General features: G+C 55.1%; 6 protein-coding genes across 14 annotated transcripts; 2 read left to right on the top strand and 4 right to left on the bottom strand.

Moving 5' to 3' along the window:
• Positions 1-205: 205 nt before the first annotated feature.
• Positions 206-13,202, bottom strand: HPS4 (HPS4 biogenesis of lysosomal organelles complex 3 subunit 2). The gene is made up of 13 exons (XM_064393136.1): positions 13,077-13,202; positions 12,211-12,301; positions 11,428-11,571; positions 10,357-10,464; positions 9,101-9,217; positions 8,898-8,992; positions 7,601-7,673; positions 6,884-6,917; positions 6,225-6,321; positions 4,876-5,764; positions 2,462-2,594; positions 2,083-2,191; positions 206-523 (listed from the first exon to the last, which is right to left on the bottom strand). The coding sequence occupies exons 1-13, from the start codon at positions 13,109-13,111 to the stop codon at positions 352-354; spliced, it is 2,097 nt and encodes a 698-aa protein (XP_064249206.1). The 5' UTR covers positions 13,112-13,202; the 3' UTR covers positions 206-351.
• A 38-nt stretch (positions 13,203-13,240) lies between these two features.
• Positions 13,241-15,061, top strand: SRRD (SRR1 domain containing). The gene is made up of 7 exons (XM_064393146.1): positions 13,241-13,389; positions 13,462-13,502; positions 13,582-13,712; positions 13,787-13,885; positions 13,964-14,118; positions 14,354-14,399; positions 14,681-15,061. Exons 1-7 carry the CDS (start codon positions 13,241-13,243, stop codon positions 14,885-14,887), a joined length of 828 nt encoding a protein of 275 aa, XP_064249216.1. The 3' UTR covers positions 14,888-15,061.
• Positions 15,062-15,753: 692 nt separating this feature from the next.
• On the bottom strand, positions 15,754-24,538 carry TFIP11 (tuftelin interacting protein 11). Its single transcript, XM_064393134.1, has 12 exons — positions 24,203-24,538; positions 23,273-23,426; positions 22,466-22,622; positions 21,876-22,003; positions 21,248-21,400; positions 20,049-20,558; positions 19,151-19,257; positions 18,749-18,917; positions 18,312-18,555; positions 17,619-17,761; positions 16,992-17,157; positions 15,754-16,402 (listed from the first exon to the last, which is right to left on the bottom strand). Exons 1-12 carry the CDS (start codon positions 24,397-24,399, stop codon positions 16,047-16,049), a joined length of 2,484 nt encoding a protein of 827 aa, XP_064249204.1. The 5' UTR covers positions 24,400-24,538; the 3' UTR covers positions 15,754-16,046.
• A 144-nt stretch (positions 24,539-24,682) lies between these two features.
• TPST2 (tyrosylprotein sulfotransferase 2) lies at positions 24,683-40,651 on the bottom strand. Of its 8 annotated transcripts, XM_064393141.1 has the most exons (10): positions 40,563-40,618; positions 36,834-36,910; positions 32,961-33,026; positions 31,131-31,300; positions 30,487-30,579; positions 28,994-29,896; positions 27,303-27,501; positions 26,581-26,631; positions 26,418-26,466; positions 24,683-25,229 (listed from the first exon to the last, which is right to left on the bottom strand). In XM_064393141.1, the coding sequence occupies exons 6-9, from the start codon at positions 29,827-29,829 to the stop codon at positions 26,437-26,439; spliced, it is 1,116 nt and encodes a 371-aa protein (XP_064249211.1). In that variant the 5' UTR covers positions 29,830-29,896; positions 30,487-30,579; positions 31,131-31,300; positions 32,961-33,026; positions 36,834-36,910; positions 40,563-40,618; the 3' UTR covers positions 24,683-25,229; positions 26,418-26,436. The 8 variants fall into 8 exon arrangements, with proteins under 8 accessions (XP_064249211.1, XP_064249210.1, XP_064249208.1 ...); XM_064393140.1 differs by lacking the exon at positions 31,131-31,300; XM_064393138.1 differs by lacking the exons at positions 30,487-30,579; positions 31,131-31,300.
• An 841-nt stretch (positions 40,652-41,492) lies between these two features.
• Positions 41,493-45,097, bottom strand: CRYBB1 (crystallin beta B1). The gene is made up of 5 exons (XM_064392454.1): positions 44,938-45,097; positions 44,082-44,200; positions 42,401-42,533; positions 42,135-42,277; positions 41,493-41,801 (listed from the first exon to the last, which is right to left on the bottom strand). Exons 1-5 carry the CDS (start codon positions 45,076-45,078, stop codon positions 41,621-41,623), a joined length of 717 nt encoding a protein of 238 aa, XP_064248524.1. The 5' UTR covers positions 45,079-45,097; the 3' UTR covers positions 41,493-41,620.
• A 4,284-nt stretch (positions 45,098-49,381) lies between these two features.
• On the top strand, positions 49,382-59,142 carry CRYBA4 (crystallin beta A4). 2 transcript variants are annotated; one of them, XM_064392249.1, is made up of 4 exons: positions 49,382-49,802; positions 49,900-50,042; positions 51,020-54,705; positions 54,970-59,142. In XM_064392249.1, the coding sequence occupies exons 1-3, from the start codon at positions 49,533-49,535 to the stop codon at positions 51,165-51,167; spliced, it is 561 nt and encodes a 186-aa protein (XP_064248319.1). In that variant the 5' UTR covers positions 49,382-49,532; the 3' UTR covers positions 51,168-54,705; positions 54,970-59,142. The 2 variants fall into 2 exon arrangements, 1 of the variants encoding a protein (XP_064248319.1); XR_010348613.1 differs by lacking the exons at positions 49,382-49,802; positions 49,900-50,042 and having other exon boundaries at positions 51,201-52,576; positions 53,058-54,705; positions 54,970-56,854.
• Positions 59,143-121,896: the final 62,754 nt, after the last annotated feature.

Here is a 121,896-nt window from a genome sequence, read left to right as displayed (position 1 = left end):
CAGTGCCCAGGGGCTGTGTAACTCTGAGCAAGGTGAGGTTTTACCTCAGCTCAAGGCACGTGAGGAGTCTGCAGAGCACCAAGAGAGTCCCTGTGAAGTCCATGTAAACCAAGAGCCTTGAGATGCTGTGTTCTGTCCTCAGTCTTTGGTAAATGCTGTCAATGACACCTGCACCAGCCCAAAACGTGCTGCAGGACAGGGCAAGGATTGTCCCTTCCTCAGGGCCTGGCAGGCTGGAGACCCCACAGAGGCAGGGCAGGGCCTTGTGCCTCTGTGGGCATAAACAGCTGAGATTATCCTCACTGGAGATGAACATTGCACAGGGCTGAGCTGTTGTCTGAGCACAGCAGCTCACAGCAGGTTCACCCCATGCTTCAGCAGCTTCTGCTTGGCCTTGCTGGGCAGGCTGAAGGCGCTGTCGTGCGGGTTGGGGACGCCTGAGTTGCGGAGTGGAGCTCCCAGCTGCTGGAAGTAGGTCTCCTGGACAGGATTCCGGCAGGCATACACGGCTGTGGAGGCGTTCCTGGAGGGGCAGGGAGAGGCAGGGGTCAGGCTGACAGCTTTGGGCAAGATTCACAGCTGGGCACTGGGCTCCCAGGTTTTGGGAAGGACTTTCAGGTGTCTCAGCATGGAGCTGAACAGGCACCAAACCCCTGAAGGCCATAGGGAACCAAATCCTCCTTCTAAAGGGTCCTGGCATCCTTAAAAGGGAAGGTGAGATATCTCAAAATCATTTAGTTTGGAAAAGACCTCCAAGGCCATCGAGTCCAACTTGTGACCGAGTCCAGCTCAGTGCTCTGGAGGTGACAAGGTGGGGATTGGTCACAGGCTGGACACGATGGTCTGGAAGGGCTTTTCCAAACTTAATGATTCTGGGATTCTGTGTGTGGCCACACTCCAAAGACTCCCCTTGCTGCCAGCCCAGCCCAGCACACCACGAGCCTGGAACACTCCTCGTGCCTGACATTCCTCCTCTGCCACTGCTGCTGGCCACAACCAAATCCCAGCACACACCTCGCAGCAGGAGCCACGTGTTCACTCACAGGTGTGATGAGGCTCAGACAAGAGTCAGATTCAGTCACCACCAAAGCTGTGATTAAAAACATTAATTAAGACTAAGAATCCCCCCTCCCAGAGTATTTCCTGCAGGAGGGCTGGCAGGGAGCAAAGCCAAGGACCCTGGATTCATCCTCGAAGGAGGAAAGCAGCAACTGCTATGTTTGCTGACACCCTTCTGTGACAACTCTCCATAAAATAAAGCAGTTTTAGTCATCTTGTTACTCAGGCTGATTCACACATGGAGTTTCTTTTTTCGGGGTAACAGGGAACATGCCAGCTTAGCCAGTCAGTTTAGGATTGGATTGAAGGAGCCAGTGAAGCTTATGCTAAACAAGGAATTCTCCAGTACTGACGTGTGTGATTCACATTCCCTTGGCAAGCGGTGCCAGAGTTACTGTGTAATTCCCAGGAGCATCTTTATTTCATCATGTTTTGGACAAACAAGCAGGACCAGGTGGGTGGAATCTGTGCAGTCCCAGCTCAGCTGAGCAAAGGGGTGTCCACTTCAGCCATGGCCTGGGAAAGGGCTCTGGATGTCAGGAAAAGCTCTGGGTTTTGGGAAGGGGTCTGGCTGTGATAAGACCATCCTGCCTGGTGCATCACAATTGAGTTTGCCATGCATATCACAGTGTGTTTCCAACCCAACAAGCCGTGCAAGAAAACAATATCTAGGTTGCCAATTCTGGGCGCCTTTGGCTCCCTGCCGAGACACAAATTTATTAGGAACAGCTAAATTTAAAACTGCGTCTTAGGACCTTACGGTGCCAGGAACTGGCAATTGTGTCAGTGTTGCATCTTAATCCCAGCCATAGCACCACTCAGCTGTGCCCTCAGTCCACCCTCCTGGTGCCACTGCAGCCTCTCAGCATCCAGGAACCCACAAATCAAAGCAAACTTAGGGAATAAAGCAATGTGACCGGTCCTTGAGTGTGGTGACAACCTGATCAAAACCCAGCCAGCCTTGCAAAGGGGTTCTGCCTTTCTGTGACAGCCTGGGGCAGGAGGGCTGTGAGCACCCCTTACCTGATGATCACTTCTGAGGCCATGGGGAGCTGGCTGAAGTCAGAGTGGATGAGTGTGGCTGCCCTCAGGAAGTGCCGCTCCAGGGGCCCGGGGGTGTGGGGCAAGTTGGCTGCACAACAGGAGAGAGGGGGTTAAAAACCCACCCTGCAGTGTGCCCCTGCTCCCTGAGCAGGAAAAGGCTCTGGAGCTCACCACACACCCTGGACAGGCTGGGGACACCCTGAATCCCAGCAGACAAAGCTCCCCCAACAGGGCCTTTGATCTGGGCTCTGTGGTGGGAGCTCTGCTGAGAAATGGTGTCTGAGGCGTGAGAAAAGGCTCCCATAAACCCCATTCTCCTCACTGCTCCCTCCTGCAGGCCCAGAAGAAGAAGGCTCACCCGTGAGGATGTTCTGGACACAGTCATAGTGTGTGAAGCTGTAGTTGGTCCTGGCTGAGGCCGAGGAGTCCTTGGGCAGGGTCTCCCTCAGGTGAACCTCGAGGCCATTTAGGGAGGCCAGGCTGCTGTGGTACTGCAGGAAGAGAGAAAGGAAAAACTCCGAGCCTCACCTGAGCCTCAAGGAGGTTCTGGAAGGAGTTCAGGTGACAGAAGGACCAGATCCTTCCTTGCTTTGCTGTCCCACCTAAAATGGCTGGGAAATTTTGGCATGGAGGGAACAGGTAAGTTACAGAGCTCCCAAGGCAGTGATGGGCTCTGGAAAACCTGGTCCAGTGGGAGCTGTCCCTGCCCATGGCAGGGGTTGGAATGGGATGGGCTTTAAGGTCCCTCCCAACCCAAACCAGTCTGGGGTTCTATGACTCAGAAAAGGGCCCTCCAACCTGAAAATCAGCCATTAAGCCACCTGATGCTACTAATTACAGGAAAATGCAAGGCCCCATTAATTTACCACCAACCATTACTCTCCAGGGCTCATTTCACATGATTTACAGCCCCAGCAAGGGACATTCCTTTGCTTACACTGGGCAGTACAAACACACACAACAAAGCACTGAATGAATGCCAAGCTGATATTCTGGATGGATTTTCAGTAGCCCAGAGGCCCTGATCATGCTGAGGCTCCCTGGGCACAGGCAGGGGTCCTCCACCACTCCTGGGAAGATTAACTCCATAATCCTCACCCTGCCAATGAGCTTTCCCCTACTGGGGAGAGGATCAAGCTTTTGTTCAGCAGGATGCCAGTGCCTGGCCTATCCTTGACCCCTGTCACGGCACAGATTTTCCTTTCTGTGCAGTGAAATGAAGGGATAAGACCTAAAGAGAAGCAGGAGGCGAGGCCAAGAGCCTCCCACTCCACAGGGAAAGTCTGGGATGGAACCCGCCCTCCCAGAGGTTCACAGCTGCACAAGTAGCATATTTTACCCTTCTTTGGTGTCATTTGGGGGCCTCAAAGCATTCAAAAAAACATTAATTACAACTAAGCTTTGACATCCCTGAGAGCTGAGGCTCATTTTTAACCTACAGATAAACAAAGGGATAGACAAGCTGGGGTTGTGCCTCAAAGGCACCAGCAGCAGAGCTCAGCTGCACCTCCTGAGACACTGCCCCTCCTCCTGGGACAATGGGACATGCAGGGCACCTCTGCCAAGGGATAACACACCTGCACCCACGGGAGGGTGCAGCAGAAGAGCCCAGCCACAGCCGAATTCCAGGCTGTGTGACAGTGCAGTTTTGGTGAGATCCAAAACAAGGGTACGTGAGATGGAAGCAGATATTTGGGAAAAGAGGAATCTGAATGGAATGAGAGCTTGTCAGCGCCAGGGCAAGACACCAAGGCAGATGGAGTGTGCAATCCCTGTGCAATAGGGATTCCGTTCTCCAGCGTGACAATTCCCACCTGCCTGTGTCCCCCTGCTGTTCCAGACGAGCCGAAAGGGGACAAAGTGCCATGTCTGGTGCAAAGGGGCCCACCTGCACCTCTGGGCTCAGCTGATTTGGCAGCAATCCCGAGCCAGGCACATCAGCCCTGCTGTGCAGAGCAGACATTCCCCAGCTCCCAGGGCCCAGGTGTCCCACAGCTCCGAGGGGAAGGAGCAACCTTGAGGCTCTGCATTAGTCTGAGCTTCCCTCCACCTTCCAGTCTGGCTGGGGAAGGAAATTAGGTTGTTCCTATGGCAACTGGCATATCAAACAGGGCTCTGCAGCTTTGACTCAGCTCCTGGTAGGGAGGCAGAGGCCAGGCAGCAGCTCTGCAGCTGATGCTTCCCAGGAAAAATGGGGGGCCAGCACATCCTGCCCCTGCAGCCCCATTAGCTGTGCTCACTGAGGAGTCTGGGCATCCAAATCCCACCACGGGGAGATTTGGGATTGCTCTGGTGTCACCTGGGTGCAGTGCCCACATGGCATCCCCAAGGAGCAGCCTGGAGGCTCCCACAGCCAAGGGAACCTCCCTGGGACCTGCTGCCAGCCACGTCTGCGGTGCTCCCCGAGGGAGAGGCGGTGACGTGCGGGCTGGGGCTTCAACACAACCAACCTCCCTTCCCAAAAAGCACGGAACTGACGGGGATCCCCAGCGAATCCCAGCTCCAGCACAGGCCCCTGGCAGCCCGCGGGTGTCTGGCACACCCCCACGCTCTGCTCCGGTGCCGGCAGTGCCAGACAACAGCAGCACCGGGAGCTGCCTGTGAGACGCGGCTGTCCCCGCTCCGCTCCGGCAGCTCCCACGCAGCCGCGGCTGCCACAGCTCGGAGCAGGTGACGGAGGCACGGGGAGCACCATTCAACACTCCCTGCTCAGCTGCGAGCCCTGTGCTCCCCACCAGTGCGGCTGCAGTGGGGCAGAGCTTTCCCACTCACCACGTCCTCCAGGGCGCTGCGGTCCCGGCGCAGCCGCTCCTCAGCCAGCAGCGACAGCACCAAGCCCTGGATGCAGTGAACGTAGAGGCTCAGCTGGGCTGGCTCACCCTCTCTGCCACCCAGCCTGTCCCAGCTGCCTTCCCTGCTGCTGGGACACGGTCTGTCCCCTGCAGGGGCACTGGGCAGAGCCTCCTGAAGCTCTGGGACCAGTGGCTGCCTCCTGCTGAGGAGCTGTGTGTGTCCAGCAGGGCCTGGACAATCCAAGCCCCACCCGTGGTCACCAGCTGTGCTGTCACTTCCTCCAGACACACGCTCCTGGCTCACAGTCCATGCCTTGTCCTGCTCACTGGATTTTCTTCTGCTCAGCTCCCGGGCAGGAGAGGGAACAGCTGGACTGTGGCTGACTGAAAGCGAATTTTGGGAAGCACAGTGATCAACATCAGAATCTGCAAGGGATTCCCTCTTGTCCTGGCTCGCCTGCTCCCAGGAGTAAGGGTTGGGAAAGGAAAAGCCCTCCAGGTATGGACCTGTAGTGCAAGTACATTCAGTCTGGAGTGAGGAAGGGCTTGGGAGCTGCTCTGTGTCGCTCTCTGAGGGGAAGGATGTTTTCCTGCCGAGCTCTGAGTTTTCACTGCCTGCTCCACTCAGGTTTGCAGCTGGAGAATTCCTTGTGCTGGCTCCCGTTCCAGAAAAGTCCATCAGAGGACTTGCAGGGCTGCCCAACTGCACAGCATCTCCTGGGGCAGGTGTTCCTGATGTGTCCTCATGGGACTCCTGCACAGAGATTCCATCCAAGGCTTGGTTTTTATGAGCTCCTGTTGATTCTGGAACTGCCTGGGAGCAGGGAGCACTCTCCTCTCCTCTGGGGCCTGCTGGGGACATGGGTGACCTAGTGGGAGATGACAAGTGGATGAAACACTGAGCAGGATCTGCGTGGAGTTATCCCACAGCTGCTAACCCCAGTGGCTCCTGACACTGATCAATGGCTGATCACTGATCAATGGCTGATCAAAGAGACCTGGGAAAAGGATGGGCTGAGGTCTAACACAGGTGAAATCCTGGGAATCTTACACTGCGGGCTCCTGGGAATGTCCCTGCCTTGTCCACAAAGCAATGCTGTGAGCTGAGGGACAAGAGATCACAGGTGGCCTGGGGAAGCAGCTCTGCTCCAGGCTGCTCACAGGAGGGTTTGGACAATTCTGCCCAGCCTGAGGGGCCTCATGCAGCTCCAAAGGCAGTGACAGAGCCTGAGTTAGTTCCAGGGAAAACAGTGACAATGGCAACAGGGACACAGTGCCTGTGTGAGCTCCTGCTGCAATTCCTGCCTCTGGGCCAGGCTGGTTTCCTACCTGGCCTTCCACTCCACAGGGAAGTCCTGGAGTGCAGAGACCTCCTGAGCCGTGAGGAACACCGGGAGGACTCGGACACCAGGAGGCAGCAGGGGCTCTGCAAGAGCAGGGCAGGATTCAACAGACATGTCCCGGCTTAAAACCACAAACCAAACCTCACCAACCCCAAGGTTCTGCAGGAGCTGCAGGCCTGCCATGATGCTGCATCCCAGCTGAGCTGGGCAGCCTGCTCCCACCCTCCCAGCATTTTCCCATCCTGCTCATTCCTTCGTGCCTGACACAGTTAAATTTCCCCTCAGTGTTTCCATCCTGGCAGATCATCTCCACGCTGATGCTGGGAGGGGATGGCTGGAGGTTTGGACTGCAAGCACCAGCCATCTGTTGTCAGGGCCTGGCAGTGGCCAAGTGGCCACATGGGGAACTGGAATTAAGGCAGGCGTGGTTGGGAATCTGCAGAACTGGAATCAAACCCAAAAGAGCAAACCCAGCAGAAGGAGCTGGTCCTGATCATACAGCACAGGCTGGCTGGTGGCAGCAACACCCTCTGGGATATTTTGGAGCTACTCCAGCACCCAGCACAGCTTGGGTGTGAATCCCAAAGAACCAGCCAGTGCTCCCATGCAGGGAAGGCAGCCCAAAGGATGCAGCTGGATGCTCACCAGGTTCTTGCAACTCCTCAGCTCCAGGCTCACTCTGCAACACAAACCAAAAATCAGCTCTGTGCATGGATTAGGGACACCAGGACACCTCTGTCACCCTCCCAGTCCCCCAAGGCTGCAGCAGACCCCACACCACCCCCCCAGCAAATGCTGGAATTGTTCGGTGCTGGGAAGGGTTTTGGTCCTTAGGGAGCTCTCAAAGCCAAGGGGAGCTTCCCAAGAACCAAAATACACCTAAAATTCAGGACAGAGCCCAGATTTATCATCACCACCTGCTCAGGGCACAGAAACTCCCTTCATTCAAGCAGAAGAACAGCAAAGGTTGCCTCCATATCTGCATACTGATGGCTTTTTTATAGAACATCTTGATCACACACATACCAACTTTTGGCAAGTTTTAAAGCAAATGAAAACTGCTGTTTGTCACACACTCATTTGATGGATTTCCCAGAAAATAGCAAAACTTGTGTAAAAAGCAAGTCAAAACACCACATAAATGAGAACTCAGGAATTCAGTAAGTTAAAGACTGAAAAAAAAAGCTAATTCCTAGTGCAGAAATCTTGGAACCTTTTTAAATCATAACCAATAAAAGCTTTAAGCATCGTCACCAATATTTGTCCTTCCCCTTGGTGACACATGCCAGATCTGTGTGACAAGAGCTCCCACACCACATCCTTCCAGGAATCTGCTTGCAGGGAATGTGTTCAGTACCATACCTGGCCTGGGGACTCGCTGCCCTGCAGGAGGACTTTGGCAGTGAGAGGAGGTGGCAGCTGGGTGCTCACAATCCTGAAAGGACAAAGCAAAGTCAGAGAAACACAGAATGGTCTGGCTTGAGAGGGAACTTAGAGATCATCAGTTCAGACAACTCTGATGACATTTGGTGACAAAATGTCTCTACCAGACAGACCAGAGACACAAGGTGACACACCCTGGTACAGGACAAGGCTCCCAAGTCCCTCCTCAGGTCAAATGTCCATGTCCCTTCACTCTCAGGTGCTGCAGTGACTCAATCCAATGTCCTGCCTGCAGCTATGAGGTCACTCTCTGGCAGATGCTCTCCTTGTGGCACATTTCCAGTGCCCGTAAAAGGTGTCACTGGAACAGTTCATGCCAAAGAAAAATGGCACTTGAGCACTGCTGCCAAGGAATTCTCGGAATTCCCCACCTCCTGTCTTTCAGGGCCACCTTGGAGGCTTTCCTTGAAGTCATTCAGTCATCTTGATTGAAGGAAGCTGGAATTTCTTGTGGGGAATCCTGGCTCATCCCCCTGCACACCTCCTGTCAGTACAGACAGTGCTCCTGGCCAGCAGGTCAGACAAACCCAGGGACACACGGACACACCTGCACTGAACTGCACACCTGCAGAGGGAACGCTGCTGGGAAAGCACAACATCCACTCATCTCCCTTTTCCTGGGTGACTTCCCCCTAAAAAGCCTCAGAAATTCAGTGCTTACATCCTGCTGAGTACCAAAACCAGCAGATTTCTACTAAAACCCAAGTCTTGAACTCCCTCATGGTGACGAGCACAGATAACCTTGGAGAGACTGTTCACAAGGGCCTGGAGTGACAGGACAGGGGGCAATGGATTCAAACTGCCAGGGGGCAGAGTTAGATGGGATATTAGGAAGGAATTCTTCCCATGAGGGTAGTGAGGCCTGGCACAGGGTGCCCAGAGAAGCTGTGGCTGCCCTTGAATCCCTGGAAGTGTCCAAGACCAGGTTGGATGAGGTTTGGAGTAACCTGGGATAGTGGAAGGTGTCCCTGCCCACGGCAGGGAGTGGAACTAGATGGGATTTAAGATCCCTTCCAATCCAAGCCATTCCATGATCCCACAGTTCCACGAACCACTCAGTCTCAGTGAGCCACAGACAGCCAGGGACTGCCTGGCCTGAACCTCTGATGGTTTTCAGCCTTTGAGCCCTTGCTCTGCTCCCAGGATGCACTCCAGGATCCAAGCCCTGGAAAGGGGTGGATTTAACCCTCCAGGGAACAAACACCTGGTTACTTACAAGCCTTTGTAGAGGATGCAGCCTGCCAGGACATGGGGAGAGCGCTGGCACGTCTGCAGGATGAGAGCTGCCTTCAGCAACAGCAGGGGATCCACCTGGCCAGGGAGAAGCAGGGCAGTGAGGCCACAGAACCTTGGGAAAGCTCCAAGCAGCAAACAAACAAACACAGTGGCACTGGGGCACTGCAGAGGACAGGCTCTTACCTTGGTTTTATCCAGATGCCAGAGAGAATTGAAAATCCTGTGGAGGTCACTGGTGTTTTTTTGGATGTGTTCAATGTACCTGTCCCACTCCCTGCTCAGCTCCTCCTGGGAAAACACCTGTGGGTGGCAAAACCCCCACAAACACTGTCACTGCAAAGTGTCCATGCACTCAGGATGGGAGATGCAATCCACAGGGCCTGACAGGATAAGGTCAGGAAAAGGTGGGAGACAATACTGAGGGGAAACTCTTTAGGGTGAACATCTGGGAAAGGTTCAGCAGAGCCCCACAGGATGTCAGAGCAATGGTGGGGATGACCTGATCACTTTTCCAGGTCTGACTTCTTGGATGTGTGACCCTTGGCAGGAGGAAGGCAACACAAGGGAACACTGCAGAGCTGGGACAGCACGGGAAGTGTTTAAATCTCCCCAAAAGTCACTGTGTCCCCAGCCCCTCATTACCAGGTCCCTCATTACCATGTCCCAATCTCTTGTTACCATGCTCCCATGCCCTCAGTCTCTCATCACAATGTCCCAGTCCCTCATTAACATGTCCCAGTCCCTTGTTACTATATCCCCACGTCCTCAGTCACCATGTGCAAGTCTCTTGTCACCCTCTCCCCACATCCCTGGTCCCTTGTTACCATGTTCCCATGCCCCCAGACTCTCATTACAACGTCCCAGTCTCGTTACCGCGTCCCAGTCCCTCGTTATCATGTCCCCAGACTCTCATTACCATGTCCCAGTCTCTTGCTACCTTGTTCCCACATCCCTAGTCCCTTGTTACAGTGTCCCCATGTCCCCAGTCCCTTGCTACAATGTCCCAGTCCATTGTCCTCATGTCCCCAGTCCCTTGTTACCATGTCCCAGTCCCTCGTTACAAAGTCCCAGTCTCTTGTTACCATGTCCCCCCATCCCCAGTCCCTCGTTACCATGTCCCAGTCCCTTGTTACCATGTCCCAGTCTCTTATCACCCTGTCCCTATGCCCCCAGTCCCTGGTTACCATGTCCCAGTCCCTTGTCACCCTGTCCCCATGCCCCCAGTCCCTGGTTACCATGTCCCAGTCTCTTATCACCCTGTCCCTATGCCCCCAGTCCCTGGTTACCATGTCCCAGTCCCTTGTCACCCTGTCCCCATGCCCCCAGTCCCTGGTTACCATGTCCCAGTCCCTTGTCACCCTGTCCCCATGCCCCCAGCCCCTGGTTACCACACCCCAGTCCCTTGTCACCCTGTGCCCATGGCCCCAGCCCCTGGTTACCGTGTATGCACCACACACGGGGCCGTGGTAGAAGGTGAAGAGGCCGATGAGCTGCTCCAGGAGCCGCCGGCAGCTCACGTCAGGCAGCTCCACAGCACAGCCCAGAACCTGCAGCAGACACAGCAGGGATGGAGAAGGTTGTCTGTCTGACAGAACTCGGGCACGACAAGTGAGAACAGCTCTCATCGCTTTCACACAAGGACAGGCAGCTCTGTGCAGGCAGACACCCCTTGGAATCACAGTCACAGGAAAAGGAAATGCAAACATACCCACACAAGAGCCCTGGCACAGACAGGATAAATAAATATCAGAAATGCAGTGCTTCAGACACACTCCCTTCCCACGTTAGATGACCTAACTTGGTGCTTTAATAGCTAAGTACTTCAAAATATTCAAATTAACTCATTATTAATGTTATGGTGATGCTCCATCTCGTTTTTGAATTGCTGAAGCAGAAGCAGCAGTGCCAATTAAATGGGGCTGACTGGCCTCAGCCCAGTTCCCAGGGGATGGTTTGGGGCTCTTTTGTCACAACTGCCATACACTGCTCTTTATATATAAATATCTGTGGACATTTACAAAGCTCTGGGGGTGCTGAGGGCTGGAAGGAAAGAACAATCAGACTATCTAACAGTGACTGTGTCCTTACAAACTGCAGCACATGGAATCCTGTTATGCCCCATTCCTGGAAATGTCCAGGTTGGACTGGGACAGTGGAAGGCGCCCCTGGCACGGGGTGGAACTGGATGAGCTTTAAGGTCCCTTCCAACCCAAACCAGTCTGGGATTTTGGGATTCTGTTTCCAGCCAGGAACATCTTAAGAAATCCCTTTGGGTGTGGGCACAGAATTGAGGTACTTTAAACGTTCCTGCAGAAAGCTGAGGCGACTGCCAGACCTCAGAAAACAGAATTTAAGTTACGAATGAAATTAAATTTGTGCACTGCAAGGACCCTCCCCAGCTCTCCCTGGGTGCAGCCCACACCCTGAAAAACAAACCCTCATTGTCTGATGCCATCCTTCAGCCCCTGGCTGTTTTCACTCTGCGACTGCTCCGGAGCTCCTGCACTCACCCACAGAAAGTCTCCATCCACCACCACGGCAAACTTGAGCTTCCTGAGGCGGACGAGGCTGGGAGGGGCCCCGGAGATCTCGGTGAGACAGCGAACAACCCCGGCCATCTGCCCACACAGCAGCTCCTGCTGCTCCGGGATGGTCTGCCAGGGAGACAAGGCTTGAACTTCCCATTAAAAGAACTCAGGAAAAAAAAAATCACTGCTGTTTTTAGGTATAAATAAAAAGTAATTATCATTTCAACTCAGTTTGCAGAGAGGGCTGTCAGGAATTGGCACAGGCTGCCCAGGGCAGTGGTGGAGTCACCATCCCTGAAAGTGTTCAGAAAACGTGTGGGTGTGGCACTTGGGGACAAGGTTTAGTGGTGAAGAGAGTGCTGGGTTCATGGCTGGACTTGATTTTATTCCAACCTTAACAACTCTAGGATTCTATAAATCAAACGCAGTAGAACAGGCAAATTTCTGGGAGAAAAATAATTGGATTGTTTTTCCAGGCAGCACAAGGGCTTATGGAGAGGAACTTTCATCCCTCGTGTGTGTTTATTGACATCACCAGGACAGAGCTGGGCTGTGCTGGCCCATTCCTCAGGGAGGGAGCGGAGTTTAACCCCCAAGAGCCCAGCCCTGCTCCACCTGGAGTTAATTGATAACTGGGATTCCTTAAAAAAATTCTTAAAACTTTTGTGGCTACTAAGTAAGGATTAATCCAAACCATCTGGAAGCCCGACCCCTCCCGATCCAGAACCATCAGCAACCCTTTACAGGTAATAAAGCAGACATTACCTGGGGAGGGTAAAAATAACAGATGCCAGCACTTGTAGGATCCCCTTCCTCCTTCACTTTTGAGCCATCATAAAGGAAAAAGTAATTCCACCTAAAAAACATTGGCAGAAATGATTGTGTATTTGAAAACTGTTACCCTTCTCCCTCTCCTTTCTATTTCTTCAGAAGAGCAACAAAAATTTATTGCAAATAGAGAGACATGAGTCTTTGCACAATCACACCGAGTTTACACCCAAAAGCAGCACCAAAAAGGTCCCTCATGACTAAATTTCACCACTTTTGTGAGTTTAAAACAGGTTCTATAACTCCAACTCTCAGACACCAGGAAGGAGAACTGGAAAGAAAGTGGATTTGTGAGATATTGCACCCTCAGCACAGGGGATAATCATAGTTAAGAGAGTACAATAATTATTATAATTATCGAGAATTATTATCCATGTGTATCCCAAGCAGCTCCCGGGTGCTGCCTGCACCCAAGAGCTCCCGAGAGCAGGAGACAGCAGGGTCCCTCTGACGATGTGATATCATTCTGCTCAGAATTTCTCGAAGAGAAAATTATAATTTCTCGAACGCACGTATTCAGTAACACTTCCCATCGTGTCCCGTCAGCCAGCACGAGCTCGGAGCGAGCTTGGTGCGGGAGTTTTCCCGCAGGAGCAGCCCAGGTCCGGAGCGCAGGCTGGCTCAGAGGGAGCCGCGCTGCTGCCGGGCCAGGAGCGGGGGGCTGGATCCGCTCCCGGCCCTGCGGGGACCCGCGGCCCGGCACCGAGCTGCTGAGCCCCGGGGGCTGCCAGAGCTCACCCCGGACCGGGGACAGCGATCCGCGCAGGGCCGAGGGCGCTTCCCGGGGCGGGGAAGGGGCTCACCATGGCGCGGGGCCGGGCGCGGCGGGGCGGGCCATGGCTGCGGGGGCTGCGGCGGCTCGGGGATGCTCCGCGCGGTTCCGGGATGCTCCGGGATCGCCCCGCTCGCTCCCGCCGCCGGTTCCGGGCGCGCCCCCGGTCCCGTGACCGCGCACGTGACCGCGCGCATGGCGGAGGCGGCGGGAGGGTGGCGAGCGGGGCGCGCCCGGCGGCGGCGGCGGGGCCGCCGTGAGCAGGAGGAGGAGGATGATGAGGAGGAGGAAGGGGAAGGCGGCCCCGGAACAGAAGCGGTGCTGCGGCGGCTGCGAGAGGCGCGGTGAGTGCCCGGCACGGGTCCGTGTGCGTTCTCTCCCCGCCGGGCCCCGCTAACGCCGCGCTCTCCCCGCAGGGACGATCTGCTGAGCTCCGGCTTCTGGGCGGCGAGCGCCGGTGAGTGCGGGGAGCGGGGGGTGCGGGACAGCGGGGACAGCGAGCCCCGGCTCCGCCGCGCTGACCCCGCCGCCCGCAGGAGCCGTGCGGGCCCCGCTGGGCGCGGAGCCGCCCGCCCGCTGCGTGTGCTACGGGCTGGGCCGCTTCGGGCGCTGCCCCGCCGCCCGCTACCAGCTCGCCTTCCTGCTGCTGCTGCTGGACGAGCTGCGGGTGAGCACCGGCACCGGGGGGAGCGGCGGGGGCGGCGGCGGGGCGCTCCCCGCTCACGCCGCCGTGTCCCGCAGGTGCCGCCCGCTCGCTGCGCGTTGTTCGACCCGGCCTTCTCGGCGCGGGAGGCGGCGGCGCTGCGAGCGCTGGGGATGTGCGTGCTGCCCGAGAATGAGGTGAGGACACCGCCGGGTCACACCGCGGGGACCCGCGGACGGGGCTCGGCCCTGACGGGCTCGGTGGTTGCCGGGCAGGAGGGGAAACGCGGCATCGAGGGCGCGGCCACGCTGTTCTACATGGTGCACTGCGGGAAGGCCCTGTACAACAACCTGCTGTGGAGCAACTGGAGCCCCGCGGCGCTCTCCAAGCTGGTCATCATCGGGAACAGCTTCCGAGGAATCGAGGAGAGGTCAGGGCACAGCCTGGACAGGCTCTAGTGCCTCCCACCCTGATTTCCTCTTCTCTGTCCCACACTTTAATTTTATTGCTTATGACAGCAATTTCCCTGTTTTGTGCATTTTCATTGCCATAAAGTTTTCAGTCATGAGCCCTCTCCCCCCTCCTCTATCCCACCCGCATGCAGAAAACCTGTCTAAATCCACAGGAATGTCATTGTCTAATGTGGACATCTTCTGTTACTGCAGATTGCTGTCCAGAATCTTGGAGAGAGATTATTCTTACATAGCAAAGGTATGAGGCAACAGTTTAACATTATTGTTTCATGTTGACAACACACCTTTTAATGAAAATGGAAATGAACTGCCGTTGGAAAGAAGAGAGGGTTATTTTCAAAACCTTTTTCCTAGACACTGTAACATAAAAGCTAATCACTTTAGGATTGTTGAACATCTGCAGAACATCCTGCACACAGGGGCTGAGGGTAACAGAACAGCATTCTCATCCTCACTGGCTCAGCTTTGCAGGAAGGGGCTGCTGCATTGTCTGTAACTTTTTCCCCAAATGATCTGTAGGTCTTGAAAGGAGTGGAGGAAGTGGCACTCCCCAGTCACCCCCGCTACCTGGACACCTTCAATGACACCTCCGTGCACTGGTTTCCCCTGGACAAACTGCAGGAACTCTCTCCTGAGGTCTGGGACTTCGTGGAGGAGCCGATGTACCAAGACTGTGAGGACCTGGAGATCATCAGGAAGGGGGAGGAAGCTACTGCCAAGTCCTGACCATCCCTGTGGTGGCAGGGCTGGGATCCTCATCTCTTCCCATGGAAGCTTCTGTGCAGCTCAGATGGAGCTCAAGGAGCAACTGTGGCATCAGGCTCTGTCCAAAGTGGCAGCACCTGAATGCTGAGGTGATGGGACATTTTTGTATTTTGTTTAATAAAAAAGTAAAGCTGAGCTTTGATTTATACTCATTGAACCACAGCAAACTAATTCCACCAAAGCCTGCCTTGGGAGCCATTCCCACTGCAGTGACTGCTCTGATTCCCTCCCCTTCCATAACAATTCAAGGCCTTTGCATGTCCTACACACATTGCAAAGCATCAGGAAGGGGAAATTATCAGAGGGGTTTGTAGAGGGAGGTGTTGGGGTCTGGTTCCCAGTGCACACTTGGAAAAAGCTCCCAGTTCTGTTTGCTGCTGAGATCACCTCTTGATCAGTCCTGAGAACAACCAGGTTGGCTCCCTCCAGGAAAAAGCCTCAGTGTTCCTTCCCTCACCTCTGTGCTCTTACCCACTGCAGCCCCACAGCAGAGAGAGCTGGGACAGGTCCTGGCTGTGTGCAGCAAAGAGAAGCTCACTGTGTGAGGGATGTTGTGGGGACAGTAACTCACTGCCAGCACAAGCTGTGACATTTGCCACTAGAGACTCAGGGGACTCAGCTAGGCCAGCCCTCACTGAGCTGTTGGAGCAGGGAATGTGTTTCCTCCTAACCTGCTGGTAAACCTGTCCCAAGTGGCAATTCCAAGTGTCAGTACTGCTTGTTCACCCTTAGCCTGGCTTCCTGAGTTGGGAAGTCTGGCCTTCCATCCTCTTGCTACTGCCTGAACAGCTCTTCCAATAAAACCATCCTGGCATCCAGCTCCAGTGTCACTATTTACAAACCTGGAACTTTATTCTAAGGGTTACCCAGAGGCTGTTCCTGGCTGGTGACTCAGTCCCCAGCAGGGCCTCACTTGGCCATGTTGGTGAGGCTCTACAGTGAGGTGGGCACCCAGAGTGGTCTTCCCTTCCACAGAGATCTCACTTGGCCATGTCGATGAGACTGTAGCGAGGTGGGCACCCAGGCTGGTCTCCCCTTGCACAAAGGCCTCACTTGGCCATGTCTATGAGACTCTGCGGTGAAGTGGGCACCCAGAGTGGTCTGCCCTTGCTCAGAGACCTCACTTGGCCATGTCGATGAGGCTCTGCAGCGAGGTGGGCACCCAGGTCTTCTCCCCTTGCACGAACACCACGCCCCTGTCGATGTAGATGACGATCCTGCCGAAGGTGTAGAGCTGCTTGCCCTCGTGCCTCTTCCCGATGACGGGCATGAAGACGATGTTGTGCTCCTCGGCCTTGGTCTGGATGAGGTCCTTGAAGTTCATGGGCACGGAGCCGGCGGCGGCGCCGATGCCGCGCTGGGCCATGTTCTCGGCCTCGCGCCGCTCCTGCATGGCCTCGTACTGGAAGTCCTTGCGCCGCTCCGTGTGCGTCAGGTACGCGATGTTCTCCCTGGCGCCCGGCTGCATGTACCCACCTGCGGGGAGAATGGCACAACACGGTGCTGAGCTGCTGCCAGAGGGAAGCAGCTCCATCCAGGACAGGAGCTGGAGGGTGGTGTTCAAGTTTGGGCTGTGAAAGGGAGTTCTCAGTTTTGGAAAGAGCAAGCAAGATTTCGGTGCTGCTCCCTCAGGCATGTCCTTCTCTTTTATACCATGTAACTCCCAGTGAATTCCCAATTACCACTTTTAGGCAGTAGGGAGAATCATGTGGAAGGGAACTGCTGCTTCCCTTCACCTCACCATAAAAAAAAAAAAAAAAACCAACCCAGTAATGACAGCTTTAAAAGTCAAGCCCTAAAGGATGATGTCTGACTGACAGAGCAAGGCTGGAAGAGGATCAGTTGTTCAATGGCTCAGGAAACCACTAAAAATCTGTTTCTGCTTCAGTGCAGTCCAGAACTATTGAGGAGCACCTCAGACATGTTCTTTAAGGACAGAACAAGGCAGAGCCCACTGACTCTCACTCGTGGGAGCTCCTGCCATGGTGCCAGCAGGGCCATGCCCCAGTCAGCCTCCCAGTGCTGCCAGCCCAGAGCAGCAGAGCCACCCCCAGGAGCCACCTACCCACGCTGGAGGACACGGCCCGGTTCATGATGTCAAGGGCTTCGTTGAACTTGTCTTTGATGGAGGGATGTGCCAGCACCTGGTCTGAGAACATGGACTTCCAGCCCAGGTACCACTTGGTGATCTCTTCGTAGTTGGGGCTGTTACTGAGCCAAGAGCAGAGCACCTGCAGAGCAAGGGACAGGTCAAAGGCAGCACAGGGACATCTGTGCAGGAGAGGCCTCTCTGCCACAGAATCCCAGAGTCATTTAACATGGACAAGACTCCAAGAGTATCGAGTCCAATGTGTGACCAATGAGCCCCTTATCAACCAGCCCAGAGCACTGAGTGCCACATGCAGGCACTCCTTGGACACCTCCCTGGATGGGAACTCCATCCCTCCCTGGGCAGCCCCCTCCAGTGCCTGACCACCCTTTCTTTCCATGAGGAAATTCCTCCTGATGTCCAACCTGAATTTCCCATGGCATAATTTACCACTTGGTTTATTACTGTCAGTAAAAGGAGGAACTGTTCCAATGACTACTGAGCTGTGAGTGTGAACCAGCCCAGCTCAGCAATTCCTGGATAGGAATCACTAAAACACTCCCCAGTTAACCAAACCTCTTTCCTCAGCCCTCAGTGTCTTACCTGCAGCCACTTTGGGAAGAAGTGTTTCTCCAGCAGCCCAACGAGGCTGGAGACAGAAATCATCCCCTCCCAGTCGATCACCCAGTAAAAAGCATCCATGTGCTGCTGGTGAGGGTTGATGATGAGCTCATTCAGACACATTCCTGGGAAAGGAGAGGACAGTTAGAAAACAGCCTCACTCAGTTTTATCAGTGCTTTGGTGTCTTTCACTACCAATACACAGAACTTGAGGAGCACCTTTTTGTTATCCTAAAGGACAGTGGGGATCTTTGGCTGATCTTGCCACAAAATGGTGCATTTTCACTTCCAGTGATTACAGTTTGCAGCCAGAACTGAGAAACTAAAACCACTTGACTATTTTTTAACCTTTGAGCCTCTTTCCATTACAAAACTCATGGTGAAACATTACAACAGACCAAGGAATTCAAGAGTAACAGAGAGACATCTTACAGCCTGGTCCTACCTGACAGCTCTCAGATATTCCTACCAGCTGGAGATGGATGATTTATAAAAAGTAAGACAGAAAACCTAGAGAATAACCAGAGTAATTCCTTTTTTCTCATCTTTCTGCCTCTGCACAGGACTGGTAGCAGAAAATCACAGGCAAACTTGGTCTAACCTCACTAACAACAATCTCTGATGTAACATTAGCAGGGGGGAAGGTGCCACTGCCAGCACTCTCTATTGCCTCACCGAGTTTAGGCACGATGTTCTTGACCATGAAAGCCTCCCAGGAGCCAGGAGTGAACACATCCTTCCAGGGCTGAAGGATGAGCTTGGCAGAGGAGTCGCTGGGGTGCCACTTCTGCAGGGCGTTGGCCAGCTTGTTGCGGATGGGCGAGTACAGCGGCTCCAGGCGCGCCTGCATCAGCGGCAGCCAGGGGTGGATCCACGAGTGGATCGGCACCGTGTCCGTCAGAGGATTCCAGCTCTCCACCTAGGGGCACAACAGCAAAGATTAACTAAGTCCAGCCACCAGCAGCAAGTTTTTTTGAAGCACAAAGAGCTCTGATGCAACCCCTGGCTCCTCAATCCATCGGCAGAGGCTGCACTGGTGTTTGGGAGTTCCAGCTGGAATTCAAACACTGGTTCAGAGCATGGCTTTGCTCTCCCCTGCCCTCTTCTCTCACCTCCTTCTGTAGCTTTGGGAAGATGAGCTGATCCAGAATGTTATCCAGTATCCACACAGGGACAACGTTCACCCAGCTATCCAAGAAATCCACCATGGATCCACAGTTCCTTGGCTGCCACCGTGCCACGATGTTCCTGACATATGGCATCCAGATCTCCCACATTAGTCTGGCAAGAAACCCCAAATAAATCAAAGTGAAGCTCAAAGCTACAGCCTGGCCTAAATAAACCAAATGGGAGCTGTTAGTTAAAGCTGCTTCTTTTCTACAGCTGCAAACTGGATTTTAACAGGTCTAGCAAGGGAATCTTCAGGAAAAGCTCCCTTGTTATCTGCTCTTTTCCATCCCTGAGGAAGCAGCACAGGAAGATGCTGCACAAAGTACAGATCATTTGTTCTTTACCTGTGGAAAGCATCTGTTGACAGGTCCTGCCCACTGTGGGATAACAGCTGATCGTTTTCCAGAAGGGTCTTCCACTTGGCTATGATCTCTGTGCCATATGTACAGTCCTGGGAATGACAGGGCACAAATAGTCCATATCCTCTCCCATTAATTCCAGCTGGGATCTGCACAGAGCAGGCTGAGGGTGTGCTGAGCACAGCCAGCCTTTTCACCTCCTCTCAGGACAAGCCAGGAGCTTGCAGTCTTAATTCCAGAATCCCACAATCACTGAATTTGGAAAAGAACTCCCAGACCACTGAGCCCAACCTTTGACCCTTCCCCACCTTGTCACCAGCCCACAGCAGTGAGTGCCACATCCATAATTTCTTAAATGACTTTAGTAAAGTCCTGCCAGAGAAAAATCCCACCTTACAGTATTAACACACCTCCAGGGAGAGGACAGTCTGAACTTTTGCAGGTGTACCGAGAGATCCAGACTCTATCCCAGCTGAAATGTCACTGAGAACAGACTGTGCATCTCTGATACCTGACAGATAAACCTCTCCTGCTTTTGCTAAAAAACAACAGCTACAGATTTTTGACCAAAATTTTCATCCCAACACTCATAAAAGGGATTGGTTTTAGCCTAACAAACTCCTAAGTTTTTACCCAGCAAATGTCTGAGAGTGGGGACAGTACAGAGTTTCATTTTGTCTCTTTTCTTTTTCTCCAGACTAATCAGGAATTTAGAATCCCAGAATCCCAGACTGGTTTGGATTTGAAGAGACCTTAAAGCTCATCTCATTCCACCCCCTGCCATGGGCAGGATCACCTCCCACTAGACCACACCTGGGACAAGGTAACAAAGATTACTAGAGCCATCAAATGAGGACTGCAGATAACTCAAACCAACACACACCTTGAGGGGATCCCAGTTCTTGAAGTATTCCTTCATGAGAGGATAAACTATGGCCACTGCCAGGTCCACCCTGTCTGACATCCTGTACTCCTCGTAGTACTTGTCCTGCAGGGTCTCAAAGATCTTGGCACACTCATCCAGGGTCAGGGGGTTCTCACAGCCCGGCTGCATCCGCCTCTCACACTCCTCCACCATGTCCAACACCTTGCTGAGGTTGCTGATGGCCTTCTCCTCGTGGGACAGCACCTCAGCCATCTTCTGGATCTCGTGGCTGAGGTTGACCACCATGTCCCTCTCGTACTGCAGCTGCCGGTCGCTCTGGATGATCTCCTGCTCCGTGATGTCGATGAGCAGCTGCAGGTTGTGCTCCAGCTCGGGCAGGGCAAAGCCCTGGGGCTTGGAGTCCTTGCCCAGGGGCTGCTGGGGGCTGTCATCTGGGATGTTGTGCTTGTGGCTGATCTGGCTGTAGCTGTAATAAACCTTCTGCTCCCGGCCCGTCATGTCGATCACCTGCCAGCACACAGAACAAATTCCCTAACAAAAAACTCTCAGCTTCAAAAAAGGAGAAAAGCCCTGAGTCCAAACTGAAATCTGGAGATTTCCAAGGACATTAATTACTCCAGGAGGCTGCTAATGTATACTGTAATTGAACAAGGGGATTGCCTCCACAATGGCCTTCTCCAGACACAAGGAGTCAGAACAAATAAGGGACAATCTGGAATCAGAGCCAGAAGAATCTCCTCATCTCATCCCATTTCACTGAATGATTCTACAAGCAGTGATCTTGCCATTAGTTACTGCATTTAGAACTTTTATAATTTTATAAAGGTACTTTAATTTCAGATAATAATTTTACTGAGTGCACAGCAGACAAATCCCTTACTGTCCCTTGGAGGCAGAAGATGGTTCAAACAATCCCAAAAAGGACAACTGTGCTTTTAGAAGTGGGTGAGTGTTGATTATGACAAATGTGAAACAATTAAACTTAAATTGCAATTAACCCTCTATACACACTCACATTTAATCTAATTTGTCACCACATCCAGAGCTATTACGTGGCTCAGGGATGAGCTCCATGAGGCTGCACAGGCAGCTCCTAGGACTGGCTTTCCTGAGGTTACCAGTGCCTAAAACGTGCTGGTGACACCAAAGGGCCCAAACTGTTCCTCAGGGGTCACCTCTTGGCTTATCAACCTCACCTTGACCTGGGACAGCTCCTTCTGAGGGGCTGCAAGCTGCTTGCTGATCCTGCCCTTGGCTTTCAGCTCTTCCACTGTTTTGTAGCTGTACTTGGGCTTTTTCTTGCCTCCATTCGGGTCCTTCCGCCACTGGCTGAGCTCCTTCTGAAATTCCTGGACAAAACCAGCAGAATTGAGGTGGCTGCTCTTTGTCACACCCCGAATCTGCCTCTTTTTTATGGGAAAAAAATCATCAGGTCAATGAGGAATTTGTACAGGAAATAAATGGGAAATGGAAAAGCTCTTGCCAAACCAGCTTGGATGCTGTGGGCCAGTCACCCACCCTGTGGGTTAAATGAACAGGATGCTTCTGGTCTTTTTTTTTTTTTATTAAAACAAAAGACAAAGACTATTTATGTGGGGGACTCCTCAAAGGAGGGGTTCTAGCAAAGTTACTGAAATAGAGTGAGCCAGAAACAACAAAGAACAATGTAGTGACAAGGAAGATCCACCTAAATGATAACAACATGCTCTGTGTTTGGCTTCTTATCTCAAATGAGCCCCAACAGTTTTCTCTGACACAGAAATTAAGAAAACTGAATTTTGTACACACAGCAGAGCAGGGAAACAGCAAGAACCCCAGAAATACCTCCTCAGCTTCCTCTTCTGAGTCCACCACAGGGAAGTCCTGCAAGGACTGCGTGGTTCTCTCGGAGCCGTAGGCGCCCACAGCACCTTTGCCTTTCCTCTGCTTGGCCTCGATGGGATTGATGATTCCTGGCAGGATGGGAACGGGGTCAGCAGGAGCAGTTTGTGTGCTGGGAGAGAGCTGAACAGCCAGGCTTTCCCTGTGAGTTACCAGCTCAGCACCAACACCCTCCCTGGCACTTCCAACATCAATTCCCCGTGAAATCACTTCATCCCAGCACACAGCAAAGTGCCAAAGCACAGCCTTGCTCCCAACCACATCTTATCCTGTTTATTCTGCCACGTAACACAGCACCTCCTGTCCCCTGGGAATTCCCCTTTGGAATTTACTGCCTTTCTTCTTGCTCTTTTTCTCTTGCACATGACCACAGGCCAGTTTGAACAACCCTGACTCTCACCACAGGGCCTGGATCACTGGCAGGAAAACAAGAAGGAAGTTTAAACCACCTGGGCTGGAAGTTCTTTAAGGAATCCAACCTCTCCCCAAATCCCCAGTTAATAATAAAAAACCACCAAACACACTGACAGTACCTTGAGCATTCTTCCCCAGACCCCTTCCAGGGACATATCCCATCTTCTGGAGAAGCTTCTGCCCAATTCCTTTAGTGTGTCTCTCCCAGCTGCCAAAATCCACAAAGGACTTGGAGCCCCCTACGAAGCCTTTCTGGCTGGGCTTGAAATTTCCACCCTGTCAAAAACAAACACACAAAAAAACCTGCAGCCCTGAGGCTTCAAAGAACCAAAGTGTGCAAAATTCCCCTCAGAAGGTTCTTCCCACACTGCCCAGCTCACTGGAACCTTGCTAGTGCATCCTGTGGAGATTCCTGAAATTCCTCAGATGGGAAAGGAAAATCCTGAAAGAACTCTGGCTGACAACCTGACATTTCTCAGGGTCCACCACCAGATTTAGATTAAGCTGATTCCTGATTCCTTCTGGTTTTAATTGAAAATAAGGGTTTTTGAGTTCTAATCTATAACATGCCTGGATTTGTCTGTTCTGTGAAAGCAGAAAAATAAAGTCTCTGAAGGCAGGAAACCACAGGAATTCTCTACTTTAAACCTCCACTGACCAAAGGGAATATTGAGAAAAATGAAAGGCCTGATTCCCAAGGACACACAGTTATTATGTCAGTGTACAGTTGCACCAATTTTTGTTTCATCAATGTATTTGCATCAGTGATACAAAACCCAGAGCAAACACTTCCCTTACTGACACACTTGGGTCTCTGGTTTAATTATAAACGTTTTTAGTGCTCTATTACAGTCTCACTGCCCTCAAACACAGCCCGAGTTTTATAAACATGAAACACAGCACAGTAAATTTCCCGGAGCACTCACTGTTTTTAACTTCTTGGGCACAAACTCCTTGGGAATGTCCTCCTGCTTCACAGGCTTCTCATCATCCTCCGAGTCCTCCTCCGAGAGCTCCTCGGCCGCCGCCTTCCTGAGCCCCGCGCTCACGAAGCTCACGGGGGCCGAGTAATCCCTGGAGCTGCAAAGCCAGAGGGAATCCCGCTCATCCTGGGGCTGCTGCGCCTCACGCCCCCCAGAGATGGGACGGTAAAGGCTCTCCAGCTGCTTAACCCTGCTCCTGCCAGGCAGTCCCCACCCTCCCTCCCCTGCACGGGGAAAATCTCTGCAGGGACGGCTGCTCGGGGGGGGTCTGCAGCCATGACATTTTATGGAAATCCTCTCCTAAGGCTCTTCTCTTATTCTAGCTGAGAAGCCTCAGAAAAGAAATGTAAACAGTTAACTATCTAAGAGCTGCAGAATGTGGTCTGGACATTGTTTACCAGCAGGTGCATCTTGGATTAGTTCCTGTGAGTTGTTTCTACTTAATAACCCATCAAAGATGCAGCTGCGTTGGACTCTGAGAATCACGATCTTTTGTTATCATTCCATTCCTCTCCTGTTCTTTCCAGCCTTCTGATGGATCCTTTCCCTCTATTCTTTTTAGTACAGTTTTCAGTATAGAATTTTAATATAATATCATAATATAATAAATCAGCCTTCTGAAACATGGAGTCAAGATTCTCGTCTCTTCCCACATCCTGGCACCCTCAAACACAACCACAGGTGTCCACAGCCGGGAAACGCCCAGGGAGCAGGGAGAATATCCAGGGAACGGGGTGGGGGGGAACATCCAGGGAACGGGGGGTAAGCTCCAGGGAACGGGAGGAATAATATCCAGGGAATGGGGAGAATATCCAGGGAACGGGGCAGCTCCTGGGGTCCCTGAGCGGGCCGGGGGTCCCAGCCCGGCCGTACCGCTTCCCTCCGAAGCTGGGCCGCTCCTCGTCCGAGTCGCGCTCGGCCCACACGCCGTAGGTGGCCTCCTCCTTGGTCTGGCGGTGCCGCTGCCGGTGCGGGTTGAATTCGTTCTGCAGGTCCCAGTCCGACACCTCGAAGTTCTCCATCTCCACGCCATCGTCTCCGTCCGTGCCGTACAGGTGTGACATCGACATCGCGGCTCCGCCGGGATGCCTCGGCCCGCTCAGGGACCCCACGCCCCCTCAGGAATTCCTGACCCGGGACCCCCGGGCCCGCTCACGGATCCCAGCGCCGGCCCCGGCCGCGCCGCCACACCGGATGCGCCCCATTCACTTCCGGTCCGCTCCTGCAGAGCAAGCCCCGCCCCCGAACCATAGAGCTGCCAGGAGCGGAGCGGCCGCGCCCGCAGCGCCGCCTTGTGGCCCGGCGGGGTAGAGGGGGCGGAGCCCGCGCGATGAATAATTAAAATATTAAATATCAAATCAACACTTTAATGGTGTCCGACACCGGGTGGGGGGGGGGGGGGGGAGGCATATATTAACTCTGCAATAGCCTCTGCAGGGTCGGGGTAGGGGTAGAGGGGGCACACGCACCACAAAGGCTCTGCAGGGCCAGGGGGCTGTTCCTGACCCTGGGCACCGGGAACAGCAGGGCCAGGGTGGCTATTCCCGATCCCAGGGACACGGAACAGCGGGGATGGGAGGGCTGTTCCCCACACCGGGAACGGGGAACAGGTCACGAGACACAAACGCGATGTACGGAGTCCTCCAGCCACGGCACCGGGAATCTCCTCCCGTCCCCCTCAGGCCGGCTCTCCACAGCTCCGCTCCCCACAGAGCGCCGGGACCGGCCGGGGACGTTCCCGCCGTGGAGCACGTTTGGCCTTTGCAAATAAATGCAAATACATTCCTGGAGCGCAGTCATTTGGCAACAGTAGGAGCAAGCAATATGCTTGGAGAACAGATTTCCACGGGCCCACTGCACGCTCGTCCTTCTCGGGCAACAACAAGCCATTGGCAGCGTTCTGGAAGAGAGGAAACACAGAACCTCAGGGCCGGGATCCCCTCAGGGGCAGGATTCCCTTAGGAACAGGATCCTCTCAGGGGCAGGATCTCCTATGGGGCAGGATCCCTTCAGAAGCAGGATCCCCATAGGAATGGGATCCCCTCAGGGGCAGGATCTCCTAGGGAGCAGGATCCCCTTGGGAACAGGATCCCCACAGGAACGGGATCCCCTCAGGGGCAGGATCCCCTTGGGAAGAGGATCCCCTCAGGGGCAGAATTCCCTTAGGAACAGGATCCCCTTAGGAGCAGGATCCCCTTGGGGAAAGATCTCCTCAGGGAAGAGGATCCCCTCAGGTGAAGGATCCCCTCAGGGGCAGGATCCCTTTAAAAGCAGGATCCCCTCAGGTACAGGATCTCCTCAGGAACAGGATCCCCTCAGGGATAGGATCCCCTAAGGAGCAGGATCTCCTCACAGGCAAGATACCCTCAGGAGCAGGATCCCCTAAGGGGAAGGATCCCCTCAGGAGCAGGATCCCCTCAGACTATCACAGCAATGCCCGACTGCGGATTTAAAGACCCTGTGACACAAAAAATGGCCAGAAAGGAACCAATTCTCAGCCCAGGACAAGGGGACACACAATTCCTGATCTTCCCTCACTGCTTCTGATCTTTTCCTAGCCCAACCATCTGCTTGTACACAGAAAGTTGCTCTTAAAGGATCATTTTTAGTGCCAAGAATGGTATTTTATGCTTTAGCATGGAGGAAGAACATCCAACACATCAACAGTTGTCTCTGGAGTAGCAGCCCAAGGCAGCAGCTTTGTTTTCCATCATGTTTTCCTTTGTTTTCTATCCCCTTCCTCAGGTCCATGGCACGTCTTTGGAGGCAGCTGGGGAGAAGCTCAGCTCATCCACGCATTCCATGTGTCCCTGCTGCCCACAGGGACGGGCTGCAATAACCCTCCCAGGCGGCTGAGTTTCATTTTGCAGCTTTAATCCCGTTCCCAGAGCTCAGGAAAAGAATTCCTTACAAATGGACCCACACAGCAGCATTGTGTGGGAAGATCTGAGGCGACTGTGAAGGATCCCTGGCACCAGGAGTGTGCCTGGAACCCCAGCTGATCCACAGAAATCACACAAACCAAGTGCTGGTCCTGGAGCAAAGCAGGATTTGCCTAAATCCCAAAATTAAGTAAACAGGGTCTTACCTGGAAATCATTAATTTTCTTAATGAGAAGATGACGTGTTCTGAGTCACCTGGAAGAGCCCCAAAAGAGAAGGGTCAGCTCTGAGCCAGCATTCCTCAGGGAAGGCAGCAGGGACCAGGTACCCTGGTGTGTCCCAAACCCTCAGGGCACACCTGGCTCTTACCTGCAGGTGACCTTTGAGATTGGCCGGTGTTTTATAATCCCCCTTTAAAACCTGTGGGAAAGAGAACCTGGAGTGACCCCTGGGGCAGTGGAATCCCCTCTGGGTCACTGCTGTCAGCCATTCCCAGCCTTCCCAGGGAAAAGTGCTCTGTCCTGCTCTGGGCCCCTCTTTCCAAAACAGACACGGAGGGGCTGGAGCGTGTCCAGAGAAGGGAACAGAGTTGGGGAAGGGGCTGGAGGACCAGGAGCAGCTGAGGGAGCTGGGAAGGGGTTTAGCCTGGGGAAAAGGAGGCTCAGCGGGGACCTTGTGGCTCTGCACAACTCCTGACAGGAGGGGACAGCCTGGGGGGGATCAGGCTCTGCTCCCAGGGAACAGGGACAGGAGGAGAGGAAACTGCATCAAACTGTGCCAGGGGAGGGTCGGGTTGGACAGCAGGAGGAATTTCCTCATGGAAAAGGTGGTCAGGCCTTGGAAGGGGCTGCCCAGGGAGGTTTGGATTCCCATCCCTGGAGGTGTCCAAGGAAAGTGTTCCATGTGGCACTCAGTGCTCTGCTGGGGATCAGGCACAGGTTGGACTCGATGGTTCTGGGAGGCCTTTCACAACATGAATGACTCTGGAATTCTGTGCTTCTGTTTCCCCCCTGCTCCATCCTTATGCAGCTCAGGAGCTTCCCTTGCTGGGCGAGCCCCTGGCCCGTCCCCTCCGTGGCAGTGCCACTCACTCTGTGCGTGTTGTTGACAACCAGGGGGTCGGGCTGGCCGTAGTTGGGGGGGTTGGCGTAGGGGTCGTAGCCCAGCCTGGCGAGCATGGGGGCGATGTGGGCCATGTCCTGCAGCACATCCCCCGGGATGTGCCCGATCCACTTGGACAACGCCTCCATGTTCACCGGCTTGATCACCTGGTCTGTCGACCTCTCTATCCTGGGGAAAACAAAGGAGAAAACAAAACATAAAATGGCTGGATTTCACGCATGTGCTGGGCTCACACACAGCTCACTGTCACCTCCACAGAGAACCACAGGACAAGGACTTCAATCCCATCCCATCCCATCCCATCCCATCCCATCCCATCCCATCCCATCCCATCCCATCCCATCCCATCCCATCCCATCCCACTCTCTGCCATGGGCACGGACACCTTCCACTATCCCAGGCTGCTCCAAATCCTGTCCCATCTTGCCTTGGGCACTTCCTTGGATGGGGTCACCAGAGTTTCTGTCCCTCACAGCCCTGCTCTGGGGAAGCAGACCCTGGCAGGGGGTTCCACAGCCCCAGTGGCTGGGTTCTCCTGTTTAGAATCATGGAATCATTAAGGCTGGAAAAAGCCTCTAAGATCAGTGAGTCCAACCATTCCCCCAGCACTGCTAAGGCCACCAATGACCCATGTCCCCAGCTGCCACATCCACACAGCTTTTAAATTCCTTCAGGGATGGTGACTCTACCACCATTCTGTTCCAATGCTTAACTACCCTGTCAGGGAAGGAATTTGCTGTTTTATCCAACCTAAACCCCCTCTGGCACAACTTGAGGCTGCTTCCTTTTTTCCTAGAGGAGGGATCTCTCCTGCACTGGGACAGGGGCTTTCACCAGGACACCTCTGCTTATCAGAGGAAAACAATGTAAGATGTGTGGGCTGTAGTACAAATACACCAGGTGACCCCAATGAATATTCAAAACCTGATCTAAGCAAGCTGGACCAATTTACTCTAAGCAAACAGGGAAGTAGAGCTGGCTGCTCTCCCAGGGCATCCTGGAAAACTGGAGCAGCTGCACATCCCCCCGTGGCTCCTGTGCCCTCACCACCAGGGCACCAGCAACTGAGACAGACTTGGATAATTCCCTTACACGGCTGATTAAATTTTGCTAAGCCTGACTTAAGCCTCCATTTAGAAAAGAAACAGCATTAAAAGAGGAAAAGAAAGTGGGAGAAGGCAAACACCCCCTACACACGCAGAGGGCAGGAGGGAGTGCTGGGCGTGCCTCCACTGAGCAGGTTTTGCTTTTATTCTGCAATACCAACCCCAGACCTGGCAGCTGAACTGCAGTTCATCATCATTAGCAGCCAACTAATCACACCAAGGAGGCATCTGAGGACGGGTGGAGAAAGAGGCATTAAAGAGCTCACGTTCCAGAGCAAGCAATTCTTTGCAAATTAGAGACCGAAATAATTTCTGCAGTGTCAAGAGAGATTAAACAGTCACCTGCTCCTGAAATCCTTGCTTGACAAGCTGTTCTGCAGAGTACAACAGATTGGGAGCATTAAAGCCATCTCTTACTCAGGAACACAAACCCCACTGCAGTACAACGTGCTGTCCCTCCTCCCCAAAACCACACACAAACAGCAGCAACGTGGCTCTGTCCCATTCTAGCTTGCTTTGTGCAGTGAACAGCTGAGGAAAGAGCCGACACTCACTTGGAAAGGGACACCCCGCCGGGCTTCCCGATGAGCTCCTCGTGGTGCAGCACCGTGTCGCTCCAGGAGATGTCCAGGAACCTCATGATGTTGTGCATGGACTGCTCGGGGTGCAGCACCAGCTGCTCGTAGTAGACGGGCAGGCAGCGGGCGCGGCCGATCTCCAGGCACTGGGAATACATCACCTCGATGGCCTTGTTCCACTTGGTCAGGCAGTCCCGGTAGCTGTTCAGGTCGAAGCCGGCGATCGTCACCTTGCGCGTGATCATGGAGTGCACCGAGGCGCGCCCGTCCCGCACCATCAGCAGGAACTTGGAGTTGGGGAACAGCCGGGACAGGTACACCGAGGACTTGAGCGTGAAGGGGTCCTTGTTGCACAGGTACCTGGCGGGCTCGCCGTGCTTGGCGATCACCTCCAGGATGAAGGCCTGCATGGCCGCGTCCAGCACCTGGTCCGTCACCCCCGCCTCGTCCAGGCGCATCTTCTCGCGGCCGGACTTGGACCAGGCCTGGCGCATGGCCAGCACGCGGGGGATGATGCGGGTCTCCTCCCCGCAGCGCACCTCGGGGTGGGCGTCCAGCATGGCCCTCATCAGCGTGGTGCCGCTGCGGGGGACGCCGCCGATGAAGATCAGGGGCATGTCCTTGCTGTAGCGGTACTCCACGTGGTTGGCGTCCACCATCACCAGCTCCTCGTTCTCCGGCCTCATCAGCCTGTGCCTCCTCTCGCTCAGGACCTGCTGGCACTCCAGGACCTGCTGCCCGAGGTGCAGGGTCACCATCAGGGCCGCCACCGAGCCCACCAGCAGCAGCACCCTGCGCGTGGTGACCCGCATCCTGCTCTCCTGGGCACAGGCTGGGGGCTTCAGCTCTCTGCTAGCGAGTGTCCAACCCCACGGGCATCTGCAAGAGAACAGCACTGTCAGAGCGGCGATGGGATGCTGACACCATTCCAGATTTCATCACCTCCTTCACTTATCAGCACCTCCTTCATTTATCAGCACCTCCCAGGCTTGGTGCCCTACACCCAAGCAGGTAATTAAAGTCTGCCTCAGCGCACACCCAAAGAGAGAATTTCTGCATTGTGCTCCCAGAAACGCAGGTTTACAGCTGGAGCAAAGTTCCAGGAACGTTTTGGAGAGGAGGAGCACTGTATACTCAGGGACTCCTTAAATCAAAATCTTTACAGAGAGCCTGCTCCATCCCAGATGAAGCCCAGACCCAAGCTGAGGTTTTTCCTCCCAAACCCAAGTCAGCACTCCAGCACTGCTCACCTCCCAGCCACCTGCATCCTCCCTACACTTTGTTTAGTTTAACCCTGCGGCCACAGGGGAGGGGGAAGCTGAAATAAGAGAAAAACAAAAGCCTCTCATGCCAGCTTTAAGAGTCTGAGTCAGGAGAAACCGTTAGAATGAAACACTGAGAGATTCAACCACCTGAGAGTGAACAGCCACACGCAGCGTTCACCACCCTGCCCTGCCTCGGGAACTGACCTGACGGAGAAGTCCGTGAAACTTCATCTGGCACTGAGACTTTTCGGGGTTTTCCACGGCTCGGCAGGACATCCAGCAGGAAGGCTGCAGCCTCTGCAAGTGCCCAGCTCAGCTGCGTGCCCGGAGGGACTCCCGGGAATGCTGGCACCGCTTCCCACCCCCTCCCCCAGTCCGCCCCAGTTGCAGGTTTTGCAATCCTCCCCTGGGCTCACCCCGGGATTTCCAGTTCTTTGTGATTATGTGGCTGGGGCAGGAGCTGAATGGAGTGGAAGGAACGGGCCGTCCATGGATTCTGTTTTGCTGACAGGCCAAAGAGCTGCTCCAGAAAATCGTTTCCCCCCACAACGAAGGAATACATTGTGCAGCAGCACATGCGGAGCAGGGAGCAGGCAGGACAGAGCCTGGAGCTGGGCAGCTTTCCTGCTCCTCCTGCCAGGCACTTAGGGACTCGCTCTGCTCCCCCGTTCCAGTCCCTGACAGCCCACTCCACCATCCTGGACTCCACCCACTGGCTTTTATCCACCCCTCTCTGCCAGCCCAGGGATGGCCTCCCACATCCCAGCAGCACAGCAACATCACCACCAAAAGTATTTTTGTGGCTCTTTGCTCCCTGGTCCACCCTAACCAGCTGCTTGCTAACATACCTGAAGCTAAACAGCCCCAGCTGCATCCCCAGGTATGAGATAAAGTGGGTGGATTTGTTGGGATGTAGATCAGAGGGACACCCAACAGTTCTGGCATTTTTGCAGAGCCAAGCAGAGTCAGAGCCATTAACAAGACAAGTGCTGCTGCTTCCTGCTCTCTTCATCTGTTTCTGTCATGTAAATATATTCAAATATTCACCCCAAAATAATTGCAAATGCCACAAGACCCATTTCAATGGATGGCAGAGGAGCAGGCAGGATTTAGGGCCAACTGGAATAATTAGGGCGATGCAGACCAAGACAGGCTAATTAGCAGCAAAGGCTGCATCATGAAAGGAGGCTGGAGCACAGAAGTGCTCTGTTCTCCAGGAGAACCAGCTGACAGGGAGCAGTTCCCACCGAGATGCTCCAGCAGCTCCGGAGGGAACAAAGGGACTCTCATATTGTGTTTGAAGGGGCTGCCAGCTGTGCCAGGGGAGGTTCAGGTCGGACATCAGGGGGAATTTCCTCATGGAAAGAGAGGTCAGGCCTTCGGAGGGGCTGCCCAGGGAGGTGGTGGAGTCTCCATCCCTGGAGGTGTCCATGGAATGCCTGGATGTGGCACTCAGTGCTCTGAGCTGGTGACAAGGTGGGGACTGGGCACAGGTTGGACTCAGGCTGGATGGTCTGGGAGGGCTTTTCCAACCTGAATGATCCTGGGATTCTGGGAGTCCCTGGGGACTACCCTGCCTGTCCAGCAGGCAGGAGCTGAGCCCTCACTGCTCCTACCCAACGCCACCAACATGGGAAGCTCTCACTCTTGTGTGGGTGAGGTGCCCACAGCAGCATGGCCTCTCCCCAATGCTGAGCTCTGGATTCTGGCTCTGCCCCTGCATGGCAGCCCCTGGGCCTGGGAGGGCTGGAATGGGACAAACCTCTCCATTGGGATCATCCTGGGATCACCCCAATGTGCTGGGATGGCTGAACAACACCCAGAGCATGTCTGGCCGTGGGCCGGGACAACCACAAACGGCCCAGCTGGTTCTCAGCTCTTTTGTGCAATTCTCCACCAAGAATTTCCTAAAATTTATGGGCCTCATTAGTCTGTGAGGGAAGACGGATGGGTCATTTCCTCCCCAGCAGACACTGTGCTGGAATCAGGGTGTAATTAGGTGCAGGGCTGTCTGAGCAGAGACAGCCCTTCCAGAGACAACACCCTTTCAGATGCCCAAGCTGGCTCTGAGAGCTTCCCACTCCAGCAGGAATCAGGGAGCTCTCAGAGGCTACTCTGGCAGGGAATGGTGACATGGGAGCAGAAAGCAAAGTGTCAGCAGCAACCCAGGGCTCAAGCCCCTGATTGCAGCTGATGGCAGGACAGGGATGTGACACAGGGCCAGGGGCTCTGTCCCTGGCCAGCATCAGGGAGCTAAGGCTGGTTTCAAGGATAAAGCTGTGGAGGCAGCCACGTTGTGGCAGTTTTGTGTTTCTCTTGGGATGCCTTTTGCAGCTGCAGCGTGCCCGGAGCTCTGGGCTTTGTGGTTTTCAACACCCTAACCCTAGGCAGTGAAAGCATCCTTGTGAGGCTGGCACCCAGAGCGTGGCAGAGGATGGGAACCAGTGGGGATGTGACAGCAGAGTGACAAGAGGTCCTACAGGCAGTAAGTCTTCCCTATTCCCATGCAGATGGGACTTGAGCATGAGCAAGGCTAACACTGTGTCGTGCCAGCTTGTGGAAGCAACACAGGATCAATGGGGCAGCAGTGGTGGTGTGGACAGATGTGCAACATCATCAGACAGATGTGCAGCAGCCACCCAGCATCCCAGGGGAGCCACACATCCAGCTGCTCTTACCTTTTCCCCACGCAGCCATTGTGCCGCTAGTTGAGCTTCATGGTGAACCCGTGGCCACCAAAACACCTGATGGGGAAGAGAAGCCACAGTGTTGATTTGTTTATTTAGCACATGCATCTGCTCTCCTCCTCAGCACCTTCCCCTCCTCCCCACAGCCTCCTCTGACCCCAGAGAAAGGTGTCCCTGCTGGAGCTGGACTTGCCCTCAGCCCCAGCTGATGGTCAGCGCTGGCAGCTGGACTTGGCACACCCGCCCTGAGACACCAGCACTGTTCACAGGGCACACCAAGCCAGGACACACAGAGGGAAGCAGCAGGGCAGCTGCTCTTTTAGGAAATGCAGCCTCCTGGCAGGGAGAGGCCTCAGGGGGACCCGAGCAGCCTGGATGTTTAAAGCCCAGGGGATGACAATCCAGCTGGGCACAATTCCAGCACACACCAACCAGCACAACAGCCTTGACCAGAGGAAGCAGCTCCAGACTCGCCTGCTGGAAATGCTGAAATCAGCACACCTCAGACAATGACCAGAGCCCCCAAATCAGTGACAGTGAAAGGAGACAGAGCCCAGAGGACCTGCAGGCCTGGCAGGACCTCCTGGCTCCATCCCAAGGAACAAAGCTCTCTCCAGTCTCACCACCTGCCAAGGCAGCAGCACCAGCCCTGCACAGCATGGAAATCCCTCCAGGCTGGGAACCAAACCTTGAACACCGGGTTTCCCACAAGGACTGCTCCATGCCAGGGAGCCCAGCAGCCTTGGCTGAAGCCCTCCTGCAAGCACAGAGCTTCCTGGGGACAGTTTGGGACATGGAGCTGCAGCAGAGCACCCTGAGGGGTCAGGACCTGGTGGATCACCAGATGTCACTCTGCTCCCAGGATCACAGCATGGACATGGGACCAGCATGGGACATTCCCAGTCAGCTCCCCCTGGCTGCACAGCAGGTCCTGGCCTCACAGGATGTTCCTGAGAACACTTCCAGCTGTGACACTAATGGCTACTCCAGTCTCCCCTCCTGCCATTGAATGTCACCAGCCCCTCTGCCTCAGCACTAAGGAGAAACCAGAGGGAAACTCCACCCAGCAGGAGCTCTGCAAGGGCTTATCCGCAGCGCAGGCGCTTCCCTGCGAGGCTTCCTGCTCAGCCTGGCCTCCATGGACTACAGGCTTCCAGCTCCAGACCAGGCTGCAGCTCCACAAAGCAGCACCCACATCCCTGGGTGTGCTTCTGCAGTGCCCCGAGCACCGAGGGGCAGGGACAGAGGTGGTTCAACAGCCCACCCGACTCACCCTGCTCCGGAAACAGCTCCAGCTCCTGCCCGGGCACAGAAACACGGACAGACACACAGACACACACTTGTTTGTGACTTCCTTCCTGATGCTGTGCAGGGCGTCACCACCAGCTGGGCTCCAACAGCTCTGACCGAAACCCCGACCAAAAGCACTGAGTGCAGCCCCTGACCCTGGCACCTGCACTGGGAACGGGTAAAAAACAAACCCCAGAACAGCCCCAGAGCAGGCACAGCACTCTCAGCAGTGAGGAAACACCATTTGTTAAAGTGTTACAAACAGCCACAGAAACAGCTTCTATGAGAAGCCCCATATCATCAAAAACTGCATTTTCTTTAAACCATTCCCAGAAATGAGTGTCATTAAGTGCAGCCTCCCCAAAACACATAGGTGTGGCCTGGAAAATTTGAGCTCAATTTGCTGGTGCTTAATAAAATGATGACGATCTGCAGGCACCCTTGTGGCAGAACAGCAGCAGAAACTGTGGTCAGCAAGAAATGTCCCAACATATCCAGCTCACATCTTTACAAATCAGCAATATTTAATTACTGAATTGATAGTCTCCAGTTCATTTACAAAAATAAACACAGCATGCCTGAGGGCCACTGCTTCATCCCAACCTGAGCTCAGTCCAGCACTGGCACTGCTGATGGCAGCTCTGCTCCTCCTGGATGCTCCTGCTGGCAACTTGTACAGCACATTTCCAAACACTTCCCAAGTATCTCTCTCAGCAGGACCGGAATGCAGCAAGCATGGAGCATAGGGCCAGCCCCAGTCTCCACCAGGAGCACACAGAGGCACCACGGGGGTGGCTGTGGTCACTGAGTGCAGCGTCAGCCCTGTTGCACAACCGCAGCTCGTGCTCTCCACCCCAGCACTGCACAGACCAGGACTGACCCCACGGGACACTGGGAACAGAGTCCAACCCCCCCACCCCAGCGGTGGGACAGGAGCTCTGCACCCAGCTCTGCTGCAGGTGTGCCACGGCCCTGAGCCTTGGAGACAAGATATGAAAATGAAGCTGCAGCACTCCAAAAAAACCCCACAACAAAAAAGAAGCTGCTGTCAGCCACCACGTGGCGAGAGCGGCACCACCGAGAGCAGGACGGGTTTGGCGACTAAAACTGAAGCTGCACTGCAGGTCATGAACCCAGGCATCCACTGGAACAGAGGCCAACTCCAGTGAAAACACAACCAATCCCAAGAAAAACACCTGGGGTCTGGAGCACTTTGGAGTTCTGTGTTGCTTGGAAAATCCCCAAACAGCACTGTGGTTTACACTTGCACCTCCGCCATCATCCCAGGGAAAAATAACAGTCAAAAGAGTTCAGAGATGAGTGTTCAAGCAGCCACCTCAGCACCCAAACCACACAGAGGCTGCTCCAGCTGCGTCTCAGCACCCAACAGGCTCAGGGGGCAAAGGGGAATTTATTCTCACTGCTGAGCAGCTAGAAAAATAAACCAGCAGAACCTGCTGTCCCAAGGATTAAGGCAGCGTGTGCCAGATTCAAACACTTTCTGGCTCAGAAGAGCCTGCAAGGTGAGAGCCCTGAGCCACACCAATCATCCCAGCTGAGCATCCCAAAGAGGCCAGCCAGGGATAGGGGCACTGTGTGCCAGCCAGCTCCAACAGGCTCTAAATCACATCAGCAGAGAATCCCCAGACATTTCACAGCACAAACAGACTGTTGGTTTATCGCCTCAAGGCTGTTATAATTAGCAAAACATTTTATTATCCTGCTCAGTGGTACAGTGTTCCTCAAACAATACAAATCCCAACAATTTACAGTAAGTCCTCTTCACCCATCCCTTGTTCCGAGCACGGTGACAGCATTTTATCATCAGGAGATGGAAAACCTCAGCACTCACCCTGCCAAGCCTTCAGGGACACGGCCTTCAGCTCAGAGTGGCAGATTAATTATGGAATGCCCAAAGGGCAAGCTGCTGGCAGGACACAGGGATGGAGGCACCTACCCACTCCCCAGCACCTGGCACTGTGTGCCCACACCACAGCAAGGCTCAGGCACGTCAGACACGCTTGTGCTGAAATGGGACACGAGCTCTGCACTTCAGAGGGAGCTCCTGACTTTTAATTAACCCACAGAGCTTCAGCCTTCCTTAATTACTCTGCAGTTGCTGCCTCAGGGGGCCAAAGGCAAAGCCAGCACAGGTCCACTGACGGTGACAATCCCACGTTGGTTCCCCTTTTGCCCTGACCAGTGACTCCATTTTCCTGCTGGAGGAAGGAGCTCTGGGAAAGCACTGAGCTCTCCCCCAGCTCCTCTTGCCCAGGGGAGCTGTGGCTGCCCCATTTCTGAAGTGTCCAAGGCCAGGCTGGATGGAGCTTTGAGCAACCCAGTCTAGTGGAAGGCATCCCTGCCCATGGAAGGGGGTTGGAACTAGAAGATCTTTAAGATCCCTTCCAACCCAAACCATTCCATGATTCTGTGACAATTCTATGATTCCTATCCATGACTCTGATCAGGTTCCTCCAACTCTCAGCCCTCATCCAGGGTATGTCCTGGGGATCCCCATGGGAGAGGAGCACTGGGCAAGGGGAACCGAGGTTTGCAGCCCCCCTGTTCACTCACCACGTTTGATGCAAACACAGTTCTTCCCTCACAAAACTGCACAAATATTCCCTTGCAGGAATGTGGGTGGTCAGAGCCTGCCATACAACAGGGAGGAAGAGAAGTCAGAGGAACTGCTAGAAAAAACACCAAGTATCTTCAAAAAATATTTTCCCAATCCACACGCCAAACCCTAAGTCTCAACAAGCTCCATTCTTGCACGCACAAAGATCAGGATCTGCAAATAAAAAATTGTTTCTGCAAGACAAACCCCAAAACCTCAAATTTGCTTAAGAAACAAAATCAGTGTTTTATTTCCCCATGCAGCAGCAGCAGCAGCCCTGGAAGCACTGCCTGAGGGCAGGGCAGGGCAGGGCAGGGCAGCAAGGATGGAGGTGCCACTGCTCACCCTGCAGGCAGGGAGGGGAGAGGAGACACTGCTCCCCATCCTTCCCAGCTCCTCTGCTCATTCTTGTCCTGTTTCCTGCAGCTCCCTCAGGAGCACAGCCCCGAACACAGACCAGCCCCAGGATCTCCAGCAGTGCCCAGCCATGCTCTGCACAATGGATGCCATAAAGACAAGCATTTGGCGTCTCCACAAAGCCAGAATCTTTGGGAAGCACCAGCACCCACTTCAGCAATGTGTGTTTGTGGCCTCTCACTCCCAGCCCCAGCAAGGACAGGCAGTGACCATCCCCAAGCCCTGGCATGGTTGAAACCCTTGTGAAACCACCGGAGGAAGAAACGGAACCGGGTCCTTCCGAGCCCGCGCTGCCGCTGCCTCGTCAGCCAAAGCAGCCTGCACAGCACATCCGAGCGCCTTCCTGTCTGCTCGAGCCCAGCTGGAGCCCTGCTCCTCCTCTGCTGCCACTTGCATCTGCAAATGCTGGGCCACCAAGGCCTGTGCCCATGCCCTGAGTGCCACCCGGCCACGCTGGCTCACGGCCAGCTGTGAGCACAGCTGCCCGAGGGGGGATGGCTGCTTTCCCACCCTCCTTGCAGCTCAGCCACTGCTGGCAACAGCTGCTTGCACCACAGGATCCCTCCCAACACTGAGCAGGAACAGGAGGGCTGGAAAAGCTTCCCCAGCCTGCAGCTCCAGAGCCAACGTGCCCGTGGCCATTCCTCCGTGGAGAAGCACCTGCATGCTTCAGCCCCTTCAGAGCCCCCAGTCTCGGTCTGGGGTCACTGCCTGGGAATGCACGGTGGGAAGCAGCCGCTTGCTTCACTTCCGAGTGCTGTGTGTTGAGCAACCCCTGCTGCTGCCCTTGTTTGATGTCCCTGGGAGGGGACAAGGGGCTCCTGTGGCAGCCTTGGTCACCCTCCTGCCGGCACCCACACTGTGAGGCACCACAGCATGGACTGGGGACAAAAAGGGGGCAAAAAGGCATCGTTCACCTTGAGAGGGGAAATCTTTGAGAGAATTCCTGCAGGAATTCTGGAGGCAGACAGGGCACTAAAGGCTTGGAAAACAGAGTGAACCAAAGCAGGCAGCCAGCACCAGGGCAAGCTTCTCCCAGGTTCCGTGTGCCCACTGCCTGTGGAATCTGGAGGGAAATGTGCTCAGCCAAGGCGTGAGGCTGAGGTTCCTCAAGGCACCACAAATTCATCACAAGGCACATCTGCACAGTGCCAAATAAAACCACCTGCTGGGGGTTTGTTTTCTCTCTCCAAAAATCTTCTTGACAGTCCCCGCATTTTAACAGCGCTCCTGCCATCCCACACATCCCCAAAGGCTCAGCGTACCCGTAATGCCAACTGCCTTTGGAAAAATCTCCTTAAAATAGCGACAGAAATTACTAATACACTTTGTAAAGCCTCCAGGCAGAGGACCGCAGTGGCATGAGCCTGCCCATGCTGGTGTGCCCACCAGTGTCCTGCAGAGAGTCCAGGCCTCAGCCTGCCACATCCCCCACAGTGCCCAGTTCAGCGGCTGTCCCCCAAATTCCAGGCTGCCCCCCTCGTGTGACTCCACACAGACCCTGGGCTCCCCCCGGGCTCTGCAGCACAGCTGCTCCTGTGGTGCCACACGCAGCAGCCTCGGGGCACCAGCTGCCACTGCACGAGATGGCAAACCCATGGCAAACCCCGCTCGCAGGCAACCGCGTTGGCACTTGACAGCTCCCCACGAGCACCCTGCAGCACCCCCACAGAACACACGGCAAAGCTGGAAACCTGTTGGCACCAATCATTCGGATCCCCCCACTCACCGTTGCTCGGTGCCTGAGCAGGAGGGAGCAGCAGGGCTGTGCCCAGGGGGGACTCCCCTCCCGAAACCGAGTCCAAGCAGCCAGCAGAAACTGGCACAGGGAGGTGTCTGAAGGGGTTTCAAGCTGTGGGATGACTTTTGGACAGAGCCTGAGCATGCAAACAAACACAGAGAGGGACAGAGCAAAGGCCTCTGTGATGCAAACCATCCCCTGGCTGCCGAGGAGGGCAGCCCAGCTCATGCTGCTGGCCCCAGTGCCAGCACCTCCAGCCATGGGTCCCAAGGAACTTGAGCTGGACAAAGTGTGGGTGTCACATCCCTGCCACGCAGGGCACAGTAACAGATGGGCACTGCCAGGCGAGTGCCAGTGCTTTGCATGGGCTGCAAGGTGCCAACGCAGCTGCTCAGGAGCCCATCTGCACCCCCTGCCAAGGGACCCACATCCCACAGCCACCCCAACCTCGGTGCTGCCAACACCTCCCAAACCTCAGCAGGGGCTGATGCTGCCCAAGACCCCCAGGTGCAGCCCCTCACTGGGCACCCACCCTGCCCAGGCCACCAGGCTCATCCTGGTACAGGAGGGCAGTCCCAGCCCTGGCTGAGCTCTGGACACCTGGACAGACGGACAGACCCAACCCATGGGTGCCTCTGTGTATGGCACTGGTCAGGTTACAGGGGCACAGGTTGGTGCTGGGCTGCCAGAGGGGTGCCACGGGAAAGGGGACCATGAGCCAAAGAGCAGAATGAGAGGATAAAGCTACGAGGAGAACCCTGCACTGGGCACCTTGTCCCACCTGCCGTGCAGCCTGCACTGTGTTCTGTGCACTGAGCACCCTGTGGGCACCTCAGCACACCCACACTGCCCTGAGCATCCTGCACCCAGCACCGCTCTGAACCGAGCACTGAGCACCCAGCACCGCTCTGAACCGAGCACTGAGCACTGAGCACCGCTCTGAACCGAGCACTGAGCACTGAGCACCGCTCTGAACCGAGCACTGAGCACTGAGCACCGCTCTGAACCGAGCACTGAGCACCCAGCACCGCTCTGAACCGAGCACTGAGCACCCTGCGCTGAGCACCCTGCATCGAGCATCCTGTCCTGGGCACCCAGCGCTGCTCTGAGCACCCTGCACCGAGCACCGAGGACTGCCCTGTGCCCCCAGCACCGCACACCCAGCACCTCCCGGTGTCCCTAGCACCGCTCTGTGTCCGCAGCACCGTTCCGATCACGCATCACCTCCCGGTGTCCCCAGCACCGAACACCCAGCACCGTTCCGATCACGCATCACCTCCCGGTGTCCCCAGCACCGCGCACCGCGCACTCCCCGCACTGCGCACCGAGCATCCCCCGCCGCTCCGCGCCCCGTTCGCTTCGCCCGCGCCGCCCACCGAGCCCCGAGCCGGTACCGGGCACCGCCCGCCGCGCAGCCCGGCCGCTGTCACCTGCCAGCCGGCGCGGCTGTGGGGACAAACGGCAGGGGCAGCCGCGGGGCCGGGCCGGGCCGGGCCGGGTCGCTCCCCCCGGTGCCCCCCGCACTCACCGGGGCCGCCGCCGGCCCGGAGCGGCGCGAGACGCGGCGACGTCACGCGCACGCGGGGCCGGGATCCCCGCCCGCCGCCCCGCGCGTGCGCCGCGCGGCTCCGCGGGACCGGGAGCGAGCCCGTGTCCCCGCCCGTGCCCGTGCCGGTACCGGCCGCGGCCCCGCTGCCGTCCCCGCGGGCTGCCGGCAGCGCCCCGCACCGCGCCGCCGCGGCCTCGCCGTTACCCCCGGTGCCCGCCCCGCTGCCGGTGCTGCCTCTGTGCAGCGCCCTGCCGTCGCTGCTGTCGCTGTAATTAATCACCGCCGTCGCTAATTAGCGGCGTGGGAGCGCAGGGGAATGCCACCCGAGGTGCCCCACCGGGAGGCAGCGGGATGGGAAGGGGGATGAGGCCGCAAAGGAGTGCCCGGTGGGGAGGGACAGCATCCGAGGGGGGAAAAAAAACTCCTTGAAAGTGAATCGGTCTTTGACTGACTGCAATTTCGGCTGTTAATTAGTGGCCAGGTGGATCACGCGGGCAGGGACCCTGGACCCCTCGCAGCACCCCGGTCCCGCAGGAGTGAACGGAGCCAGGAGCCCTCCCTGATTCCTTGGACAGAGCCAGGAGCCCTCCCTGACTCCATGGATAGATCCAGGAGCCCACCCTGATTCCGCGGCTCCCAGGGCACCCCGAGTCCCCCAGCTGAGAGGGTCCCCACCGGCGCTGGTGGGGTCAGGCTGCAGGACCTTTGCCACCCCCTTTCCCCACCCCGAGGGTCTCCTGTGTCCCAGCCCCAGCTCGGGGACTTCCTGCATGAGACCAATTCCCCAGCAAAGCCCCCCTCCCTGTGTCCCACCCGGCTCCAGCGCAAGGCTGGCACATCCCGGGCAAGCCGAGCCGCGTTCACGCACCACCGACCCCCGAGCGGTTCTAATCTTCTGGTTTTTTTTTAATTTGCCTCACAAGGTAGAGTACATCCAGGGAATGTGCAATGTACAAGGAAAGTGCTGGGCAGGCGAGCGCGAGGGGAGGCGGGGGTGCCCCACGGGGCCCGGGACTCGTAGCTAGCAGGCAGCACGCTCAGTCGGAGGGCGCGTCAGGGGTGACAAAGGTGCCCTTCTGGTCCCACTGCATGTCCCGGATGCGGCGGATGGACTGGATCTGGGGCTGGAAGGCAGACCACTCATTCCAGTGTCGGAAGTCTCCGGTCTCAAAGAGGTACTGGTAGCCTCTGTAGCCAGGGTACTGGTACCCGACCCAGCTGTGGGGAAAGCAAACACAGGGCACCTGAGCGGGGTTGGCAGCTCCAGGCAGCAGCAACACGGCTGGTAGGTGCTCAGGGGGCCGGCAGGGCCTCCCTGTGCTGGCCACCAACCTCTGGGGAACAGGCCACGCCACCCAAAACTGCCCTGTCACCCAAAACTGCCATGCCACCAGAAACAGCCACGCCACCCAAAACTGCCATGCCACCAGAAACAGCCATGCCAACAGAAACAGCCATGCAGCGTTTTTTGGCTGACTGAGAGCCCGCAGCAGCCGTTTGGGAAGGACAGGGAGCCTGGCATGAGGCAGCCACCACTGCAGCCCAGCTTACGTTCCACTGGGCACCTGCACGCTGCCCACGCGGTCGCAGAAGCCATAAGCCCAGAGGCTGGGCACGTCGTCCTCCTGGATTTCCATCTTGTTGCCCTTGAAGTCAGCAGACTCGTAGAGGGAGATTTTGTGGTCCTCAGCCTCCTGGGGAAGACAGAGGGAGGGTGCTGGGCAGTGTGGCCGAAGCCCTGGAGCTGTGCTGCAGCGAGGCATCGAGCACACAGCCCTGGGCAGACCCCACCGGGCTCTCTGCTCCCGAGCACTCACCATTTTGATGGGACGCATGGACATGAAGCAGTCACTCCGGTAGCTGCTGGACCAGGTGTCCCAGCGAGGGTACTCGCCCTTCTCCAGGATGAACATCTCCCCACGCATGTTGGCCTGCTCGTAGGCCACCCAGCTGGGGAGAGAGGTGGGCAAAGAGAGGGTCAGGTGCCACGCAGCAGTTCCCCTCCTGCTCAGCCAGCTTGCAGGACAGTGGAGGGGTCTCCAAAAAGGCTGTGGCCCCACCGCCCTGCTGCCACCTTTCTCCCAGCCCAGGCACTGTGGCCTGTGCAGAGCCAGCGCTGATCCGTGGGCTGGAAGCTCACTAATGTTATAGTGTCCAAACCTGCAGCAGGCACCAGCACTCACAGTGCTCCTCTTCCTCAGCTGGGGAGCAGCAGGACCCCCGGACAGCTGGTGACACTGCAGAGTCAGCTCAGGGCTCTGTTGTCCCTCCTGCCTGGGCTGTGTAATCCTGGCATGCCCGCACGCCTCACTGCTCCAGCGCCAGCCCAGCCTGGCATCCATCCCACTGCTGGGAGTGGGGCTCATCAGCTGCAATGTCACCCCCTCAGCAGAGCCATGAGGTGCTGAGGTGCTGGGAATGTCATGGGTGTGGGGCTCCAGAAACCCCCGACACCACAACAGTCCTGCGTTTGCTGCTTCTCCTTTCCCTGCAGAACAGCTCTTCCTGCAGATGCCAGCAGGGGTTTTCCTGCAGGCAGGAGATGTGTTCAGGTACCCCAGGCTGCACAGCCTCAAGCTGGCTGCTAAAGCTCAGCTTGGTTGTTTTGCTTTCATCTTCCTCTAAGCATATTTTTGGGTGCAGAGTTCCATCAGTGGCTCTCAAGAAGCTTCTAAGGACCACAATGCCACCCAAGTTCTCTCCTCCCAATTTCACCCTTTCTATGTCTAGTGCAGCTTCCCAGGTATCATATCTGAGCTCCTCCCAGGCTGCTCCATCCCCATTTGTTTCAAGAGGAGTTGGGTATTCTGGGGTCCTAATAAAAAAGTCACAGGTGCTTCATGGTGTCATTCCAGGTCACCCTCTTGGTTCCTCAGGGATGCTGTCAGGACAAGCAATGTCCTGTGCATCCTCCCCACAGCTCTATCAGCCCCCCTGCATTCCTGGGCACGCTGTTTCCAGCCTAGCACAGCACGGTGGGATGCTCTTTCAACATGGAGATCATCTGTCTGCCCAGTTATCTGCTTTGGGGATCGTTTTTGTCCCTGCCTGTGTCAACTGTTCCCACGGCTTCGAGACCTGCCCAGCCCCCTTGTTGCTGCTCTGCTGCCTGGGTGCAGGCGGGTGCTTGTCCCTGCCCGTCCCTGCCTGCTCCAGCCTGGCCCAAGGATCCCACTTCATTTCACCTTGGCTCCTCTAAAATCTGCAGGTCCCTTGTATTCCATGGACAGCTCCAGGTGCCTGAAATGATGGACACGTTTCCTCAGCCCTTGGCTTTGCCTCTGGTGCCCTTTGCTTTGCGTGTGGCCCTGGCATCCCTCCCACCCATCCTGGCCCTCCTGTCCTCCTTGAAGGAGATCCCGGATGCCTGCTCTGCTCCTGTGTTGTCCCTGCTGTCCCTGAACGTCACACTGTGCCCGGGGTGCCTCCAGGGCCGTGTCCCCACCCACCAGGAACATCCCCAGGGTCACAGCCCCTTCCGTGGCTGGGGTCACTTACGGTCCGGAGGTGACAATGACACTGCGCACCCGGTCGAAGCCGCGGTCAGCCAGGTTCAGGCACTCGGCGGTGAACTCCATCTGCCTGCCCTGGAAGTTCTCCTGGTCGAAGACAACAATCTGGGGGTGCAAGGAAAGGGTTGGATGAGGACGGGTGTGCTCATGCTGGGTGACCCAACATGCCTCAGCCCACTGCTCCATGTGTCCCCCTCGGCTCTCTGAGCCTTCCTGCAGCTTCTCGGATCTGGTGCCCGCCCGTGCTGAGCTGGGCTCTGTGCATGGGCATGCCCAGCACAGGCTGAGCACAGGAAGGCTCCCCCAGCAGCTGTTCCTGCTCCAGGATGGCCTCATCCTGCACCTGGTGTTGCTGCTGCTGGTGCCCACAGCGGTGGGAAGGAGCTGCTTCTCCAGTGCTCTGTCTGCCTTGGCCTTCTCAGCCTGGCACGGTGTCACCGGAGCCCTCTCATCACTCACCCCCCATGCCAGCCCTGCTGCAGTGCCTCAGTGGCATGCTGGCACCACTGTGGCATTTCAGTGGTGGCCCTGTCACCCCTAGTGTCCCCTCCACCTCCCCATGGGACCCCTGCATGCAGGGGGTGACCAGAGAGAGCAGGTGACAGCAGCCAGCCCTGACACCACAACCCAGGGGAGAGCACTTCCAAAGCCCGTGGTCCCCAACAAGCTGTCCTGGCCAAGGCACCTTCAGACTGTTCCTCCCGCAGCAGCTGCCCAAATCCTGTGCCTGCTGTCAGAGGGGCAGAGCAGGGGTGGCATCACCCACACTTCCACAGTCCTTCCCCCTGGAACAATGCCCTTGTCCCTCAGCCCGGAGGGACACAGGGAGCCACAGGGCTTACCCTGAAGGCTTCTGGGGAGGGCTCCTCGCCCTTGCTGTTTGCGACAGGAGCAGGGTCGAGGGATGGAGTTGGAGCAGGAGCTGCCTTCTCCTTGTCATCCACAGCCTGGCCGGGAGCAGCGGGTTTTGTGGTCTCAGACATCGCGGTGGTGGGCTCAAGTCTGTCACAGGGCACCAGCAGCAGGTTAGAGGGAGAAATGGATGTGGGCACCCACAACATACCCCAGGAATGGTGACATCTGGATGGGGGCTCTCAGTGGGGTGGGTGGGCAGGGCCAGGGGAGGAGCTGCTGGAAGGTTCTCCAGCAGGAACAGGCAAGGATCCTGCCTTCATCAGGGGGATCACAGGATGTCCTGAAGTCCATACTCTCCTTCTGTCGTCAGGAGAGCCCTGAGCATGGTCCTAGCCCTTTAGGAGTGCCCAGGGATGGGGCCTGATGCTGTGCCAGCCACCGGGGCCACCCCGCACGGGGTGCACCTGGCAGCCCGGGGGGCACCGGGCAGCGTGTGAGGGGTGGGAAGGGGACAGCCCTGGTCTGCTGAGGCCCTGCAGCTGGCACCCTGCTGTGGCCCCCCAGGTGAGTGCCAGCAGCAGCTCCCCGGGGAGTGGAGGGCGGTGGGATGCTGAGCACAGAGGTGCTCCCAGACGTGACCACCACAGCGGTGGCCACGGCTTAGACCCTGAGTTTCCCTCTCCCCACCTCGGGTCCGGCTGCAGCCCGGTGTCCGGGGACTTTGTCCTCTTACCTGGGCAGCTGCTGCTTCTTGTTGGAGTGAGCGGGCTTGTGTTTCGGGGCGCCGCGAGGCCCCCACTTTATAGCCTGGCAAGGGCAGACCCCCGGGCGGGCTCACAAAGGAACTGCCAGCTCATCAGTGTCTGCGCGGCCGCCCAGTCATCACATCCTGCAAAGCGCTGGGCGAGCTGGAAGCCTCTCCCCGGCCCCGTGCCCAGCCGCTGAACCCAGCACTTTCCTTTGTGCCCCCGGCACAACAGAAGACCTGACCGTGCCACTTTGCAGCGCGCCCGGCACCCCGCGTGCGGCCGCCCCGCCAGGGCATATATAGCCCTGGCACGGCCCGGCCGGCGCCGGCACCGGCACGGAACAGCTCCCCTGCCCAGCGACCCGGGCCCGGGCCCGCGGCGACACCGCGCTGTCCTCGCAGCCCCGCCGTGCCCGTGCCTCCCCTCCAAACACGGAACCTCCCGCTTGGAACATCGCCCCGTGCCCGCGAGTGTCGGCAGCGCTGCCCTGGAGATGCCAGAGAGCGAGACCTGAGTGTTCTGAAGTGCTTCAAGAGCCGGTGTTTTCCAAACGATGTGTAATGGAAGCTGACACTTTGCGAACCACCTGAGTGCCTGAAAACAGTGTTTGTTCTCCCTTGGGAACGTCCCCGCTCACTGGCAGGGTTCTTCCTTTGCTTTTTAGCTCATTTTCCCCGTGCTGTGGTCACCCTGTACCACCCCTGGTTCTGCCACCACCACACTCATGGTTTTGGGGCATCAGCTCTGTCCGACTGGTGCAGGAGGGTCGTGGGGTGGCTGGTTGGGGACACACTGGCACCAGTCCCTGCAGCACCACAGCCTCTGGTGCCACATCTCCCCCACCCCATGGCACCTCGGGGGGACCTTCGCCAAGTCCCTCTGAGCCCCTGATCAGCTTTTCTGCATCTCCACACCCCTGTCCAGCACCCGCAGCTTCCCGCAGCATCCAGCACCAGCAGTGCCTCAGCCGGGCTGTGCGGGCACAGGGCTCAGAGCCCCGTGTGCTGCCCTCCTCTTTTGTTCCTCTCATGTGTCACCCAGCAGTGGTGGGGTCCAGCTGCACCCTCTGGGCCACTGCGCAAAATCCCCAGCAAAAAGAATGGATTGATCCCTTCTTTTCCCGAGGTTTTTCAGGGGGTGTGCTGTGCCCGTGACGTGGCTGGGTGTGAGGTCTGCTGCCCCATCACCCTGGGCACTGGCTCAGTCTGGTTCTCACCTTGATACTGAGCAGTGTTTTATGATTCATTATCTCAATTTGCGCTCGTTTCCATGGTTTTTACCCAGATTTCTAATTTAACCTGCCCTCTCTTCCTCCTAGAGCCAGCATGGGTGCTCTCCCTGTGCTGTCTCCCGGGCATTAATCACCAGGTCTCCCCACCCCCTGCTCCTGACTCTGCTTCCCCTCCCAATCTCCAGCACCTTTGAACCTGGGCATTGGAAAAGCAGCTCGGAGGGGCCAAGCCCTGCTCCTGATGGTGCTTTGCTCCTTACTGAGCACCCAGCATCCCCGTGTGCTTCCCTGAGCCAGTGCTGTGGCAGGGCTGACAGTAGGGATTGATCCTTGGCCATCCCTGAGCCCCCCAGACACAAAATTTCAGCCCTGCCATGGACCCTGTGCCCTGACTGCACCATCCCTCCCTGGCACAGAGATGCACAATTCCAGCACAGCAAAGAGCTGCCCTGGCAGCAGATGGCCAGAGCTGGCACAGTGTGGGCACAGAGGGCACAGGCACGAGGGTTTGCTCTGCCCTGGTGAGTCCTGCTGCCCGTGGATCTCCTGCTGCTGCATCCCTGCCAGGCATGAGTGGCACCGTGGGGGCACAGGCTCCAGTGACCGAGTCACACTGCCAGGACACGGCGTGGACAGTGAGCGAGTGGTGGTCACTGTGCTGGTGGCCAGTGCAAGCTGGGTTTAGCTCAGGCCACAGCGAGAGGCCAGGGACAAATTGTGCCAGTGCCAAGAGGGCTTTTGCTGGGCTTGCAGGTCCCGTGCAGCCCTGCTGTGCCCTGGGGCACCCGTTGTGCTGAGCCTCCCCAGCTGCCCTGCTCTGCCTCCCCGAGAGTGCCCGGGGCTTACAGGGCTGCTGCAGCTGCATCAGGGGGACTCTGGCTCAGCCTCCTGGCAGTTTTCTAGCAAGTTCTGTCCCAAAACACAGCACTCCCTGTGGACATGGGTTTTCCCATTGGGCTCAAGAGCCTCCATTGCCTGCTGCCTGCTCCAAGGGGCAGGCTGGGTGGGTGCCTCTGCCCAGCCTTTGTGGAGCCCTGGCACTACCCCGGGATGATTTGTGAGGTGTGTGGGTCACTGTGAGCAAAGCTGGAAGGTGTTTAGGTCCCCAAAATGTGGTGGCAGCAGAGTCTTTCCAGCACACAGAGGCAGGAGGTGGCTGCAGCTCTTCCCGAGTCATGATCTGCACCTCCAGTCCCTCCCGTGCCTTTTATACTCCCCACCACCACTTTCCATGCCCCTGGTGCCCACTTCTTATGGTGCCCATGGTTGTTGTGTGCCCAGCCTGCAAGGAGCCACCCTGGATTTAGGGTAGAGCTGCTCTGCCCTTGCAGGGAGAGCAAGTGGAGACATGTCATTCCTCCCACTTCCCAGAAAGGGGTGAGGAAACCTCTCTGTGTCCCCGAGCAGGCAGCACTGCCAGAGCTGGGACATGGCCCAGCCCAGCCCTGCACCAGGGAGGGCACATGGCAGGAGCACTGACAGTAGCCAGGGCTGATACCCCAGCCCTGGAGCTGTGGGGAGGGGGTCAGAGCCTGTGCCCGGTGGGCCAGCTCCATGTCCCGGCTCATCAGTGTCTCTGACACGGCGCCTTTGTTCCGGCCGGTCCCTCCTCCCCGCCATGTGCTGAGTTAGGGGTTTCAGTAATGCTCCCCTGGGCTCTGTCTCTATCTGGAGGCTATAAAAACCCAGCCAGAGGCTGCTGGACATGTCACCTCACTGGGCACCAGTGCCTCACCCCAGGTAAGCGCTGGAGCCTGGGGCAGCTGCCCCACGCCCACGGCAGGGCCTGGGAGCAAGCAGCTGTGGGAACACCCAAGATCCAGGGTTAGATCTCTCCTTGGCACCAGGAGCTGTGGTGGGGTTGGGGGTTGGGGGCTGTCCCTGGCTGTGGCAGGGGCAGGTGTTGATGGTCAGTGTGGGCACACAGCTGACTCTGCAGTGCTCCCCGCTCAGCACTGCCCTGCCAGCACCGGGGCTTTGGATCAGGGAGCTGCCAGTGGGAGGAGGAGTTTCCCCAGGCACGGGCAGGGATGTCTGCCAGGGCCAGGTGCCCACTGGGCCAGGTGCCCGCTGCTCCACATGGCCCTGGTGGCAGCTGCAGCCGGGCAGGGAGAGCCACAGAGCTCTTCATCTGCTCCAGCATGGAGCAAACCCCTTGTTGTCCCCCAGCTGCTGGTGAAGGGTGACAATAAGGGCTCCTGAGGTCATTTTCATCTGGGCAGAGAGACAGCTTTAACTGTCCCTTCCCCTGTGCTCTGGCAGAGCCACCATGACGCACCGCTGCAAGAAATCCTCTGGTCTCTGGAAGGTACAGGAGCCCCACAGGACCAGCACCCTGCCCTGTGAACACCCGGGAATGGGGCTGTAACCTTTGCACCCCCAGAGCCCCCTGACTCCCTCCATCCCCCCCAGATGGTGGTGTGGGATGAGCCTTTCTTCCAGGGCAAGAAGCACGAGTTCACCACCGACTGCTACAGCACCCCGGAGCACGGCTTCAGCACCGTCCGCTCCTGCAAGATCGAGAGCGGGGCGTGAGTGGGGGGTCCCGGGGCACGGCCACCCCACGCTGCTGCGGGACCCCGGCTAGCAGGGGGGTTGGAGGATGGAGGCCTCCAGAGCCTTTTGCTACCCGAGCTGCCTCCTGTGGGCAGCGCTGGGTGCAGCGAGCACAGCCCGGCTGCCAGCGGGGCGGTGGGCGCGCCGGGGGTCTCACCCCTCCCGCCCCGGCAGGTGGGCAGGCTTCGAGCACTGCGGCTTCCAGGGGCAGCAGTTCGTGCTGGAGCGCGGCGAGTACCCGTGCTGGGAGGCGTGGAGCGGCAGCAACGCCTACCACGTGGAGAGGATGTGCTCCTTCCGCCCCATCGCCTGCGCCGTGAGTGCCCCCGCCCCGGCTCCCCCCGCGGGGCATCCCCCGGAGCCCACCGCTGGCCAGGGTGGCAGCGCCAAAGCCGTGCCCGTCTCGGCCGCAGGACCACGGACGGAGCAGGCTGATGCTCTTTGAGGAGGAGAACTTCCAGGGCAAGCGGGCGGAGATGAGCGACGACTGCCCCTCGCTGCCCGCCCTGGGCTGGGGCAGCAGCACCGTGGGCTCCTTCCTTGTCCGCTCCGGCGCGTGAGTACCCGGGGCTTGCAGCAGGGCCGGGGATGCTCGGGCAGCACAGCCGGGGATGCTCGGGCAGCAGGGCTGAGGATGCTCGGGCAGGAGGGCTGAGGATGCTCGGGCAGCACAGCCGGGGATGCTCGGGCAGGAGGGCTGAGGATGCTCGGGCAGCGGGGCCGGGGATGCTCGGGCAGCAGGGCTAAAGATGCTCGGGCAGGAGGGCTGAGGATGCTTGGGCAGGAGGGCTGAGGATGCTTGGGCAGGAGGGCTGAGGATGCTCGGGCAGCGGGGCCGGGGATGCTCGGGCAGCAGGGCTAAAGATGCTCGGGCAGCAGGGCTGAGGAAGCTCGGGCAGCAGGGCTGAGCATGCTCGGGCAGCAGGGCCGGGGATGCTCGGGCAGCGGGGCTAAAGATGCTCGGGCAGCAGGGCTGAGGATGCTTGGGCAGCAGGGCTGAGGAAGCTCGGGCAGCAGGGCTGAGCATGCTCGGGCAGCAGGGCCGGGGATGCTCGGGCAGCAGGGCTGAGGATGCTTGGGCAGCAGGGCTGAGGATGCTCGGGCAGCGGGGCCGGGGATGCTCGGGCAGCAGGGCTAAAGATGCTCGGGCAGCAGGGCTGAGCATGCTCGGGCAGCAGGGCTGAGCATGCTCGGGCAGCAGGGCTGAGGATGCTCGGGCAGCAGGGCCGGGGATGCTCTGGCAGAGAGCTGAGGATGCTCGGGCAGCAGAGCTGAGGATGCTCGGGCGGCAGAGCTGAGGATGCTCGGACAGCAGGGCCGGGGATGCTCGGGCAGCAGGGCCGGGGATGCTCGGGCAGCAGGGCCGGGGATGCTCGGGCAGCAGGGCCGGGGATGCTCGGGCAGCAGAGCTGAGGATGCTCGGACAGCAGGGCCGGGGATGCTCGGGCAGCAGGGCTGGGGATGCTCGGGCAGCTGCGGGGGCTCCGCGGCGCCGCCAGCCCCGGGCCAGCGCCGCTCTCTGCTCTGTCGCAGGTGGGTCTGCTCGCAGTACCCGGGCTACCGGGGCTTTCAGTACCTCCTGGAGAGCGACAGCCCCGCGGGCGAGTACAAACACGTGCGGGAGTGGGGGTCCCACGCGCAGACGGGCCAGGTCCAGTCCATCCGCAGGGTGCAGCAGTGAGCGCGGTGCCGTGTGAGCCGCGGGGACAAAGCTCAATAAAGGCTCAGTTGTCCAAGGCGGCGCTGGCAGTTGGGGACAAGGGCCATGGGGGTGCGTGGCCGGGAATGGTGACACTGCCGGAGGCAGAGAGGGGCTCTGCAGCGGCAGGGATGAGGCGGAGGGGAATTTTTCTGCCCGGAGGTGCAGGGGTTCTGCAGGACCCCCACACCCCACCACCACACAGACACCATCTGCTCCTCCAGCACCTGCCAGGGGCTGAAAGGAGCTGCAGGATCAAGCAGTGTGCACCTATCCCCGTGTCCATGCACACCCTGTACCCATCCCAGCACTCTCACCCAGCTGTACACACCCCTGCACCCATCCTGGCACCCATCCCTCACTCCCGCACACCCAGTGTGCAGCCAAAGCTGAAAATGCAGCCGGGAAGGGCCGGTCTGGAAAAATTCCTCATTTCAGAAGAGCTCTGGAGGAAATGTTTTATGTGGTGAAAATGTCCCATCCATGACATTTGCAGCAGCAAGGCCACCAGGGGAGGGAATGCTGCCCAGCAAGGGATTCTCTCCGCAGGAAATCACAATTAAAAAGGCTAAATAGAAGCAGAAACAAAAAGTTGTGGGATGGGCTGAATGAAACCCTCCTGCGCCCCAGGGCAAACCCATCCGGGGCCGGCAGCCAGGGAGACGCGAGGAGAGGATCCTGTCACCCCCTGCCCTGGGTACCCCCTGTCCCTGCGCAGCTCCAGAGCCCTGGGGGGACGCGGGGGCCGGGAGCGGGGCCAGCACATGGCCAGGCACGGTGGGCAGCTGGCGGCGACACCAGGGGTCCCCGGGGAGCCGGCGGGGACTCGGAGAACAATGAGGGAGCCCAGCAGCTGCTCGGCGCTGCGGAGGGGCTGTCACCACCCCCGCGCGGCAGGGGAGCTGTCCTTGGACAGGGCTGTGTCCCCAGGCCGGGCTGGCCTGTCTGCCATCCGTCCCCACCCCATCTGTGCCACCGTGTCCCCAGGGCTGTGCCCGACAGCCCCTGCCCCGCTTGTCCCGCGTCCCCTGCGTCACACCCATGGCTGTGGGGAGCCCGTGATTTCACGGTGAGCGATGCCTGGCAGGGGGTGACAGTGGCCTTGGCAGAGGCTGTCGTGGTAAAGGGGTCCCCAGGGTCTCCCGCAGCGGGAGCGGTGCGGGGAAAAGGTGACTCGGCCGCATTTCCAGCATTAAAATTTAATGCGAGTTGCAGCATCCTCCTGCGCCGTAGGTAGGGCCGGGGGGGCCGGGGGCTGCTGGAGGAGGAGTTTGCTCGGCCGCCTCTTCCTCGGGGATGCTCTGGGAAGGCTCCAGCACAAAGGAGCGGCGCGGCGGGCAGGAGCGAGCGGAACCGGCGCCCCCCAGCCCCAGCCCGGCCCCCGGGAGCAGGTAACGCACCGCGGGCATGGCTCCGCTCCCTGCGGACCGGGATGGGGCGCCGGTGGGGTCTGGGGGCGCGGGGAGCCCCGGGGGCCGCCCCCACCTCTGGCGGGAGCGGGGGGCGATGTCGCGCCGGGATTCGGGGGGTCCTGCGGGCATCGCTCCCGGAGGTGCGGAGCCGGAGGATGCGGCCGCTCCCTCCTCTCCATGCCCAAAAACCACCCTCCTTCTCAATGTATTATTCCCTGGTTATAAATAACCCCACTAGAGGCCCCCCTCGGCAGGACCCCCTCCTTCCCCGGGGGGAGCAGGCAGGTTCCCTCCCTTTGTTCGGGCAGGAGCAGCCGCGCATCCCGCAGCGTGTTCCCGGCCACATCCCGGTGATCCCGTCCTGGGCAGCCTGGCACCCACCCCGGACACTGCCTGCAGCCCCCCCCTCAAATCAGAACTAACTGCTGCACCGCTTGTTTGTATTTTTTTTTTTTTCCAGAATCCTCATCAAGAATAGGGCTCCTGCCAGGTAAATGGATTCTTGCCTGATTTTCAATGCTCCTGGGAGGATTTGTAGCCAAAATGCTCGTTTACTGCTTTGTCTCGAAGCCCCCGTTTTCTCCTAAAGCTGATGATCCCAGGCGGGGTTAGAGGCGAGGCTGGGGCCGGCAGCCCCAGGCACAGCCCAGCCCTTCCTCCTCCTCAGCCTTAACCTGGCAGATGCTCTTCTTGCGGAGCCATTTTCTCTCCCTCATTGTCTCGCAGCCTTTTGTGTGTGCGGGTTGGTCCTGCCCTGGGAGCCAGGAGGAGCCCAGAAATAATCAGATTTTCAGGCGTTGTGGGCTTGCAAGGAGCCTTTCACCCCCCTTTTCTGCCGGGCTGCCCAGCCCCAGAGCTGCAGACAAAGGCAGCAGTGCCTGGCACCCCTGCAGCAGCACCGGAGCCTGGGCAGTGCCAGAGCCTGGGCTCTGCTGGATGGCAGCAAGGCTCGGGCAGAGCTGGCAGGGCACAGGGCAGGGGTGTCTGCCCACCCTGCCGGGATCTGGGGGGTCAGGGTGCATGGATGCCACATCCCACAGACCATCTCTCTGGGATCTCTGGCCTGTTGTGCCCTCATCTCCCTGCTCCTGCCCGCAGTGGAGCTTGTGCTCCTCTTCCTCCCTCTGTCCTCACTCGAGGAGGGGGTTTAGCCCCATTTAATTCGGGTGTCCAGCCCCCAGGGCCGCTGTATGTGCCACCCACGAGTGTGGCAGAGGCAGCTCAAGCTCACGCCCAAGACGAGTGTTTAAGCCAGCCCTGTCTGCACAAAATTGTTTTCCCTCCCTGTCCCCTGGGATCTGCTTCATTCCCAGGCCACAGAGGCCACCCTGCCCCAGCACAGGCACCTCCCTGTGCTCGGATCCAGCCGGGGATCCGTGTGCCAGATGCTCGGTGCCATTCCACATTCCCGCAGCTGGGCTGCAAGCGCTGTCCCCAGGGCAGGGACTGTCCCGCCCGCAGCGCCGGCGGCTGTGGTGACAATGAGCCCTGGGGAGCAGGAGCGGCTCCGCAGCTGAACTGCGGTGTCACCACGGCCCCGCTGCCCCGGGACCTGCTGCTGTCCTGGGCAGGGCAGGGCACAGACATGGGCTGGCTGCTGGCACCGGCCACGTGTCCCCAAATCCCCGAGGAGATGGAGCAGCACCCTCTGCAGTGCGGCTGTGACCTCCAGTTGCCCCAGTTTAACCAGTGCCTGTGGAACCCAGGCTCCCAGATTCAGCTTTACCCCACGGCAGGGGCAGAGGTGGCAGCAAAGTGGCAGTGGCTTTGGCAATCAGTCCCTGCCTCCAGTGAGGTAGGGACAGTTTGGGGCATTGCCACCACTTCTGGTTGGTGGTTCCAATGCCCCCCTGTGCCTGGTTCAGCTCCTTCACCCTGCAAGGGGACAGGGGCAGGGAGGTGCGTGCCCAACCCTCCTGCCAGGCTCCTGGCTGGGCTGTGCCTCAGGATGGTGCCCTGTTTGTCCCCCTTGCTGCGCTGGTTGTTTCTTTTGCAGCTGCTAATGACTGACCTGAGGTCTGTTCACACAGTCCCCTCGCTGCCTCCATGGCACAGAGCCACGTGGAACAGGGGACATTGCACAGCACTCCCGTAGCTGGTGACCACAGGTAGGACTCTGGGGAGGGGACACAGGCAGTGCCAGCCCCATGCTCTTCCACCCCTCGTGTGCAGGGAGGTGCTGGGAAGTTGGGATCATCCTTCCTTCTCAGGGCCCCATCTCCTGGAGGGTTCTGCCCAGGCCCCAGCGGGGTGCAGGGGCTCACACCATCCCCAGGGCCACCTGCACGAGAGGATGTGTCCCCCACATGTGCCCAGCAGTGGGGAGGGGGTGGCTGCCACAGCCCAGGGCTCACAGCATCTCTGCTCCTCAGTGCCACCACCCCAGGGGCACGGCCCAGCTCCTGCCCTGACCGTGCCCAGAGGGGAGCCGGGCCCAGGAGCTGCCATCACACCAGAACATGATGCCAGAGCCGGGCTGGCCCCAGCAGAGCACCCTGGCACCCTCTGCCATGGCGTGGAGCCACCAGCCCGGCCACTGCGGGGGACACGGCCCAGGAGCCTGCGGTGGTGACACCTGAGGACACGGGGCTGCGTGTGCACACGGCTCTCCTGCAAGGTGCTGGGCTGTCCTTGCCTCCCTCTGCTCCCCCCAGGCCTGTCCCCTTCCCTGAGCACGGAGTAGGAGGAGGGAGTGGGGGCAGAGCAGTGCCAGCTCCTCAAGGTGACACGATGGCCAGAGCCCAAAGGGGCTGTGTGTGTCCCCACTGATCCTGCCCTCCCTCTGGCTGATGCTTGCTGAAACACCTGGTTTGTGGAGCACCCTGGAGCTTGGGGAGGAGCAAGGGCAGTGAATCCTCCTGCTGTGGCCCCTGCAGTGGCCCTGTAAGCAGGTGGGACCTTGTCCTCACCACGCAGCCACTCGGGCCCTTGTCCCCACCCAGGCAGAAGGACGGGGGTGCAGTGGGCTGGGGACAGGCACAGCTCATGGCAGGTGTTACAGCCTTGAAGTCCAAGATGGAAAAGTGTCTCTTGGGGACCAGAGGAGCTCCTGCCATGGGAGGAGGTGACCCAGAGGGACTCGGGGCAGAGGCTTTCCTGGGTGCCCCATCCCATCCCTGTTTCTTGGGGCACAGTGCTCCTGCAGCCCTTGGAGCAGTGCTCAGCCCCTTGGAGAGGCAGCTTCCAAAGGGGATGGGATAAGCTGTGGGTCACCTTTCCTCTGCTCCACGGTGGTTTTCCCTGCTGGATCTCCTCCTCTCTGCACGTGCAGTGGGAGCTTGGTCAGTCCTGGAGCAGCTGCCGTGGTCTGTGCTGGAGCCTTGCCCCAGACACTGCCAGTGATTCTTTCACCCTCTCCTCCTTTGCTTCTTCCAGCTCCTTCAGAGTCCTTTAGGCACTGCTGGGGCTGTGTCCTCCATGCATCCTGTCTCTCACCTTTCCCAGCACCAGGGGTGGGAAGTACATGTGTACATGTTGTGAGGGGCCTCGGGTACCTCCCTGGCAGGGATCAGAGGGGCAGATGCCTGCTGAGCATCTCTTTCAGACAGGTTCTGTTACACCAGCTAAACCCTCCACTAACACCTCCCCAAATGCCAAAGCCCAAAAACGCCTCCTGCTCTTGTGAGCCAGAGCCCTGCTGCTGCTGGGCCTGGCTCTGCATGCTGCCAACATTAACCTACTAACCTGCTGGGACCCCTGTGCCCTCCCCGGGGCTGCCACGGCCCCTGGCACACGGACTAACCCACTAACCAGCCCAGCGCATGCCCTACTAACCCACAGCAGCCCTGCCTCCTGCCCACTAACCACGGCAGCAGCACTGCCTTTAAAGGGGAACAGAAAAGCTGGAAAAAGGCTTTGGAAGTGCCAGGTGTCAGTGCCAGGCTGCACAGGCAGGGGTAGGCAGGGACAGGCAGAGAGAGAGAGGGCTGGCTGCCCAGCACTGGGCGGGAGTGGTGTTGGGCAGCTCCTGCCCCTGCAGGCAGCTCCTGTCCAGGGCAGGAGAGGGAAATGCTGGTCCCTGGGCAGGAGAGGGGACAGTAGTCTCTGCTCTGGGCAGGAGAGGGGACAGCAGCCCCTGCCTCGGGGGCACGAGGAGAGGGTTTCTCCCCACACGCCCTGCCCAGCTCTGCCTGTGGAGCCTGTTGCTGACTAGGAGCCTAAAACGGTTTTATCAGCAGAAGCTTTTCAGTTCCTTTTTAAGCCAGTAGATCTCTGTTACTAACACATTCCTGAACTGAATTAAACAAACTAACCATTGCTGCTTTTCTCTTCATTTCTCTTGCAGTGTGTGTGTCCTCTAAGGCAGACCAGTGCCCTGCTTCTGTTACTAACCTGTACTTTGTTCCCACTGTACTAATCCTCCCTGTTTCTCTCTTGCTACTAACAACTCTCTTTGCACTTTGCCTCTCGGGTGCTGTTTGCCATGACAAGTGACAGTGGCTCCTCCTGGACTTACTCACCTGCAGCACTCCATTTTCCGTGCTGCTGAGCATCCCTGGCTCCCGTTGGGTACCGTGGGAAAGAAGATGCTCAGCCTGGGGCACTTTGAATTTTTCCCTCTTGGCCCGTTTTCCAACAAATTTCACGTGGCACAATGAGGAAAAGAGGCTGAGTGGCAACAGGACAGCACAAACCCATTAATAATGACTGGAAGTGGCTGTAGAGACCCAGCAAACCCAGTTTGCAGAGACATTCAGCCACAGAGCAAAGCCATTGCCGTGAGCCTGAGCTCGGGGCTCTCCTGAGGCCCCAGGTCACCTGTCATGGGCAATGTTCTCGTGCTGCTCCCAGCGTTGGTGCTCCTGGGCTCCTCTCTTCACCCCCTGTGTCTCTCCACAGTTTCTCTTGTGCCTGGTGCATGTGGAAGCCGCTGCTGGCAGCGTGAGACTAACTCAGCTCTGTGTCACTGCAGGGTCCCCTGGCGCCAGCCAAGGACTGGGGTGGGTGTCACAGGGGCTCTGCCATCAGGTGATGGGGGCACGGCCTGGCCTTTGCTTTGTGCCCATCTGTCAGCCAGATGAACACCCCCAGCCTCTGCAGGACCCTGCCAGGGTGAAGGATCCAGGCCCTGGGTGGCTTTGGCACGTGGCAGGACAATGACAGCGTTCAGGGGGACAGAGCCACGCCCTGTGTGCCAGCAGAGGGTGGTGGTGGCCCTGTGCTGCTGGCTCATGGGGACATCCCAGACTGTGGCTGTTGGGGGTCACAGCAGCTCTGTCAGGGGGGGCAGATCCAACAGGGCCCAGCTTGGCACTCTTGGCTTGGCCTGTGCTCTCTGCTCCCATAGCCAGAGCACCCGCTGTCACTGGCTGATGTCACTGTCACCCACGGCAGCTCTCCTGCCTGCACTGGGAGCAGAGCCAGAGGGGTCTCCTGAGTGGCCCCGTGACACTGCCACCTCCCCTGGGTGGCCCCGTGACACTGCCACCTCCCCTGCTAGGTGCCAAGCCCAGCCTGCTCCTTTAGCTGGGGGGTCTCTCTCAGGATGATGGGGGTCCCCTCCCCACCCGGCTCCGTGTCTGTCCAACCTCCACCTTGTCCCACTAATCCCCCAAGGGCCCTTCCCTTGCACAGCTGCCACCGGGATGGGTTTTAGGGCTGATGCTCCTGGGTTTGATGGAAGGCAGAGCCAGGGCAGAGTGGGGAGCACAGGGGCAGGAATGGGACAGGAATGGGACAGGAATGGGACAGGTCAGGCCCAGGGTGGGCAGGTTCAGGGCTCCTACACAGAACAGGAGCACCACCAGCTCTGGGCTGGAGCTGTCAGAGCCCACCTCTGTGAAGGACCCTCCTCCCCACCCCACAGACCCCCCCTTCTGCTCCAGAGCAGCCTCCCTGCCCCCAGGGGGACCTCCCCAGGCTGGTCCCCCAGGGGAGCCGTGGGACCACCAGTCAGCTCGATGGCAGAGGATGCAGCTGGCAGGTGTCACCCTGCACAGTGGGGACAGGCCACCAGTGCCCGTGGGTGGCTGCTCCCCGCTCAGAGCAGGGCAGGAGCGCAGAGAGGCTGCACCAAACAGCCAGGTCACTCCTTTGCTCTGCTCCTGCACTTCAGGGCTGCCTGGCCCTACTCCCCAGTCCCCGCGGCTGGCAGGAGTTGATCCCTTTGTCTGTCTGTCTGTCCATCCCTCTCTGCTGGTGTCCCCAGAGCTGCCTGGAGAGGGGCAGGAGGTGCAGACCCCCTTTCAGCTGTGCTGGTGGACGTGTGGCCAGGGCACGCCAGCAGTGACACGGGCAGAGGTGCAGCCCTGGGGACACTGTCCTGCCCAGGGCGCTCCAAGCTGGTCAGGGCTGCCCCTGCTCTGCGGGCACAGCCACCAGCCGGGAGTCCCCTGAGCCACCACAGCCCCCAGGACGTCCCCACAGCCCCGAGGATGTCCCCACAGCCCCGAGGACGTCCCCACAGCCCCGAGGATGTCCCCACAGCCCCGAGGATGTCCCCACAGCCCCCAGGACGTCCCCACAGCCCCGAGGATGTCCCCACAGCCCCGAGGATGTCCCCACAACCTGTAAAGTCTACTGTGAACATGGCAAGTGTGCAACCACCTGGCTGTCTCCTTTCTCTTCTGTCTTGGTGCAGCGTGGGGGGCTGGGGGAGCCCTGTGGGGCTGAGCTGGGGGTGCCCCAGCTCCCGTGGGGGTGTGGGGGACCCAGGACAGGCCGTTCTCACCGCGGCATCACCGGGGTCACCGGGGGTGTGGCGGCACCGGAGGGGCCCTGGGTGGGCGGAGGGGACAAGGGGCACGGGAGGGCTGGCAGCCCCGGGCAGCCCGGCTGGTGGCTCTGGGGGCGCGGTGGCATCACCCAGCGCGGGGAGCAGGGCGGGCACGGAGCCCCCGAGCCGGGGCAGCGCTGCCGGGGCTCTCGGCGGTGCCGGGCCGGGCTCGGAGGGCGGCGGCAGGTGGAGCTCGTGCTCCAGGAAAATCCGTGCCCGGCTGCGTCCCTGGAAGTGCCCGAGGCCGGGCTGGACCGGGCTTGGAGCGACCAGCCACAGTGAAAGGTGTCGCTGCCCGCGGGTGGGAAATGGAAGGGATGAGCTTTAAGCACCCTCCAGCACAAACCGAGCGCGGTTCTGCCATTCCAGGCTGGCACACGGGAAGCAGGACACGGCTCCCGCCTGCCTTTCTGCGGAGGGGGAGGCTGGACCCCCCCGGCTGTGGGGAGGGGTCCCGGCTCCATCCCCTCCCGGCGGGGCGGGGGGCAGCAGCCGAGCTGCCGGGCTGATTTTCCGGGTATTTTTCGTGTCACAGCCCGTGCCCCCAGCCCGTGTGACAGGGAACGAGCGGCAGAAGTGGTGTTTATTTACATCAAATTGAGCCGCGGTTCTGTGGGAAGGATCCGGGGCATTTTGGGGGCTCTCTGCCACCGAGGGCCCTGCGGGAAGGGATTGTGAATGCCCCAGTTACCTTCCCAAATTCCCCGATTGCCTTTCCCAAATTCCCTGATTGCTCTTCCCAAATTCCCCAACTGCCTTTCCTAAATTCCCCGATTGCCCTTCCCAAATGCCCCGACTGCCTTTCCCAAATGCCCCATTGCCCTTCCCAAATGCCCCAGCGCTGGCCTGGAGCTGCCGAGGGACCCGGGGGGCAGGCAGGGAGGCAGCCCAGGAGCAGCTCCGTGTCCTCAGCTCTGCCCGAGCCACCGCCCTGCCCTGAACAGTGCCTCTGTTCCCACTTCTGCAAATAAGGCATAAAAAACCCCACAGAGTTTCCATTTTCCCCTCCTTCCCTTTCAGCAGGCGGGCAGATGCAGCTGGGCTCACCCTTATCCAGGTTTTTATGAGATGCTGGAGCTTTATCCCGGGAAGAATCCTGTGTTTGCTGTCCCCAGCACCTCACAGGGACACAGCCGGGCTTTGATCCACCTTAAGTGGGAAAACTTGCAGGCATCACCCCTGCCAGCAGCTCCCTGTGGGGCTGCTGAGCAGGTGCCCTGGGCAGTCAGAGTGCCTGCTCACCTTGGGCGAGGAAAATCCAAGGAAAATCCTCCTTAACTCCGTCCATGCCCACCGTCTGCAGCCTTCTTTTCTCTTTCCCCCAGCTAGCTCTGTCTGTTCCGTATCTTGCAGCACATGTGGAGTTCTGAGCCAGGCTGGAGCTGAAGGCAGGACATCCTGGCACATCTTGGGGCAGCTAAAGTGTCACTCACAGAGCTCAGAGCCACCGTCCTTCCCTCTTCCACCCTGCAGAGCAAGGCAGGGGCTGGGGCTTGGTTGGGCACCAGGATAAAGCTTTCAGCTGCCAGAGAGCAGGTTTAGTTGAGGATCAGGGAAAAATTCTTAAAAATTCTTCCCTGTGGGGGTGGTGAAGCCCCGGCTGTGGGTGCCCCATCCCTGGAAGTGTCCAAGGCTGGGTTTGACAGCGTTTGGAGCAACCTGGGATGGTGGCAGGGGTCCCTGCCCATGGCAGGGGTGGCACTGGATGGGCTTTAAGGTCCTTTCCTACCCAAACCATTCTGTAATTCCATGTCATTCCAAAGGGTCCCAGATCCCGATTTCTCTAGGATCAACCCTGTTTGGGCTCTTCCCTCCACCGGGAGCAGCTCCAGGCCCGTGCAGCCACGCTCTCATTAATATGTGGGATTGGGAGGCGATCCATAATTAGATGCTAACTGAGTTTTCTCTAAGTTGGGTGAGGGAAGGTCACCAAGGTAGGACTGGAGTCAGCTTATTGTTATTATCAATCAATAACCTATTTATTTTCCAACATTCCTATTAACCTCTGCGAGCCACTCGCTGTTTCCCTATGAAAGGGCTGTGCTGCTGCTTTGCTGACTGGACAACTCTGATTGAAAATGGAGCAGTGACCCGACCCCAAAAGCAGAATCCAATTAAAATCATTTTCATTTGTAGATTAATATCTTTTAACATGTTCTACATCCCTTGCTTCAGCATTTCACACAGGAGCTGCTGCCTCGTTACACGAGCGCCCGTATCAGTGGTGCCATAAGAAAATAATTACAATTAATTAGACACGGAGACAATTAGGACTGTCCTTTCCCAGGACTGAGGGACAGTGCCCAGCTGTGATGTGGCACTGCCATGGTGGCAGGGATTTGTGGCTGGTGGGACGGGGCTGCTGTGCTTGGGGCAAGGAGGACAAGGAGGTCTCAGTGTCTGGCTCCCTGTGCCCCTGTCCAAGCAGCAGCCCGGGCAGGAGGGTGGCTCAGGGTCCCTGGTGGTCCATCCTGTGCTGATGGAAGAGGTCCCCAGCCATGGGGGTTCATCACATCGTGGTGGGTCCCATCCTTGTCCCCTCCCTGGTGCAGGAATTGCCGGATCCAGCTCGGTCTCGAGGTAAAGTCTATTATTAATAACGTGACTTTGATAATAAAGATTAAAATTAGGTTTATGGTTTGCCGACTGCCCTTTCCACGCTGTAATCATCCCTCATCCATATTCATGAGCCTCTCATTAGTAACCACTGCTTACAAGGCGGCTAAACAGCCCAACCCTTCAGCAGCCACCATCTCCTTAACTGCTTAACTTGCTCGCTGATTACCAACATCAAATTAACTCTGCAGAACGGATCTAATAAGCTTCCCGGTGGCTTCAAACCTCCTTGAAAATTGCTCTGATGTCTCCATGGGGCCCTATTAAAAAAAATCCTTCCCCTGTGAGTGCAGCAGGGAGGCATGGGGCCGCGGCCGTGGCGCTGCCGGTGCCCGGCCCTGCCCGGTGCCCGGGGGCATCTTCCCGGTGCTCCCGCAGTGCCCAGCGGAGCAGCCCCGCTCCGTGTGGTGCCTTTGCACTGGGAACAGCTTTTTGAAGTGATGAGCTGTTTTCCCTGATCCTTCATTAAACACTCCAAGACTTAATTTCGCTATTTGGTAGCTCGGGGGGTTTGTGTAACAAAAGAATAAATAAGAACGACCTTTCCATTTAATTACTTTTTTAAGATGTGGGAAATGCCTCGGCTCTCTGGCAGAGGGTCTATGGGGGTCTGGTGATGTTTAGGGGTGATGGGACCAACCTGATGATGATGGCTCTGGTCTGGGCCAGGTTTGGGGACACCCCACAGTGCTGGGGACAGTGCAGAGGACAAGCCAGGGCTGGGGATGTCACGGCACAGAGCAGGGGGTGGCTCCCTGGCAATTAACTCTGAGTATTTCAGCAGCGGCCGTGGCCATGTGGAGGAACGCCAGGGAGCCTTCATCCCTCATTGCCATGGCAACCGTGCACAGGGATGGAGAGCCGAGGGGCCTGGGGGGATGCATCCCTCCTGGTACACAGACCTCTGCTGGGGTGGCTGCTGAGACACCCCCAAAACCCCTTCTGGGATAGGGATGGATGGGCTGCACCCTCTGGAGTGCCAAGGGCCTCCAGCAGCCAGATCCAGCCCAGCTGGGGCTCAGAACCCCCTGGATGCAGCCAGGTGAGGTGGGAGATCCACCCCTGGGACATCCCTTGGGACACCAGGCAGGGCTGGCAGCATCCCCTTCTTCTGGGAGAGGCATGCCAGGTGCCAGGCTGAGCCCCCAGCCCTGGGCCATGCCCCTCACCCCCTGCACGGAGCCCCCTGCCCTGCCTGGCGCTGATGAAGAGAGCTGGGTGGCTGCAAATTCCCACATCCAGCCCGTATTTCCTGCCTGCTGGACAGAGCAGACACAGCTCCTGCCCAGGAGCTTGCAGCAGGCACAGACAGGGAGATTTAGTAGGCAGGAGGTGGAGAATTTGTGTCCAGGCTCCCTGCTTGGTGCCCCCAGGGTCTGGGAGCTGCTGGCACTGTGTCCCCTGGCCCCTGAATGAAGGACAGGGATCCTCCACTCGCTCCTGAGCCCTGGAGCCCAACCTTGGGGTGTGGTCACCAGAGCCAGCAGTGTCCCCCTGCATGGTTAGAGGGGTCAGGGACCAGGCTGTGCGCCCCAGGGTGGGCAGAGGATGCTGTGGCCCTGCTGCACAAAATCCCAGCTCTACACCACACCTGTCCCACACTGTCCCTGTCCCACACTGTCCCTGTCCCACACCACCCTGTCCCCAAGCTGCAGGGCACACAGGCTGGGGCAGGGGCACAAGGCCACTGCTGTTGGGCAGGTGAGGAAGGAGATCCTCATCCTCCTGCCCAGCTGGCCCCAGCCCAGCTCAGAGGTGGGGCACCTCGGGAAGGCAGAAGCCATTCCCCACCCTGATCCCTCACTTTCACTCCACACCCTTCACCCACAACCCCCTCCCTGCATATTCTCCCCAGATTCAGGCTCATATTAAAAATGGCTTATTTCAAGCTTTCAGCCCACTTTCTCTGAAGAAAATATTTATCCTGAGCTCCATTTTCCATTTCTTTTCAATTACCCAGGGCGGATCACCGCCCCACAACTCTCCTCTTTAGCCATGAACACAAATCCTATTGCCTTTTCTCTTTCCGTGTATTTGCCCTTTGATTTAAGCTGCATTTTCTCCTGTTTTCATCAGTTCTGGCCCTCTCCTGCTGTATATCTCCCTGTTTATCTACTTTCCAAAGGCCTCCCCCTATTTCTCTGGCCTGGATCAATACAGCTGCAGAACCAACTGGCAGCTCCTTGCTGCTGCTGCCTGTAGTTTTTCTTAGGGGACTTGTCCAGTATTTCTTGTTAAGCTTCTGTCTCAGCTTGTTCCATTTCTCATTAGGTTTTAGCACTGGCATTGTAGTATTTCTTGCATTTCCATGCTGCCCAGCGGATCTCTTGGAATTCTTAATGTTGAGGCTTAAAGCCTCCTCTTTAGTGGGCTCCTGGGTCCTCCCCAGCAGGCTGGAAGTGCTGAGCAGAGAGACACTTGGATTTTTCAGGTGGAGAAAAGAATTCCTCTGGCTCCAAGCCACTTGGATTTTCAGGTGGAGAAAAGAATTCCTCTGGCTCCAAGCCGGGCCAGGAGCTTTTCTTACAAAAGGGGTGATGGGGATTATTTACATTTTACAGTGCTTTTACCAGGGGATGCATTTCCTGGGGCTGTTGTGGGTGGCAGTGCCAGAGGGTGGGATAAGGATGGGATGGCTGGAAGGGCAGAGTGTGGCAGCTCCCCTAAGCCTCCTCTGTGCCCCCAAAACCCAAACCCCTTCATCCCTGCCCACCAGCACACATCCTTGCTGTTCCAAAGGTTTGTTTTTTTTTTTTTTTTTTTTCCATCTGCATCCCTCCCAGAATTTCTCTTCCAAGAGAAAAGCTGCTGTTAAAACCCAGCCCAGCTTTGCAGCTGTCAGGAGCCAGCAGATGTATTGCTCTCATGGCTGCATCCCTGAGTATTAAACACGACGTGCAGCCGCCACCACGCAATATTTCCTGGGATGCCACAGCTCTGCAGGAGCCAGGCAGTGTCCTCTAAAATCAAACCAATTTTTCCTGTCTCCTCCACAGAATAGTTTTATTTATCCACACTCCACCAGCTGTTACTGCAGGTTAACCAAAGGTTGTAAAAACACTTTTTTAACACATTTTAACTTTGCGTGGTTTGTTATTGAAATTATTCATCTTGGATTGAGGGGTTTTTCCTTATCAGGTTGGGGTAAAACAGGGAAATCTGGCCCTTCCCTGCCCTTTAGAGTGCTCTGTCCCTGGAGCTTGGAGCTTTCCTGGGGCTGTGAGGCTGATCCACATTGTCTGGGAGATATGGGAATTCCAGGGATGGGGATTGAGGGATGGGGATTGCAGGGATGGGATTGAGGGATGGAGATTGAGGGATGGAGATTGAGGGATGGGGATTGAGGGATGGGGATTGAGGGATGGGGATTGCAGGGATGGGATTGAGGGATGGAGATTGAGGGATGGAGATTGAGGGATGGGGATTGCAGGGATGGGGATGGAGGGATGGGGATTGAGGGATGGGGATTGCAGGGATGGGGATTGAGGGATGGAGATTGAGGGATGGGGATTGAGGGATGGGGATTGAGGGATGGGGATTGAGGGATGGGGATGGAGGGATGGATGTTGTGTGATGGTTCAGTCCTTGCACACCTCTGAATGCCATTTCTGTGCAGGTGATTCCCTCATCCAGGAGGGGAATATGGGGCTGATGAAATCCAATCTCCTCTTCAGTCTGATTGGGATAATTCACCATGAGCTAAGCAAAAGGGAATTACTATTAAATGCAAATAAAAGTTCAATAAAGCTGCTTGGGAGCTGCTCTGTGATGGACCATCCACATCAATCAGGGGGAAATGCATCACTGGAACTCTTGCTCAGCTGTCCAGAGCTACCCAGACCCTCGTTACTCCCTGTTAATGGGGACAGTGGTGACACCGTGGGGGATGGGGAGTCACAGCTCTGACACAGCCTGGGGACAGCTCAGCGAGCTGGCCAGGGGGACAAGGGGGACAATGGGAAGTGGCTGGAGGTGCCTGACCCACACCAAGGAGCCATGGAACATCGTGGTGTTTGTACTCCTCTGCAACCCAGCCACCAATCCCAGGGCTGACAGAGATGTATTTTTAGCTGCTGCAGCACAATTAAGTCTTCTCGTTAGTCTCAGGAGGAGAGGGAGGCTGTTGGTTTACTTGCAAATGCTTGAGGTAATTCTCTAATGGCTCCTCCACCATTACACAGACTCTGTTTTCCATCTCTTATCATATGTAATCCCTAATGATTCCTCCGTTATGTCCTGTTTTATTAAAGCACCATTGAACTATAGCCTATTGATTTAGATTTCACAGACAATTGAAATTTAAATTGACTCCAAATTGAATGTCTCCATGCAATCTGTGTTCTGCACTAAAGATAGATAAAATGCTTCTATTTTTGATAACAACTTATAGCGGAGGCACATTTTAATTTCAGGAGGCACAGAAGGGCGTCAGGATTTCCATGACAATGGCAGGTGGCCAGGTGGCAGCAGGTTCCTGACCCCTCTGGGCACTTGCTGTCCCTTGGGGCTCGGGGGGAGCAGCAGGGCAGCGTGCACGTGGTCATTTGTGTGGGATTTGGAGAAAAATGGGACTTAATGCCTTGAAGGCTGTGGCTGGGGAATTCCTGGAGGGCTCTTGATTTCCTGAGCACCAGCTGAGCCACCTGTGCTGCCTGCCCGAGCTGCAGCGGGCGCTTGGCCCTGGGATGCTTTTCATGAAGCACAGAACCGTGGAATCCCAGATGCTTTGGGTTGGAAGGGATCCTGAATCCCCTCTCATTCCACTTCTTGCCTGGGGCCAGGCTGCCAGTGCTGCTGAGGGATTTCAGGGGATGCTCCAGCTCCTGTCCCCAGGCAGGGACTGTGGGGCTCACCCTTCCTGACAGGGCTGTATCCATCAGCCAATAAAAAGCTCATTTCAGGGTGGAATAATCTCTGCTGGCATTGAGGTTGGCTCTAACACAGAGATCATTCCCAGCAGGAGGCACACGAGCAGAGCTGGTGGCAGAACCCTTGGTTATTTACACCAGAGCTCCTGGGAGGGGGAGGAGCAGGGTCTGGAGCTGCGGGGATGGCCACACTCACCCTGTGCTACGAGGGGACACCCAGGGATGGGTACAGGGGAGTCACAGTGCCAGGGATGGGTACAGGGGTGTCACAGTGCCAGGGATGGGTACAGGGGAGTCACAGTGCCAGGGATGGGTACAGGGGTGTCACAGTGCCAGGGATGGGTACAGGGGTGTCACAGTGCCAGGGATGGGAGCAGGGAATGGGGAGTCAGAGTGCCAGGGATGGGTACAGGGGAGTCACAGTGCCAGGGATGGGGTACAGGGGTGTCACAGTGCCAGGGATGGGGTACAGGGGAGTCACAGTGCCAGGGATGGGGTACAGGGGTGTCACACTGCCAGGGATGGGTACAGGGGAGTCACAGTGCCAGGGATGGGTACAGGGAATGGGGAGTCAGAGTGCCAGGGATGGGGTACAGGGGAGTCACAGTGCCAGGGATGGGGTACAAGCAGTGAGGAGTCACAGTGCCAGGTCTGGGCACAGCTCCCACTCCTTGCAATGGGCTCCTGCCCCAGCCAGGTCTCTGCACCCCCAGAGCTGGACTAACCCTTAATTTGGTGAATAAAACCTGGGAGACCTTTGGGCTCTGGTGGGTTTTCCCCTCTGGTGCCATGTCTGCACGCTCTGTGCTGTCTCTGCCCTGTGTGTGCTGCCAGGGGGATCCTCCAGAGTGTCCTGAGCAGGGCCAGCAGCTGGAGTGATGATCCTTGTGGGTCCCTTCCAGCTCCAGATATTAGGAAAACATTCTTCCCTGTGAGCAAGGTGAGGCCCTGGCACAGGGTGCCCAGAGAAGCTGTGGCTGCCCCTGGATCCCTGGAGTGTCCAAGGCCAGGCTGGGCAGGGTTTGGAGCACCCTGGGACAGTGGGAGGTGTCCCTGCCCATGGCAGGGGGTGGCACTGGATGAGCTTTAAAGCCCTTTCCAACCCAAATCATTCCAGGATTTCCCAGCCACTGGGGCTGTGTGTGGGACCAGGGGTGGAGAGGTGAAAAAACCTAAAAAAACCCTGCTGGTATTGGTGCTGCCCACCTGGAAGGACAAAACCCCCCAAACACCTCTGCTGAAACCCACCTGCCTTTGAAACCCACCTACATTCCTACAGCCAGAGCTGTCACCCAGTTTCTCAGGGCACCGTGGTTTTCTCCAAATGATAGACAGTAATTAAAACTCAGCTAATAACCTCCTCACTCCTGACATTTCTACAGGGGTTTTCTTCACCATTATCTACATATAGATTAAAAATTGTAATTGGACCAGAGATAGGGTTAGAAAAATCCACCCCCTTCCCACTGATCGTTTGCTGCTGAGTGACACTTGGAAATTTTATTTAATCTGAGGAAAATTGAGTTGAACTCCAGTAAAAGTTGAGTTAACGTGAAGTACCTGCGTTGGGTAGGAAATGCACTTGGCTGAGGGATTGAAGGGAAGGGTGGGAAAGGGGGTGGAGCAGCAACAGGGATCATATTGAGGCTTCCATACAAAAAAAAGTAAAAAAATGGAAGAATTGGTGATGCTGGCAGCACTAGGTGCTTTAAAGATCCTTTGGAAGCAACCAAAAAAAGTCAAAAAATGGAAGAATCGATGATTTTGGCAGCAGTAGGTGCTTTAAAAAACCATTGGGAGCAAGCAGCCAAGCTGAGAATTAATCCAGCCTCACCCAGCAGCTCCCAAACTCTCACCATGCCATCCCATGGTTCATGTTTTCCTGGAATGCTCAGCTGCCCCCTGGGCATCCCAGGAAAGCAAAGATCCTGTGAGTTCCGTGTGTCCTCGTACCCATCCCAACCCCACAATGACTGCAGACACTTAATTATGACCTCAATAATTATTATACCATGGAATTAGTAATGGGATAATGACAGCATTTATTGGAAGCGGTGACATATTAACTAAGCGGGGCAGTATTAATTGCAATGGTGAATTATTCTCATTGCCACTATTTCAATTCTTGTTTTGTCACTATTACATTTATGACAGCAATAATTACATCTCTAAAATACTCATTATTGGGAGATATACAGAATAAGTCTGGATAAATGCAGCAATTAAGGGATAATGCTCCTGGTGGGGAGTTGAGGAGCAAGAAATGGCATTTTAGGCTGGTTTTAAGGGCTCTCCTGATGGAGATGACCTTTCACTGGATGAAGGCTTGGCACGGGAGAAGCATCCTTGTTGGCACAGGGATCACATTGCCCTGAGAGCCCCGGGAGGCCTGAGCTCCTGGAGATGGTTGGAGCTGGGATGTCTGAGGTGTTTCCATGAGCAGAGGTGCCCAGGGGTGCCAGCCTGGGGTCCCTGTGAGCTGGGGTGCCCGGGGAAGGTCATTAAAGCCATCAAACCCAACCATCAGCCCAGACTCACCACTCAACAAGGTGACCACATCCAACAGGTTTTCTGGACAGCCCCAGGGACGGGGACACCACCACCCCCTTCCAATGCCCGACCACCTTTTCCATCAATAAACCCCCCTGAGGCTCTTTCCTCTTCTCCTGTTGGGGGAAGAGCCCGATCCCCACACGGCTCCAACCCCCTTGCAGGGAGTTGTAGAGAGCAAAAAGGTCTCCCCCCTCCAGTCCACGCTGGTTCTCGACCCAATCCCCTCTCCCGTGCTCATCCCCAGGAGACAGAACCGGGCTGTTTATCCCGGGGCGTGCTGTCCCCCCTTTTCTCCAGCCGCATCCTGCTCTTTGGCTATTCCCAGCCATCCCCGGCTGGCTCCTCTCTCGCAGACACCCGCGGCAGTCCCCGCTGCTCTCCGTGCCCAGGTGTGCCGGTGTCGCGGCGTGTCCCCACACGGTGTCCCTCTTCCCCCGCGGCACGGCCCCGCCAGCGCCGCCATCCACCCACCCATCCATCCACCCATCCACCCATCCATCCATCCATCCATCCATCCATCCATCCATCCGTCACCGCCGCTCCCGCCGCAGACAATGAGGGCAAACCGGGCTTTTTCAGGAGCGCCACTTTGTTGTTTGTACAAAGGAGTTGGGCTGTTAACACGTGTAAGGTAATGGGATCCCCCCGGCTGCCTGATGGATTACCCACCCCATTCATCTAAATTATGTCGCAGGCAATGAGTGACTTGCTTCGCCAAAGGCACGGCCGGGGTGGCAGCGCTGACACGCTCACGGTGACCGAGGGACAGCCCTGTCCCCTCCGTCCTGCCCGGTGCCTTCCAGAGCCACATCTGGGGGAGCTGAATTCCACTAAACCCGATGTCCTGGAGCCTGACTCCTGCAGAAATGAGGCCCCGGTTAGCAGCAGGACCCGTACCCAGAGGTGCTTTGAGCACCTGGAGGCTGGGCAGGAGGGCAGGACCTGCCTGTTTGCAGGAAAAACCTGGACGGGCTGCAAATTCCGCTGCAAATTCCAGAAAAAACCTTAAAATCGGGCTCACATCCAGCTAGAGAATCCCTGTTCTGCAGAGGGATGGGGACATCAGGGGATATTTCGGCACAACAGGCAGGGGTGGACAAGGGGAGGAACAGCAGCGGGTGATGCCCTCCAGCCCAGCACACCCTGATGTCCTGGAGCCTGACACCTGCAGAAATGTCCCCAGTTAGCAGCAGGACCTGCACCCAAAGGTGCTTTGAGCACCTTGAGGCTGTGCAGGAGGGCAGGACCTGCCTGTTTCCAGCGGGGCAGTGGCAGGAAAAGCCTGGACAGGCTGAAAATTCCAGAAAAAAAACTTAAAATCGGGCTCACATCCAGCTTGAAGACCCCCTGCCCTGCAGAGGGATGGGGACACCAGGGAATATTTGGGCACAGCAGGCAGGGGGTGGACAAGGGGAGGAAGAGCAGCGGGTGATGCTCAGGGTGTGCTGGGCTGCAGGGCAGCACCCGCCGCCCCTCCCGCTGCTGCCTGGGGGATCCTTGCTGGTTTAATCCGCAGTTATTTCCCTTATTTCCCTCTCCCGGCTTTCCTGACAATCCTTAATGTGCGAATTGACTGATTTTCATGGTAATATGCTAAACAAGTGCCTCTTTTCAGCTCAGATCGGGGTCGCAGCCCCCGAGCAGCCCCCGGGGCGCAGGGTGGGCACCAGACCCCAGAAGGTGCTGCTGGTGTGGGGTGGGCAGGGTGGGGGGCGTGGGTCCTGCCCCGGCTCTGGCACAGAGAGTCCCTGTGGTTTTCCAGGCATTCCAGAGCTTAAAGGAGCTTCTGGACGAGCTGGAGAGTGGCATGGGCAGGTAGTGATAGGAAAAGAGGGGATGGTTTTAATCTAAAAGGGGAGAAATTTAGGTTTGGTGTTGGGAAGAAGTTCAGAGGGCAGTGAGGGCACAGGGTGCCCAGAGAAGCTGTGGCTGCCCCTGAATCCCTGGAAGTGCTCAAGGCCAGGCTGGACAGGGCTTGGAGTAAATTGATCTAGTGCAAAGTGAAGAATTTCTTCTCCTTAGTGGAGATTTTCTTCTTCTCGCCCACGTCAGCTCCCAGCTGCACAGAATCCCCAGGGATCTCACCAGTGACAGCAAATTGGGTCCATCCCTGCTCACACGTCCCACGCTGGGGCTCACCCAAAGGAAGAATCAAACTGGCTTATTTTAGAGATGAAGAAAGGAAGGAGAGGAGGGAGAGAACCCAATTTTCCTCCCAATTTGGTGCCACGCTGACGCCTGGAGATGGTGTCTAATTTGACAAGGCCGTTGGTCCTGCAGTGATGGTGTTTGACTAATGACAGGATGAACTCTCTGTCGGTGCTGCCTGCACTGGAATAGCCCTGGGCAATCACCCAGCCACATGTTCCAAATGTGGCAAAGGAAATTGTCTAATAAAGCGATAAAGTGAGGGACTCACTAAATGATTTGTCTTTTAACTATTGTAATGGATTTTTTTTTCAACATTGTTTTATGTTGGAATGCAAAAAATTATTACAAGTAATTAGAGTCATTTTGATTCAAATCTCTGCTTGGGCTTGACATATTTTGCATACTTCCACCCCATATAACAAGTCAGCTCATAAAAATGCAGGCAGCTCGGAGCGTGGCGGCTCAGGCGAGAGCCAGGGTTGTCTAAACCACCATCAGATGCCTTTGCCTCAGCGAGGGGAGGGAGGGGGGGATGCTGCACCACGTAAATTTATTTTGTCTCATTAGGGAGCGAGGAAGAAGCGAGTTCTGCACGGCCACAGAGCCGCAGTGTCACCGCTGCCCTGGCACTGGCACAGGACAGCACTGGCACAGCTCCCACCGCAGCTCCCTGGGCACCCACACCCCGAGGAACCCTCCTGGGAGGGGCAGGTTGGGTGTTTCATGCTGATCCTCCAGCATGCTGAGTGTGCACAGGCACAGGGAGGCTCTGAGCAGGGATTTATCCACCCTGCCCAAAGCAGGAGTGTTTGAGCACAAAACCTTTGGAGCACCTTGGGGGGCTTGACAGGCACTCTCTGCCCCCTTTTTCTTCCTTGGGGTGATCATGGGCTCATCAGCATTTTAATAACGTGATAATGGATGGAGCCACACGTGGCACAGATCCCCATCAGCCTGGCACACACCAAGGGCACCACTGCCCGTGGCATTGGCCAGCCAGGAGTGTTGGGGAAGAGGGAGAGCTGGGGAGTCAGTGAATTTCTGAAGGCAGCACTCAGCCTCCTCAGTCAGGAGTTTAGCAAGGGGCAGGGAGCAGGAACAGGTTGGTTCTACCCCAGCAGCCAGGTCTGTGCTGTTCCCTGTGCCCCAGCTCCCACCTGGCTCTGGCACAGCTCCGGGCCCTGCCCTGCTGCCTCTGCTGCCCAACACAGCCTGGACCAGCCACACCTCAGCTCCTGTGACATCCCTGAGGGTGTCACAGGCACAGCAGCAGCAGCAATGGGCTCAGTCCCAGAGGAGTGGGAGGTCAGACAGGAGAACTCAGTGCCAGGCTCTGTGCCAGGCTGCCAGACTTAGCCCTCAGACACTGGGAAACCCCTGAGGATGCCTGAGTGGCTGCCCATGCCAGGGCTGGTGGGGCTGCTTGGATCCCCAGGACTGTGCCAGAGTGGAGATGGTGCCATCCAGCTGGGTCCAAACCCTGCCAGGACTGTGCCAGGGAGGAGCTGGCTCCTGCCTGTCCCCGTGGAGGGAGCATGGCACGCTGACAGCGCCGTAGATCTGCTCCCGACAATCAGATGGGATCTCTTACCCGCCGCTTTATGTATCTCACCCTGTACACAGCATCTCAATAGCAGATCTTATTCTTTCTATTTGTCTTGTTTGAAAGCCCCTGTGTAAGAGAGACAATTTTTTAACTGTAAGATGGATTGCCTGGAGCTGTGCGACAGCAGGGACAGGAGGCAGGGGATGATGGATAACGTACAAATGATTAGAGGACAGGCCGCACAAATTCAGATGGAGGAAAAAAACCTTCCTGGCAATGTCACGGGTCCCTCCCCTCTGGTCAGCGCTGGCACGAGCCCCTGGCATTGCCCACAGCTCCTTTTTTCCAGAGCTGGGGGGTCTGACACAAAGCCTGCCCCTCCTCAGGGCTGCAGAGCTGTGCCAGGGGTGATGCTGCTGCTGCAGGATCCCTGCAGCCTCTCCCACCTGCAGAGTGAGGGGCACGGGCAGCTCTCCCCAGGGCTGCATCCCCACCTCAGCCTGTTCCCAGGGCAGTCTCAGGCTGGGAGGATGAGGAGTGACAGAGGGAGGGGGCAGGGGCAGCTGGAGGGAGACCACGTCTCTGCCATGGCACTTGCCAAGGCAATACTCCACACCTCCTCCCCAGGGAGCCCAGCCCGCTGTGCCTGCCCAGGATAATGGGATTCTGAAGGTTTCTATGGAGGGGAGAGTTTGCATTATTCCCCCCCCTTTCTTTTCCAAAGAGGATGCTCCAACCTGGCCCTGTGGCTACCAGGACCTGTCTGATGCAGGATCCCCCCCTCGGGTCAGCCGTTCCCCTGCTGTGCTCTGTGCCAGGCACCCCCAGCCACGTGGCACTGCCAGGGCTGTGTGGCACAGGCTGTGGGACAGCCCTGACCCCTCAGCAGAGGCCCCAGGGCCGTGCAGGGCGAGGGCAGGGTGCTGGCACTGCCACTGCCCGGGGACACGGGGGCAGCCCCACTTCCAGCCTGGCACGGGCTGCCAGCAGAGCCCTGCTGGCCTTGGAGCTCCCTCCACCATCTCATTAATCCTGATTTCCAGGCGGAGGCAGCAGCCCAGGGCCCTCCTAACAAGCTGCCCAGGCTGATGCTCCTGCCCTGGAGACACCAGTGCCCGAGAGGAGCCCACACTGAATTATTTAATCCACATGGGAGGGAAGTGGGAGCTGCGGGTGAGGTGTGGCGATGTCCTGGTTGCTCTCTGGGTGCCAGACACAGTCCCCTCACACATTAGAGGGGACCAGCACGGTCCTGAGCCCCAGTGCTGGACTTGCCGTGCCCAGAGCTGCCCGGCAGTGACACACACCAGGTGCCACATGTCACCAGCGCCAGCCAAGCCCCGCGGCTCTCGCACAAGGGTGGAGCTCCCCCTCCATCTGCTCACCCAATGCGGATGCTAGCACCTCTATTACACCTCTGTTCAGCTATTTTTCAACTTAAAGGGCTAATAATGCCTTAATAAAACTCTTTAATTGCACAAAATGTCCTTTATTAAACATAATCACCATATGGCTGTAAAGCACTTATGGCCACATCCGTTACCTGGGGAAGTGGAGCTGCTCCGGTGGCACCAGCATTAGCAGGGGGTGTTTAGTTTATCCCACAGCACCCACTTCGTGCTCTGGAGAGGAGTGGAAACCTTTGTCCTGCCGTGTCCCTGCCCCCTGAGCCACCTCACCCCTTGTGGTGACCCTGGGCTGCTGTCACTCGGCAGCTCCAGACCCGAGCAGGGCCCTGCAGCCTGGGGTTGGGACCAGGGCTCTGTGGCTCCAGCCAGGCACGGGACACCCTGTTTGGTGGCAGGTGCTGGTGTCCCAGCCCCCCGGCAGCCCCGGGTGCAGCCCCTTCCCCTTCCCTGGCACAAACCGCTCACAGGGGCCGAGGAATCCATTACAGGAGACGCATTTCCCTCGAGCTGCAGAACCACTGACTCCAAAGCAATTAGCAGAAGTAATGAACTTCAGTGCTGCGGCATCGAGGGGAGCCATTAACCCCTTCTCCTCCATGGGAGGTGACTGGAGATGCTGGTCCATGAAGGGCTCCGGGCGCTCCCGGCATCCCGGTGCTGGCTGCTGGCACCTGAGCGAGGTGACAGTGACACAGCCGGGTGTCTCCCTTGCCTGGCCACCACAGCCCCGCCTGGAGGGAGAGCCCGGCAGAGCCCCGGTGCTCCTGCGTGCACCCATCCCTCTACTGGACAGACATCAAGGCACCGAGCTCTGGGATCATTCCAGGATGTCAGGGATCAGTGCAGGGTGACAGGGATCAGCTCAGGATGACAGGGATCAGTTCAGGGTGACAGGGATCCATGCAGGATCAGTTCAGGGTGCCAGGCATCAGTGAAGGATGTCAGGGATCATGCAGGGTGTCAGGGATCCATGTAAAATCCATTCAGGGCACCAGGGATCAGTCCAGGGTGTCAGAGATCCATTCAGGATGTCAGGAATCCACGTAGGATCCATTCAGGGTGTCAGGGATCAGTCCTGGTGTCAGGGATCAGTGCAGGGTGTCAAGGATCCATGTAAAATCTATTCAGGGTGTCAGGGATCAGTCCAGGGTGTCAGGGATCCATGTAGGATCCTTTCAGGGTGTCAGGGATCACTGCAGGGTGTCAGGGATCCATTCAGGGTGTCAGGGATCAGTGCAGGGTGTCAGGAATCCATGCGGGATCAGTCCAGGGTGTCAGGGATCAGCACTGCCTGCACAGGACCGTTCTGCCTCACGGACTCATTTAATCCTCCAGCACACAGGAATTGATCACTTTGTACACGAGCAGCCCATCAGTGACACAAAGAAATGTCCCTTCCCAGGACAGCCAGACAAGGCCCCTGGGAGAGGTTTGCTGCAGACAAAGGGGGCTGCAGGGACACCTTTGCACCCCTCGTCCTCGCTGGAGGCTTGGTGCGAAGCTGGAGGAGAAGGAATTGCACTCATTTTTCAGCTGCCGCAATTTTACGTGTAATTAAGTTTATTAATTGTGTATATTAGTGATGAAATGGAGACACATGACTGGGGGAGCCCACCCCAGCAGGCATCCATCTCCCAGACCTTCTCCCAGAGGAACTGGAGCCCTGTCACACCATCTGCTGAGGGATCCAGTGGCTCCCTGGGTCACCCCACTGCCCTGCCCTGTCCTGGGGCAGGCTGGGTGCTGCTGCTCCCAAACCTTGTGGAAATGGGCCCAGAAATGCTGCTGGGAGAGTCCTGGGGCTGTGTAGGGTGGGGCTGGGGGCTGCTGGGAGCAGAAGAAGCAGCAGGAGAACCTATCCAAGCTGGCCTTGGACACTTCCAGGGATGGGGCAGCCACAGCTGCTCTGGGAACCTGTGCCAGACACTCTGGGGACAAGAAGAGAGATGGGGCAAACGTGGATGGGTGGGGAGATGGACAGACTGAGGCAAAAACAATTCTGATCCTTATTCACTCTAAACAGACAAAATCTGTTAATTGCAGCATTAACCAGCTCCTCTGCCTGGTTTGTGCCTCAGCTCATCCCCAACACCCCCTCCTGCTCTGTGCTGCTGTCCCTTGGGGCTGGCAGGGGTCAGGGGACCCGGTGGCCACCAGCAGGGACACGGCAGGGGCTGGCTCAGCACAGGAGACTCCTCTGGCGGGTTTCTCCCCTGGGCTGCTGGCGGGGCTTCAGGCCCATTAAGGATTTGCTGATTCTCATGGCCCTGGGTGCAGCCAGAGGCTGAAAACTCCTCATTTCCCTGCTGCACAAGCCTGTGCAGTGATGAGCCTCTCGTTCAGGTGCTGCCTTGGCCTTTTGTCCTGACTGGATTTAGGTTTTGCCATTAGGAAGAAATCCAAGGCACAGAGTGTTGCATGCTCTGGGTTTGTTCCTAATTTGCACTAATAGGTTCTGGAGCTGCTGCCCCGCTCCCAAAGCACCACAGGCTCCCTTGGAACGTGGCTCAGGAGTGGAGGGACACACACACACTCTGCAGGTGTCTGCTGATGTGGTGGCAATGGCTGTTTGCAGGGAAAAAATCGTGTCCTGCCCTGAATCTCAGGTGTTTGCAATCCCACTGTCCGGGGCACTGGGAATTGGTGCCTTCCCAAGCTCACCTGCCTTTGTCTGCAGCCTGAGCAGCCCCACGGCACAGCCCCACAGCTCCCTGAGGCTGGGGCTAGGTCTAACCAGGGACCCCAGTCACTCTTTCCATGACGTACTTTTTTTGGGAGCATCTGGTTAACATTTTCCGAATGAAAAGAGCTCTTCTTTGCAGGAAAATGGCTTCTTTCCTCTTCTCAAAATTGCTGAGATATTGAAAAATTGTCCTTTTTTTAGCTTCCCTGAGTTGTTCTGTCCTTAACCTGCTTTCCTGAAGGAACCTGTCTATAGGGTCAGAACCTGCCATTAGGGTCCCTCCCAAGAAACACCTTCCCTGCACAGTGCCTGTTGGATCAGCCTCTGCCTGCAGACCCCCAGAAAAGCAGGGCAGGACTTTGTTCTGGGGGTCACCCTCCTTGTCCCTGTCAGGGGACACGATTGTGGTTTGACTCCCAGCCCCAGGAGCTGAGGGTGTCCCCACTCCAGCAGGAGCCTGGAGCTGCAAGGCCAGTGCCTGGGAGGTCTTCAGGCCCTGTGGCTTGCAGGGATGGGGTGAAACCTTCACCCCACAGGTCCCATATCCTCCTGCCCACGGGAGCCCAGCCCGGCTGGGCTGCCCAGAATAATGGAATTCTAAAGGTTTCTGTGGAGGGGAAGGGTTTGCGTTATTTCCCCCCCTTCAAACCTCCATCCCTCGGATTTGATCGGGCCCTCTGGGGAGCAGGATGCCGTTTGATCTCATTTTGTGTTCCATTTCTGATGTTACACCTTGTCATGGTGTATTAAGTGCCATCAAGCTCCGGAACGCGGTGACACGGGAACCTGATGCTGCATGATCGACAAAAACACGCCTGTCCCCAGGGACCTGCTGACACTGTCAGCTCCACGCCCCGTGCCGGGCACGGACCCCCTTCCCTGGCAGCTCCAGTGCCTCCCCCAGCATGGGGGGAGCTGAATTCCATTAAACCTGATGTCCTGGAGCCTGACTCCTGCAGAAATGAGGCCCCGGTTAGCAGCAGGACCCGTACCCAGAGGTGCTTTGAGCACCTGGAGGCTGGGCAGGAGGGCAGGACGTGCCTGTTTGCAGGAAAAACCTGGAGGGGCTGCAAATTCCAGAAAAAAAAACCATTCAAGCAGACTCACATCCAGCTAGAGCACCCCCTGCTCTGACAAGGGATGGGGACACCAGGGGATGAGGGATGGGGACACCAGGGGATATTTGGGCACAACAGGCAGGGGTGGACAAGGGGAGGAACAGCAGCGGGTGATGCCCTCCAGCCCAGCACACCCTGATGTCCTGGAGCCTGACACCTGCAGAAATGTCCCCAGTTAGCAGCAGGACCTGCACCCAAAGGTGCTTTGAGCACCTTGAGGCTGTGCAGGAGGGCAGGACCTGCCTGTTTCCAGCGGGGCAGTGGCAGGAAAAACCTGGACAGGTTGCAAAATTCTAGAAAAAACCTTAAAAGTGGGTTTACATCCAACTAGAGGACCCCCTGCCCTGCAGAGGGATGGGGACACCAGGGGATATTTGGGCACAGCGGGCAGGGGTGGACAAGGGGAGGAATAGCAGTGGGTGATGCTCAGGGTGTGCTGGGCTGCAGGGCAGCACCCGCCGCCCCTCCCGCTGCTGCCTGGGGGATCCTTGCTGGTTTAATCCGCAGTTATTTCCCTTATTTCCCTCTCCCGGCTTCCCTGACAATCGTTAATGTGCGAATTGACTGATTTTCATGGTAATATGCTAAACAAGTGCCTCTTTCTCTTCGCAGCGATCGGGCGGCTCCGCCAGAGCCCGGTGATAGACTCGGTGCACAATACCCTGATGCAGGGAATGTGGCGTGCCAAAGTAATTCCCAGTGAAATCCCGGGGGATTTATGTCAAGGACAAAATAGTGTATCCCATGGGTAAATATAGTTAGCACAGCTGCAAAACAGAATTTATTTCTTGTTTGCGATATCATTTGTAAAGTATGGCATAGGGGAAGCTTTAAAAATGAAATTATAGCAGGCAATAAAAAAAGCTCATAGCACTGTATTCAAATTATGCAACAGTAATATGCCGAGTTCATAAATAAACATCTCTTATTAACCCTTCTCATAACAAAATGGTGTTTTTTCTCTGGAAAAAAAAACAGTCAGAGTGAAAAAACATCCGCACACACGGGTGAGGCAGGGCTGCAGATGGTGGTACCTGTGGGATCTGTGCCATGACCCTGCATCCCAGCTGAGCCCAGCTCCTGAGAAAGCAGGAATTTGGGGGGGTGGGCATGGCAGTGACACCCCCAGGCCTCAGCCCTGCTCCCCCAGCCCCTCCTGGGTTATTAAGCCAAGCTCAGAGCAGTTAATCAATTTTGTTTGCATATGCAGGGAGGGCGCTGCCATTTCATTAGCTCAAGTAAGGACTCAGCACACTTTCTGCAGCTTCAATAATTCTCTTTAAAGTTATTGAGAAATGGATGCTTAATTATATTTGCATATGAAAAATAGGGTCTAATTAGTTTGATTGATTATTATTTTAACCTTAATGACATTTTGAGTATCTGTCCCAACTAATAGCAAACGTATCGCTAATAAATCACGAATTTTTATAGCGTGTTCTATCGAGCTTCCTTTTGAAATACATTTTATTAATCCACCAGAATGTATTGAAAGTGAAACAAGTCAAACAACTGCTCATTTATTAAACTGTTTAAATGTCAGATTTATACAAGTGTAATAGTACAGAAAATACGTCCCCATGAAAGACATCTGTGGGCCAGGGACACTCCAAATCTTCGTTATTTTAGGGAAATATATTAAGGAGATAAAAATTCAATTATGTCATTTATTGCACTAAATAAATTTATATCGACTGGCATAAATGTTTTGCATTAGCAGATGTTCTCCCCTGCAAACTCTCGGATTTGCTGCGGCTGAGCCCGTGCCGACAACTCCGATGGAACAGCGATCCCACAGTGGTGACACCTTCCAGCAGGATCCTGAGCTTTGGGGGACTTTAGGGCCAGCTCAGCCATGGGAACACTGCGAAAAGCCCCAGTTGGAGCAGAGGTGTCCAGCGTGGGGCTGTGGGACACAGGAGGAGCCCTCACCCACCCCAGGATAAGAACCTGGATTCTTTCTGCACTATCCGTGATTGGAATTCTTGGGGGTGGTGGTGGTGGTGGTGGTGTCCCTGCCATCAATGCCTTAATTAGAAATTAGGATAGTCACTTTGGCATAAATTAAATCAGACTAAAGATGATTAACAAAGTAATGCAAGAAATCATTAAATTAAACCACTGCGCCAAGTCCACTGCTGATCTATCACAAATTTGGGCTGCTAATGAGGTCTTAATTAGTGAGTTCGGCTGGAATAATTCATGTCATTCAATTTGGAGAAGATTTTTTTTTTTTCCAAGACTCGATGCAAATTTATCAACAAATGGGCCCACAAACAAACAAACAAACAAACAAACACATCCCTGTGCCAGCTCAGCCCGGCCCTGGCAGGGAATTGCAGCAGAGGAGTTGGTTCCACCTTTTCCAGGTGCCCCTCACCCTGTACCCACCACCCTGCCCATCCTTTTGGGGATGGACCCAGGATGTTGTGCCCCAGCTCTGAGCAGCGGGGAGAGGCTGCAGCCCAGCCCCGGGGCAGGGACGCTGCCGGTCCCCAGGGTGTGACACCGAGGGTCCCCTCGCAGGAGGAGCCGCGGCTGTGCCACCGCAGGGCTGCGAGTGGCAGTGTCTGCAGGGTAATGAGCCCAGAGCAGCGCAGCCCCAGCAGTGCCTGGTGGGAATTCCTCGATGCTGGGTGCCAGAGGGGCAGGAGAAGTCCTTGGGCTCAGCCCAGCTGGGAAGGTGGGGACCTGCCAGGCTCTGCAGGGTCCCTCCATTGACAGAAGTTTTGTGGAATCGCGGAATCACGGGCTGGATTTGGTTAGAAGGGAGCTTAAAGCTCATCTCATTCCACCCCAATCATGAGCAGGGACACCTTCAACTATCCCAGGTTGCTCCAAGCCCTGTCCCCAACCTGGCCTTGGACGCTTCAGAGATCCAGGGGCAGCCAGAGCTTCCTCATTTTGCTTGGCGGCCTATTAGACTTTGTTTATAAAAAGATTTTTATACAGAGTACAAGATTATGAAAAAACTATCTAAGTAGTTCTCATCCTGAAAATACAACAAAAATTCTTTCAACAAAGTAGCCGAGAGTTAATGAACAATAACAAATATTTACTAATAATTTCATGGCCAGTTTGAATGAGGGTGCTGAGGCACCCTCACAGAGTAATCCCAGGGCTGCTCAGTGTGGTGCTGTGCCAAGAGCACGGAGGGCAGTCGGGGTCCCCAGGGTCCCCAAAAGCCAGAGCAGCTCCTCAGCTGCACCACACGGGGATGTGCTGGAGGCTGGGAGCCAGCACTGCGCTGCCTCCTGGAAAATAAACCTTCCAAACTGGCCGTGGCAGCTTTGGGAAGTGCCTAGTGCTGGAAATGAGGATGGGGCAGCCAGACAGGGAACCCCCAGCACCTCCCCTCCCATCTAGGGGTTTGTGACCCATCTGCCCTGGATCCCCAGAGCAAGAGCTCCAGAAATGGGGGGATTTTCCATCCAGAGCCTCTCCAGAACTGGGTGCTGCTGGGTCCCCTGCCCCAGCACAGCACAGGAGAAGGACAGAAACGAACACTGAACTGTCAGCCCTGCAACACAGAGCAGTGGGAGCAAGGAATGATCAGAAGGAGCCAGGGAGGGTGACCTGGAAACCTCGTCTGCATGCACAGAGGGCTGCTGCCGTGACTACTGCGTGGGATGTGTTTGGGGAATTAAGCAAAGCACATCACTTTTTTTGCATAATTGAATTCTCTGCATATTTTTTTCTTTCTGTGCATAATCTTCCTTTCATGTTGTTCATGTACTTCCTAGATAATTCAGAGGTTACTTTCCTTGAAAAGAAAATACTGAAAGAACCTATGGCACTATATCCTTAAGTATTCCACTTGTTGTAAACTCCCCGAGGAATCTTACAGACACTAAACATCAGTGGAAAAAATATTCAATACATTTTCAGAACAGCTCTTTGTACTTGAAATACTCTGGCTGATATTAAAATATTCTCATCTCCCTATAATTTATAAGAATTCATAGAAGTAAGAGGACTCTATTTCTTCCAGATTCTGTTTTGAGGTGGCGCTGGTGGTGAGGGGGGCACGGGTCAGTGTGTGCCCAGCGCTGGCACCACCACGGGCCTGGGGCCACCCCCTGCACCTCCCACCCTGCCAGGAGCAGGCAGGGATCACGCTCTGCTTCCCAGCACACCAACAAAAGGAGATGTGGAGGAGGAGAGGAGCGGAAAATTGCCCAGTGACATTTCACCGGCAGCGCTGGCACCGCTCAGCCCCGGCCGGCGCGGGGTGGGGACACGGGAGCCCCGGGGGGACGGGCAGGGGAGGAGAGTGGCAGGGCCGGGACTGTGGTGGAGTGTGTGTCACAGCCAGGGTGACAATGGGTGTCACACAGCCACGGTGACAATGGGTGTGTGTCACAGCCAGGGTGACAATGGGTGTGTGTCACAGCCAGGGTGACAATGGGTGTCACACAGCCACGGTGACAATGGATGTGTCATAGCTGTGGTGACAATGGGTGTGCTACAGCCATAGTGACACTGTGTGTGCGCCAAAGCCATGGTGGCAATGTGTGTGTCACAGCCGTGGTGACAGCGTGTGTGCGTGCCACAGCCATAGTGACAGTGCGTGAATGGCTACAGCCATGGTGACAATGTGTGTGTGTGTCACAGCCATGGTGACAGTGAGTGTGCTGCAGCCATGGTGACAATGTGTGTGTGTGTCACAGCCGTGGTGACAATGGGTGTGCCAAATCCATAGTGACACTGTGTGTGTCACAGCCGTGGTGACAGTGTGTGTGTGCTACAGCCGTGGTGACACTGTGTGTGTCACTGCCATGGTGACAATATGCGTGCTACAATCACGGTGACATTGTCACTACCACGGTGTATGTGTCACTGCTACGATGACAGAGTGTGTGTGCCAAAGCCATGGTGACAATGTGTGTGTCACAGCCGTGGTGACAGGATGTGTGCGTGCCACAGCCATAGTGACATTGCGTGAATGGCTACAGCCATGGTGACAATGTGTGTGTGTGTCACAGCCATGGTGACATTGTGTGTGTGTGTGTCACAGCCATGGTGACATTGTGTGTGCTACAGCCATGGTGACAGCATGAGTGCCACCACCATGGTGACAGTGGCTGTGTGTGTCACAGCCATGGTGACAGAATGTGTGTGTGTGTCTGTGTGTGTGTCTGTGTCTGTGTGTGTCACAGTCATGGTGGCAGCGTGCGTGTCACAATCATGGTGGCAGCATGTGTGTCACCGCCACGGTGACCCTGTGTGTGTGTGTGTATGTGACAGCCACGCACAGACAGAGTGGCACGCGTGGCACCTGTGTGGCGTGGCTGGCTGGGCTCACCCTGGCATTCCCGTGTGTGTTTCCTCCCGGGAAGGGCTGCCAGGGGCAGCACGAGGTGCACAGGAATCCCCAGAGCCAAATAAGGCTCCCAGCAGGGCCACGGGCAAGCTTCCATTTTGGTGTTAAAAGGGGAATTTTCCACTCCTTATATGGGCCACAGGAGAGGTTTGAGGGAGGCAGAAGAAGGAGCCAAGCCAGGGTGATCACCTCATCCTGCCTGGACAGGATTCATGGCTCCAAACCCAGCACTTTGCCCCCAAAGGCAGCGCTGTGCTGGCCACCCTGACTCTGTTCCCTTTGCAGGGACACCACGGCCCTGAAGGGCATCGGGAAGGAGCCTCCCAAATTCCTAGCACTTCAGTGGTTAAAATGTTATCACTTTTATTCGTGTAATAGAGATGAAGTTCCTGGGCCTTCCAGGAGCATCAATCTAGAGATTTATTAACCAATTTAAAATACTATTGTCTTTCACTTCAATGTGAGATTGAGGTGTGTTGTCGGAGGAATATAAAGCCACAATCAGCGAGCCGCAGTGCTGGGAGCCGCCAGTACCTGGAACTCAATAGATATTCATGAACATTCTCGTATTTAGTGAAGGAAATAACTTAATACCGACAGTGTCGATGGAATAATAGCCATTTCCTGGCTGACTTGCAGCCCTCAGAAAATGAGATTGCGCCTGCCTTCATTTTTCTTGTCTTTCCCGGGTTTCTTGCCGGGGCCCGCGCGGCGCAGGGATGCTCTGCGCATTCCAAATCAGCCGCAGGACCAGCCCTGCCACCGCCCCGCGGCCCTCCCGCCACCAGGAACACCCCTCCCCGCCAGCACCGCGGCCGCGGCGAGATTATAAATATCCCAATTATTATTCCAGGCGAAAGGAGGGCGAGCGGCTGCTCCGGCGTCCCACGCCGAGCCCCACATTTCCCCCCTCGCCGCCCCGCCGCACGCGCGCAGCCTTGCACGCCGCATAAATATTCATGGCAAAATCAATTTGCACCTAAAGATCTCTCCTGAAATTGCATCCCCTCTGCCGTGGCGTGGCCCGGCAGCGCAGCTGGGGTGTCGCTGGAAATGCCACCTTCAGCCCAAATATATGGAAGGGGGTAAATCTCCTGTAATTGTTACATGATTTCTCTTATTCCTCCGTCATAAACAGCGCTAAATTGGGTTTTATCATCTTAAAGGCTGCTGGCAGATGCTGCTGGGCAGGCTCCAGAAAAATGAGGCCCCCTCCTCTCACTGGGATGTCAACAGTGCACTTGCTCAGAATCAGAATTCCAGAGCCCTGGGATCATTAGGGTTGGAAAGGCTCTCCAAGACCATCAAGCTCAACCTGTGCCCAATCCCCACTTTATTTCCCAGACCAGAGCACCCAGTGCCACTTTCAGTCATTTCTTGGACACCTCCAGAGGTGGTGACTGCACCATTGGAAGGGCAGCTCCTTCCAGTGCCTGACAACCCTTTCTATGAAGAAATTTCTTGGAAATTCCTTTCTATGGAGATATTCCTGAAAATTCCTTTCCATGGAAAGGCAGCTGGGGACAGCAGTGACACACAGCCACAGCAACCAGCTCAATCCCCACGCAAAGGGACTCAGGTTTTGGGACTCAAGGGGCCAAGATGGCCAAACATGGAGATACTGAGAGAGTCTTTTAAAAAAACCCACATTATAAAATGACCAAATGTGTTTTCTTAACTCCAGTCAAACCACAGTGGGCAGAAATCTTGGGCAAGGAAAGGTATCTCCCATTTCATTGCTCTCATTTGTTTTACTTGTCTCCCACCACCTGAAAATAGAGCTTGGGGTACCTTGGGCTGTGGTGCCTGGGGAATTTCCCTGCTATTCTCAGCTCCACCTAAAAAGCAGCTCCCAGCCTCCTGGACCCCTCAGAGTCTCCAAAGCCTGTGGCTGCCTGGGGTCTTCCTCTTGGTTTCCTCAAAGCTCCAACTCCTGGAATCACATGTAAACAAGGATCTGTCCCAGATCAGGAGCCTCCTGTCCCACCTTTTTGCAGGATTGCAGTGCGGAGATGACCTGCACAGGGGACAGGTGCCTGTGGAGCCACTGGGATGTGCCTGGGGCTGGGGACATGTCTCTGCTGCTGGGGACAGACTGCACACTGAGAACACTGATCTTCCAGTCTCAGGAAAAGCTACAGCTCCCACCAATCATTTTTATACCCGCTAAACAAAACCTGACAATCAGGATTTATTGCTTATAATATTAAGTGAAGTTTAATTTAGACCATCTATAAAAGTCCCATTCCAGAGTGTTTCCCAAAGATCCTCGACACTTTAAAATAAAGAGGACAAATACTGAAGTGCTCTCGGAATGTTATGGGACAATTTCCTTTTATGTTGCCATTCAGCAATGTTTTCTCTCTGGCTGGAACCCAACGTTTCAATGAATTTTTCAGACTCTATCAGCCTCTTTCCCTCCTGAGCTGCCAAATGATGCTCAGTCGAACGAGCTCGTGTTGGCAGGACAATATCCAGCATTCAGCATTCCCTGGAAGCCCCTGCTCATTCCAGCTCGCTCAGCTGAGCACGTGTGACATGCAACACGTGTAAGGGACCCTCTGAGCTGCTCCTGATCCCACCTGCCAGAGGGGATGGGCACACAGGGGTGACCCCCATGCCCAGCTCCCTGCAGGGGCTGCAGCAGGGTCAGTGCTGGATTCCATTCTTTGTTCTGGATGTTTCCTTGCAGGCTGAGGACTTGTGCTGGCAGGGTTAGAGAGAGCCAGGATGTGTTCCTGGGCGAGGCAGTGCCCATCCCAGCTCTGCCTGGCTCTGGGTGCCAGGAGCTCTCTGGGCTGCTCCCAGTCAGCTCCTTGGATGAACAGAGAGCAGAGCATGATCTGCTGGAGGCAGAGCTGGAAATGGCACAGCGGTGACGAAGAGCATTGCTATGGAAACTCCATCAGTTACAGTCCTCTGGCTCAATCCTGGAGCCAGCCAGGCTGGGAGGAGAGGTAGGGAAAAAAATAGAGCTGGGAAGAGTGAGACATGAACTCACCTGGAGCCAGCGAGGGCAGCGGGCTGAGCGGATCCCTCGCTGCAGACGGGAGCTCTCGTTAGGAAGCACTGCTTCAGAAATCAGCAGAATTTTAATTAGGTATTGACATGCTTTATTCCTAATGATGAAGAACTTGACAGCCGTGACAGGTGCCGTTAATTACGGCTTCTGCCAGCCCTGGTGCTCCCCGCCCTGGGACCGGCACCCGCAGTGCTGGGGGGTGCTGGGGGTCCCAAGCCAACCCTGATGGGGGCCTTGGAGTGGGGTCTGCTGTCCGTGGGGGGAATTTCTCTGTGAGGGTGAGCTGCTCCTGAGGGTGAACCTGTAGTTCTGGGATCTGCTCTGCCACAGGTGGCTCAGCTCACCAGTGAGCCCAGGGTGAGAGCAGGAGCTGTCCCCCAGTTCAACCCTGCACTCCAGGGTGGTAAGAGAGAGAGCTCCTGGTAGTAAGGAATGCTTCCTTAGTTTGTGTTCAACCCCAAATACGAGGGTTGAGCTCTTTGGGATGGATGTTTGCAGAGCTCTTGGCATTATGGCTTTTCAACCTGAGCCTGACACTGCAGGGAATCCCTTGCAAGACCACTTTGCTGCTGGAGAGGTAAACCATGGTGAGCAACCCCCCAGGACCTGCTGGGCTCGCTGCCTGAGCAGCTTGGCCAGAGCAACCTCTTGGTGCCACTGCTTTTGGTTTTCTAAAAGCTCAACAGCACTTTCCTGAGACAGAGCCTGACGCCGCAGGCGAGCAGGCGGGGCAGGGGACTCGAGGCAGGTTTGCTTGTTCATCTCTCAGTGTAGTGAACTGGTGCTTCTAAAACACCCCGGAAATGATGGTAAATGTGTTTTAAAATTTTGTGACAGTGCATGCACAAATCACCAATTAAAGGCTCCCTAAGTGCCCATTAACATGATAAGTCGTAACAGCTCCAAAAGAGACATTATTGTTTATCACGTCAGCGACCCGTGGATTAAGGACTCCCCAAGTACACATTGACAGGGGGAGCAGAACATCTCTGGAGCTGCTCCTGCACTGCTGCACTCAGCTGTGGAGAATGGCAGCTCTCGGGAGCCAGGAGAGCACCCAGCCCTGCTCTGCTCACACCCAGCCCTGCTCTGCTCACACCCAGCCCTGCTCTGCTCACACCCAGCCCTGCTCACACCCAGCTCTGCTCACACCCAGCTCTGCTCTGCTCACACCCAGCCCTGCTCTGCTCACACCCAGCCCTGCTCACACCCAGTCCTGCTCAGCCTGGTGGTTCTGGCTCCCACAGCTCCCACCATCCCTCCAGCCCCGCTTTAAAACAGCCGTAAAAATTAAATTCTCATTAATCTCCTCATCCCACACATCCCCATCCTTCCTCGTCAACCTGCAGCAGTTTGAGCAGGAATATGATCTGTTTTGGAGCCGCTGACAATCACTGCACCCACTGTTTCCTAACAGAAGGGTTTTTTACTCTTTTATTTGCAAATAGCAGCAGTTTGTGCTTCGGATTCTTCACTTTGACTCAAAAAGCTTTTTTTTTTCTCCAAAGCCAAAATTACAGCCAAAAATGGAAGTGTTCTGCAGGGGCTGTGCTGCCAGGGAGACTTGTGGGAGCTGTAGTCCCTGTGCTGTGCTCCCAGCACAGCGTGTCTCAGCCCAGGACACCAAGTGCCCACACTCCAGTGGGAGCTCCCACTCGTGCCTTCACCCAGGAAAAAAGGTGACCATTTCCAGCTGTTTCTCCTGTTTGCTCCCACTCTGCTTCCAACTGCTTGGCCACGGCCATGAGGGAGGAGGAAGAAGAAGATCCTTCACCAGCACCATCTTTCAGTCCAGGGCACACGGGGTGGTGGCACAGGGCTCTCCTGTGGGAGCAGAGGCTCCCTGGGGAGCACTGGAGCTGCTCCCAGAGGGTCCCCATCCCCAGACAGGGCACATGGGACATTGTGGAGCCCCCACAAGTGGTGCCTTCCCATGAGGACCCCCCTGGCTCTGCCTTTGCCCAGTAACTGAGCCCGTGCTGTGCTGAGGAGGGCAATCCCTGCTCAGAGTGATCATGTCTCTTAATTTCCAGCCTCATTCCAAGGCAGGCCAGATAATTACACACAATACACAATTTGTGCAGGGAGTGCCAATTCCCAGGCCTATAAACATCCCATTTCCCATTCTAGCTGCACTGACAGAGTTGTATGGTTCAATTTCTACTGAAGCCCTCATACGCTGTCTGGTCCCATGAAGAGCTCTCTGCTTTAGTCTGCTCATCCCAATTATTGTCTCAGGACCTCAAGTCAGGCAGGATTCAGGCTGAATTCCCCAAATCTCTCCATTAAACAGATCCCTTCTTGTTAGAACCTATTTATTCAAGATGCAAATGACAGGCTCCCTCCCCAATTGGAATCATTTTCATTCAGAGCCAAGTAACACACTGTAGTTTTCCTGGCATGAAGCGGTGAGCTATTAAAAATGGGAAGGAAATACAGTCAGGCAACTCCATCCCTCGCTTCAGGCCTTCTTCATCAATATTTCACTCAGGAAGCCACAGCTCCATTTTAATAGGAGCCCTGTACCTGCCAGATGGCAGCCAGGAATGCCGTGGCACCTGTTGGAGCTGGGTCTGGATGCACGGATGGGCACAGCAGACCCCCTCTGCCTCAGTGCCCCCAGCCCTGGTGACACTGGTGTCCTTGCCCCAAAATGCTGCTGCCCGCTGGTGCTTCCCAGGAAAGGGGAATCAGGAGCTCACTGGGGAATGCTCATGGTGAGGTTGGTGCTCCTGGCTCTGCTGATCACCCAGGCATGGCTTGACCCTGGAAAAAGCACCAAAGAGCAGTGTGAGCCCCCAGGGGTTGCGCTCATCCCTGGCTTTGCCTGGATACTTCCCAAGGGTTACAGCAGTGCCCAGCAGGATGGGTCTGAACCCACCTGTGGCTGCTTTCCTGGGTGAGAGGAGAGCTGAGGATGGAGCAGCAGGGAGGAGGCAGGGCCACTCAGCCCAGGTGAATTATCGTGGTTTCTGCCGGGCTGTGGGGTCCACTCCGGCTAGCTATGGACCCTTGCCCACAGGATAATTCATAGATGAAGGTAAAAGATTGAGAAGCGTTCTTCTCCACATGGGAAACGTTCTCCTTTATTCCAAGAGACACAGCAGGTGGACAAACCCATGGGAGAAAGAGAGCATTCCCTGGTGGCAGGGGAATTTTATATCCCAGGGAATGGGGACAGAGGAACAGGCCCACAGCCAATGGGATACAGTGAGGAGAGGTGAGGGTCTCTTCACCCAGGCAGAGACCACCAGGGGGTACTGGGGTGGGTGAGGGAACACCATGTGATGGGGGAAAGGGATAACAACCCACGTGATGTAACATAACCTATACAGTGCAATATAAAAACCACTCTGTGCAAATTCCCAATCACCCAGCGCAAAGCAACAACCAAATAACTATTTACTGCAACACAACACCCAGGGATGGCATCTCCCTGCTCCTGGCTCTGGTTTGCTGCTCCCACCACTCCCGCAGCCCCGGCGAGGCTCCGGGGAGAGGGGAGGCTCCGGGAGATAGCAGGCTCCGTTACAACGGGAGAGCAGCCTGTTATTTGATCCAAGAGCTCCAGGAGCAGAGATGAATAACGAGTCTACAGCACATCCACTTGTTTTCCTGCAACAGTCAGACTTGGCTTCTTTCCCTGGGATCCGATACCAACAAACCTGTGTTTGAGACTCCCCCGAGCGTTCCGTCACCATGCCAATGTGTTCCCCGCTTCCCCCCGCGCCGCCGGCACCGTGCAATTACACCTGACACCGTGTATTTAGTGGGCTTCAGGCACATCAAACCCCGTGCCGGGTGGTGTCTGAGGCAGGGGCTGCCTCCAGCTTCCCAGCCGTGCCAAAAACTCACAAATGAGCACACAGGAGCACGCACACGCCGCCTGTGCAGGTGTCCAGAGCCCAGCACGGCGAGGCTGTGCGGGATGTTGTTACTGTCGTGTCTTCTGAAAAATCCCTTTGCCCAGGATTTGTTCTCCTGGGAAGCTGAGAAGCCTCAGGGAAAAATGAAATCAATAATTATCTGATTTGCTTCTCCTGTGTCTTGCTGGTTTGGAATGTAGTTTGGACTTTGTTTACCAACTGGTCGTTGTTTCATTGGTTTCATGTGAATTGTTTTTGCTTAATGACCAATCACTGTCCAGCTGTGTCGGGGCTCTGGAGGGAGTCACGAGTTTTTCATTATTGTCTTTTAGCCTTCTGTCTGTATCCTTTACCATAGCTCAGTATAGTATTCTTTAATATAATAAAAATCATGAAATAACAAATTAACCTTCTAAGAATATGCAGTCAGACTCATCATTCCTCTCAACGACAGGAGACCCCAAAAAACCACAGGACACCCCAGGATGTGCCCACAGCCAGCACATGGAACCGGGGCCAGGTGCCACCTGGGCAGGAGAGGTGGGATGGCCGTGGCACACAGCATGGCACAGGCCGGCAGCCAGTGTCCCCTCCAAGGGACCCAGGAGCCCTGGGATCAGGAGGGTGGGAGCAGAGTGGAGCAGATGAGTAATCAAAACTCTCATCGCAGGCTCTGGTGCCGGGATGGGAGCGGAAATAGGAAACACATAACGGAGCCATTCATATGCTAATGGCAGCGGGAGCTGTGCGGAACCGCTCTGTCTGTCCTCACTGCAGCCTTGGGAGCCTTCCCAAACTTCTCTCGCCCCTCCGTGGATTGGTTTGGCTTGTAGAGATGCTGGGCATCCCTCTTCTCTGGCCAAGCCACGAGAACCCTCAAGGCTGGGCCCCGAAAGCATCAGCATCATCCTCCTCATCCCTGGGAGATGCCCTGTTCAGGAGATTGGAGTGAGTGAAGAGCTTTGGGGTTGGGTGTGTGGAGAAGGGTCAGGGTGTGATGGGGAGGATTTCCTGGGCTCCTTCCCACCCACAGGGACTGCAGAGCGATGCCACTGTGCCCTGAGAGCTGCCAGGAGCTGAAGTTTCCACCAGCAGCAGCCACTCGTTGTGGTTGTGGTCCCTCTTATCCCTGACGAGTGTTCCCAGCTGCCGGCCGGGAGCTCCTCGGGATTATTTATAGAAAGTTAACAAGGATCTGCAGGGCAGTTGTGAAGTAATGGCAGCTCTTACAGGTTTATTTTATTGAAACATTTTAACATCACCTCAGCTATTTCTCTGTCAATATTTCGAAGCCGTTTCTGTCCTGTCAGTGAATTTTCCCGGGGATAGAGCAGGGCTGAGTGCTGGGTCCTGCACCTCACAGAGCAATAAAAGGACTATTAATTAGCAACTAATGACATTATCAGCACCCTCAGGGTCTCCCACTGTCCCACAGTGTCCCCTCCAACCACAGCCCCTGGGGTGCTGCAACCCCCAGAGCCCCGAGCACCAGGCTGGGACCTTGGGGACAAGGAGGTGGCTGCAGAGGGGACCCTGACCCAGGGCCTGTGCCCAGCCCTGACATGGAATTACCAAGTTCTGCAGCTCCATGGAGCTTGTCCTGCCTTTCCCCAGTGTGCTGGCTGCTCTCACCTGTGGCAGAGATGTTGGATTGCGTCCCTGAACGGATATGGAATGCTAGAGACAATAAATACATTTTAAAGCCGGGGATGCAGAGTGTCAGCTGAGCCATTTCCCCTCAGCGAAAGGAGCTGGGAACAGGAGCAGTGGAATCACCACGATCCTATTTCAGACTTCACACGGCGTCTGCAATAACATCAGCACCATCCAAACAGCAACAATGCACAGTTTATGAGCACCTGAAGTGCCTGTTGTACCTGTATTTACTCCATTAGGTTGTGTCACATCGCATTTGAGCTGCAGGATTCGAGGCTCACGCTGCAGGAGGAAGGAGGAATCCTCCAGGTGAGGGAAGGATCCCACACGGATTCCTCACCATGGCAATTGCAAAGGAAATTGGGACACTGGCAGCATGGGTGGGCAGCACCTGCAGATGGGAACACGCTGGGAATGCAGCGTCCGTGGCAGGCAGCATCCCTGGAAAAGGTCCCAAATCCCCCTCTAAGCTTGATAGGAGCAGAAAAAAATACAGTAGAATGAGGTGGAAAGGGGGAAAAAATGGGTGTTCTGAAAAAAAAAATCCAGGTATATAGGTATACAGAGAGACAGATGGGTAATTAAATGGAGAGAGATGGATAGGTGTAAAAATAGCTGGGTAGATAAATAGGTGTACAGAGTGTGTGTGAATGCACATTCTAGAGGCACAGGAGAAGATTTCCACGCTCTGTTTTCCCTCCCACCTTCTTGTGCCTCCTCAGAGCTCCCATTCCCTCACAATTCCTGATTTGCACTGATTTTGGAATGGTGGCCACAGTGCCCAGGGCTGGTGGCACTGCCACGCCACTGTCCAGTGTGGGTCAGTGTCCCTGCATGGCAGAGGTAAGAGGAGACAGAATCATCAGCACCACCAGGGTTAGGGGTGACAGTGACAATTGTTACAGACAATAATTTCTAAATTTTAACCATAGATCGAGGGGGGAAAAGCACTTTCTAATTAGCACAGTCACAGCTCCATGGAAACTTTGGGGCAATTCTGTCTTTCTTCTGCTTTGGTGACTTCAGGAGAACATGAACCATCCAATTATCCAATCATTTCTACACCACCCGAGTAGCAGCTAAGAAAGGGGAAAGGTCAGCACATTCCAGAGAGCAGGACTAAAATGCCTTCATTTTCTCTAATATCTGTCTGTTTAATTACTGGAACAATTGTTTGAACATTTTAATATATTAATTTAGCAGGAGGATAATTGTATGATTACAAATTCACTTCTAATTGTGTGATTACAAATTCGCATGGGCTGTGATCAACTGAAAAGCTGGAGCTTGAGCTGAAGTGAAATCTGGAATTTGTGGGAGGAAAAAAAAGGAAGAGGGGCGTGTTTGGTTTCCTGCTCCTTCCTTTGGGAATTGTGTGCTGTGTGTGGCATGCCAGGAGGGTGCTGGTCCCACTGGGGTGGGGCAGGGGCTGCCCTGGCTGTGGGGTTTGGGGCCATGGGAGGGGGGTGAACCACCAGGACTGACCTGGGGGAGAAGCAGCCGTGAAAGCCAAAGGATTCAGGAATTCCTGGCTGAGCTTCTCTGAGGTTATTTGATCCCCACGCTCCTGGGAAGGGGTTGGCTTCGAGTTTTTAATTTTGCCTGAACAGGAGGCAGTGGAACATCAACCCACAGCACCTGGGGCTGCTTTTAACACAGCATTTCAGATTTTGCCTGAAATTGATAATTGATCAATTTATAGTCACTGGAGCAGGGGTCCCTGAGCCCTCCAGCCCCCAGAGACCCCCGAGTCCCCCAAGGGTGGGGACAGGCTCGGCATCCTCAGGGGGTCCCAGGGAGGTCCCTGGCCCAGCCAGGGAGGGGGCAGGGTGTGTCTGTGTGCACAGCTCAGGTGGCATTTCTGCCACCACGAGCGAGGGAGAAAATTGGTCTTTGACAGCTCTTCATAGAAATGTCACCGAGTGTAAACACGGGGTGACCTTTGCTGCTCCCCCCGCTCCTCGGGGAGCCGCCAGCAAATTCAATAACGCAGCCAGCGGGTCCTAAACGATGTCACCTCCCCTTTTAAGTAAATTACTATCAAACCCACCTGGCCTGCTGCCTTTGGTGGCCGTCACTGAGGCACCTCTGCCCTCCAGGCTGTTTGCAGACACCTCCACAGCCCCTCCTGTCCCCAGGGTGTCCCCACAGAGCCACCACTGCCCCCTGCCCCACCCCGCGTGGGTAACGGGGTCAGGGCTCAGCAGGGCAGGGTCCCTCTGCTAAAGGACACAGGGACCCAGGGACACTGAGACCCCTGCCCCCACAGACGTGCTCATCCCTGCCCGCTGCTGGCAGCGTTCCTGGTGCTGATGGGATTTTCAATTACCAGAGAAGTTCCCAGATTTCTGCCTTTGTCCGGTATCTTCCAAAGTATCTCATTCCAGACAACAATTCTATAATCCAACCGTGACAGGACAATCAGTCACACTCTAAATTAAGCATCTCAAATAAGGATTTATTAGAATTAATCAGACAATTAATGTATGGCCATTAAATGGAGTTTATTAAAATACATCTAAGTGTATTAACTATTTAATGGGAGAGATATTGGTTAGGGAGTTGGCAAAAAGATTTAAAGTTGTCCCCTCTGTCCCAATGGTGTGGGCAATGCCATGGGGGCAGGATTGAGGGAAGGAGGAGGAGGAGGAGGAAAAGAAGAAGGAGGAGGAGAAGGAGGAGGAGGAAAAGAAGAAGGAGGAGGAGAAGGAGGAGGAGAAGGAGAAGAAGGAGAAGGAGAAGGAGAAGGAGAAGGAGAAGGAGAAGGAGAAGGAGAAGGAGAAGGAGAAGGAGAAGGAGAAGGAGAAGGAGAAGGAGAAGGAGAAGGAGAAGGAGAAGGAGAAGGAGAAGGAGAAGGAGAAGGAGAAGGAGAAGGAGAAGGAGAAGGAGAAGGAGAAGGAGAAGGAGAAGGAGAAGGAGAAAGAAGGAGAAGGAGAAGGACAGGGCTGGTAGCAGCACTCCAGCCCTCCCTGAGCCCCCTGGTGCTGCCCAGACCGGAGCAGTTTGTCCCAGTCCCAGCTCCACGTCTGCTGCTGTCACTGCCTTTCTCTTCCCCCTCTCCTCTGAAGTGCCTCCATCACCTCGAGTGCCATCTCCAGCCACTCCAGATCACCCCATCCATCCTTTGCACTCGTGCAGAGCTTTACACTTGCAAAGCAGCCCTTCACTAATTAATCAGATGTTAATGATTCCTCCAAGGTGCAGCAGAGCAGACAGCTATCAATCCTCGCCTCTCCCTCTGCATCTCCCCCGCCTCCACAATTAGATTCCAGCCGATTTTCCTCCTTCTTTGCTGTGTTTTCCCTGTGGCCTCTGTTCCGGGGAAGGACGGTGCAGCAGCATCCATCAGCCCCGTGCTCGTTAGCGCTCGCTGAGCCGGGCTCGGCCGCCCTTCCTGCCGGGAATTCCAGCCTGGGAGTGCGGGAGGGCCAGGCAGGGGGGATGCATGGCCAGGCTGCAGATATTCGGGTTAGTCTGGAGAAGCTGAAAGTGTTCTTGGAGAAATGACACATGCTAGAGCCATCCCACAGCTGCCACCCTCTCCTTGGTGGCCCTGGAGGGAGGTGGCATCTGCCAGGTGCTCCCAGATGTGCTCCCAGCAGTGTCAGCTGGGTGATGGGGATCCTGTGTGGCAGGGGAGAAGGTGAAGGGCTTGGGGCTGCTCCCCCTCTCCTGGCAGTGGCTGTGTCCCCTCTGCCAACAGAGCTGACCTTCAGGAGAGCAAACACCCCGTTCCCCAAAGCTGGTTCCTGCTGTCCCAAACCATCCAGACACAGATCCTGTGGCATGGGGAGGGGGAGAGCTGCAGAAGCAGCCAGAAACTGAGCTGGCAGCTTTTGGGGACCACCACCTCCTCCAGAAACCCAGTGTGGGATCAGGGAAAGCTCCTGGCTCTGGGCAGTGTGTAGGGGATCCGACCCACGGGGATCTGCACGCCCCATTCCCAACAAAGCTGCAGGGAGGGAGCAAGGGGAAAAGGGCAAAGCAAAAATACAGGTTTTTATGATATGCAAAAATATTCCAAGACAATGCAAATGAAGCAATTTAGCCTTGCAGGCATTCCTCTGCGCACCATTATTAAAAGTTCCCAGCCTGGAATTGCCATTTCTAATCCAAGTGGGATCCAAGGCAGGCACAGCCAGAGCTGGGGCCAGGCTGGGGCTGGGCAGATGGGAGGAATGCAGGCCAGGGTCAGAGCCTGCTGTGCCCATGCTCTGGGGGGCACAAAGCCCCCAGGAACATCAACTCTGTGCTCAGGGGTCCACGGCAGGGGACAGGGAGAAATGAGTTTGAGTTTACTGAGCTCAGGGCAAACCCTCAGGACCTAGGATGGGACAGAGAGCTCCAAGTCCCCCCCCCCCACCATCCACACCCTTGAACTGGGGAGCACTGGTGAGATGGGGGAGCGTGGTGTGAGCAGAGGAGCTGGGGCACACGAGGGGGTTTGAAGGAGCACATGAAATCCATAATTATAATTACAATAATGGCAACTCGGTGAGCAGCTGAACTCACCCCAGCAGTGGTGATATAACTTGGCAGGGCTTATCAGAAGGAACGGCAGATCCAATTAGGAATTAACAGTGCTGCAACCATGGAGCAAGCACCCCTCACCCAGCCACTGGTTTCTGCTGGGAAAACCTCTCCCCTCCCCAAATTCCTGAGTGAGGTCCCCTCCTGGTGACAGTGTCTGTGCCCTGCTGCTGGGAATGCTGGCCCTTGTCCCGTGACGGCCCCTCCTGATCCTTGTATTTTGAGATACCTTGTTTATTACAGTAATTTCTTTCAGAACCTGGCTATTCCTGCTCTTTGTGTGAATTTTCTCTTTCTGTAAGTCCACTCTTTTCACTTGGCTTTTCCTTTTTCCTCCGAGGAATTATGAATTTCATTCTTTCACAGCCATTCCCAGACAAGCCTGCTGCCTGCACATTCCCAGCTCATTCCTCTGCTGATTAGCCCCAGATCCAGAAGAGTTTCCTCTCCATTTGTATTTATAGCTACACTTACAAATGGTTCGGTGCAGAGGAATTCGGCAGAGCCCTGTGAGATAACCTGGAATGGGAGGGGTGAAAGCAGAGGCAGAGGAAGCAGCTTTTGTTTGGGCAAAGAAAACTCCGAGGGGAGAGGAGAGGACGGACTCGGAAATGCAAAAGGCAGCTGAAGAAGAAAGTCACGCACTGCTGGCTCCTGTGGGGAAGAAAGGGAATTTGGGCTTTGTGTGAAGGATAAAGAGGCTTTTCAGGCCAGGAAGGACGAGCAGCTGTCGGGAAAGGCTCAGTCCCTGTTTGCAGCTGACCTCCAGTGGTGGCTTTGGGCTCCCGGGCTGGCCAGGGCTGCTGAGTGCTCTGGGAGCCACTTCCCAGGACCCTGCTGGGGCCAGGAGCTCTGAAATCCCGGGATCCTGCCCCATCTCATCCCCCTGCCCATCCCCATCCCCCTGCCCATCCCCATCCCCCTGTCCCTGGCAGCTCCTGCCCAACCACACCAAGGAGCCTTTCCCCATTCCATAAGGGTCTAACGATGTCAGACTAATTAATAAGCAATGGAAGTGTAAACAATGGTGTCAAAGGGAATTTAATTATTGGCAATATAATATGATTTTGATTAATACAATTAGATTCTTTAATTGCATTAGTAAAACCAAAAAAACTAGCTCCAGGTCACTAATTTGATTGAAATTTCCAGCTAAATAAGCTCCAGTCCTTCTCTGCTCTCTGGGAGATGGGAATGCCAGCACAGGTGACACCCACCCAGCTGCTCCCTGGCTCTGTGGCAGGGGCTGGGATCATGCCAGGGGTGCAGGACCCTTCTCACCCCAGTGACACCTGACCCCTGGCAGCCCAGCACTGTCCATGTCCTGCTGCGTCCCTCCTGGGCAGGTGGAGATGCCTGAGGGCCTTGTGAGCACTGGGAAGAAGAGAGGCTCCCCAAATTTTTGTGTTTTGCATGGAAGAGCCCGGGAATGTTTGAATTGCTGGCAGTGCCAGTTGTTCCTGTGCAGCAGAGCAGGCCCTGGGCTCCACAGCGTGCAGAGACAGCTCAGCTGGCTGGGCAGCACTTCCAATTACAGTGATCAAAATCTAATTATTGACTTTAATAGGAGCGGAATCTGGCCTGAAGAATCCAGGAACAATTATTCTGGGTTCCTGTTACATTAAACAGGAGCGACAGGACAGCTCCCCTTCCTTGTCGTGCAGAGATCAGAGCTGGAGAAAAGCTGAATAAAAACTTGGGCTGATGCATTTGGTTTTCTTCTCAGCCCAGGAATGGGAGCTGTGGCAGATATCAGCCCAGGGACACCCCAGGGGTTCATGGAATCCCAGAATTGTTTGGGTTAGAAGGGAATTCAAAGCTCATCCAGTTCCAGCCCCTTCCACTATCCCAGGTTGCTCCAAACTCCATCCAACCTGGCCTTGGACACTTCCAGGGATGGAGCAGGGACAGTTTCTCTGGGCACCCTGTGCCACCAGCCTCACACAGAGGTTCCTCCCCACTGGCCTGTTCTGATGTGATGTTGCACTTGAGGCAATTAAAAAAAATTAAGCTCAATAAAATAAAAGTTTGACTTGGCAGAAAATTTTCATGTGGAATTGACAATTTGCTGGAATAAGGAGAAACGTTTAAGCACAGCTTCCCACATCCCCACAGGAGTTTTTCTGTTTTTTCTGTTGTTATTTACATTGATATTGAAAATTATTGACACACCCCTGTCCACGCAGGAGTAAAAGCCACTGTGCAGCTCAGGGATTCCTTTGGGATGTTTTCCTTGGTGCTGTCCTGGCACCACGGGGAGGTTTCAGCCCTGTTCTCCCCCTCCCTGTGGTGCAGGGCTCTGGAGCCCCACGGGAGCACCCTCTCCATCCTGTGGGATGCTGGGGACACCAGGCCTGGCCTCCTGCCCTCTGCCAGCTCGGAGCAGGGGCTGCTGCCAGCACCTTCCTGAGATTTATCTCTCGTGGAAGTGGGGGAGAAGGGAGGCAGTTTTTCCAGCTGGGCATTACCTGCCCGCTGGACTGTGACTGCTCTTTGTGAGCTGTGACGCCGCGCCCTATAAAAGCTGTGTTTAGGATCCAGTTTAAAATTCCTATTTTCTACCACATAGAACATAACAGCTCCTTGGGAGCCCATTCAGCCATTAGCAGAGGGATGTGTTTGTGGAGTTATCTTTGAAGGAACACATTTATTCAGAGGCTGTTTTGAGGAGGTGCCACAGCTGTCCCTCAGGCTGCTCTCTCACCCCAGGAGATCCTGGGGGCACAAATATCCTCATATATGGAAGAAATCCTTCCCTGGCCCAGGTTTCCCAGAGAAGCCACATCCCTGGAAATGTACAAGGCCAGGTTGGGCTGCCCAGTGCTGGTGCTACCCTGTCCCCCTCACAAACAGGGGCTCCCAGGTGAGCAGCAGCTCTGAGGTGGGCAGGCAGCCAGAAAAAGGAGAGTATCTGCTCCAAAACAAAGGCATAAAGCCACTTTTTGGGACAAAATTTTCCTTTGTTTCTAGCAAAAAGCAGATTTATGGGTTAATAAACATCTACGATTGGCCTCTGAAAAAATACACTCAGGTAGGCAGAAATTAGTCATTCAAATTAACTATAAATTAAGATCAGCCTAATTTACTTCCATTAAAATGGAAAAGCATATTATCTCCCATTCAAAGGAATTTGTATTTGATGCAAATAGGACAAATTCAGAAAGTTTGGAAATGTTCTCTGATTGTTCATTTGCATCGTTAACCGGCAGAGAATGGGCCTGTGATTTCAAAATGGGAGAACAGAAGGAACAATAATTAGTTATGTAAATAATGTGGCATTCTTGTTTATAATTAGTCCAAGAATAAAATAAAATTCACGCATGTCACAGGACTCATTTTCGTATGCAAATGAACAATCAAAATTATAAACGGTAATAATGCAGTTTGGGAGAATGTGGCATTTCTAATTTATTAGCCCAGAGAGAAGCCAGAGCTGATTCCAGTTGACGCTGGGAGATTTCAAAGGTACCTCCAGGATGGAAAAAACATCCAAAAAAAGGAGAAAAATGAGAGAGGCAGGGAGGAAATAGTGTGGGATCACCTGTTGGAGCTGCTCCTGAGGGGAGAGCAGTACAGAATTCCCCGTGGCTCTGGGAAGGGATGGCCCTGCACCAGGAATGCTGCTCCTTAAAAAACTGCAGGGCTGTGGGAATGCTTTAAAATTCCCGAAGATTACCACGGTCTGTAACCACTGGGATGGTCTGGTTTTTTCCAGGAAAGTGTGGTGGAGAAGGGAGCTGAGGCTGGATTCAGTCGGTTCCCACTGGGGTCTGCATTGCACAGGCGGTCCCATCACTGGGTGACACAGGCCCATGGGAATACCCCTCCCACACCCCTAAAAATGCCACATTTCCATTCCTGGCCATCTCATTTCAGTCCCCACCATGAATTTTGGATCCAGTGGTTCAACACCTGCGGCTTTCGGCAGTGACAGGAGTTTGGAATGTTTCCTCTTTTCTGTCCTGTGTGGCTGGGGCCTGGGACATGAGCATCACTCCCAATTTTTTGACCTAATTCCCATCCAGAGTCCTTAGAGTCCCTGCCAAGGGCACAGAGGAGCCTCTGCCCTCCCTGCCCATCCCTGGGAATGGCTCAAGCTGGGGGATCCTCAGGACAAGCCGAGCTCTAGGAATGTAAGGGATTAAATAACGGTATTAATTATTAATTACGGCTTATCTTGCTGCAGAGTGTGGAACAGGAGTCAGAATCTGCATCAGGGAGGACGGGACATCTCGGGAACAGGAATGCTCTGGCTGCTCTCTTAAAATATGCTCCCAGCTCAGCTCAACACCGGAGCCGAGGGCTCTCAGCGGAGCCGCGCAGCCGAGCCGAGCGTGTTGGATAATAAAAGCGAGGGAAGAACTTTAATTAAGGCTCCTCAGGCAGATGCTGCTGAGGGAATGGGGGGGTGCAGCTCAGACTTTCCTGGGCAGGGCTGCTGGGGAAGGAGCTGCGTGGGAGGCACTGGGGGGAAGAAAACTGTCCTGCACCCCCAGAGGGACAGAGGGACTCGCCCTGGGTGCAGCCACCGGGGTCCTGGTCACCCTGCAGGGCTCTGGGGCTGTGGAGATCACTCCCGTGGAACTGCCACTGCTCCAGGAGAACCAGCACTTTGCCCAGTGCCAGGGTGATGGAGGGAATTCTCAAAGGAAGCATGTCCAAAAGTCAGGCTGGGATTCCAAGGGTCTGCTCTGTTCCTGCAAGGGGCTGGGTGACCCCAGGATAGGAGCTGGGGGGTTTAGAAGCTGCTGGACTCCCTGGGAACATCCCAGAGCACCATCCCAGGGCTCCAGCCCTCTCCAAAAGGCACAGACACATCTCCCAGCAGACGCTGTGCTCAACAGCAGCAGCAGAAGCCCCAGATGCCAGCACTGAGCCTTGCAAAGCGGGAACAAAGCCTGAGCGACTGTTTACTCACGTCACTGAGGCCCTCGGATGCCAAACCACTGAGTGAACCTTTCTGTCAATCCGACACTTTTAGGGTAATTTAACTTAATAACACCTTTGTCTGCACAAGCATTTGTGTCTGAAGGGTTATTACCATCACAGTTATTTTAGGTGGGTTAATGGGATGGAGTAGATTTGAAATTGTCAGTGCAGCCACGCAGGCTGCTGCTCACAGTGTTTACCTTCCCAACCCTTCCCTTGCTTTACATAACTTCCCACCCTCACCTAAAAGTGCCGTCATAAATTATGAGCAATTTCCCCCCAGGTCCTCATGCATCATTAATTCTTTGTTTAGAAGGAAAAAACAAACTGTCCAGGTCTTAATTGTTACTGCTTTGAGCAGAGCCTGGGCTGAGTGCGGGGCCTCAGGGATATGTCAGGATTTTTGGACTTCTTTTAGTTAATATTTAACTCATTGTATCAGGGGGCTCACAGGAAAACGGGGAGGAGGCAAGAAGTCTTCTTGAAAGAAGAAAGAAAATTTATTATGGGGAAAAATCAAGAATTGGCCAAGGCAGGGCAGAGCCCAGGGTCCCTCCTGCTCCTCAATAGAGAGATTTTAGGAATTAGGACTTTTTTTCCCTGCAGGTGTGCAGATAGCAGGAATGTGCAGCCCATTGCCCTTGGGGGAGGCTGCAGCTGCTGGCTCCTGGGGCTCACACTGCACAGGAGGGAATCCCTGGATTTGCTGGGAGCCTCCTTCACCCCTGAGAGCCTCTCCCCTGCTCGACAGCGCCAAGAGCCACGGCTGGGGATGCAGTGGCTGCCACCCCTGCTCGGCAGCTGCCACCCCTGCACGGCATATGGCAGCCCTGCTCAGCAGCTGGCACATCTGCACGCTGCTGGCACCTGTGCATGGCATCTGCCCCCTCTGCCCTGCCCCTGGCAGGATCCTGCTGCGGCTGCACTGAGAGGCAGGGAGAGGGAGAGAGGAGGGGGCTGTGCCCTTCTTCCCTTCCCCAGACCCCCCAGCTGGGCCCTGCCTCGCTCTGAGCCCGGCACAAGCTCACACCTCCTGCCTTGCCCCTGCCTCGTGCCATTTTTGGGTGAGAATTACATAAATAGCAGCAGGCAGGCAGTGAGGGCTGTCCCGTGCCAGGGCTGGCACCTTCCTTGTCACCTCACCGGGTCCCCTCTGTGCCTCCCAGCCACCCCCTGGGCCAGGTGACCTTGAGGTGGCTTTGCTCTTCGGCTCAGCTGCAGTCAGAAGATTAAATTCTGCTCCTGTCCTGGGAATCTGATGATAAAAAGTCCTTTCTAGACAGAATCCGGATAATGAACAGCTCCCCGGCTTCGCGCTGGAAGAGGGAGTGTGGAGTTATTACTGCATTAAAAAATCTCCAAAGTCAACTAAATTCACCACGGACACAGAATTCCTCTTCGTTCCAGCAGGGCGGAGCATCCAAGCATCGTCAATAACGCAGTGCTAATTGCAGCTGGGCAGGAGGACAGGGAGGGTGCTGGGGGTGCAGGAACCAGCCCCGGGGCTCCCCCTCCTCCCCCCGTGTCCATCACTCCTCTGCCGAGGCCGGAGAGGGATTTGTTCTGTAGGAAAATTCTTCCAGTGCCTATCAAAAATCCACGCTCCAAAGCACCAGGGGTGCGTGGCGCTGCGCCACGCTCGGATGTGGCAGCTCCTGGAAGAAAATCTGGGATGTGCTCCCCTGCCTTGTGTCCCCAGGATGCCACTGAGCAGGGACAGGCCACTCAGGTATAAACCTGTGCTTTAAACACCCAGGACAAAGAAGAGAGAGAAGAGCTGCCATAAACAAAGCTGTGGCGTGTGTCTGGCATTAGTCATACACCAACAGGGATGTGGGACATATATCTGGGCAGGATTCAGGATATCTGCTAATTAAAGAAGCCTCTGACTGCTGGAGAGTGTTAATTCACAGACAGAGTGGTCCCCCCTGGGCAGAGCTCAGGGCAAGAAAGGATTTATTTACACCTCACAGAAGTTGTTCTTTTTGCAGAGGTTGTGCGTAATCGGAATTTTTCAGAAGAATTTGTTGAACAAAGAAGGAATTGAGTCTCTGATGGAAAGTCTCCGGCTTTCTTCATCCTGTTTGCCTTTAGTTAAGGCTGCAGCATCTCTCCACAGGCACAGCCCACAGTAACTTCCATTTCTTTACCAGGTATTACACATCCCAAACCCTCAAAACATTCCCATGGGCCCTCCTGAGCTCCAAGTCAGACTGCTTGGACCAAATCACTAAATTCCCATAGAATCCTAAATGTTTTGGGTTGGGAGGGCCTTGAGGACCATCTCGTTCCTCTGGCCAGCCCCAGGGTGGTGTGAGCAGGATCTCCCAGCTCAGCCTGCTCTCCCTGACGGATTTTTCTCAGGGATATTGGAGCACTGCAGGCTGCTCCCATCTCCTTCCCGTGCCTTGGTGCGCAGCAGCAAAGTCTCTTCAGGGCTGGCAGACACCTCCAGCACAGAGAGGCTTCCTCACCTTCAAAGAGATCATCGCGAAATTGCCAGAAAACAACGCGCGGAGGCTCAGCCGTCAGCAGGACGGCTCTGACAGCACGGAATAAAAGCAGAAATAGCAATTTCTCACTGAAGAGTCGGGCTGACACCTCGCTGACCTGCGAGCAGCAGGGACTCTCGGCACACCGGCACAGCCCGGTTGTTTGCTGCTGCCGGGGCTGACACCGCTGATTAGAGCAGACAGGCGGGCAGGAGGATGAGCCCGAGCTCCGGCCGGCGTTGGGGCTCATCCTCCTGACCCCAAACCTGAGAGCTCCTGCCCTGCATCTGCAGCTAAATAAACCAAGTAAATCATCCTGGCAGATAGATAATTAAATAATTATCAGCCACTTAATAACAAGGAGTGGGTGTTCAGAATTAGCATATTAGACAGTGTCTTTAAGGGCTAATTGTTGCATTACATCAGAGTTACTCATTCATTATTCTTGTCATTTCGGGTGATAATTTGCACTTTAGGAGACAGAGACAATTTTAGCAGGCAATTAGAGACATGTCAGGCTTGGCCTAGTGAGTTACTGTCACAATTATTGCATTTTTTCCGGTGTCCTCATTTGCAGGAGTGTATTTAAGGGCAGTGTGGTAATTTCATGGTGAGGCAAAACAGGCACCGGCACCGGGGCAAGCGGCAGGGATGGAACAAACCCCGACTTCACAGGAGGCTGTTAATTCACACACAGGCTGGGGGCTTGCAAAGGGACAAAACCTTAGGAAAAGGGTGTTTCTACATTGCTGATGGAAACCTTTGGCAGGGCCCTGATTTGGGGTCCCCAGCTCCCTTTGGAACCCAGTCCCACAGCCCCCCACTGCCACAGCTTTGTGTTCAGGAGCTGTTGCCCTTTTTCACCCCACACCAGCCATGGATACAAATCCCTACATGGATTTTTTCTCTGGGTTTTGGCAGCTTTGGTTATCTGGAGTGGCAGGGACGGGCACCTGCAGCAAACTCCAAGGAGAAAGGAATTCCCAGGGAACACGGTGCACCTGCCCGTCAGAGAGATGCCATCACATCGCTGCTTTTCCAGAGAGGATAAACACAAGGATGTGCCCCGTGCTGCTGAGCCTGACTGAGCCTGGGAGCACTGACAAGGCTTAAATATTCCTTAAACTACAGCTGAAGGGGAAAACTGGATCTGCAGCAGCTGCACCTTGGGATACATGCATTATAAGGGTATATACAGTCAAATAGAGTTAATTAAGCTAAAACCACAGTAAATCTGCCAGGCCCATATTAACACTATAGTCAAAATAGTGGAAAATATAGTATTTTCCCTAATAAATCCTGTTCTGTTACAGATTTATGTTGGCATCTGCATAGTTACCAGAGTTTTACAATAATCATTGATCAATCAAAGTTTTATGACAAAACTATAATTTTCCTGTGTTTCTTTCTTACTTAGTTTCCTAGTTTGCTTAATTCCCAGAATGCAATCCAGTAAATCTTTGGGGCTGAGATATTAAGTAGATAATAAGAATGCCATATAAGATTTGCTTATATTTTAAACTGTCCTTGCAAATGATTTATAATTAGGGCCAAATCTAAGACAAAACATTATTAAAGTCAAAACCCTCCATAAATTACTGGAGTTTGCTTATGCCTGTAATAATTTATTAGAGGTTTACTATAGTATTTCCTCTGGTGATATCCAAAGCTTTATGTGTCATAAATGGGAAATATGGGTTGGTAAAACACACAGAAAGCAGGGCTGATCCCCAGTGACCCCCAGTGACAGGCTCTGAGACACCGTCAGAAGCGTTTTGCAGTGGAAAAGAAACTGCACCAATCACCCAGACCAGAGGCATCTTTGTTGTGGGAAATATTTATAGGATTTTATAACTTTACAGGTGGAACAGGACCTGTAGCTGGGTTTGTGGTTTGGCACCCAGTGAGGGCTCTGCCATGGGGAACCTGCCAGGCCCAGCTGTGCCTGGGGGGGAGCAGGGCTGGCAGTGCCCAGGGAGGGCAGAAGGGCTTTGCCAGGTGGGCTTTGCCTCGTGGGGTAGCTCTGAGAGGTTTGCTGAGCAGGGGTTTGCTCTGTGTCACCTGCTGTCACCTTTCTACCAAGCCCAGAGCCCCTCCTGTGGACACGCTCCCCACCAGAGCCAAGGCTGGGCACTGCCAGCTCGCTGCCTCCTCCAGCTGTGCCCATTCCACCCCGCTCCTCCCATAACTCCCACCTCACCCACGGAGCTGTGAGCTCTGCTCAGAGGGGCTGGATTTCCCTGAGCTGTCTCTGAGTATCTTTCAATGTGTTGGGTTGGCACAAGATGTTCCCAGCCAGTCCCACGCAGCTACCCCTGGGTTTTTTGGGGTTTTTTTGTCAGTGACTTTGCTGTAAGTGCAATTCTCTGTTTGCAACCATCATTCTGTGAAGGCCCCCGTAAAGTGCTTCCCAAAATCCCAGCTGTGCTCCCACCTGTGCCAAGCCGGGCTGTGAGCACTGGAGCCCAGCCCAGCCTCTGCCCATCCCAGTGCTGTGCCAGTACAAGCCTCACCCATCCCACTGGGGCACGCTGGGGCACACTGGAGGGCAAGGGCAGGGCTGAAGCACAGCCCCACTGCCCTGGGAAGCAGCAGAGCTGGGTGGATTGACCTGGAGTGGAGCTGGGTCTCCAGCTCAGGGTTTGGGAACTTTATTTTCTGCTGTGCCCTGAGGGGATGACCGGGATCCCTGGGGATCCCAGCAGGGTGTGGGCAGCACCAGAGGGGTTGATGGCACGTGAGGATGGAAATGAGATGTGAAGGGAGCTCCTGGCTGCTGGAGAGGGCAGCTGGGAACCCGCTCATGTCATTAAAAATTCCTTCCTTGCCTTTCACAGCAAACAGTGAAGAGCAGAAATGAGACCTGAGGTCAATCTGATCGTCCATTAAAACAGAGAGATATAGAATAAAATAAATTAAAATAAAAATTTAAAAAAGGAAAATAATAAAAATAAAATAAAATAAAATAAAATAAAATAAAATAAAATAAAATAAAATAAAATAATAACAGCTAAGCAGACAAAGACAAGTGACTGCAGAAGCTGCACCATTGAGCATCCCAGCAGCTGCACAGCCGCTGCCTCTCCACCTGTGATACCATCGGAGGCACTGATTGCATTGCAGGTTTGTTATCAGCCTCTCCCATCCATCTCCCATGGATAATCCCTTTGCTCCCACATCAGGCAGTGCTGATCCCTGTCCTGCCCTGGCACAGTGAGCCTGGATGCCCTGAGAGCCACCCAGACCACAGCAGAGGCAGCAACTCTGCAGAAATGTTCCTTTCCATTGAGGACAGCACCAACATGGCCAAGGTTTGGCCTGGAAGGAATTTGTATTCCTGAAAATACTCATTTTTACCTCAACCAGTGGGTTCTGGGGTGGGTGTATCCATTAGAAAATATTTGATGGCACCACCTGCCCTGCCACACCGGGCTGGCACCTGCTGCCAAAATAGGGGTGTTCACACAAGAATCCGAATTAAATGGTTCTGAAAATGGGACAGTGCTTAATTAATCCACATTAAACTCCTCTGTGGACATTAAATCAGGATTGAAATCCCAGTGCTTGGGTTTAGCTCACTTTAACATTAAATAAAGTTTTCACTGCGGGAGGACGTTTAATGAGGTTTAGCTAATTCACACCTTAAATTAATTCTAATTAAATTTCCTGAGTAACTCTAGAAAAGCAGGACCCAATGAAGCAGATCCTCTTATCTATACCCGTTATTTTATTTGCAGCACGCAAATACACCAAAACCAAGGTCAGCCCCTGCATGGCTGAAAAGTTCAATTTTCCTGCTCTGTGGTGGCCGAGGTCAGTCCCATCCCACAGGACCCTGGAGGACCTCAGGCTGTGCTGCTCCCGTGTGGCAGCCCTGTGTCCTTGTCCCCTCACCAGGCTCTGTCCTGCTCCTTACCCATTCGTAGGGAGGAGCGGGGACAGGAGCCTCCCCTGCCACAGAGACGGATGCAGATTACGCCATTAATTTTTTATGTGAATTCAAAAAAAATTCCATGTTGACTCCATGACGCAAATGGGTATGAAAATCCTGGCGAGCGCACTCATTGTTACAGAAATCAAATGGCTCAACAGCCACTAATGAGGCAGACAAGAAGCTTCACTCACCCTCTGAGGATTTGAAGGCAAGAAGAGAAGAAGGAGCGCGTTACATTATTCATGTGCCTTGTTTGAGTTTCAAATCCTGGCGAGTCGCAGCAAAGGGGGATTTGGGATGTGCTGGTGACCTGCTCTGCACGGAGAGGGGGCTCGGAAAGTCCTGTTCCCTAACTGAGAACTCCCTGCAAACGTGGATCCCACCCGGGCAGGGCCCCCTGTGCTGGGATGTGCTCGGGAATGCCCCGGGAGTGCCCCAGGGATGCCCTGGGATGGGGAGGATTCACCAGCAGCATCCTCAGGCACTGCTGCCTGTGATTGCGGGGCACTGCCCACCCACAGGAGCTGAGCTCGCTGTAAACTGCTTAAAACACACCATATTCTGCTGAAACAGGTGCTGGATTCTTTTAGAGGGGAAGGAAGAAAGGAAAAACCTGGGAGAACAATTGATGTGAGGTGGAGATGTGCAGGCAGAGATGAGGTGCACAGTGCAGCTGTTGACCAAGTATTAAGGACTAATAAACAGATTCCTGGAGTTCTTCTGCATTTTGTAATTATGACTCGCCCATAAAACCCTCCTGGCCAACATTATCTCAGCCAGCTTTATGAGTGCTCACGAGGTTAACGCAGAGCTGTAAATCTGCAGCAGGTCATGGGAGTGAGAGCAGAGGAAGTGTCTGTAAATCTGGAGGAATTGCTCCAGTTTGTTTGTTTAATAAGATCCTGGCCCATGAGGAGCTGCAGGCTCCTGTTGGGGCCGTGTGTCCACCCAGCCCTGCCTGGCAGGGACGTGAGGGACTCTGTGTCTGTCTGTCCATTGGATGGATCCCGTTCTCTGCATCCAAAGCATCTTTTGAGTCTGGATTCATATTTAAAACTCTGCTCTCTGGCACTGTCACCATCCAGGGTGACCAACCAGTGGCACCAAGGTGCCCATCCGTGCCACTCACCCCTGGCAGAGCTGCTGTGCCACAGACAGTGTTGGGAGCATTGGCACCCTGGTTGAGCACAGCCAAGGCAGAGTTAAATTCCCTCCTCACACTTCTCCAGGTCAGAGTATATTTGCTTGGATTTTACATTGGAATTTGAAATCCACAGCCACAAGGAAACATTTATTTTCTTGCCCTTCAATGATCAAACAAGTGGCGCCGAGGCACAAGGAAGCGGAGTTTCCATTAGGAGAACTGTTTTCTTTTTGCTGTAAAATATCAAATATTTTGACATTTCCATCAGACTTTCCTTTGTATCAAAGCTGCAATGGCAGAACAATCTCAAGGCATTCAGACTTCAGAGGTTTGTGCGTTTCTGAGCGCTGCCTCCTTTACAAGGGGACACTTCTGAAGGGACGTGTGATTTCTCTCTCAGAGACCAAAGGAAAGGGAATAAAAACAAGAGCCCTGGGAGGGCTCCAGGGGAGCTGCTGCAGGAGGGTGGAGCTCCGAGCTGATCCCCTCCCAGGAGCTGCAGTGTCCCAGGGCACCATCATCATCATCATCATCATCATCATCATCATCATCATCATCACACCCTCCCCGTGCCCACAGGATGGTGTCACTGAGAGACAGGATCCATCTCACCACCCCAAAGTGGCTGGAGAGGGAAAGCAGCAGCTTCTCTCCGAGGCAAAGCTCCTGCCCAGGTCCTGTCCCAGCCTGTCGGGGGACAGATCCATTTTTAGAGAGTCACAGAACCATTAAGGCTAAGAAAGACCTCCAGTAGTGCCATGCCAGGATCATGATCATGCACTCGTTGTTTGAGCATCTCCAGGGATGGTGCCTCCATCACTTCCCTGGGGAGCCTGTTTGTGGGGTGTCAGAGCAAAGTCACCCCCAAAGCTGCTGGGGGAACCCTGGGAGGACCCTGTGTGTCCCTGCTGCCCCAGGTGGGTCCCCTTGCAGGGCTGTGTGACTGACACCATTCCTTCTCTCTGCTTTAACCAAACGGTGCCTGCAATCCCTGGCATTTCAGGAGTGGTGTGAGGGAGCCTGAGCCTCAAGTTGGGTGCCAGCTGTAAAGGCTGATGTCTCCAGAGCCTTCAGGTCCAACGCAGCTAGCTCTGGACCCTGGGCCCTCGCAGCCTTTACAAGGAGGAAAGTAAAAGACTAGAGGTGCTCTTCTCCTCGGGACCAAAAATCCCACAGCCTTATTGTGGAATTACTCCAGGGGATCTGAGATGGGAAAAGAGCAAAGGAGAAGAGGGTGAGGGTGTTGTCCCAGGAGATTTTAATCCCGGGGGAATGGGGGGTGGAGGTCAGGGATCACAGCCAATGGGATGCAGATGATGAGGGGGCGAGGGGAGGAATAAACCTGGAAAACACCCACCACCATGGGGCTCTGGGGGGAAAGGGGAGAATGGGACAAACCACGGGATCAGTGCAAATTACCAAACACCCAGTGCAAAAACAACAACTAAATAAAATATTTAGTGCAATACAACATGGGCAGTCTGCCCTGCTCACAGGTGCCCTGCTGTCCCCATGGCCATGTGGGACCTGGAGGGACCTGCAGCACCTGTGAGCAGCCACAGCTGGCAGGGCACATCCCAAAGGGAATTGGGCCAGGGATGATCAGCAGGCTCAGGTCTGAGGGGTCAGCAGGAGCCAGTTCTCACGGGGATCATGCTGCCACCAGCCCAGCTCAATCCCACACGGAGTGGGAGCAAAACTGGAGCAAATCCTGGAGCCCTGCAGGCAAGATTCCGTGTGCTCCTCATATGCAAACAACTTCCAGAGTAAAACTGCTTTGAAGTTGCTGTTTATCTCACTCTGATAACAATCTGCTTCATTTCTTGTGTCAAAGTAATCAGAGTGTAATTAGTTTTATTTATTTTCTTTAAGTAACAGGTACTAGAATTGCTGCAGGGCTCCAGAGGAGCTGGGGGAATCCTGCTCCTCCACTTCCAGCCCTTCCTCTCTGCTTGCTGCCTTCATCTTCCTCTCCCTCCCCATCCCCTGCTTGTTCTCTGAGTGTTTGGACTTTTTTTCTTTCGCCTGTTTGTGACTGTCTTCAGTTTCTCCTTTTCTATTTGTTTTCTCTAGACATCAATTTTTCATGCTGGAGAGCCGAGGATAATTAATTAATGATTCATAGGAACACCATGGCTATAATATAATGAGGGGATGGTTCATAACCTGTTGCAGAGGCAGTTACCAGTAATTTCAGAATAATTAAGAGATGGCTTTAGCACATTTCAAAAGCCCTTCTAGAATCAAGGAGATAGGCAAATTTATTTCTCTCAAAGCACTCAGGGACACCCCTTGGTGGCACAGGCAGCATTTCCAAGCTCCTGCTGTGGACCATGGACTGGGGAGGATCCCATCCTGGGGACCCTCTGGCTTCAAGTCCCCTCTTTGAAACTCCTTCACTCCCACATCTTCCCCACCCAAGCCAAGCAGATATTTTCCCTTTCCCCCTCCTTTTATTTTTATTTTTAGTACCACAGGGTGTTAAAACCAGCCTTCCTATTAGAGGCTAGACATATTCAGAGCCTTAATGATAGATTAAATACCAAATACCTTAACATTTGAAAAATGACATTTATTATACAGAGTTGTAAATAGAGGGAAAAATGACAATAGAACACAGTGTAGATCTTACACAAACTGCACTGGCTCTGTGTAATGACTATGATAATGTCAGTGCTAACAAGCAGATAATTGGCATCACTGAGATAATTTTTGGCACCTTATGCAGAGGGGAAACTGCTCTGCATAATTATTTTACCTAGGAATATTCTTCATTTAACAGGTCCATTTGCATAACGGTTGGAACTTTTTAAGCTGTACAGGGTGTTTAACATGTTGATTTGTTTTATCCACAAAACAACTGTTTATTCATGAGAACTGGCACCTGAGGACTTTTGTAATGAGGCCACAGTGACCCAGTTGGAAGCACCAGCCTTTTATTGGATTTACAGGTCCAGGTGGAAGCAGGATTAGCCAACCTCTCACAAACACCTCCCAGGCTTTTATAGACATTGTAATACTGAGTCATTCTCTGTAGTAAAACTTTATTTCTTTAGTGACAAAAGTTGATTAGTGCAGTGTTTCCCTGCTGCTGCAGCTCCCTGTGTCCCCAGGATGGTGACACAAAACCAGGAGAATTCTCCTCAAGCTCCCAAAGCCAGCAAACCGTGCACATCCCTGACTGCAGTCAGGCAGGGGGTGTGATAAAACACAGAAACGGGGGTAAGGGATCCAAAACTGATGCAGGAATTGTGCTGGGATGGGGTGAGGGCTGGCAGAGCAGAGCTCAGTGCTGCTCTCAGCCCCGGATCTCAGCACAAGCAGTGCTGACAGGTCAGGCTGAGGAGCTCTTGGGGTCAGCCAATGACCCTGCAAGGCCGTGCCAAGCAGTCTGGAAAAGGAAAAGAAGCAGTCTGGAAAAGGAAAAGCTGCTGGACACCAGCCTTGGACTTCCATGGCAGGCAGAGCCCTGGCCAAGGTCCAGCTGTGTTCCAAGGCTCAGAGCATCCCACATCCATCTGCCTGAGCTGCCCTGGCTGGAGGGAGCCTCCTGTCCTTGCCAGATCTGAGCTGACCAGAGCACTGTTTGTCCCATCCCAAGAACATTTCCAAAGCAAGGAATGCTCTCTGGGTGTTCTGTACTCAAAACTCAGTGTGTTCATCCCTCGGCAGGAATCGCAGCAGTTCTGCCATGGAAAAGCTGAAATTCCCCCCAGCTTTCACTGATGCTCCTTTGGCTTCTCTGCTCTGTTTCTGTACATGCTGGCAATCCATTTCCATAGTCAGGGAAGCTCCAGCCTCTCTCTGACAAACACTTCACATCCCTCAGAGCCCTCACGACCTCCTGAGAGAACACCAAGTGCTGCTGGGCCTTGGGGTGGTGATTTCCATGAGGGAGATCAGCATCAGCAGGGCCAGGTCTGCCAGGGCCAGGCCTGTCCCCACTCTGGGTCTGGCACACGGGGGTGACCTGGGCACTGGAGCAGCAGGAGGAGCTGGCAGGAAGGGTGGGGATGTGGGATTTGTGCCAGAGGCAGGGCTGTGCACATCTCCCCTGACCCTTGGTCAAGTCATTTCATGCCTCTGCTGCTCAGAGCAGGGCCCTGGCTCTGCCTCACACAGCCACGCTCTGACCTGGCCTCTGAGGAGCCTCCCAAAGCCCATTGGAGCCTCTGCCTTTACAGAGTCCCAACCTGGAATTCCCCACCCATGCAGCTTGCAGGAGACCAGCTGCTGCCCCCAAACTTCCTCTCCCAGAGCCTTTAATCTGCTCCACCTCAAGGAAAACTTAAATTTGCTGTAAGTTATCCTGTGAACCCGCAGATATCAATTTCCCTCTGAAAAAGCCAGTGGTGTGACTCATTTGACCATGTATTAGCCTTGTCCAGATGTGTGCAGGTGTGTGCCCAGCTGTGTACAGGTGTGCGCCCAGATGTGTTCAGTTGTATATCCAGATGTGAGCAGGTTCATGCCCAGATGTGAGCAGGTATATATCCAGATGTGAGCAGGTCTATGCCCACAGGCACAGCTGCCTCTGCCCCTCTGCAAACTCAGGGGCCAGCAATTTTCAGCTCAGCCAACTGTTTTTAGGTTAAATCCCATTTTTTTTTCCCAAACAAGGCTGTTTGCTTCAGCGAAGGCAGGTCTGTAACGTTTCCAGTGAGATGTTAAACTCCTGCCTGTGTTTTGATGAGGTGTCCCTGAGCTTCACTCTGGCACATTTGCTGGGAGGAAGAGCCTGTACCAGGGCGAGGGACACGGAGCCAATCCATCACACTCTGGGGCTTTCAAGGCCATCTCCCTGGCCTCTAATGCTCTGCAAAATGGTTCATTCTCTGCTGGTTTATAAACTTGATGTGCAGCCTGCCAGCTGCCAGCTCCCACCCTGAGTGATCCTTGCCAGCCAGCCCCAGTTTGTGCCAGCAAAACCCGTGGGCATTTCTAATGGCTTCAGCTCATCTGCTGCATTAAAAAGTCCTACATACCCCTCTTAAATCTGCATCCTCGCCTGCCCAGAGAGAGGTGTCCAGCCTTGCAGGGATCAGCTGGAAGGTGCTGTGCTGGCCCTCTCTGAAGGACTGCAATTTCAGCCTCCCAGTCCGCCCACGAGCTCAACACCCCTTTCTTTATGACTCTGCCAGCCCATCTGTCTCAGAGCCCGAGACCACACTCACTCCTGTTGGGATTTTCTCCTCTCCAATTCCCAAGTCAGCTCTCGTTCAGTGGGGAGATTTATTGCTCCTGCTCTGTGCTCCCTGGCTCCGTGCCACGGCGGGGGAACAGCAGCTCAGGCAATATTCCAAGGGCCAGGAGCTGCAGCCCTGGGCTGGCACATGGCACTGTGTCAGGAGGTTTGGTGTTACAGGGGTTGATCAGCACCAAATCTCTGCTCCTTGCCCTGGTGAGGGTCTGGGGGGTGTCACAGCTGTGTCAAAGCACAGGAGAAAGGCTCCAAATTCCCCTGCCTTGTCTGAGGATGGACTGGGAGTGTTGGGTGGGAGAGGGGTGAAAGCAAAACTCATCGCAGAGCTGTGGGGGGACACAGGGCCCTGGCCAGGGGCTGTGTGGCCCGTGCCAATGCCCTGAGTGTGTCAGTGCCATGAGAGACACAGTACCCTGGTGTGGCATCACAGGTGCTCTGTGGAATCCCCAGCTCCAGAGGGGCAGCTGGAAGGTCGTGGCACCAGTAAGAGATGGAGTTATGGAGAGAAAACAGCCTGGGTGAGGCTTTCTTCAGCTGGGTGAGGAGAGGGGGAGAGGGGGAGAGGGGCAAACTTTGCAAAATCCTGTGGGTGCCATGGCACAGGAATCCAGGCTGGGCAGGGGAGCAGCCCTGGCCATGGAGTCACGGGGGAGAACCGTAGGCTCTGGCTGTTTTCCTTGTCCAGCTGATGGAGCCCATCTCCATTCAAGATGCTGAGGACATTATTGATCTAAACAAGTTGTCAGTGAAGGAAAAGTTGTAATTGCTGCTGTAGTTGCATTGTAACACACCAGCCCCGAAGGGAAATTAAAGTTTGGAGCTAATAGGGTTGTATGATCCTTCAACCTTTGATGTATTGAATCTGGAGCAGCCCCTGGAATACTGATTTGATGCACAAAGGATCATTTTTAACAGCAGCTGCACCTCCAGGTCCTCTGATCCAATTCTCCCTTCAATCCCACTGCCAGGCAAGAGAATGGCTCACAGTGCATCTTCCCCCTCTGCCCCTGGGCCTCTTCCTTCAGCTCCCACGGTTCTGTGCACCCCTGGCTCTTGCTGCAGGAATAAATCTTGCAGGAATGATGGCTGGGATAAGGCAGCACTGCCTGTGGTGGGGGGAAAAAGCTTATGGAGGGATTCCTGGTATTCCAGCTTGTGCCTGCTGCTGCACCTCCATGCAGGGAATGTGTTCTGCAGCAGGAGCACCAGTCCTGGACTCAGTGCTGGCTGAGGGTCCCAGTGTCCTGCCCAGCCAGGATTCCCTTAAAGAGGGAATTACAGATATTTCTGAGCAGAACTGCAGCTCCCCATCAATCACCTGCAATTAGAAAGCAGGGATCTGCCAAACAGCCACTCCCCAAAGGTTGCTAATCAGGGAAGTTAATAGTCCTCAGGTCCGGGTTTGGGAAGTGCCTGGGGCTGTGAGCCCAGGGCTGGTCTCTGCATTCTCAGCATGTCCCAGAGCAGAGAACAGGGCTGAGCCCCCAGAACTGCCCGTGTCCCCCCAGCCTCACACTGAGCCCTGCTTTCCCAGCACCTCCCACTGCCTCCAGCGCTGGATCTCACCACACCTTCCCACAGACACTTTAATTCATTCGAGGTTATGAACTCGCCCTCTCTAATTGCTTCAGTTAATTAGTGCTCTGATGATGCTACAGGTTCATGGAAGGAGCAGCCCACCAGGATGTGCTGCTGTCCCTGCCCGCCACTGCCATGGCAGAGGGGACCCCAATCCTCTGCTGTGTCCCTGCTGTGTACCTGCTGTGGCAGAAGGGACCCCTGCCCTGCCACTGTGTCCCCACTGTGGCAGAGGGGACCCCAATCCTCTGTCTTGTCCCCACTGTGGCAGAGGGACCCCAATCCTCTGTCTTGTCCCCACTGTGGCAGAGGGGACCCCACTTCATCACTGCCCAGCAGGTCAGGGATGTGCCCTGGCTCCTAAATCCCTGCTGAGGCCAGCAGGCAATTTAGACCTGAGTGCAGCAACTAATTAAATCAATATGAGCTAATGAACAGCAATTAGAGGTCCAGCTAGGCACATCTTCTCTGGTAAATACTGCTTCTCTCCCAACGGGAAGCTCTTTTTTAATAATCTGTTTGTGTTTCATTTCCAGGAGCTGTAATTCCCCAAAGAAGCAATTTGGGAAAGTGATTTGTTTGTCTGTATAATTGCCAAAGCACTTCGTTAGGCTTGTTTGTTTCTCCTTGCTCCTGCTGCTCCCTGGAAGAGGAAGGAAGGAAGGAAGGAAGGAAGGAAGGAAGGAAGGAAGGAAGGAAGGAAGGAAGGAAGGAAGGAAGGAAGGAAGGAAGGAAGGAAGGAAGGAAGGAAGGAAGGAAGGAAGGAAGGAAGGAAGGAAGGAAGGAAGGAAGGAAGGAAGGAAGGAAGGAAGGAAGGAAGGAAGGAAGGAAGGAAGGAAGGAAGGAAGGAAGGAAGGAAGGAAGGAAGGAAGGAAGGAAGGAAGGAAGGAAGGAAGGAAGGAAGGAAGGAAGGAAGGAAGGAAGGAAGGAAGGAAGGAAGGAAGGAAGGAAGGAAGGAAGGAAGGAAGGAAGGAAGGAAGGAAGGAAGGAAGGAAGGAAGGAAGGAAGGAAGGAAGGAAGGAAGGAAGGAAGGAAGGAAGGAAGGAAGGAAGGAAGGAAGGAAGGAAGGAAGGAAGGAAGGAAGGAAGGAAGGTGCACAGAAGTTTTCTGTGAGCTGTGCACAGTAACAGCCAGGGTTTTTTCCTGAATTCCTGGGTGTCTTTTCCAGCTCCCATATTCCTTCCAACCCAGCCAGGACTCGTCTCACCTGCCCCAGGCTGCCACACACGTGAGAAGGGCTCCTGCAAACCCCCCTGCGAATGCTCCTCAGCACTCACTCATATGAAATTGCAATAACCTTTCAAATTAAACCCTGCACCTTGTTTATTACCAGTTAAATGCTTCTCTGAGCCTCTGAGCTACGGCAGGGTATGGGACAATGGGAACACGCTCCCATAATTGGATATCTATTGCTTGTTTAGTGGGCAGCAATTAGACCACAAACGGGTTATGGGCTGGCACGGATTAAATATGACTTTCCACACTTCCTGCAGGGATTAGTTGGTGTTTAATTCAGCTGTGCTCAAGCTCTCTCTACACCAGGCTTTGGAGGCCATGGCAGCCCCATGCTCTGTCTGCTGGGAGCACTGGAGCCAGGGAAGGAGGAGGATGCTGGGCACTGGCAGATCCAGAGCTTTGCTTTCCCTCTCTGTCCCTCCTTGGCTGAGCTGCTCCTGTCTCTGTTCCCCACCCCACCCCCTGGAGCTCCTGGTGTTTTCCTCGTGGCTTTGAGCACAGACAGGTGTGTTTTGACAAACTGAGATTATCTGAAGTAATTCCTCTCGGAGTGAGCGGTTGCTGTATGGAACTTAATTATAAATTAATTAATAGCAGCAAATTTACAACAAAAGGTAGAGGGAGAAAGTGGTAGGAGAGATGATTTTTAAGTGAAGGCAGAACCTGGAGCAGGCAAAGCCAAGTAAGAGTCACTCTCCCAGCAAAGCTCTCTCAGCTCTGCAGTGCTGGACTCACCCCTGGGCTCAGCCTCAGCTCCACAGCCCCACTCCCATCCCTCAGCCTGGGGCACATAGCTCCCAAATGACCAAATTTCAGTTTCTGAAATATCAAATTACAGCTTCTTTTGTCTGTCCAGTTTCAGTTCTACTGGAGCAAGGTGGCAGTGAAGGCTTAAGCAAAACCAAAGGAGCAAATTAGAATAATTTTATTTAATATAACAATAGAATAATATATTACAGGTATAATATAAATTTATGGTTATGATAATTGTTATTCAGCCCAGAGAGATGGGCATTTCTCTGGCCATGGCTCTGGGGCTGGTTACTCCATGGCCACTGCACATCCCACCCCACAGGTGACCTGGTGGCACCAGCAGCCCCAGTTCCCGTGGTGAGAGGAGAGAGCTGAATGCCAGATGCTGTTATTCCAGCAGGGAATGCTGCCAGAGCCTGTCCTCAGCAAACAGGGAACGATCCCTGATCGATGCCCCCACCCATGTGTTTGAAAAGCAGTCGCTTTCTTGTCAAAACTTCCACAGCAGCTGTGTGCCAAAGACTCTTACTTTTGCTTACAAAACAGCGCTGGGATTTCTCCAGGGAGGCAATGGATTCGGAATTTGTAAAGCTGCTTTCACCAGCACTCAAGCCTGAAAGAGAAGTCGAGATAAACATTTGCATTTTTATTTTGCTGCTGCAGCTCCCAAGTGGAGATTCACCAAGGCCCTGCTTGTACCTGGTGGCTTTGCTGGGGGAATTGCTCATCATTTATAAGTGCAGGATTTCCAGCCACCTCCAGAGAAGTTGTTGGCATCAGTGGGGCTGAGCTGATGGGCTTTGGTGGGAATTTCTAATTGAAATGCCATTAGGATAAACAAATTGGGATTTACAGTTGGACTTAATGATATTAAAGGTCTTTTCTAACTTCAAATTTTCTGTAATTCTGAGTAATTCCATCAGCACCAGGGCTGGTGTTGGTGCCCCATTGGTCAAAAGGAGCTCAGGGGGTTCTTGAGAGAAACCATTGAATCCCTCCAACACCAGATGTTTCCTGCAAAAACACTTTTACATCCACATCAAAACACCCCTGGGACTGCCTCAGCTTGATGAGCTTTTCAATTAAACAATCCGAGATCAAAACTGATCCATTTTGACTTTCTTCACTCTTTTAAACGTTTCAAAGATAGCAATGAATTGCAGGATATTTCTTTATTTCCTCTGGTTTATTATAATGCTTTAACAGCTGTCAGATCGTGTCATTCTAATAAGGTTGTTTCAGTGTTTATGAATTGGAACGTTTCTCCAGGATTTTCATTCTGGGAAATACGGATTTCCATCTCTGAGAGCTCACTCCAGGGGAAAGATAAAAGATTTCCAGTACTCCACTCCCTCCTATTAAAGCACCTTCTTTTCCAAACAGGTCAAAGTCGACATGAAGAGCTCCCAGTTTCACCCCAAAAGTCACCCCCAGAGTATTGAATGCTCATTTTGTGCCTCAGGTCTCACAGCTGAGGGTCTTGTCTGACCACAGAGGGCAAACCTGCCCTGAAGGTAAAACCCCTCCCCAAATTAAGTCCTCCATGACCACGACTTTCAATTTGTGGTGTCTCTCCCTAAATGCAAAGGGAAAATAAATATGTTTTCCAGAAAGATTTTGCCATTCTGAACTCCTCACCTTTGCTGGAGACAACACCTGAGTTTTGCTAACTTTTAAAAATTCCTGTTGGAATTTGTTTTTTGTTGTTTTGGGTTTTGTTCTTTGGTGTTATTTTTTTTCTTTTTTTTCTTTTTTTTTTTTTTTGTGTGTTTTTTGGTTTGGTTTTGGTTTTTTGTTTTGTTCTGGGTTTGTTTTTTTTTTGTTGTTGTTATTTTTTTGGGTTTTTTGTTGTTGTTGTTCTGGAACATCATGAATTAGCTGTCACTCTTTTTTAAAGGCTACCGAATGTGTAAAATAATGTTTGCCTGATTTGGGAGTGCAGTAGTTTATGCAATTATGAAATAGCACATCAAGACCAGGCAGCCCTTCCCTCACGCCTGCATAATTCATCGCTCACGGGTAAGACCTCTCCTGGCTGCAGACAACACAAAGTTAGGCTTGCATTCTATTCTTTAATTAAAAATTTAGGAGTTTAAAGGGAGTTTGTAAACCGAGCAACCATTAAAAATTTGGAGACAAGGCGTTAAAAAATGCAAACCAAGGACAGGAATAAAACAAACCACTGATTGCTGATGAGGATGGGGAGAAACCACCAAGACAAACCCACGGAGCCAGTGCAGGTGAAAACCAACACCCCTGACGTGCTTTCTGTGCAAACACACCTGTAAATCAGGCTGAAATGTTGGAACCCTGGAGCCGAGGCAGCTGAACCGCTCCAGTGGGGAGAAATCATCATTTTCCCCACCTCGAGGGTCTCCCCTCAGCTCCTGGGGCGGCTCCCAAAAATGCCAAGCAGCCAAGGTGGCACTGAGGGAAGGAGCAAGGCCGTGGCAGAGGAGGCTGAGTGGGAAACGTGGGCCCCGCCGCCTAATGGGACTTATCAATTATTATCTCAGCCCATATTTCTTTGAGGGGTGATTGTTTCACAGAGCCTGACATCTCATACAGCTTTAAATTACTCACAACCGGGACGCCTTACAAGATAGCAGTAAAATCAGGAGAGGATTGGGCAATGTAATTATAGTATGGAAATGATGTTGATCGCTCAAGCAGGAACAGACCTTGACTTGGTGCTGATGCCTCCCTGCTCCAGCAGAGCCTCCACAGGGGGCTGCAGATGAGGCCACAAGGTTGGTGACACCAGGGACAGAGCGGGGTCAGGAGGCTGAAGGAGAGCAGGGCTGTGATGCTCCAGAGCTGGGCTCTCCCTGTGTGGGTGCAAATCCCTTTAGGATGAGGATTAGGGAGGCACAGCCTTGGTGAGACCCTCAGAGATGCTGCTCAGAGCCTTTTCCAAGGGGCATCTTCCCCCTGTAAGCCAGTAAAGGAAGTTTATGTTGGGGGTTTTTAAATTATTTTTAAAAAGAGGGTTTTCTAAGAAAAAAAAAAATAAAACATAACAAGCAGTAGATATTTTCCTGTTGCAAATCTGGGAAGAATTGAGAAAAGAAAGAAATTTTTGCCTCTACTCCTTGTGCAGAGCTGACCCCCCTCCCTCACACTGCTGCCCACTGTGGAAGTGGGCAGGATCAGAATGAGCTGGGCACAGGGCAGCTCTGGGCTCCCACTCAAGGGAAGAAGCAGCTCTTTTAATCACTGCTCCCACTGCTCCCTTCTGCTCATAACCAGTGGTTTGTGGCTGCTCCTTCACCTGAGACAGTGCTGCCCAGCCCCTTCCACCTGCTCTGGGGGCAGAAGGAGCCCCACGAGAAGGGGACTCCACCTCCCTGTCAGGAATCACATGAAAAACCCCCTCGGCACCCCGCACACACTGCTCCGGTGTCGCTGTGACCCCAGGTGTGCTCCCTGCCAGCCTCGGCACCTGGTACCTGCACCAGGACGCTGCTGGGCACAGTGGGACCACGGGAGCCCGGCTGGATATTTGCTGGTGACAACCGGCGAGAGTGTAGGAGAGAAAATGAATGTCCCCGAGGACAGTCACACAGCGGTGCCTTCGCCTTCAAAGGCAGAGCCCGGTGGGAGGGCTGGGCAGGGAGCAGTAGCCCATGGGCACAGCTGACAGGACTATCAATTTGATGTTTTTAAATGCTGTTTCCAGAGGAGCTGAACAGGAAAGGCAGAAATCATGACTTGCCTTTCTTTTTCTTTCTTTTTTTTTTTCCTTTTTTTATTTTTTATTTTTTAATTAAAAGCCCTGCTTTCTCCCACTCCTTAAAGGTGATGCTCTGTCAGGTTTAACAAGCCGCTGTCAATCCGTCCCCAGCTGGTGCCGGGCACTCCCCACAGGCACCGCCGGCTCCTCCAGCCCCATCCCGGGGGAAAAGCACCCTGGCTGGCTCCTGGGGCTGCCTCTCCATCAGATCCCTCCTCCAGGAGCACCCAGGGCTGGCTGG

This window comes from Passer domesticus, chromosome 17, assembly GCF_036417665.1.
Source record: "Passer domesticus isolate bPasDom1 chromosome 17, bPasDom1.hap1, whole genome shotgun sequence".
NCBI classification, from domain to species: domain Eukaryota; kingdom Metazoa; phylum Chordata; class Aves; order Passeriformes; family Passeridae; genus Passer; species Passer domesticus.
The sequence above is the reverse complement of the archived record's forward strand: the minus strand, read 5'-3'. Positions and strand labels throughout refer to the sequence as shown.

Coding starts and splice junctions, on each gene's coding strand:
- TFIP11 (XM_064393134.1), bottom strand. CDS start 24,399: ATGTCGATGTCACACCTGTACGGCACGGACGGAGACGATGGCGTGGAG. Junction 23,427..24,202: donor CCCAGCTTCGGAGGGAAGCG/GTACGGCCGGGC, acceptor CTGGCTTTGCAG/CTCCAGGGATTACTCGGCCC. Junction 17,158..17,618: donor TCTTCCCAAAGTGGCTGCAG/GTAAGACACTGA, acceptor CTTGCTCTGCAG/GTGCTCTGCTCTTGGCTCAG.
- HPS4 (XM_064393136.1), bottom strand. CDS start 13,111: ATGGCCCGCCCCGCCGCGCCCGGCCCCGCGCCATG. Junction 8,993..9,100: donor GGCATCTGGATAAAACCAAG/GTAAGAGCCTGT, acceptor CTCCCTGGCCAG/GTGGATCCCCTGCTGTTGCT. Junction 2,192..2,461: donor TGTCCAGAACATCCTCACGG/GTGAGCCTTCTT, acceptor CCTGTTGTGCAG/CCAACTTGCCCCACACCCCC.
- SRRD (XM_064393146.1), top strand. CDS start 13,241: ATGGCGGAGGCGGCGGGAGGGTGGCGAGCGGGGCGCGCCCGGCGGCGG. Junction 13,503..13,581: donor CTTCTGGGCGGCGAGCGCCG/GTGAGTGCGGGG, acceptor CGCCGCCCGCAG/GAGCCGTGCGGGCCCCGCTG. Junction 14,119..14,353: donor TTCCGAGGAATCGAGGAGAG/GTCAGGGCACAG, acceptor CTGTTACTGCAG/ATTGCTGTCCAGAATCTTGG.
- CRYBA4 (XM_064392249.1), top strand. CDS start 49,533: ATGGAGGCCTCCAGAGCCTTTTGCTACCCGAGCTGCCTCCTGTGGGCA. Junction 49,803..49,899: donor TCCGCCCCATCGCCTGCGCC/GTGAGTGCCCCC, acceptor TCTCGGCCGCAG/GACCACGGACGGAGCAGGCT. Junction 50,043..51,019: donor TTCCTTGTCCGCTCCGGCGC/GTGAGTACCCGG, acceptor GCTCTGTCGCAG/GTGGGTCTGCTCGCAGTACC.
- CRYBB1 (XM_064392454.1), bottom strand. CDS start 45,078: ATGTCTGAGACCACAAAACCCGCTGCTCCCGGCCAGGCTGTGGATGAC. Junction 44,201..44,937: donor CCTCCCCAGAAGCCTTCAGG/GTAAGCCCTGTG, acceptor TTGCACCCCCAG/ATTGTTGTCTTCGACCAGGA. Junction 41,802..42,134: donor GTGCAGGTGCCCAGTGGAAC/GTAAGCTGGGCT, acceptor CTTTCCCCACAG/CTGGGTCGGGTACCAGTACC.
- TPST2 (XM_064393137.1), bottom strand. CDS start 29,829: ATGCGGGTCACCACGCGCAGGGTGCTGCTGCTGGTGGGCTCGGTGGCG. Junction 27,502..28,993: donor GGCGGGGTGTCCCTTTCCAA/GTGAGTGTCGGC, acceptor TGTTTTCCCCAG/GATAGAGAGGTCGACAGACC. Junction 26,467..26,580: donor ATCTCAAAGGTCACCTGCAG/GTAAGAGCCAGG, acceptor GGGCTCTTCCAG/GTGACTCAGAACACGTCATC.